General features: G+C 37.1%; 11 protein-coding genes across 15 annotated transcripts; 6 read left to right on the plus strand and 5 right to left on the minus strand.

The window, feature by feature from the left end:
* Window positions 1-3,571: 3,571 nt before the first annotated feature.
* LOC147868454 (S-adenosyl-L-methionine-dependent methyltransferases superfamily protein) lies at window positions 3,572-8,846 on the plus strand. 3 transcript variants are annotated; one of them, XM_087319391.1, is made up of 14 exons: window positions 3,572-3,862; window positions 4,407-4,465; window positions 4,653-4,703; window positions 4,797-4,935; window positions 5,028-5,113; window positions 5,421-5,519; window positions 5,597-5,650; window positions 5,963-6,107; window positions 6,185-6,246; window positions 6,635-6,725; window positions 6,804-6,887; window positions 7,678-7,839; window positions 7,928-8,155; window positions 8,388-8,846. In XM_087319391.1, the coding sequence occupies exons 1-13, from the start codon at window positions 3,658-3,660 to the stop codon at window positions 8,119-8,121; spliced, it is 1,431 nt and encodes a 476-aa protein (XP_087175517.1). In that variant the 5' UTR covers window positions 3,572-3,657; the 3' UTR covers window positions 8,122-8,155; window positions 8,388-8,846. The 3 variants fall into 3 exon arrangements, with proteins under 3 accessions (XP_087175517.1, XP_087175526.1, XP_087175535.1); XM_087319400.1 differs by having other exon boundaries at window positions 8,652-8,846; XM_087319409.1 differs by having other exon boundaries at window positions 7,928-8,134; window positions 8,366-8,846.
* A 4,328-nt stretch (window positions 8,847-13,174) lies between these two features.
* Window positions 13,175-17,924, plus strand: LOC147868455 (cyclin-dependent kinase F-4-like). Of its 2 annotated transcripts, none has more exons than XM_087319429.1 (14): window positions 13,175-13,606; window positions 13,706-13,784; window positions 13,905-13,973; window positions 14,043-14,087; window positions 14,229-14,367; window positions 14,442-14,544; window positions 14,636-14,688; window positions 14,768-14,834; window positions 14,917-15,025; window positions 15,109-15,174; window positions 15,242-15,310; window positions 17,121-17,205; window positions 17,286-17,358; window positions 17,630-17,924. In XM_087319429.1, exons 1-14 carry the CDS (start codon window positions 13,536-13,538, stop codon window positions 17,700-17,702), a joined length of 1,101 nt encoding a protein of 366 aa, XP_087175555.1. In that variant the 5' UTR covers window positions 13,175-13,535; the 3' UTR covers window positions 17,703-17,924. The 2 variants fall into 2 exon arrangements, with proteins under 2 accessions (XP_087175555.1, XP_087175547.1); XM_087319421.1 differs by having other exon boundaries at window positions 13,176-13,606; window positions 14,043-14,132.
* A 2,894-nt stretch (window positions 17,925-20,818) lies between these two features.
* Window positions 20,819-24,257, plus strand: LOC147868456 (uncharacterized). 2 transcript variants are annotated; one of them, XR_015529784.1, is made up of 9 exons: window positions 20,819-21,195; window positions 21,552-21,854; window positions 22,029-22,151; window positions 22,232-22,284; window positions 22,543-22,684; window positions 22,946-23,041; window positions 23,119-23,162; window positions 23,336-23,407; window positions 23,512-23,598. XR_015529784.1 is itself a non-coding variant. In XM_087319440.1 (9 exons), exons 1-9 carry the CDS (start codon window positions 20,884-20,886, stop codon window positions 24,018-24,020), a joined length of 1,320 nt encoding a protein of 439 aa, XP_087175566.1. In that variant the 5' UTR covers window positions 20,819-20,883; the 3' UTR covers window positions 24,021-24,257. The 2 variants fall into 2 exon arrangements, 1 of the variants encoding a protein (XP_087175566.1); XM_087319440.1 differs by lacking the exon at window positions 23,119-23,162 and adding an exon at window positions 23,889-24,257.
* A 1,402-nt stretch (window positions 24,258-25,659) lies between these two features.
* Window positions 25,660-26,650, minus strand: LOC147868457 (uncharacterized). The gene is made up of 2 exons (XM_087319456.1): window positions 26,103-26,650; window positions 25,660-25,843 (listed from the first exon to the last, which is right to left on the minus strand). Exons 1-2 carry the CDS (start codon window positions 26,470-26,472, stop codon window positions 25,827-25,829), a joined length of 387 nt encoding a protein of 128 aa, XP_087175582.1. The 5' UTR covers window positions 26,473-26,650; the 3' UTR covers window positions 25,660-25,826.
* A 1,107-nt stretch (window positions 26,651-27,757) lies between these two features.
* Window positions 27,758-36,261, minus strand: LOC147868458 (uncharacterized). The gene is made up of 9 exons (XM_087319467.1): window positions 33,749-36,261; window positions 33,409-33,660; window positions 32,455-32,691; window positions 32,225-32,367; window positions 29,890-30,175; window positions 29,718-29,810; window positions 29,238-29,630; window positions 29,059-29,151; window positions 27,758-28,950 (listed from the first exon to the last, which is right to left on the minus strand). Exons 1-9 carry the CDS (start codon window positions 36,023-36,025, stop codon window positions 28,342-28,344), a joined length of 4,383 nt encoding a protein of 1,460 aa, XP_087175593.1. The 5' UTR covers window positions 36,026-36,261; the 3' UTR covers window positions 27,758-28,341.
* A 2,780-nt stretch (window positions 36,262-39,041) lies between these two features.
* On the minus strand, window positions 39,042-46,607 carry CYP97B3 (cytochrome P450, family 97, subfamily B, polypeptide 3). The gene is made up of 14 exons (XM_087319479.1): window positions 46,447-46,607; window positions 45,187-45,376; window positions 44,993-45,100; window positions 44,416-44,500; window positions 43,995-44,233; window positions 42,649-42,822; window positions 42,511-42,558; window positions 42,364-42,423; window positions 42,138-42,224; window positions 40,535-40,623; window positions 40,365-40,456; window positions 40,003-40,064; window positions 39,665-39,814; window positions 39,042-39,396 (listed from the first exon to the last, which is right to left on the minus strand). The coding sequence occupies exons 1-14, from the start codon at window positions 46,578-46,580 to the stop codon at window positions 39,127-39,129; spliced, it is 1,788 nt and encodes a 595-aa protein (XP_087175605.1). The 5' UTR covers window positions 46,581-46,607; the 3' UTR covers window positions 39,042-39,126.
* Window positions 46,608-50,299: 3,692 nt separating this feature from the next.
* Window positions 50,300-59,952, plus strand: LOC147868460 (putative catabolite repression protein creC). The gene is made up of 12 exons (XM_087319492.1): window positions 50,300-50,874; window positions 53,322-53,639; window positions 53,781-53,889; window positions 53,988-54,081; window positions 54,266-54,353; window positions 54,438-54,521; window positions 55,372-55,468; window positions 55,544-55,631; window positions 56,077-56,182; window positions 58,291-58,383; window positions 58,826-59,272; window positions 59,525-59,952. The coding sequence occupies exons 1-11, from the start codon at window positions 50,722-50,724 to the stop codon at window positions 59,246-59,248; spliced, it is 1,653 nt and encodes a 550-aa protein (XP_087175618.1). The 5' UTR covers window positions 50,300-50,721; the 3' UTR covers window positions 59,249-59,272; window positions 59,525-59,952.
* A 5,681-nt stretch (window positions 59,953-65,633) lies between these two features.
* LOC147868461 (GDSL esterase/lipase At5g03610-like) lies at window positions 65,634-67,426 on the plus strand. The gene is made up of 4 exons (XM_087339547.1): window positions 65,634-65,865; window positions 66,620-66,753; window positions 66,982-67,267; window positions 67,401-67,426. The coding sequence occupies exons 1-4, from the start codon at window positions 65,634-65,636 to the stop codon at window positions 67,424-67,426; spliced, it is 678 nt and encodes a 225-aa protein (XP_087195673.1).
* A 3,693-nt stretch (window positions 67,427-71,119) lies between these two features.
* LOC147868462 (Ppx-GppA phosphatase) lies at window positions 71,120-75,298 on the plus strand. The gene is made up of 8 exons (XM_087339548.1): window positions 71,120-71,552; window positions 72,186-73,273; window positions 73,398-73,577; window positions 73,691-73,732; window positions 73,979-74,059; window positions 74,151-74,270; window positions 74,380-74,484; window positions 74,978-75,298. Exons 1-8 carry the CDS (start codon window positions 71,120-71,122, stop codon window positions 75,059-75,061), a joined length of 2,133 nt encoding a protein of 710 aa, XP_087195674.1. The 3' UTR covers window positions 75,062-75,298.
* Window positions 75,299-89,339: 14,041 nt separating this feature from the next.
* Window positions 89,340-92,496, minus strand: LOC147868463 (GDSL esterase/lipase At5g03610-like). The gene is made up of 5 exons (XM_087319504.1): window positions 92,329-92,496; window positions 91,991-92,197; window positions 90,762-91,036; window positions 89,784-90,069; window positions 89,340-89,660 (listed from the first exon to the last, which is right to left on the minus strand). The coding sequence occupies exons 1-5, from the start codon at window positions 92,387-92,389 to the stop codon at window positions 89,482-89,484; spliced, it is 1,008 nt and encodes a 335-aa protein (XP_087175630.1). The 5' UTR covers window positions 92,390-92,496; the 3' UTR covers window positions 89,340-89,481.
* Window positions 92,497-107,789: 15,293 nt separating this feature from the next.
* Window positions 107,790-110,257, minus strand: LOC147868464 (GDSL esterase/lipase At5g03610-like). The gene is made up of 5 exons (XM_087333119.1): window positions 110,130-110,257; window positions 109,808-110,014; window positions 108,903-109,180; window positions 108,321-108,606; window positions 107,790-108,122 (listed from the first exon to the last, which is right to left on the minus strand). The coding sequence occupies exons 1-5, from the start codon at window positions 110,188-110,190 to the stop codon at window positions 107,944-107,946; spliced, it is 1,011 nt and encodes a 336-aa protein (XP_087189245.1). The 5' UTR covers window positions 110,191-110,257; the 3' UTR covers window positions 107,790-107,943.
* Window positions 110,258-113,719: the final 3,462 nt, after the last annotated feature.

A 113,719-nucleotide genomic window follows, 5' to 3' on the forward strand; every position in this document is an offset into this window, starting at 1 on the left:
ATATTTGGAAGGCTCGATGTTTGAAGGTATTTCAAAATGTGACAGAAAGACCTGCCCAAATAATTTCGGGAATTTGGATAGAGATTGTGCATAATCTCAGAGGGATTTTGGATAGTGTAAAAGGTAATACGTGTCAAGCGGAGCTTAGGCGTGTGGAGTTTCATGCCATTTGGGACATAGGTATATTTTATAGATGGCGTTTTGATAAGGTGGAGTGGTTCTACTCAACACCAAAGTGTTTATTTAAGCCGATGGTTAGAATTTAGGAAAACATAGGGGATCGGTGGTATATCTTGTATGTTTAGCCTTATGGAGTTTTCTAATACTAATGCAATATCTTTTTTTGGAATAAAAAAAAAGTTTTAACGAGGCTCTTAGTCGAATGTTTACTTGCAATGGTTGGGTGATGGAATGCGTGTGACTTGTGACATTTAAAACACACTCTTTCTCTACATCTCAATCAAATTAAGTGATAATGTATATTGCTATCAGAAACAACAATTTAAGGTTAAAAACACAATAGCTTATATATATGATACCCATTGTTTAAATAGTTAAGAAAGCAATGAAGAGTTTTCCCCAATCAATTTGTTAATGAAAACATCATGGTTGTTGGAAATCAAAGTTGAAGAATACAAATAAATCTCGATTATTGTCTTCACCATATTGAATGTATAGTTATCCTTGTCAAAATTGTCCTAGGAATTGAAGGATGACTCTACTTGTTGAAAGGGACTAATGGATTTTGTCAATGTGTTGCCATGCAAATTATCCATTGTGAATTCCCACAATAACTACAAACGAGGTTAGTTTCAATTTTATGATGCCTAAACATTGCCATCATAAAAAGTTAATTATCCGTTAAGTTAGACAATCCATAGTTTGGCGCAAGAAATGCTAAATTGATATAAAGCAAATGGAGGATTAATTGTACTTACATGGAAGTAGAAAATATCAATGTTTGAAAGGACATAATTTCATCATCTATTGCACATATTTTATGATAATTTTAGTTGGATTGATATTCATAATATGTGCGACACATAATGATTTGTGTGCCATTGAATTACAAATTTCTATTGTATTATGTTCGATTTTGTTAGATGTTTGGATACTAATTGTTATAGCCAAGTGGACATATGATAGTGTCTTGACTTTGTGTTTGAGAAGCATGCGCTCGTGATTGTATTTCTAGTACAATTTACTATTCTAATAGTACCTTTTTATGTAAATTGCCGACTTTCCATTGCATTGCAAATATTTCAACGACAATACTCATTATAATGATTGCCCCTTTATTCCATCAAGTCACTCCATTAGAGATCATGACCACTTGAAATACTTCAGTGTCCCCCTTTTCACTGTTTTCTTTCATAGTCATTAATTGATTCATCCCCAAGTTCAACAATACAACCAAAATGTTGACTCTCTTTTCAATTGGCAATCAAGTTTTCATCCATACATGCGAAATCATCAATGCACAATGAAGTATATTTATATTGGTGTATCATATCACTAGGGGATTAATTGCTTGAGACGTCACCTATCAGAGGATGGTTTTCATACTCATGTATGTAAAACAAGGTTCCCCAAATTGGTCTAACTATCCACATCTCAAAACATGGAGGTTAGGGATCTCAAGTCTAGCCAACTTCAACCAAATTCACAATATGGTACCACCTTTCGTGTCATCATATATTGCATAGAGGCACACTTGTAATGCATAGATGATGCATGTTCTAGTCACAAACATACATGTGAGTGACTTTCAAAATGGGGAGATATAAGAGAAGCAGAATCATATTTCAAGAATTTATGTCCCCAATCATAGGCATGATATCCTCTATCCCATTAAAGGCTTTTGAGACATGCATTTGTATTGTCATCGTCATTGTCCATTCATAGTTTTGCTTTTAATTGATTATTTGTTGTTTTCGTATTGAAGGAAGAAACACAAACTATCTTCGCTTGGTTTCTCATGATGCAAACTACATCCTCCTTTTTCCAACGGTCTCCATTTGATGTAAATGCAATCTAAACTCTGACACAATATTAGATTGGATGTGAATAGATTATGAGAAGTACGATCTAATGATGAAAACAACTTGAGGAACCTTTTAGATGGTAGTAAAACCCCCATGAAGCTTACTGTCACCACTTGGGAAATTCTATAAAAGTGACGAAAAATCTATTGCAGATTTTGAACTTGCTATGATTTGGTTTAACATATAGGAATCTAGATCCACTCTTGAACAAATAATTAACACCTTGCACCCCAAAAACCGGTGTCCCTTTTGGTATTCCTTTATTGATGTTAATTGAAAGTAATAAATAATATAGGGTTCTCATCCTAGAAACGTCATTACACCACTAGCAATTTCAAGCCTACTTCAACACTAAAACCCAATAAGCTTCCAAAGTCTTATTCATCTGACATACTAGTAAAGCTAATAAAGCCAATATGATTCCTATTGGTTTCTCCATATCATGAAATTGAATTTCAAGTTCTCCACAAAAAAATATAATTATTTGAGTAAGGCAAGTCACCAAATATATGTTTTCTTTTCTTCATTAGAGCAAAATTAGATGAAATGCAAGACATATATTGTTCTATATGCCATCTAATAATAAGACACACATGAGGAGTTAGCAATAATTTACACAACCAAGATGTAAAGAGTCCTCAAATATTTGAATGAGTGAGGATTGTGTAAGAAAAGTTGATCTCTTTATCTACCAACTTATCGTATCGGTTCATTTCGTTTTTTTGGTCTTGGATCAACAATAGGAAGTGATGATTGACACCATTATAAATAAGTGGGCTTAAAGAGAAGCATATTATTTAATCATTGCATTGAGGAATTAAAGAGTATAAGAGTTTATACAACTATTTGCAAAGTATGAACCAGAATCTAAATTGTCGAGGATATACAAACCTTGTGCATATGCATAATCTCTTTCACTACCTTCACTTGAACATTTATCGGGTAACTCGTCCCTAGGACTCCTTGAAGGCATGTGATTCAACATACTTTTGAAACTTGCACACATATATGAACCTTTCCTTTCCAATGTGTTTTTCAAAACATCAACAATGTCCTTTTAACTATGTTTAAAAGCTCAAGCATCAAGTTACAATACATTTCTTTGTTGAGCTCCATGCCTACAGAACTTGGGTTGAAATGCCTCCCTTTCACTCAATCATTTATTAGGAGCTTCTGCGAAGTAAAACATAACAATGTCAATAGATCTAGGGACGTCCTTGGTGACCCAATTGAGATATGCCTCCCTTTCACTCAATCATTTATTAGGAGCTTCTGCGAAGTAAAACATAACAATGTCAATAGATCTAGGGACGTCCTTGGTGACCCAATTGAGATCAACAAGGACAATGCTTGTGAATGGAATTTAAGCGGAACAAAACTCAGGGGTATCCGAGAGGTTTTATTCATTGAAACCGAGTTTGTTGTAGATGTCCATGTAGTTTGGATGATCTCTCTCTCTATATATAAAACCATAGGGGCATTTCGGGAAATAAGAGAAAACACAGGGGTATTGGAGAGGTTTTATTCTTCGAAATAGAGTTCTGTAGCGATCGATGTCTAGAGACAGACAGAAGCATACACAAACGCACAGGACGAGGACGAGGATTAATTAATGGCAGAACGTGGAAGAATTAGGGCTTCAGGTACAGGTAGTAAAGCTCTGCAGATAGCGAGGAGCCAGGCTGCTCGCCTTCTGCACAGAATTCTCCAAGAGGATCGCACTCGACATGCCTCGGCCACCATCAAATCATTGGTCTACCAGCCTTCAATCCAGAATAAGAAAGCTACAATGGCCCTTCTTTGCCAAACCCTAAAGTGTGAGTCTTCTTCTTCGTCTTAAAAAAAACATCATTTCGCTCTCTTTTTTGCTTGTTTATTTATGTGCATGTGTTATGTTTTACTTTTTTTGATTATTTGTTTTTTTTATCGTTCATTTTGTAAGTTACTCTTTAGAAGGTAAATATTAGTGGGTTTTGAGCAATTATTTTATTTTAATTTTTAACATTCCAACATTTTAGAATCAATTTTGTAAACTGTTGTTGAGAGTGCAAGCAATATTTGCTCTTTTAATTTTGACCATTTTTACTTATAATTATATTTTTGTTACTCTTTAAAACTTATAATTTCTAAAATAGTTTATCTTCCATTTTTGGATGCTCCTTTTCTTCAGAAGGGTCAGTAATGTTAAGCCAATTCTGTTTTATCTATTTATTCTGATCTTTCATTTTGCAAGTTCTTGTTTAGAAGATAAATATTGGGTAATATTTGTATTTTTCTGTCTGTCTCTGTCTCTGTCTCCCTTTCCCTCGATATATTTACTATCGAGTTTTACTGGAAACAATAATGGCCCTGTTTGTGTAGATCTTCCAATCATTAAGGAGGTCTTGGAGGCTAGTGATCTTCTCAAGAATAAAGGAAAGGTAGGATTTACTTGTTATTTCAGTGTTCATTGACTTCAATTTATTAAACATATGAAATAAGGTTGATTTAATGGGGTTTGATACTTTATATTCTTAAGAATTCAAAACAATCACCATCTATAGAAGATCAAAATGTATGGACTTATCCATACTATGTCTTATGTAATGATGATTTTTACTTCACCAGGTACATGATGAGCTTATATATGTGATGACATTCGAGTTGCTGTTTGGCAAGGTTTGCAATATCTTTTTGAATCCCTCAATCTATTTTGCAATGGGGACTGAAGGATCTAATGTGGTGGTTCACTCATATAACTATGCTTACTAGGAACAATTGACTTCTGGAGGAATGGAAGATCTTGTACTTTCACGGAAGACGTCATTACGAGCTGCTTTAGCTAGAATCCTCATGAAAAAAAATGTACAACGTGTAGAGGATTTACTTCCTGCTATGGGAATTGACGGTGGTATGTTTTCAGGCTGTATATCTTAATTTGAGTGAGTATTGTTCATTAGCTTTCACGGTTTCTGGCAATTCTAGTCCACCTTTTGTATACAGGTCTTGCGAAATTCAAGTATGTTCGTGTGAACACTCTTAAAATTGAGGTAGAAGAGGCTTTGGAAGTTTTGGGAAGGTCATTCAAAGTGAGATCTCCCTCATTCTCTCTCAATGTTTGTGTGTGTGTGTGTTTGATAATTTTTAAAGAAATAATATTGATGAATGATATTGTGACTTATAGTTTCCTCATGCCAACTGTTATTGGAAAAATATCACGTTTGTTTATGTTGTTTTGGTCTTCTTAGACAATGTATGCTCAGGTTGAAGTGTGGAAATGGAAATGTAGGGTATGTTTCATGTAGGAGCTTAGATGTTATGTCTATGAATTCTTTTGATTATCTTGTGCTTCAATATTCTTCTCATCTGCTTTATTCTGTTTCTGTCACTGACTAGGTAGAACAAGATGATATTGTACCTGGATTGCTTACTCTACCTGGAGGAGCAGATTTGCATAGTCATCCTCTTGTTTTAAATGGATCTCTCATACTACAGGTTTACAATCTAAAGTTTCTTTTTGTCAATAGTCATCTAGTAAAGTTGCTGAATATGTGATTGAATATATATTGCAGGGAAAAGCAAGCTGCATACCTGCTTTAGCTCTTGCACCTGAAGAAGATTGGGTGGTAATTGATCATGACTAACCCTTCTTTCATGAAGAATATGTATAAATTCAGATATAATATACTCATGGAAACTCAGCAAGTAGTCCTTTTAGAGGATGGATTAAGTGAATTCAGCATTGCTGCTATCTTGTTATGATAGTCCGATTACATGCTCTAATGTACATCAAAGAGATTTTCAGAAATGTCAAAATATGGGTGATGGTTGTAGCAAGGATGAGAATCACAAATGACTGAATGAAGAAGCTTTTAAGGTTTTGAGTGCAGCTCCTTTCTTACGTATGATTGTTATCTGAATTCCCTATTATATTTCAGGTGTTGGATGCATGTTCGGCTCCTGGGAATAAGACTGTCCAATTGGCTGCATTAATGAATGGAAAAGGAACTGTTCTTGCCTGTGAAATTAATGAAAAAAGGATAAAGAGACTTCGTGAGACTGTCAAGATTTCTGGTGCTTCTAGTATCCATGGAAATGAAAATTGCCAGTAATTTTTCTGAATCATTTATCATGCAAGTATCCTTAAAAATTCTGTAAAGACGTTGAAGTTTGGCACCAAGACTTTTTGAAGCTTGACCTTAGCAACTCACCTGTATCCCAGGTAAGCTCTCAAATTCTTTAATGTCAGTAGGACGTGTTATTTTTGTTCTTTTATGACATTATTTCAAAATTATTTTAGTTCTATTCATTTTTTATTTTTATTATCTTATTTGCTGCCTGGGAACACACATGGGATCCAACAGTAACTGGACCGGTCACATTCTAATCATAGGGCCGACTGGCATTCACGCCCTCAGATGTTTCACATTGGCTAGCAATGTTGTCTTGGCCGATTTCAAGAGTTACAGAGGAGCAAGTAAAAAGAAACAATTAAAAAACGTTATTAAATAATGTCATGAATGAAGAAAAATAACACCTCTTGGTGACGATGCCCAACAAAAAACCATTGCACATCTTCCTTATTTCTTCACACTTTCTTATATGGATAGGTGAAGGCTATTCTTTTGGATCCCTCTTGCTCAGGCTCAGGAACTACTCACCGGCGCATGGATCATCTACTTCCATCCTTCACAGATGAAAGTAGATATTAATTGTACCTTTTTCCTCCCCTTTCTCTTGAGAAAATTCTTTGGTTTAATATGGGAACCTTTTTTGTAGAAAAAGACACGGAGTCTCTAGATTCACATAGGCTGGAGAAATTGGCACACTTCCAAGAGAAAGCCTTGCGGTTTGCTTTATCATGTACTGTTTTATATGCTGTACTAACATAAGTTGCATTTATTTCTTCACATTTGCTTTTGTAAAACCAAATCAATGAAAGATATTCTTTTTGCTTTCTATATTTGAGTTTCTTCAAAATATTGAGAAGGCTTATTGACCATGGTATTGAAAGATCCAATGATATCTATGACTTGTGGCTAAATGTAATGTCTGTTCAGAGTATGAAATGCCAAAGGTCTGAAAACGTAATAGTAGGACTACCTCAAGGCTAGCATGTCAGTTTAAAGCTAAGGTTGATGTCCTTAAATTGGTGATCATGACCAGGGACATATGATGTCCTTAAATTGGTAACAATGACCAGGGAGATATGATTTGTATAATCAAGCTGGTAAAATATATTTGGTTGAAACAAATTGTCAGACTCAGTTTGTCTATGAATCCTCGTTCTATATATTTACCTAATGTTTCCTACAGAGGCTCATCAGTTGCAAATGCATAAATTACCTACATAAAGCATTGAAAACCATTGTCAAAGTGTTTTATGTGGAGCTACTAAAAAAGAATCTGTAATCACGTACACGTTGCTGTCTTAGTAAATTGTCACCCTGTGGTAAGCTTCATTAGAAATCAATGTAGGTAAGTTTCACTATGGCACATGTATGTTTTGGAAATTTTGTGGCAAAATTTACTTAGGATATTTTCACCAATTTTATTTGTTATAAAATTTGCTCCAAGAAGCTAGTGGAAGCTCATTCCTCAAGCATGCCTGATATAAATGGGGTTCTCACTGTATATGTATAATGGCCTACAGTTACTTCTGTTGATCGTATTGTCTATAGTACTTGCTCAGTCCATCAACGAGAGAATGAAGATGTTGTAAAGGCTGTTCTTGAACTAGCAGCAGAGAATGGCTTTCAATTAGGTTGCCCTATTCCAAAGTGGCCTTATAGGGGCTTTCCAGTTTTTGAAGGAGGTACATGTACAATCGTTTTTAGTGTTTTTCTCTTGTTTTTGTTACACAGCTATTTATTGCTTATTTGAAGTAAATATTCTATGCACAGCTGAAAACTTGATACGTGTCAAGCCCTCCGAGGATATGGATGGGTTTTTTGTAGCCCTATTTGAACGAAGAGAGAATATCCTTGCGACAGACATGTTGCTAGCTGTACCTAACAAGAGTGATCTTGATACTTCTACCAGAAAAAGTACCAAAAAGCGCAGGCGGAAGCATAAGGACAAAAAGATATCCGTCTAGGCAGATTTTGCAACTGGTGGTTTTTATATGACTGGTGAGATTTAGCAAGATCACAAGTCAGCAAATTCTTTGGTTGCTGAATATACATTAGTCTGCCAGACTTATCTCATGTCATTTTGGCTATCATGTTGTTTTTATGGTCTTTTGTCTATTATATTTCTCTTGAGCATGTTTTTTTTTTATCATTGATAGATCTCTCTCCATGCAATTTCAAACCTTGTCTGAAGATATTGACATAAATTACTAGTTTTCTATCTGTTTTCCAGTCTTTGCACGAAAGGCCTAAAAAGGGAGCAAAATGGCGTATTTGGAAAAAAATATCTGCAGTGGAAGCTATTTGATCAACGATCTGAGGAGATATTGGTGTTTCATTTGTATATCCGATAAATCTTCGCATACTTGTGGGAAGAATCCAATTCTTTTTATTTTCTTATGTCACCTTGGCATTTCTTTAGTGTCAAGTATATTTGTACAAGAGTGAAGATGGAAGACTATAAGAACATTGATATGGTTTCTATTTTTCCCTTAAGAAGAGACACTTGCCATACACAGCATCTGAGGTGTGGGAGTTAAACCCCCATGTATTCAAAGCTGTTTTTTCATCGGAATTAAACATTGAAACTACACATGTTCAAAGATCTTGATTTTATATGGCATGCTCTGTTAGGGTATGCTTGCCCATGAGTATATGCATTTCAAATTGAGATGTGGATTTTTGTTTATTACCATTATTGCAACTTCTATATACTCATTGAACAAATTGATTTGTATTCATTAATTCATCAATGTTGTACTTGGACATTAGATTTTTGGTCTCTTCTAGTTATTATTGTAGCCTTAGTGTGCTTTTTATGCTGATAATTTTATGTAAGATTTCTATATCACGATGAAGGACATGGTGATCGAGGGCAAAGACGTAGGCGGGATGTGGGCCACACGGGTATGTGTGTATTGTCGTGCAATGCATTTCTAGCAGCATTTTTTAGGATGGATATCAATACCATCATATGCAATGTGTACAAAATTGGTATATTCAGTGTGTCTGTGCCAATAACTGTGGGCTGTGACATCTCCTTATCATAGTAGTATTGTGGGTAATTAAGGATATGATCTATGTTCCATTTCTTTTACTCCTTATAATGTGGGGTGTAGATTCTTGATATTTAAAACCAAGGGAAGCAAGATCTTTCATTATTTTGTCTCCCCCAAAGTCATTGACATTCATGATTTATTTGGTTGTACGGATTTATGAACATAATGCTTGATGCAAATTTATCTTATGCCAAACATAATTAGAATCTTGTAATATCTCAATAACTTACATATTTTTGCTCCAACTTTAAGTTATTGAGATATTTTTCTAGTTGGATTCATTGTTCAACAATTTGTGATGGTCCAATATTATTTTCTTTTCTATTATGCTTTTAACACAAATTTGCACTTTTCTTCTTGATCAAAGAATGGTAAAGGGATTTGCTAGAATGTCTCGCATTTGACTTCCTTGTATATTGCTAGTTATACCACTTTATGTGCACATGCTTTCCATGCTTGTAATACAATATATGTTCATATTGTTTAGTCCAATGAAGGTGTTGACTTTCATAATGGATTGGATACTGGATCAACATTCATTTGACCTTATCTTTTAAGATTTTATCTCTTTGGCTAATTTATTTTGGAAAGAGAAAAGAGCTTCAATGACCTCTATTCTGATTTGTTTCTATTGCTTTCAATAAAACTTGGTATACAAAGTGGTATCTCATAATTTTGAAAAGGGTATTTGGTAAATATATAAGATATTAGGGGCATTTTAGTGTATTTGTATCTAGACATATACCATTACAATGATGCTAGCAAGAAGCCTCGTTACATATAAAAATTTATAGTATATTGAAAATGCCACTAAAAAATGTTCTCTACAAACTATGCACCTTGCATCATGTCCATCATCATTGAATTTGAATTATGCAAGTACCCTTTTTGGTTGACAATATGATACCATAGCATAATCATGAGTATAATTTGGTCATATATTGGCCCCACTCATTGCTCTTGTTAAGGGGAGAACAAGCTAATATGTGGTATATGATACCACGATTCTTTATGATAATTCAAAGCATCCCATTAGAGATAATGTATTATTGCTGTCATTTGATTGTCAAAGATTGTGTATACCTAAAAGAAGATTCACATAGTGTATTATTGGTTGCATAATATATGAGCCAATGACATGATTAATGAGCCTTAAGAAAGTGGATTGTTAATTATAATTGGGAATTCCTCAAGTTGAATAATCCACAATTGGAAATGTCGATAGGGCTTGGATGCTAAATATGAAAATGACTAATCCATGATTGTATGGTGGAATGTCATCACAGAAAGGGAGAAGGTCGTAAAGGTGGCCTCCTTCTATAATAGATAAGAAGAGGTAATGAACATTTCATTGGAAAATATCGAATGACTCAACTCTGGGTCCTAATGAAATTATATAGAGTCCAGAATTAGTTGAGTTCTCACAAAAAATATTGTTTCACGTTGGGGAAATGTTTTGTTTTACTAACCCATGCTTGTAAAGTATCAGGTTATAGTATTATATGAAGTAGCAAGCTTATGTCCATTCTCTTTTGTCCTTTGATAGGTTACGAGTAAGACAACAAAGCTTGCCAGCATCCCCATTCCCATTTTGCATATAGAAATAAATGAGAAGGTCCAATCACATAGACACAATGGTATCGAGCACCAACCGCTCCAATGTGGAGCATAAACGCCAACACACTCAAACCAAGTACCAAATCTAACAACATGGCTACACATGTTTGAGTGTCTTGATTAGCTTTTGGGGCTTAACTTTATCTTGTTGCTTTTTTTTGGACATTTGACATAGAGTATATTACAAGTTGGAATTAACCATACACATAATTGCATGCTCTAATACGCTATATGCCATGGGGCACATGACACACCTAATACCTATTACTAGTAATCGATAATTATATACATGTTATGCTAAAGTACATTAAATGTAAAGAATCAAATATAGTGATGTGTGTGTTATGCCACGACACGAATCAGATGGCCACTAATGATCGGAAACAGATTCATTTCAATGGAAGGTTATCAATATCATTTCTATAGGTCCATCTATCCAATTATTGATTTTGAGGGGGGAAGGGAGGGTATTCTATTGATTACAATCCAAATCTCTCAAATATAACCGAAATTGTAAAAGAAAAGACTAAAAATATGTCTGAGTAAAAAACGAAAAGAAGAGAAAAAAGTTTAAACATAATTAAAAAGAAGAAGAATATGAAGTATATAAATAAAATAAATAATTAAACAATAAATAAATATGTCGTCCCTCGAGTTTCTCTGAAGGTTAGATTCTCTTTCGGTCCTCTATAATTTCCTTCAATCTTTATTTTTTATGCTAATTGAGGAATTTTATCCGGGTACCTGCTTCATCAAATGTGGCCTTTTATTATTAACTTGTCTTGTTTTTGTTTCCCGTGGTCAATCATTCTCTGGCTGAACAATGCATAGTATCTGAATGTTTGTTTGATCTTCTCAAAATTGTCTCATTTTCGTTTTGCTGCTGATTCATTTTGATGGTGAGTGATACATTGAAATTCGATGTGATCTTCTATAATTTCCCTCCCTTTTTCTGTTTCTCAAATTTTCTCATTCCTTTTTGGCAGCTCATTCATTTTAATGGTGAGGAAACATTGTAATTCGATGTGATCCTCTATAATTTCCCTCCCTTTTTCTGGCGGTCGATTTAGTTTGATATTAGATGATAAAACCTTACCTGAGTATTTGTCTGATCTTCTTTTACTCTATACACAAAATTTTCTTTTTTTGATGCCAAATGATTTGTCGTAGATAAATATTTATCTAGTTGATGCAGTCTCCTATCATTTCCTTCCTTCTTTGTCCGACGATAATTCATTTGAAACATTCTGATCTAATGCGTTCGTCAATTATTTCCTTAACTCCTTTTTGAACTTTCAATTAATTTTGATGCAAAAGCATAGATTTGGGTGAGTATTTATCTCATCCGATGCGATCTTCCATGGTTCCCTTCAAAACGTTTTTCTTTTTGATGCGAAATGATGCATTGCCTCTGAACTTCTATCTGTGGTGATGTTCGATTCTACCATTTCCATCCCTGTTTTTTGCTGTTCACCCACTTTACGCATTCTGATCCAATGTGATCTTCCATCATTTCCATTCTTTTTTTTCTTTACCTTTATTTTGGTAAATGATGAATTTAGCTGAATGTCAGAGGCTTCTGTTTGTAATTAGTAGCTAATTATCCTTGTAGTCCTTTGGTGACGAATATCACACCAACCCAAAGTCTTCTTATGGGTATGGTAACCGGTTCGCACATCTGAAAGTCGTTCCCAAGAATGAGGAAAAGTTCCTTGAAAATCTTCTTGAAAAAGTTACCTTTTCACAGTCATGGTTTATACATCTTAAATTCAATCTTGATGCTGAGAAATAATGGAAATAATCTGTAAACTGGGATTCGATGCAACCCCATATTTCTTTAGAGATGAAAAGCCGAACAATATGTACTATTTGCTTGTACATAATGGAATGCAGTCAAATGAAACCATGTGAATATGTAGGTATATGAAATCTTTTTAAATACTTAATTAATATCTTTTTGTAATTGGGCCTGATTTGGGGCCAAATACACTCTCTTCTACATATATATTCTCAGACATGCTCTTTTTAACGATGAAGCAAATTTGGGCTTTACATTCATTTCATGCTTGGGCTTATGTTTTTTTGTCTGACAAGTTAGGCTCTTAAATCTCTCTGTTCTATGGGAGATTTATACTGACAATGGAACCATCGATATAATAAATTAGAGGAAACCATTTCAATTTATGTTTCTATATCAGGTGTAGCATGTTTTCCTTGGGTCTTGGGGTGCCATATGATCGATTTGTGTAATTTTAGGGTTACTTTTTTCGCCCTTGTATAGCTGTACTTTTCTCACCCTTACGTTGTTTCCCCATAGCAACAAATGACGAGTCTCGTGTAGTAGTTACTCATCACTTATTCATTTTCTGTGCAGTACCAAACATAAGGAAGATGCTGAGCTTCTGCGAACAAATAAAAGCATCACATTCCGCTGGCTTGGCACTGCAAGCCCTTGTGTTGATGTTGCTGTTTCATGGAAAGCCTGAATTGGAAGCGGTTACTGGATGAAGCTATGTTTTGGCAGCGTTTGGCTGCGGGATGATAATAATGATTTCCCTTATAGATTCCAATGTTCGTTTGGATCAACATTATGGAAATGTCTTTTGTTTTAGTCTCTTTATTAGGATGAAGATCCTTGTGTGTGGCCACATGTCAGAATCAAATTTCAAAAACACTAACATCACATACAGATTTCAGAAAAGCTGATGTTTTTTGAAGGATATGCATTTCACTTATATTTGATAATTGGTTTCAGTTTTACAATCATTATGCAGCGGTAAGGTTTCTGAAGCCCATGCTTTTTCTTGTAAATCGCTTAAAGGAGATGTATTTATGGATTAGTTTTGAAAAAAGATGCCTTTGCGTTGAAAATCAGTTACAGAGTTATCAAGGAGCTCGGAGATGGTACTTATGGAATTGTATGGAAAGCGCTCAACATACAAAGTAATGAAATTGTGAGTGCTCCTATGATCTATCAAATATACCTCATTGCATACTGTGAGTTATTACAATAACAACTGCTATGATCTATTACATATGTCTCATTGCCTTTCTTCTCAATTCTTTGCTGGCAGGTGGCTATCAAAAAAATGAAAAGGAAATATTATTCATGGGATGAGTGTATGAATCTTCGGGAGGTAAAGGTATGGATAAAGAAAATATGAGTCATTCATTGTTGAAGTCTCTTTCTGACATTTTATTATACCCTGCAGTCTTTGCAGAAATTGAACCATCCACATGTTATGAAGCTCAAGGAGGTTGTAAGAGAAAACAATGAGCTTTTTTTAATTTTTGAATACATGGTGTGTTTTCTTTCTTTACATATTGATATTGTTTCAGGCTATAATATCTCATCATAAATACATGAACTATAGCTTTTTCCCTATGATTGAAACTAGGAGGTCAACTTATATCAAGCCATGACAGAACAAGGCAAACCATTGCCAGAATCAACAATAAAGAGTTGGTGTTTTCAGATATTTCAAGCATTAGACTATATACATAAGAATGGTTATTTTCACCGGGATTTGAAGCCAGGTGATTATCAGGAAATAATTGTTTGTATCTGTTTTTATGTTGCCAAATCCGAGACAATTGTGCTGGTTTTCTAGAGAATATGCTTGTAACTGGGGATCTTGTGAAAGTTGCGGATTTTGGACTTCCAAGAGAAGTTGACTCTGAACCACCATACACTGACTATGTTTCTACGAGATGGTAATAATCAGATTTTGTTGCAACTCTGAGCTCTTTATGTTATAATGCCTTATCAACTGATTATGTTTACCAATTATGTTATTTTTTAAAGGTATCGAGCACCTGAGGTTTTACTTCAGTCACGGTCCTATGGACCAGCAATTGGTACATTTTTTTCTTCATGCCTCATATGTGGAGTTAAAAATGTGGTTTGAAAATGTGGGTTATTCTTATGTCTCTTCAGATTTGTGGGCAATGGGGGCAATAATTGCTGAGCTCTTTACGTTGCGGCCTCTCTTTCCTGGGAGAAGGTTCTTTTTAGTTCTGTGTTTCGTAGTTTTGGTTGCATCCAGCTTTTTAGAGTATGTTCTTACATAGTGCTTTGTATTTCAGCGAAATAGATGAAATTTTCACAATTTGTAGTGTTATTGGTACACCAAATCACCTGTCATGGCCTCAAGGCATGGAACTTGCTGCTTCCTTGAAGTTTCAATTTCCCAAGGTGAGATCTCGCTACACATTATTTTGAATAGATTAGATTGTAGTGTTCGATTTGCTAATATCTGCAGGGTGTGTTAAATCCAGTTTGCAGCAAGTAATATGGCTACCTTATTGCCAACAGCTAGTCCAGAGGCAGTTGACCTTATATTGGTATGTGTGTGCTAATCTTAAAGTTCAATGTGGTGCCAGGATCTGTTACTTACAGGTACATTTTTAGGCTTTGTGTGCATGGGATCCGGATAAACGTCCTGCTCCAGCTAAGGTTCTTCAACACCCTTTTTTCAAGGTGACTCTTAAATCTTTTCTGGAATGGGTTGATTTCAAGTTAGGGTACATAAGCCAAAGCATAGAGGGATAAGAGTATGTCCATCTGACATGTGATTCCTCAATTCTCAACAGTCACAGTTATTGTTTGTCTCAAAGTAATAAGTAGTCACAGTCATTGTTTGTGTCTCATAGTAATAAGTAGTCAGTCATTTTTTGTGTCTCATAATGATAATTAATCTTAGTTCAGGTGGAAATCTAGCTATTACTCTTTTAACCAAGAACAGCAGTCACAGCTTGAAGATTTGAATTGTATGTAATCAACCATAATAAGTGGTCTATAAACATCTGCAAGTGAATATAGATGTCAAAAACTGAAAATATTTTTTACCCTTTAAGAGTCTTTAAAACTAGTTGTGATGGTGATTGTACTGTTTTGAAGACGTGATTAGGGCTCCCTGGAGAAGTTCAATTTCTTTGCCCTCTATTACTTTTGAGAGGCTCATGTGAAGTTTTTTTAGATTGAGATGAGAGAAAAGGTCAAACCGGTTTTGTAGGAGTTAAATGATCCACTTTGTTTGCAGTATTCTCAAGGTTGGGGTCTGCTCTGGGTATCATACATCCAGTGAAGGACTTATTAATTATAATTATATACGATTAACTTACACTTTATTCAAGCTTGATGGATGTTTGTGTTAACAATTTATAAAGTTTGAACAAGGTGAAAGTGTTTTGTACGTCTATAAACTATGAACTACTTTCACTTTAGACATCTTATAGGACTCAGAACATATAGTGTTGAATTAGAAGAATGTTGTGTTAGTCAGCTAACTAATGATGTTATGCATTACAAATATTTTCTCTATAGTTTTATTTCCCACGTTTAAGAAAGTGTTTGAATGCCATGGGTTGTGTCTTATAAGATACATTCCAAGGTTTTCCTGCTTTTAGAAAATCTTGCTTTCCTTATTTGAATGGCCGGTTTTGTAGGAGTTAAATGGTCCACTTTGTTTGCGGTAATGGGTCTTTACATGGTTGATGGTAAACATTTTTCTGTCTTGGTGACAACATGTGAAACAAATGAACAAATGGCACAGCTCCAAGGTTTTTTTGCTCTAGAAAGTCTTGATTTTCTTATTTTGAATGGCTGATTTCATAGAAGTCAAAAGGTTCACTTTGTTTGCAGTAATGGGTCTTTCCTTTCTATCCTGTGTAAAACTAATGAACTAATGGCAATGCTCCAAGGCTTCCCTGCTCTAGAAAATCTTTCTTTTCTTATTTCGAATGATTGGTTTCATAGGGGTTGTAAGGTCCACTTTGTGTGAGGTAATGGGTCTTTCCACGATCAATGATCAATAATTTTGTGTCTTGCTGACAACATGTGAAACAAATGAACGTGTGGCATGACCTGAAATAGAAACTTGCTGCAAGTGTAAAGTTAGCAAGCACAAGCCATGAATGTGATGACAACCCTGGACATCATTAAGCGACTTTTGGTTAGCTGCCTATTGTTTCTAGCCTTGTATTGTAATACTGGAAAAGTCAAACAACCTAACTATACGCAAGGATGTATTTTGCCACTCAGAACTGTGAGTTCTCATAAGCATATATTCCCACAAGAGAGTATTACTAGATCTTTTGAAGTCTGGATTCACTATAATTCATAGTCAAGATAGGTGATAAATAAATTGATGATAGATACACAACATGTATTTCCACAAGAGGATGTTGCTACAGCTGTGAAGGGTACAGACCAAGAGTTGAATATAGATTTGCCTATTGGTATATAACTTATTATTCAAATGGGTTTCATATATTATTTTGTTAAATAGGGAAGAATGGATCCATCATATCCAGATAATGCTTTATCTTTTAGTTCTGAAGTACTACCAAAGGGTCGATTGCTGAACCAACAAGGTTAGTTGCCACGATGAAATCCCCTGGATTTTTTAGTCAATTTGCTGTTTGTGTTGTCTCTAAATACATAATGCTCTCAGTTTCTGATCCCACAGAATATCCAGCTGCTTTTCCAGCGAAAACCTCTCTGCCAGCTGTGTATTCTGCTTGTAGGTAAGTGGTATAAAGTCATTGTTTTCTGTTAGTGTGCATTTAAAAGTAAAACAAATGAAATTTAGGCAAACTTTGTTTTTCAAGAAAACCTTTATGTACCACTAATATTTCCCCCGTTTTTGAAATTTGCGAAATATCCCTTTCAATGATTTCTGTCTAGAGGAAAATGAATGGGTTTTCGGAAAATTTGAGAATACCTGGGGTGTTTTTAGATTGCTTGAAAAGTGAGTAATTTCTTGAAGAGATATGCCATGCTTTTTTGCACAAACAGACAACAGATGCAACCAGCAATTGCAGATACTCATATAACTGTTACATTATCTACTTTGCAACCAAGTATCTAAAGCTTACTTGGTCCTCCAGCCTTTCATCAGAGGATTGTTTGTGCCTTCAAAGTAGTCATTGACATGAAGACTGTATTAGGTTAGCATCTGCAAGTGAACTATTACTGTTTTTTACCCGAGTAGATTGGTCAAATAATGAAAATGTTGGATATATGTGTAGTTCTCTCTAGACAGTCCAACTTTCAACTCTTTGGTTGATAATCTTAAGTTTTTGCTCTTTTTTTAGCAAACTCTGCTTTGTGTTCCCCCCATGTAATTCAATATGTTTGGCTTGTTGATGGAACAAAAAGTAAGCATTATTTATACAGGTTTCTTATAGTATTAAATATGTTGAAATTTCATCATTAGACTTTAATCTGATTTATTGAAAAGGCTTCATGTTTGTTCAATTGATGCTTCCAACTGAACAGACATTGAGTCATTTGTTTGATATATGAAATATAGGCCTTGTTGCAGTAATCGAAATCTCCATCTTACAATGATGCTCTGCTCGTGCCAGTATTGTCCCGAATCAAGAATAAAAATAGTATTACATTGATTACACCTATCATGTCTGAAGAGGTCAGGAATATGGTATGTCAAAGGTAATAATCCACTTTGAAAGCGAGGCAAGGTGAATGGATGGTGCACCAAACATATGGGCAATCATTGGAGGTGATTGTGAAGAGAATCGCAATTTTAAATGAAATGCTGAAGCGATAAACATTCCATTTCTCTAGTCTCATCTTCATTTGAATTCTGAAGTCGTAGTACGAATTATTTCTGCATGCAAACAATGCAAATTATGCCACCCAACAACTTATTTTGTTATTTTCATTCTGTCAACAGAAGGGGTCCTCATTAGAAAAGTTTGTGTTCACTCCCATCAGTGTAGCTACGGCGCGACATTCTGTTTTGCTTAATGCTTGGATGATTTCTCCATGTATACTCCCACCATCTTTGTTAGAAGGCACGGCAAGCATGTAGAGGAGTTCGTATTGAAGTTATGAGTGAAAATCCACGTGTAGGAAAAAACCATCATTTTCTGTAGTGCTCTATAAACCCAGGCATAAGAAGCGTATGCTATCTTCCTTTGGATGAAAGGGCCCAATATTTTCACATATCCTTTTTAGATCCATTATTTATTGTGAAAAGGTTAATTAAAGTTTGGGTCTGGAACTATTGTAGTAGTGATTTTGTAAGCAAGTTTTTATTATAGTGCATTTCAATCAATTATAATTTATAATGTTAAGACTAATACAGCATAAACAAAAGAGTAATCCATTCAAGAACTAGAATCAAAACCATTGTACTACATCAATTGTGAACACTTAAAGATGAAGGAATGTAGGAATTAACAATTGGCAACAGTTCGGTTTAACGGCTTAATGGTTCGGTTCAGGTTTAGGTTTTTTTAAATGGTTCAGTTCGGTTTCAACAGTCAAAAACCGCGGTTGAAACGGTTTAATGGTTTTTATTTTATTTTTTTAAAATTCTAGAAAATTTTAAAAATGGATTTTAAACAATCTTTTCATTTTTACACCTTATTCTCACATTTTAGGAACATCTTAAAAATTCTAAATAATGAAATATTATAAATTTAAAAAAATTATAAATTTGACCTATGTTGAAAACCAAACCACAGAACTACGGTTTTTATGGTTTAATGGTTTAACGGTTCGGTTCAGGTTTCAAAAATTTTAAACGGTTCGGTTTGGACCCTCTCAAACCGAACCCAACCGTTGCTGATTGTTAGTAGAAATTTAGGAGATTGGTGGGAGAGATACATGACATAAGAAGGGAAAAATGAACTACTGATCATAAGGAGGACAAAGGAGGAAGATCAGTAAGGGAAAGGTGATCATCAATAAGTTAAAAATAACGATCGGAAGCATGACAAAATTGTTTTATTTTGTCAAATTTGATAACTTTCTTTGGTCAATCTTTGGATTATGAAGTTCATGACATACCTATAGAACGATTGGATGCTCTAGATTGTTAAATTTTATTTATATTGAATTAAATTTTACATACAAAATTCCCAGGAACTACAAGGCACACTTAGTTTCTTCTAGTGTGTCCTTTGATGCAATAGGACACTCGTTGGTGATTGCCACAAATGTTGGATGATGAAGTTTATTCAAGTAAATACGCTGAGCCAAGGTAAACTCATTATCCATTAAACATGCAATGGCTCCCAAATCTAAAGAGTGGAGAGCTTGACTTATGCCAAAAAAACTCTATTGACTTGATTTGATAGAATGGAGTTGGTAACTTCAACCAAAATCAAAGCCATTCGGTTGGACAATCCACATTATGTGAAACTTGTCCCAAATTGTATAAACACTAATTTACAGGGCAATGCCAAAAAAATCCTTCATTAGGAAATATTGAAATAACAAATACAACCAATAAACTTTACCATACTATGTATATCACAATTTTGAAGAAAATTAAAACATAATTGCAATTATTTCATATATGTGGAGATTTACATATATAACTAGGTTTTCAAACATAGTGTGTTAGGACATCGTTAGTAAAACGAGAAAGGATCCAAAGGAAATTTGATAAACAAAGATTTACATGAGGTAGAATGAATGTCAAGAAGGCAAGAGTGAAGAACACGTATGACATGCTTATGGCTTTATAAGGTTGTGATGGTAATAGCTTTTTGAGAAAGAAAAGTATTTAGGGAAACACGAAGCAGATGGCACCAAGCACCACGGGGGTTGAGAGACCCAGGTACAAGGTTGTGCCCATGGCGAGGGTGGACCTTCGGTTCTTTCAATCTTTTATGAGTTTGATGCTATCAGGGCAAAGTGCAACAGGTAAGGAGATTAACATGAGAGCGTACAAGATGTTTGGAGATTGTGAATATGTTGGTGTCGATATCCCCCCCCCCCCCCCCCCACATGGTGGTGTAGGGCTAGGAGAAGTGACAATACAATGTAAGATAGAAAGGTATGTGGGGGTGAAGGCAATGGGATTCGATCCCAAGACCCTTTTTAAGTCTTCAAATACAATTATACATAGCAAAGCGAGTAAAAGAAGTCTAGTTTTATAATATTTCCTAAAATAGGAAATATGACCCACAAAACAGTCTGTCTGTACATATCATATATGTATATTGGATAAGAGGGGGATTGTGATCGAGAGAGAAACAGAGAGGCGGAACAGAGCCGAGCCGAGCAGAGCAGCCATGGAGATGAGCCTCAAGTCACACATCATCACTCGTTCCGTGCTTGTTTATTTCCATGGAAAGGAAAAGTTCTTATTCCCTGCACCTCCATCTCATAACATATCCCCTGGTCGTCTCAAATTACATCGCCTTTCATCATCGTCAGCCGGAAGAGATTCGAATTCAAATTCGGCTTCTAGACATGGCTTCTGGAGAAGGTTTATTGTAGATTTTCTCTCAACATCAAAAGAAGAAGAAGATGATGATGATTATGAAGAAGAAGACGGAACTGCCTCCCCTTTTCTAGACATGGCTACCTCAGAAATCCTTCATGTGAGTAAAACATTTAAAGTTGATATTTTGAACTCAAAATGTAGTACATATTCCTGATTTCTTTGGTTTATACGTGCACGTGTACATGCCTGCATATGTAAGTAACATACATAAATACACAACAATGTATATGTGATGTATTTTTATATATTGAGTACATAATTGATGGTGCATCTATCATTCTGGGGTTGATATAATCAGTAACATAATTTAGAGGGGTACATGTTCTTGCTTCCCAATACTTTGAAACCGATACTTCAAGAATCAACACTTAAACTTGTCTTGCTTTATGAGAATCTTAACATAGAAGAGTACATGCCTCTTTCTTTATGGGAACTAATCTATGTGATTATCAGGTGTCAGATCCAGTTCTGTCAGACTTCCGAAAAGAGTTTATAGGTAGAGTTGATCATAGGAAGGATCCATGGAATGAGGAATCAGAGCAGCAAGGAGAAATGACTAGAAGACGTATATTAGGGACACCCATGTTTATGTCATTAGCTTGCATGGTTGGAAATATTGGAATTGAGGAAAACGTCTATGCTCTCACGCCTGCAATTATTGATGCTTCCAAAGCTCCAAGTAAACCCTTTGATGCAACGGATGAACGTTTACGAGATGCCGCAAGCATCTTTGAAAGAGCATTGAATGCTCCTACGGTACTTGTAATTCAAACATTTGCATTGATCCTTTTACTTATGTACGATGAATGTATCATGTCCATATATACCTATATGGAGATATAGGAAATATGGACGTGTATGACTGTAAAAGTTTGTCTAAACCACAAGGTTTTAAGTATATTTGTTTTTCAAATCTGCGTGTATGTAAAGGTGGTTGAAGAAGAAGAGCTATGGACTGAGGTCATTGAAAGATATGAATCGGTAAAAGCAGAATGGGTTGCAGATATTGTTTCGAGGGCATATGGGAATCGAGGGAATGCGCGGAGTCGACAGGTGCACCTTCTGCTCAGATTGTATATGGCAACTTTATTGAATTTCAATAGCAATAACAATAACGCTGGCATGTTATGCAGGGAAGGCTTGATCAGGCATTAGAAGATTACGAGAAATCAATTATTCTTGCTCCGTGTGTATCAGAACCTCTTAGCTGAAATTTACATTTATTCACTGCATGTTGACTCTCGTATTTAAAGGCTATAATGAGCTATCACAAAGAGAATTAGAGAAAGCAATCAGACCTCCTGACCTAGTGTTAAGTTACTTGCTATGCAAATTAACTAGGAAACTCAACCTTCCCAATATATATTTCTCAGAAAAAATCCGTTTTAGTGCCCTTCACTTCTGCGATTTGTTTTTTAATTGCTTTTCATGACAGTTAATTCAGGTATGCTGTCGATCCTGTTTTGAATCGTGGTGTGGTGCTGGAAAGTTTGGGACGATATGATGAAGCCTCCGCTGACTATGTAGCAGTTCTTCGGGCACAACCTGATGATCCTGCGGCATGGAATAACCTTGGGAATGTGAAGGTAGTAAATATGTAGTTTGTTCGTTAAAGTTTGAATATTATTCCTATAAATTAATCTACGTGGCAAGCTTGCTAAAATATCCTTTACAATATAGATATTCTTAAAATATCTTTTACCTGTATAGATCATTCACTAAAAATTCCTTCTATGTAGTTTATTTGTTAATACTTCTTTCACAATGCAGATTGCTTGTTAAAATATCATCCAAGATTGTTTTAATTGTTGCTTGGTTTGATTCGTCTATATTAAATCCCTCTTCAGGCAGCTCAAAATAGGTGGGATGATGCATTGAAAGGATATGCCAAAGCTGTTGAGCTGGCACCAGCGTTCTCATTTGCTGCGGCAAACTATGCATTGGTCGGCTTTCATTTCAATCATTCTTTTGTTTTTTTATACATGGGTTTATGATGTATATTAATATGTTTTGGTCACAGAAGTTCAATTTTGGGCTTGCAGCCTCCTGTGAATTGTCCCTATTGTAAGGATCAATGCATCTAATCAACTAATGAACTATAATTACCAAAAAATATTATCAAAGCCTTTTCTTGGTAGTTTTGTGTTTCGGACTCCTGCCGTCACCTCAGAAATACTCTTTTTCATAAGTTTCCCTGCAAGTTTTTTAGGTTAAGACGTGTATTTTGTTTGTCTCAGGCTCTCTATCAAGTAGGCAAAGTGAGTGAGGCGGTGAAGCAATTCCGAAACCTTCTTCGAAAGTATCCTGAGGTATATTCTTTGGCGCAATATTTCATCTATAAAAACTTACACATATTTGGAAATTCTTTTACTTCTGGAGTTCACTGAACACTTACACGCCTACATCTGTCCAGTTTCCAGATGTAAGGGCAGCTCTGGCAGTTTCCCTGTATGCACAAGATGAAACAGCAGAAGCCGAGAACAATTGGCAATATGTCAAGGTATTATACAATGATTATGATTCTAAGCACATTCATTAGGACATCATTATTTTGTAATATGACAATAATGAGAACATTATTATTCTCACTAGAATAAGGACATGCATAACTCTAGACATTGATTAATCTAGCAAAAACAACAAGAATAAGTTTTGTCTAACCAGGCATTGACAACATGATCTTTGTGGTCAAGAACATTAAGATCATTTATCATTGAAACGAACATTAAGATTATTTATCATATGGAAAACATAATTGAGAACAAGTAAGTATTGTGTGTGCATCTGTAGGATGGTAGGTACAAAGACCGTGCTTGGGTTAAAAACACTCGGAGGTGGCCCCCACGCCTTGTTGATGATTTGGAACGATTCTTGGATGTGAGACCTTCAAGAAATTCTGCAGCATCAGACCCGGCCTCTTAACAAAAAGCAACATTTTTGTATTTCCTTGTTCTAGTTCCTTATCATTTATATTTTTTTGTTCTTTTTCTTCTTCATTGTATCCTTACTGTAACTCGATGACAAGCACCCTCACTCAAAATATGTTTATATTTTCTTATGCATAAGGGTGTTGTAAAAGATATATCGTGTTTCTATAATTAATTTTACATGGGACCAACTGAACATTTGATTGATAATGTGGCAAATTGATTTTGTTGAGAGTGGCTGCTCATCTTAAAGAATGCCACCATTGACAGATAATAATGACTTGAAAAGGGCTCCTTACATTGGTCAACATTGGTCAACATAATGATTTTTTTTGGAACCAATTTAGTATTAGCTGCAGTGGGGCTTGGTGCTCTAGGTTTAGTGATTTATGGTTTCTTCTTGGCTAAGAAATGGGGGATCTGAATAGCTAATTGTAATTAATCCTTAATGAAGGCCTATTTATGTACTAAGTTAATGGAAGTGTTTTTTGCGTATCCCAGCTTCTATTTGGATATTCATTATATTTTGCTACTTGTATGTGAGTTCGTGAACTCTTTTACCAACTCTATTGCAAAAACCTGAATTGGTATGGATCTTTTGAATTTTCATGAAACATATGTAAGAAGTGGTAAAACAATGGAGAACTTGTTTGTCACTCGTCACTTCTTGTTAATGAATGATGATTCAACCCCCCCCCCCCCCCCCCCCCCCCCCCTCCCACCTTGGTTAACCTTTTTTAAAGTGTAGCCAAAATCTGTTATGAGTTGGAAGTGTGGTTCATTTGTAAAGATATCTTATCAATCCCACTAGTTGAGCTGCGCTTTGCATGTGAAGGGATATGTTTATATTAATTGACGATAGTTGATAAGACAATTGAGTGCCTTAAATTGCTTCATATTGTCAGTGATGCCCACCCTAGATTTTACCGAAAATGTCACTTCATATTCCTTGGAGTCTAATTCACTCTATCTTAGACTAATCATCTTTGAAATGATGGATTGATGACCATATCCCCACTGACTACAGTATTTATCATAAAAGTTTTCATGTAAACGTTAAAACCAAATTAGTGCATGAAGATGGATATACACACATGCCTCAGAAAATTAGTAGTGATGTGCTTTGAAGTATTCACTGAAAATTAAAGAGATAATTTTAACAAAATGAAATCCAATAGGACCCCAATGCCCATGGGCCATCGTCGTGAGATCCGATATATATCAAAATTTCAAACTTTTAGCCCTTACGTTAAGTCTTAATAATTTAATCACCATTGCCAAAAAATTGTTCAACCACCGAACTCAGCTTTGATAATTCCATTCTACATAAAATAATTGAAATTTTCAATCTCAATTTTAGCATGGGGGAAACAAGGGTTTTCCTTGTGTATAAGACTATAATGTCCATAATCAACTTCCTATAATCCATATGGGAATCAACTGTACGTCATCCCCTATCTCTCTTATTAAGAGATGCACTCAAAAGATCATTTTGGGCAAGGTTATACTAATTGTCACATGAATAAATTTGAAAAGAAAATGTTTCTATATTTTCTCATCTTTTCAAATTAATCTATCACTTGAAATGATTTAATTTTTCACCATTGTTATCATAATGCTTGAGTTCATATGACTTGATAAAAAATTGTTTTGCACTGTCATATAGCTGTCTTTGCATTGAGAACAAATGTAATACACAATTTGAAATAATTAAATCAAGTAGGATATGTAAAGTTCTTAATCATCTGGTACAAAAGCATGAAAGATCAAATCCTTGAACACGACTATGAAGCCTCCCGAATCAGTTCCAAGTGATACCTGTTCAGAAGTTCAAACAATAACAATGTGAGGAACAAAAGACTCCAAAATGTTCATCACTCTGTGCAGTTAGACCCATTCATGGCTAATAATTTATGGCAACTTTCCTTTGAAATATATGGAAATGTCTGAAGTCCAAATATAGGATGCAACCTAGTCTTAATTTTCATTAAACCTCTCTCTCTCTCTCTCTCTCTCTCTCTCTCTCTCTCTCTCTCTCTACTGGACTCATTGTTCTAGATATGGAAGTTGTGTGTACCTCCACAAGTTGTGCCTGAGGGTACCACAACATCGCAAGCTTGGAGGACATTCTTGACAGCTTGCTTATCGACAAATGACATAACAGGACCGGTGGCACGAGAACAGATGCAGGGGAAGTGGGCCGCCTGCACCGCGCTGCAACATGGGCTCGGGTTCGAAGGGAGTGGCAGTGAACCCAACAAACCTGGTACAACATAGGCCTTGCAGTTGGTCATAAGGTCGTCGACACTAGTGTCGCATGCCGTGTCATCATCGGCGGTGGCGGGGCTACTCCCAATTGGGCTACTGCCAGTGTTTGTGTGGTGTGTGGCATCGACAATTACGACGACAAGCGTGGCGAGAACAACCAACATACAAGTATAGGCCATCACTACCAACTCGGAGAAATTTAAGTGTATGTGGTCACTTCTAGTCTAAGGTGATAGATAGATACTATAGCACATGATGTGCTGGGGGTAGCAATCTAAGCTTCAAATTTATACACTGTAAGCATTGGATGTACACCATGGAGCAATATTAAAAAAGGGCTTTCTATCTCTAGGGTTTCTCTCTCACACACCACTCCCCACCCCAATAATTCTGGAATCTCTCTGGTGTGACTTTCGATGCTCTCTGTCTCTGTCTATTCACGGGTGGTTATTGAGAAAGACAAAGCTACTCGTGAGTTTTTCTTCTGACATACCCCCTTGTCTTTACCTTCTTTTCCTTTTATTTTATTTGTCTTGTCATGCAGTAACCCAAATTCCCAATTGTGTTTTATTTTATTAACCATTGATAGTACCTGGTAGCTAGCATCTACGTATATTTTGGTATATGAGGAAATAAACCCTAACCTCAAACTCAATCAAAAATCAATTGCTATACTTCGTAACATCCCTTGCTGCAAACTCAAATCCCTATAACACTGACGCATTCTTGAATTATTAGAACAGATGAAATCAGCTCCAAAATATTAAAGTGATATGCTTCCAAACACTCAATATTTCTATATATCCTCTAATTTATTTTTTCATACATAACCATTTGTTTTTTGCTGTTTCTTTGCATTGAAGAATAATTAGTTGGCGAATACTACTTGAAATTTGATTTATAAACTTACTGCCTTATTACATTGTAATTTCATGATCAGTTCTTCAGCCCTCACCCTGGTACTCCGGTCAATAATCGTTGAACCTTCAAACTACAGTATCAATAAAATAATTGAGGGCAGTTACCACCTACAACTTGTCCCATCAACCACACTTTTCACCATTAAGAATTTCTGGAAACAAAATGCTATGTAAGGCATAGTAAAAATAGTGTCCCACAATAATAAATCATTATCTAGAAACATTAATATATTTACTTAGAAATTACTCTGACCTTAATGAACCCACTTTCATCAAAATTTCATCATATATTTATTAGGTTATCGAAACACAAAACAACACATGAGAATAGGTATCCACATGAACATTAAAGTTGTTAAAGAGTAATTGGGATTTAATTGAACTGAGATTTAAGACCCTCAAGAATAGTCTGTTTTAAGCAGAACTCTATAAAAATAGACTTCCACACCATGAAGAAATGGCCAAAACTGCAGTTATACACTGGCTACCTCAAAGACCTATTTGAGTATGTACAAAATGGTCTGTAGAGTACAGAGCCAGCCTGAAAAACAAATAAATACCAAATTCTGTTTACCATTCACAAACATCTTACATCAATGTATTTAAGGATTGGTTAGATATGGATAAGAAACCGGTTAATGAACGAGATCTTTGATCGTCATAGGTGTAACCTACTTGTTAAAAGAATCACAATTCCCTTCATGGGTGGGAAATAGTGAATCATGACTTTGTACGAGTTTTTCTGTGGGATTGTAGATCAAGGTGAACCTTAATAACGTGGATGAAGGCTACAAAAAAATATTATGATTAGCAGGATCAAATTGATCACTGGGGAAACTGAATGGACTTGAATTTTAAGGTTGATAAATAGCATCTCCTTATACATCTCCAAGGATACTGCTTTCTTGAACATGCATCAAGAATGTCCTTGAACCAAGTGGTTGATTCTGCTGTTAGCAGGGTTTGGTACACTGGAAGAGAATGATGTAAATTGTTCCATAGGAAAACAATAACATATACTTCAGCCCTTGAAGAACGTAGTTCCATATGGTACATGGCAATGAGTAGCCAGAGAAACTTGAGATTTATAGCGGCCAGGTCTCTGAAAAGACCTCGCTTCCTTGAAAGCTAAGGAACATCTATGAAACATGATTTAGGCATGGTGAGCAAGTTTGCAATCGAGATTGTCCTCTTCGGTGGACTTCGCTTCCATGGAACGTCAGCAGTTAACCTATGCTGATGCATAAAATCCAGCCATGGTAAAACCATGTAAGGCTTTCCCAATGATGACGGTAGAGAATTTGCACCAAACATCTGATTATCGACTGTTCTCACCATTTCTGAACTCATACTAGAACCAGGCCTATCCTTATCCTTATCTAAGAGTAAGGGCCTTTTGCAACTTAAAGGCTGTTGTGTTTGATGCTGTTTTAAACAGTTGAAACATTCAAACTTCTTCAATGAAGCAAGCCAATTACTATCACATTTGGAGCCACTCTTCAACATAGAGCAATAAAAGCAAGCATTCTGGTCGCAGACGGTACATATCACTGAAAGCCCTGTTTCATTGCAATGGGCACAAGTTCCACTGCTACCCCTCGCTTTCAGATATTCAATGGTGACTTTGAGAATATTTTGACTGAGTGACTGAATGTTGAGTTTCAGTTTTTCTCGTTCTGCAACCAAATGTGTTATTTCCTGAAATATTTCTGGTTCACTCCTTATGCCTACAGCTGTCTGGACATGTCAAAAAAGACATCCAAAGAAAAGCAAAAAGAGAGCTATTAATTATGTCAAATAATTTTGAAGAGTTTTTTTCTTGCTTCATTAAGAAAAACCACTAACCTTTTCTACATCACTGTTTCTTGGAGAGTTAATTGATGCAATATGTTCTACATCATCTGAATTAAAAATCCCAAATTTCTTGGCTGCATGTTCCTGCATAGAAAATAAATTAGATATCAAATACCGGTATCTTCTAATCTTAACACAAGAAAGAAAACCATAAGCCTCTAATAACAAACCTGTTGTATATGGTGGAGAAGTGGCCCTCCATATTTCTCTCTTTTGGAGATCCAATATGAGTAGATACGATCCATAAGCTCTGGAACTGTACGAGCATTATCATGCACTTCATGGATTATATTTACTTCTCTGATGAAATCATCTTCCATGACATTCTCCATGTGTCCAACCTGATGTGGCAATTCATCTGGGTTTGAATCCATACAATGCTCTTTTACTCCATTGATGGTTTTATCAAGGTTCACTGTGCTAGCTTCTCCTTTCCCTGGTCCAGATGCATTTTTCCTATGAATTCGGCTCTTCCTTTTCCGACCTCGTCGTCTAGGTATATTATTACTGTGGTTCTCATTTGTATGTAGACTGTTCTCCTCAAAAGATGCAAACTCGTCATTCTGTTTACAGATCTCTCCGCAGACTATGTCAGAAGTTGTGAATTAGCACAAAGGAAAGGGGTAAAAGTCAAGGGATATTAGTCATACCTCCTCGTCTCTTGCTCCTGAGTTCGATGCAATAAATGCATGAGTAGGACAATACACTCGCACCGAAATGACTTGATCATTAGAATGTTGTAACTGCCAGTCAATAATATAAATCTTGTTATCAGAAAGATTCAAATCCTCAACACCTACTGATTATCTACCAAAAATATACCTCAAACGATGCCCCTTCGGTGACACCACATGAGACATGAAAATGAGCTTTGCATGATGGCACCGAACACTTTTCGACAGAGCCCTCCTTTATCCCACAAAGCCAGCATTGGCGACGTTGTCGTTTAACACGTACATTTGCAGCATTTAGCCCATCAATTGGTTCCATAGCATCTGGGTTGACAAAATATGTTTCATTGGTATATAATGCACACACTACATGAGCCCATTTATGAGGTTCTGTGGATGGCTTAAGGGCGCCTCCTTGTTTGTGGCACAATGCACAACTGCAAACCACAATGCACAAGTTAGTTTCAAAAAATACCACTAGCCACAGGTTAATCCAAAATAGAACTAAAACCACCTCCAACTTTAAGAAAAGAAGCATCAACAGAAATGCCTTTATTGACACTGAGTCTATAAACAGTACCAAGTACTTCTGCAACTATTCCACTATTGTCTCTCCAATCTCGAGTTCCTCTACCCATCCGCCTACTTTGGGATGGACTTCATAATGATTAAGTTCAATGATGTCTTACACTAAGATGACCACATTAAAAGCACTATTAAAATGAATTGCCATGACTTTTCAAGTACATCTTATAATACACAATCCATCAGTGAAGTGTTTGGAAATGCCAAGCTTCTTACTGTTTTAATTTTTAAATTGAGATTATATAGTGCTTACATAATAAGAAGCAAATGCTGATTATGTATACATGCATATACATACAGACATACATGCATTCATAAAATGTGTTCACACACACACACACACACACACACACACACACGTAGATGCACATACACATATAAGCTACACACTCTTTTGCAGAGGATAGTAGACTCTCAGTGAACCTTGGAAAACCCAAGGTTGTAGACGAGGAAGTCATCACCTGGTATCATGTATGGACATCTCTTCTCCATGAGGACTCATTTACAGACCTTGGACCTATCTGTACAGTAGACAATGTGCTTACAAAATCAGTTCCAAGAGCATGTGGTCCTCTTGTTACCCTTACGTGTCTGGATGGAGATGGAAGACCACTTGTATTGACGATATACGATTGATCGGCATACTGCACAAGATTATCAGGGTTGAGTCAGATGCACAACCAGTTGTTGTAAAGGCTCTAACGATGTACCTTTCCCTATGCTAAAGTAGTATTTTGGGTCCATTCTCTAGATAGTTGGTGAGCATGGGGCAAATGCCTTCATGTTAGTATGCCAAGATCCCATCACGTTTGGAGCATAGACAGGCTACATCCCTTCTAGTACTCTTCAGATACGTCATCTCTAAAACTACGGACTCAAACATCAATAAATTCATACAGCAAAGTCTCATAAATCTCCAGGTTACAAAGGACATGGCATGCGCATCCACAGGAGTGAGGAACAAAGATGTCATTCTATTAAGGCAATCAACACCACATCTTTGAGGATGTTCATGTCTCATAAATGAGATGCACCAATGGACACATTTGTACCTTATCACATCAACAAGAGATCGAGATAGGTAAGTACATGGGTGTACCTTCTAAGGAGAGGATAGGCCACATGTCCCAGACAGGGACAGTGTGAGGAGCTCCAGATCTGTTATTGGACAGTTTTCTATGAAATTCAAGGACGCTTCCATCTCTTTGGAGAGAGACTTGGTCCTTTTCCCCAGGAGATGGATTTCTATGATCAGAGATGCTTGGGGATATATTACTAGAGATCCACAGATTACAGTTCCTTAGAGGTGTAGAGGGTGAACACCCGCCGGACATGCATAAAACCAAAGTTCTGACTTTTGTAGAGGGGAAGAGACATAAGAGGAAGCACAACCACCAGGACCTCAGACAAATTCAGCCAGTCCTCTCTAGACACAGGACCATATAAGGATCATCACATAGAAAATGTTGCTTATATAGGAGGATACAGAGTATCATTGCCTGAGAACCAGCATGATTTCTGAGGCAATTCACTATAGAGGACATTGATCTCATAAGGCATCATCCTACAAGTGCTCACAGGTTAATCCACTGACAATCTACCTCTCCAAATGAAGTTCCTAATGTAGTTACCCAATTTAATAAATGTAGTTTCCCAATGGAATACAACTCATTTGATCACTGGCTGTTTGCAAATGGGCATTACTCACAGTGTGTACCCATGGTTCCTATATCATTGTAATTTGATCAAAGCATTGCAAAGGACTGGCTACGTATGTTAGGCAATGTGTACTTTTCGTTATTTTACCAAACATTCTACAAGTTTCACATGTAGCTGTTGGCCTCATTGGTCACTTTCCCAAAATAATACATAATTAAATTTCTCCTTCTGTGTGGCAATACCTTATGTCAGCATTTTCTCTGCCCTCAAAGACAGCCTGACATTTTCTACAGTGCCAACTTCCCCTCTTTTGATCAATAATAGATTCTTGTATGCCATAGCAAGACTGGTGCACAAGAATATGGCAAGCAGCACATCGAAAAACCTGTAGTGCATAACTTCAGACTATCAGAAATTATGATTCAAAAACATCAAGCCTAAAATAATGTTCAATTCTAAAATAATGTCTAACCGGATTGTCTTCTGCATTTTCACCCCCATTACAAATACAACATTCCTCCGAGTTTGGATTCTGCTCTTCTTCAAAGGAACCGAATATGGAATTGTAATCATTGGAATTGACTGCTTTGTTCTCCAAAAGATCTATCATTCTTTCAAATTGATCTGTCGATATTGCCGACGAAGTAGACAAAGTTTCATTGCATTTCTTTAACCATTCCTCATCCTCTTCATCCATATCATATTCAGCCTGGTTTTGAAATTAGATGCACACTTAAGAACTAATCTGAAGATCAACAAATTTCTGATAAGACAGTTGATACACAGGTTGTTTATATAAATCAGAAAATGGTTCATGAGATGTATACTCTCTGCACACTTTTTTCCTTACTTTTACCTATATATGCCTACATAGTTTTTTAATGTTAAATGTTTATTGTAGACAGTGGTGTAATGCAAATCTGTCAACAAGGCCATTTCAGCCTCTTAAAAGACATTTGTATATCTTTCTTTCTTTCTTCTTTGAACATATCCTTCACAGGTGCAAACACAGTATTACTTTTTATCAAACAAGCACTCACTTCTATCACACTTGCCATTTCCTTTGGAAATCCAGGTCTGATACAAATATCATTGCATGAAATGAGGAGGCAAATGAACTCCATCCCTATAGATTTGATTTTATCTAGCTATTTTCCAACATTAAGTTGTCATTACGATTTCCTTCAGACAGAATGACATCGTGTTTGGCAAGGCCAACAACAGCCTGCCACCATGACATTTACATAAGAACATTGCTCCAGCTCAGCTAGATGCTGAAAGGCATTCTTAGAGGCTCATCCAACTAAAGTAATTCCTTAGAACAGATTATACAATGGAAAAGAAGGCAAATAATATTATGGGAAAACTTGTTGAAAATCCATTAATGTACTTTAGTTTTATTATAATGAGTATCCCTTCTACTCACCTGACTACCCTTATTTTGAGGCTTTGCTTTAATGTATGTCTCTGGTATAGCATATGATATTTGTAGATTTTCTTCAGGTTCTCCTCGGGATCTAAATGCAGGGAGAAAAATTGGCTTGTCCTTTACACCTGTGCCACTCACAGCTTCTGAACTGCTTTCTCGACACTTCAATTTTTCAGTACAACAGTTTACTGGTTCATTTTGTTGTTGTAAGATTCGGTAGAATGATCCTCCATCAAACTCATAATATTCCTACAATAATTTAACATGAACCCCATGAGCACATGACTATTTGACAACAGAAAGCTCAAAAAAGTGGCCTAAACAGAGAATTGAATACCTGGTCTTGTCCTTCAACAAGAGTGAGAAGTGGCTGCATTAGGTCAAGAGGACGGGGCCGCATTTGTCTTCCACCTGTGTCCATAGGGCTTGGTGCAACTAGGCAGTATTTGCTTCCAAAATCAGCATTCACATTTCCTTTCTGCATTTCCATCGTGCCTTCGATTACTTTCGATGCTACTGTCATGTGCACTGACTCAACATCATTTTCCTCTGATCTTAGTACATCATCACTAGCTCTATGCCCAAGCGTAATCTTGCTCTTACCCAATTTCAGCTCCACACCGTTTGCAAATATACATTCTGGACTGCAAATGCTTTTACTAAATTTGTTTTCATACCCATCATTTTGCTTATTCTTGTTCATTTTATTTTTTATATTTCGAGCCATGAAAATAGTTTCCTTCATTTTCTTCTGCCTCGTTGCTCCATCATTATCTTCTTTATCTAGCATTTCCCTTGGCTCCTCCAATTCGTTCATCATTCTCATCCTTTTCCTTCTTTTGAGTGATAAGGATGATGTCAATGAACCTTTCCATTTCCCTCCACCAGGAGGCCTACCTCTCTTTCTTGGAATACTAGTTTGCATTAGCCTTGCCTTTCTGACACCAATTGCAGCATCATGTGATTCGACACTCTCCCCCATCATTAAGGAACTTTTCCGTCTCCCTCTACCTCCCCCAGGAGGCCTACCTACCGTTCTTCTAACCGTCATTGCCTCCTCCAACGATTCAGTTTCAACTGATTCATTGATACTATTTTTTCTCACATGTTTACTAAGTTTTCCTCCCATCACAAATTTCTTCAATTTCCCTCCAACTCTTGATATTCCTCCTCCACGAGGCCTACCTACCTTTCTTAGAATTCCCATGCTCTTTGCCATATCAACCGCATTACCATGTCTCTTTGATGCTTTCAAAACATGAGGTGATCCTGCCTCAGGATCTCCATCATCTGTTTTCAGTCTACCTCTCACTTTCCCTATAACTCTTGATAACCCTCCACGATGCCGACCTCTCTTTGATATGCTGTTTCTCACAGTAGAGATATCATTCTGATGTTGATCTGCATGTCCTATTCTATAACTAGGTCCTGCACCACGAGGTCTGCCTCTCTTTCGTACTATATTCACATCATTTTCTTTGAGCCGTATTTTGTTCTTTGCTCCTGGAGGTCTACCCCTCTTCCTACTAGCAGAAGGCAGGATATCCTCAGCATAATGCGGGCATTCCTCTCCTATATCACTCTGTTTCCCTTCAACGACATTCATTTCTCCATTCACCAGTCCATTCATTCCCCGAGGAAATTCAAGGCTGTCTTTCTTTTGTGAAACCTCAGAAAGTTCATGATGTTGGCCAGATTCTAATCCAGTATTTTCAGTGGATTTCATAATTGCATTATCTTTTGCTTCAATCAAAGATGCCCTTTCCTCATCAACTGCACATTCCTTTGCACTTGCTTTGCCCCTAGTTAGCACTCCAACTGGTCGAGGAAATATCTTTTCTTGCATGTGTTTAACAGTTAAATCTTGGCTCATATTCTCGTGTTTTGATTCTGAATGCTCTCTTTGCACCAAATCAGGTGCATTGTTTTTGGTTTCTTGCAAGAGCCTGATCTTGACTAAATTAAGCCTGGTTAATCTGTGGTTTGATACTCCATTCTTAGGTGAAATGGAATGAGTTTCACTCTTTAAAGCAGAATTCTCTGTCATTAAAAACGACTTCTCACTAAGCCTAGGTTTTTTTGCAGATTTCTCATTGTTTTCTTCCTCTCTACTGCTGATTTCTCCTGCATTGATCGGTTCATACTTCTCACTTTTCGCGTTTAAATTCACGTTCTTGTTCTTGTTCAAAATCCTACTTTTTTCCTTTTTGAGGGGCTTCAAGTTTAAGCTTTTAGGAGTCAAACAAGTTTCCAACCCATACATAGCCCTTGTAATTCTTCTCCCAACAGAATATATCTCTTCTTTCGATCCCTTGGGAGTGGAGATACTACTAACAGCTGACCCATCTAGATTACTGCCTTTACTTATTAGGGTTTCTCTGCTACTACTTAGGGCTTCTTTGCTTTTACTGGTTATGGTTTCATTGCTTTTATCTATTGGAGTTTCTGTATTTTTACCAATGTTTTCTCTTCTTTTACTTGTTAGGGTTTCTTCACTTGCAAGGGTTTCAGTGCTTTCACTTAGGGTTTCCGGAACAGAAATAGATACCTGAGAGCGAAGAACGACACGATGGATCTTCGGAGCCTCTGAGGGGAGCTCCCGACGAGGGCCCATTTACTTTCAAGTTGCTTATTAAAAAGCAAGCTTTGCGGGAGCTTTTTGCGTTTGCGATGTAATCTCTGGGTCCTCCATAGCCAAACTGAAGAAACAGAGCCCTCGTTCTTGCCCGATAAAGCAGAGAAGGCCCAAATCTATGGTGCCTACGGTAGCAGAATCAGAGACAAGGCGGATGTTGTGTTGAGTATGTGTGCATAAATTTGAACTGGTCGTTTCTCTCTCTCTCTCTCTCTCTCTCTGTGTAGGACTGATCTGGTTTCTGTCTCTGCCCCTGCCTACATCCAACAGATGTTCCAAGTTCACATTCAGAGATATATACATATACTGTATACATATACATCTAATAGGTACGTATACATATGTATGTATGTATGTATTGTACGTACCTAAATAGGTACGTACGTTTGTATGTATTGTACGTACCTAAATAGGTACGTATGTATGTATGTACACGTACGTATGTATGTATGTATTGTACGTACCTAAATAGGTACGTATGTATGTATGTATGTCGTTACTACCTTGACATTTGGCCTTCGTCCCCTCCCTCCCTACCCACACATTTTGAACCCATTTTGTGAGACGAGGATCCACCAATTGGACATTGATCCCTGTCTCAACGTCGCTACCTTTAATGTAAGTACATGCATGCAAGCTTTTACCGGTGCTCTTTCCTTGATTGTTGTTATTTAGACTACGGGTGTCTAAAGGTTGACTGCTCATTGTTTGCCCCTTCTTATGCACACTTTTCATGTGTGATGCTAACTAACCATAATGCTCTCCAAATCATATTCACGTGGATCATTGATGAATATTCACAATTACACCGTAGATCTTGTTTCATGTGAAGTCAAGGGAAGGGGACTACAATTGTGGCATAACATTGTTGTCCGTGAAGGTTGTCATTCTCTAAGCATTTCATCAATATAGTTGAAAGTAAACATGCCCTCACTTTTGCAAAGTATTTTGTTCATCATATGTGATTTACGATGTTCCCATGCGCATTCTTAAAAGGTTGTATAGTCTTGACATTCGAAGAGTAGTTGTGGGTTTGGCATATGTTTGACATTAGGTGTGAGGGATGTACTTGTGTAAGCAACTACTATATCCTTCACATAACAAACTTCTTCTTTGGTCTAAATGTAACTATCGATTATTGCTTCTTAGAGGAAACATTGGAGCTACATCATGGGAATGATTTCATTACACCGTTGTTTCATTCTAGTTTGGATGATAAATTGAGTAACATTATCTCATTAAGGTCAGTGACAATAAGGCCTTTTGTGATGTTATGTGCATATGAAAGGTTGTTCGCTTGGGTACTGAAGACTCTCCCTTGTATATTATATTGCCAATATTTTGCTTCAATGACTGAACTCATGATAATTAACAATCAGCAACAATTCGGTTTGAATCAAACCGAAGCACAAAACTGTGGTGTAACAGTTAAAACAGTTCGGTTTCAATAGTAAAAAAATGCAATTGAACAGTTTTCTTTAATTAAAAAAAAATGTTTTTAAACAATCTTTTTATTTTTAGACCTTATTCTCAATTTTAGGAACATCTTTAAAATTTTAATAATTTAAAATAATGAAACATTTTAAATTTTAACCTAAGTTGAAAGCTGAAATTGAACCATGAAACCACAGTTTTAATGATTTGAAAAAAAAAAATTTAATTTAAAAAAATTGTTTTTAAACAATCTTTTCATTTTTAGACCTTATTCTCAATTTTAGGAACATCTTTAAAATTTTAAAATTTTAAAATAATAAAAAAAAAAATTACAATTTTTTAAATTTAACCTAAGTTGAAAACCGAAATTGAACCACGAAACCGCGGTTTTAACGATTTGAAATTTTTTTAACAGTTCAGTTTAACGGTTTCATGGTTCGGTTTTGACCCTCTCAAACCAAACAGAACCGTTGCCGATTGTTAATGATAATATCTTGCTATGCATAACAATTTGTGCAAAAGATATTGGATTTTATTTATTTCTGCTTTAAAATAATAAAAATAGCATGCATAGTTTTCCTTACGTAGCATTGAAATATGAGCAAGTCAACAAAACTTTCCAAATGGAGAACTATCTTTAAGAGTACTTCTGTCATTGAAGCAAACAAGAAAAGCAGACGACCATTTAAGTTGAAAATAAAATTTCACATCACAAACATTATTTATATTAAAGCTCTCTGAAGTAACATTCATGTCACAAAGGTTATTTTAGCGCTAAATTGTTTGATGCTCTTGCAAATGACGATGCCAAAAGGATATCTCTTTACACAAATGTCACCCAAATGGAAAACATCCTCACTATAAAATGCAATCATGTACTACTATTATTCTGAAAGAATAATCAATGTAGACTGATCAGAAAACTGTAATATCCGGCCAATGATATATTTTTCATTACCATTAGATGCAAGTAGTCTTAGCAATACTTATTGTCAACTTCATTTGCCATGAGTTCCGATGAATGAGGCATCATGGGCCTTCATACGATCAAGGTTTGAAACATTATTGGGATCTGAAAACAGGTTAACTTTGAAGCACATGGTGACAAAAACTATAATAATGTCCGTTTCTCCTGTCCAATCCAGAGGCAACGAGGGCTCTTGTCATCACACCTACATCCACTAGAATATGATGTTCTAGATTTAAAGCTTCCATGCCACTGTCTGAATGATGTATCATGCCTTTTCTTGTCCTGGGTACCCAGAGGATATAAACACTTTATTGATTTGTCCAAGATACCTCCCCTTGTCTCTATAACTCTGATTTACTCTGATGTATCATTTACTTCTGTTCCAGATATGCATGTTTGTAGTTTATTTGTCTCATATACAAACAAACTTTGGGTGCATACGAAGGGATCATTAACTCTACACGTTTACAATTCCTACAGTTTAGCTTTTGCCTTATGTTCTAACCAAGCACACTTGTACATGATTTATCTCATAAGCTAGTTTACCTCATAACTGATCATGTATATATTAAAATGGAGAGTCATCCAACATGTAGAATAAAAAAATCACTATTTCACAAAAATGGAATGAGTTAAGATTGCACAGATTTGAAGCTGGCTAGATACAATGTGTTGCTCAGTTTATGACCAACCTTTGAGCTTCAGGAGTATTATTGGTGGTTATAGGTGCTGATTGCCTTGCTTTGACTTTGCACCACAATCCAGCCTTTGTGTGAAGAGTGGCTCCAGTAACAAGCTCTACTTCTTCTGGTGTCCCACGAAGCTCAAAGTTGAACTTTTGCAAAATCATTGCCAATGCCACTGTAGACTCCATCAAAGCAAACTGATCTCCCACACATTTCCGAGGACCCCCGCCAAAGGGTAAAAAGGCAAAATCTGCCATCACCTATGAAAATCGAAATACCAAAACCAAGAGTTTGAACTCAGTTACCAATATTTTTACAGCATCTTTCTCTCTCACACACATTGCCATTTGAAGAGGCTTCATGACTTATAAAATGGTATTTAATGATGTTATGAAGAAATTATCCACATTGTTATTGAGATATAGTAATGCTTAAATATTTACTGATGTCAAGATGGAGAAAATATTATCAAACAGTACTAGTGGCATAATTTAACCTTTATAGGAAACCCATTAACATATCACATACCTCATTTGGATACAGGCTGCCTTGACCTCTGCTTGGATCGAACCCCGCCCAGCCATTGATGTCTTTTCTTATATTTGCATTAAGAAACCTTTCTGGTTCAAACTTTTCTGGACTATCCCAGAAGTAAGGGGATCGATGCAGATTATAAACCTGGAGAATAGAGAACAAGTTGTATAGTGAAACACTGAAGACTTTATTCAGCAATAAACGGTTGCCTTATTAACAATATATTTCTTCTCTTTAGAGCTAGAGGAAAAGGTAAGAATTGCACTTCTTATGTGTGAAATATTCAAGATGAACATTTTCAAAAAGTTTTTATAGTTGAAACTAGACCTTACCGATATAAATATGTCCACACCTTGCGGTATATCATAACCATTCACATCACCATTAAATCCACCTGCAATCAATAAGGTTATGAGTTAAAGAGTAGTGATGCTGAAAATGTAACTACCCTACAATCTATTTGAAGAATACATAAGGCCTACTACTATTTGAGGCCTGAGCTTACCTAACTCAACCATGTAAGAGCAAGCAAAAACCAAGGTATTTCTACTTCGATTGAACATATATAATGACTGCACCAAGATTTAATAAATGAAATTCTACCAGTTTCACGACTTTAAAGTTTCATAACTCTCTAGAAATGAACAATGGCATGTATTCAATCACCAAATTGAAAGGAAAACTATTATATTACCTGGTAGACTATCAGGTTGTAAAGATCTCCTAATAAGCAATGGTGGTTGTGGATAAAGACGTAGGGACTCAGCAACAATAAGGCGTATATATCTGTTTACCAAATCGTGATGATGAATGAAAAATTATGAAAACTTTGAACCTCTTAAGAATCACAGATATTTTTATTACTGCAAGTTCTTGATATCAGCCAATACAGGTGTCCTTCCTTGTAGAACACGATCAATCTCTTCTTGAGCCTTCGCAATTTTTTCTGGGTTCTACTCATGAAACAAAAATAATGACAAAAAGTAGACAAAATTAATTTACAGCATGGAGCAGACAGATAAATCTTTTGTACAATAACATATGACTATGACTCTGTACAATTTATGACAGTCAAGGGAATGTGGATCTTCCCACCAGAAAGATATATTAACGTCTTGATTGTTCGTTGTTTATGAGCTTGTGTGGTTGGATTGTTATCCTTAGGCAACTTCTCCATATGCCTTTTGAGTTCTTGCAAAGCCTTGGTTAAAGAGGCAATGGTATTTCATTGGTCCTATGTTCCAACACCTTTCATAGAAGCCTTGGTTAAAGAGGAAATAATATCCCCTTGGTCCTCATATTTCATTACCTTGTGTAGTGGGCAAAAGCCTTGATTAAAGAGGCAATGGTATCTCCCTCTTATCTCATAGAAATTATTCCAATGGCAAATATGGTGTTCCTCAATTTTCACTCCTTGATCACACAATTGGGAAATTCTTTCTTCCAAAGATGTACATGCATATTTGCCTACCTCAATCTCTAAATGACGTGGAGAGATCAACAAATTTCTTTAACTTGTGTTCCTAACTAAGTGAATAACATGCCTAATTTATGCACGCTATAGGTAGCCATTATGGGGCATAATTGGTTCTTTAAATAGCACCAAGAGCTGCATATCCACGAGAAAGTCGAGCATGGGCAGGCTACTGAAAGGAGAACCGAGGCCTCCTAGGTATGTGTAGGATAGTGTCTATCCCACCTTTTCATCTCAAGAAGAATTTTAATTTTGATCTTGTTACCCACACTCCAGTGGTAATAAACACCATTACTATAGTTTATCTAGGTTTAAGGACAAACCTTTGTTTGTACAAAATTATTTCGAGGCATTTAGAGGAATAGGAGAACAGCGTGATATCATAAGGAAATAACAATATCCCAAAGCACGAAATCTCTATGTAATCTGATACCTCATCAATATAGAGACCGTAGAGAGTGGGTGATAATGGGGATCCTTGTTTTACTCCAATTGTGCTAGCCCCCAATGGGCGATCACACTTTTCCTGACACGGATTCATACAGTGCAGAGATTTACATATCTACAGGGATGTCAAGGGTTTCTAGCCCCTGCATGAGCCAAGCATGAGGTACAATGTCGAAGGCTTTTCATAAATCCACAAAGCAGCAATAAATCTTCTTTTTATGGGTTCTGCCCTCCTCGATAAACACTGGAAGGGTCAATACTTGATCGAAAGTTATGAAACACTTTCGATAGCATACCTATTCAGATAAGCAGCTGCCATTCCTCTCTGCCCACTCAATTGTCACTCTAAGATTGAGCCATATAGTTTATTTAGCCAAGTATTAGCCAATCAAGATTGTCCTATAATTTCTCTGCATGATGGAGTTGCCACTCTTGAAGATTGGCACAATGGCATGCTGTGTTCAGTTAGTAGGGAATGTCCCCCTCAAAAAAAGAATGCAGCCAACATTAAATCCCTTGATATCATAACTTTGGTAAGACGTTGACCTGTGCAAGCATAAAGGTAGACCATGTGAGCACTGCAGCTGTTGTTTCATGTCCAGCAATCAACATGGTCATCAAATCATCTCGTAACTGAAAAACAAGAACAGATTTCTTTACTTTTCTTTTCTGGAACAGATCACAGCTACCAGACACTTTGATTTAGTTTTTCCAGGAATTTATTTCTTACTTGGAGATGTTTTTCCATGAAAAGAGGATGCAAGAACAATACCTGTCTATCATCTGCATCTTCTCCTCTCATGTCAACCATAAATCGTAATAAGCTCGCATCCTGCAGTAGAAAACGTAAGAGAGATGGTTATTTGACAATCTTTAATATATAAATGGACAAAGATAGACAGAGAAAATACACACACACCTTAACTTTTGAATAGTCTCTTTGCTGCAATGCTTCAATATCTTCTTCCTGCATTGCAGCATTTTGGAGACTGTTGAATATAATTCTCGTTCAGAGGGATTCTAGTAAAGGATCCATCAACAATGATGAAATTAGTACCTGTCGTGTCTCTCGTGCCCTTCTGATTAGTCCATCGAGACAGTCATTTATGATTTGTAAATCCTGCTGAAATTTCCTTTGACGTGGAACTATCCAGTTTGCAAATGGAATTTTCCAATATGGAATATAAAATGTTGATCTATGCTCAGCCTCATAAAGCGTACCATAAACTGCCTACATTGCAAAAGCAAGTCAGACAAATTTGTACCTTGGCTTTTCTGTCACTTGGACAAGAAACTAAACCCCAGTTCAGAATGCAGATATTGAAACCAACAATAATACTATTAAAATGGACTTTATTACTAAATGATTAGTTGAGTCAATTTTTCGTAGAAAAGATGCATCAAGGAGTTCACCTTGTACATCAAGGAGCTTGGATATTTTAAGTCCCAGAATCTTATATATTCAAAAAAGAATAACACGCATCCTGTGTCCAGCTTTGGAACACAGTGCCCTACTTTAATATATTTGTTAGGATGAATCACCGAGGCAATAATGATTAGTTTTGAGACATTTTTCCATAGAAAAGATGTATCACAGAGTTCACCCTAGGAATCACTCTTACGTTTTCACATTTCTAAGGGACAACGCATACCAAACATAGCTACAGTGAGCAAGGTTTCACCAGTGGAACCTATGTAATCCATAGGATTTCCTCAAGGATCATTTGAGGCTCAGAATCCCAAATAGTATAAACAAGAATACACCATGTGATGTCCAACCTTCAGTTTGAAATATTTACGCCCTAATTTAATATGTTTGTTTGGATGAATCATCAAGGCCAGGTCACAATGCTTTGTGTACAGGTACATCAAGATAAGCCCAATTATATTTTGCTTTATCATATAGGGGCTGTAACCTAGTTATAAGACATGTTTTTACAAACCCCGTATCGGGCTCAAATCTCAATATGAATTACTCAACTATATGACATTGAGAAATTCAGGAGTTGAATGGATGAATTCTTGGTCTCTGTAAATAACTCGACCAACTGAGCTCCATCTATCATGTTACTATAATTCCAGGAGGACAGGAAAATCTTTTGGCTCCATTATTTGAAGGTCACAAGAATAAAATGGTGATCACTATGTTTCTCAAGTTACATGATCTGTAATATGCTTTCAATCAAGGCAATGCCTAACATGAACTTTTGGCCTTTGTAGACAACCTGACCAACAGAGCTTCATCTGTCTCTTTACTATATTATACTTCTAGGACTATAAAAAATTATTTTGGCTCCAATGATTTGAAGGTTACAAGAATAAAATGGTGATCAATATGTTGCTCATGTTAAATGATCTGCAATATACTTTACATCAAGGCAATGCCTAACATGAAAGACTGACCTGAATAACAGGAGACATTTTGTTTACGCATTCAAAATCATAGTTGAACACGCTTAATCCAATAACATCTAGAGCCAAACTGGAATATTCTTGCTCCATATCTGCCTCCACATAATCAGACTGCCTTTTTCCAGCCTCGACCAGTGTAGCCTCAAACTTGTTCACAGCTCTCATCGTGCATTCACTAAAAACTTTCACCATTGCCTCCAAGTATGCAGCATGAAATGCAGGAACAATAGCTACCTCAAATTGTAGACACTTGTTTAGTTAGACAACCAGCAAATATAGTTGTTGCAAAGAGGATGCTACTAAATTTAAGTGCATGGTTCAAAAAATACAATATTAACCCAAAATGCACTAAATATCACTTGCCCTGCCCCATGCACACTTTGAAGGACACTATCCAGTAAAACATATTTACCTCTTCTTCTCTGCTTCCAGGTATCTAAATCTGCAGGAATTAATCCTTTTCCCATTATTGGCTCCAAGATGTCTGCAAGTACCCCCTGAATGGAAATAGATGCTAGCAACAAACTCTATGAGATCACCCAAATTTCAAACCTTACAAAAAGAAAAACTAGAATTTCAACAAAACAACAAGGAGACTAGTAGTGTTTCAAAAGTTGAGCACAGAGAGTTAAATCAGAAACATGATACAACCACCTCAACTTCATCATCGTCACCAGAGTATTTATAAGAAACGGGAAGTGAAAGCTTACACCCTACTGTGAATATGTTCCTGCTCATACATGATTTCCACACGTTCTATGTTCACACCAGAATAAGATTCTTAAACGTGGCTGAGTGTTTTGAACAAATGGCACGTGCACAACTACATTCCTAGGGATTTCCTCGAGTTAGGGAATGTCTATTAGCTTAAGCAAGAAGCACTTGATCCCAACAATCTGGATGGACCTACTCTACCCTTAGTTGACACCTAGTAATATAGTTATATGTATGATCATAACACTGATGCGAGTGTGTGTATTGGAAAGTACCTTATCATATCCAAAAGCATTTTCACGGAGAATATGCCGAGCAACAATGGGGTCAGATACAACAACAAATGCCTTTGGGCCAAATGCAAGCTTGTAAACTGGGCCATGCTGAAAACAATCATTTTACATTCAAAATAAAAAGGATAACATAATAATCTGAATCAATTAGATGCAGGATTGGTGATGATAGTAACCTCCAGAAACCAATCATACAGTGCAAAGAACAGGGGACGTGCAAATAGATCAGACACAGCACCCTCAGCCACTGGCATATTGGACAGGCCTCCTGCATTGAGAAGACTCGTCAAAAGGTTGCTGGCATTGTCCAAAACGGTACGCTGAACATTCTTCGTCTTCTTATCGCTCTCCTGCCCTGTTTGAGACCTGCAAACGGCAGAATAAACCTCACTTCAACCAGAGTATAATAGGCAATGTCATGGAACACATTTGTGAGAACGCACACACCAGATGTTACATCACTATAAGTTACAGTAGATGAAGAGAACACGTTTATCAGCCTACAGTTCAGGGGTGAGGTGTGAACTTTGTAGAGAGAATAGCACCATAGAAAAGGGCCTAAATATAGACAACCTCGCTGACGGGTTTAAGGTTTCACATTTTCTAGTGTGGCAAAAGGGGGCCAATTTTCATCAAGCTTCCCTAATTTGTTTACCATTAGAGCTTTTGTTGGCGAGATTTCACATACCTAGCTAGGTGCTATGGGGGAGGCTTTGAATTCCTAGTTGGGTTAGCCAGGGGCTTGTCTACCTTTCAGTGATCTAACACAATAAGCTGAGGAAATTCTTCTATGTAGAAAAGAACCTCCCCTCCAGGGCTAGCAACCCCATGATCCTGATACATCTAGCTAGTTATAGTCAGCCTCGGTCTACAAAGGCTCGTAATGTTAGGTCCAGCAACAATTGTGCAAGTGAAAATGTCTAAACATGCATATATAGTATTGAAAATAAAACATCTTTCGAAATGGCAAATTATCATCACAGGCACTTTTTTCATATTCAGGCAACCCTAATCCATGGTATTGTTGGAATCAAGGAGTGATGATGTATAGAACTACTCGAGAATAAGCATTCGTATGTGGAAAAAACCCATGCAGGGAAATGACAAATGAACATATCATATATAGCAACTTTCTAATGGCTATAGGGAATCCTAAATCCATAATATGGTTAGAATTGTAGAGAGAAAATCCACAGAACTTTTGTAAATGTACGAATGTGGAAAGAACCCAAGCGTGCCAATGGCAAATGAGCGTCACATAATAGCAATTCCCTTACACACCTATAGCAACTCCCATTGCAAAAACTCGCTTTTGAATTTGAGGTACCCATGTGCGGAATAGAAAACAAACATCAATAGAAAGGTTCTGTAGCAGATCCTAGAACACGGTGAACAAAAACAAGTGTAATCTGTCACAACGATTAGAGTTTTTTTACCTGATGGGCGATGGGCCCACTCTGCGGCTATGGTTAATGAGGCTCTTCGGAACTCTGAGGAACTCTCTCTTCTGAGGAGCATCCCTGAGGCAGGGGCAGCACACAGAGGCTGAGCTAGAAATTAAGCAAGGCATAGCTCGGGATTCAGGACAACCTTAATGTGTTTAGGATGCGTTTTGGGATTTAAGGAAATCAAGGGGCAGAGGGGGGGGGGGGGGGGGGGGGGAAATGTCTGATTTTTTGGGGGTGCTTTTTTGTTTCTTGTTTGTGTTTTTTTTGCATTTGCATTTGCATGGACTCCTATTTCTGGCTGAAGATAAGGCCATTAATAAGTTAGCTCTGTTTTTTTTATCTTCCATTCATGGCTCGCCTCCTCTTCTTCTTTTCGGTGGCATCTTCTCTTCTCAGGGAGGCGCATATCAAGTTCCGGGATCAAACCCAACAATTTTGTGACCGTCGCCCCGTTATCGGAATGTGAATTCGACACAATTTATGACCGGATCGCAACCTCCATTTTCACGTTGTTTCTACACTGGACGATCTGACCGTTCATCTCTATGCCTCGTATTCACGCGTTGCTTGGGTTAGCTACCACCTCGAGTTTCAAAACATTTTCAATCGATTTAAACTGCACACGGAATTCATACGGCTAAATTTTTAGGGATTTTTTAGTCTTTCTTAGCCGGAATGTAAGACGATAATGGAATTTTAAATGTTTACTTATACTTTGAAGCCTAAAATTTGTATAGCTATAATTATCCCTTATAAAGTTTACCATCGATTTTAGTGAATAAATGCGCATACGAGAACCTATATTCATTGGCTTACTTTTGTATTATACAGATTATTTATAGATTTCGTGGATAATATGCGTTATTGATTCTTTCCACTTCTAATCATAATGCACAACCTTGTTCCTTAAAGTCATGGAATAGACATTTTCCCATTAACTTAGCAGTGAGCACATGGAAAATGTGTATTGCGTGTGCTTACAAGAAACCTCCCCCCCTCCCACTATGAAACATCATTGGATCGTTTTCAATGTTTGAACACCACGTAACAATACAATTGATTGTAGATGTATGGTTCACAAGCATCATATATATTTTAGTCAACCGCAAATTGTATGTATAGTTGGAGGCTAGAGCAACTGGTGGGTTATCATAGTTATGTTACCCGGATAACTTTGTTATAAAATAGTACGTTGGGATAACTAGAGACAGGGTAGATTGGGGTTTATTTCAGTTTTGTTGGAGGTAAGGGCCGTGTGAGTTTTGCTGGGTTTTTTGTTGGTTTTGGAGTTGTTCCTTCGTGTTGTATATATTGATCCCACGGTGGATTTAGGTTGAACTTTGTTGTATTTTGTTTGCTAACTAATGTGAACTAGTGTTTTTTTTGGTAAAAAAAACATTCATTCAGTAAACATGTGTAAATGAAAGGATAGTTTTATGTTTTATTGCAAACATGTGCACTTAGAAACAACTTTAAATAAATATATGATATATGAAGGATTGTTTTGTTCAAAGTAGTGATAAGAATAAAATTCCATATGGCAAGCCATAAATGAAGCTTGCTTTGATGTTAAAAATGTAAAAGTTCACTCTATAAGAAAAAGTTATTAGTTTATCAAATGTAATGCCAAAACATTGGATGGTATTGGCTACAACACTTTGAACAACGTTCGAGTGTCAAAATCCTAAGTCAATATAACATATACACGAAGCAATGATATATAATCACAGAGAAACCAAATAAATACAAGGAATAATAAAATGTAATCATGATGAGTGTTATGTTCCATAGGTTTTTCATGTTGGTGGTAATCAAGGGTATGCTTATGATTGGGAGTTTTACCAAATTTGGTCACTTTTCTTGTTGTGTGATTACTCTTAAGTCGTGGAAATGTTGTTAGAATAGATTCAATAGCTTCGATAATCCCAATATATTGTGAAGCATAATGGAAATGTTGGAAATGCTTGTAGTCATACAACCATGGTAGCTAAAGGTCAAATATATTGTGAAGCCATGGTGATGAACATTTATTACATATGTTGATGAGCACGTAGGAACGGAAGAATAATGATGTAGTAGTTATCCACGTATGGACAACTACATGGATGAATAATGAGAAACTAAAGTTGAGTGTTTAAGCCAATGATCGCATGAGATGGAAAGAAGATTCTTGTATGTGTTCACCGTTCTTTGTAGTTTTCTACTCTCAGTTTTTCAGATTTATTATTGGCCTATCATGGCTACAACTTTTATAATGTTGTTAGACTAATCATTTTGTCATGTATGTAAAATTTCTACTAATGAAGATTATTTTATTGGGTAAAAAAAAAAGGGTATGCTTATGATTGGGTAGCAATTTTGTTTAGGCCATTAGTGTTGGTTAATTATCATGCTCTAAAGTTGCTTTATATGGACTTTTAAATGTTCATAGTATCGATGCTTGATCATAGTGGAAGTGGCCCGTGGGCCATAACATATTATTTTATGGACATATATATTATCATGCCTAAATGGAGTTCACGAGAGCATGATACATACCATGTTCATTACAATGACATTTGATAAATACGACAACAATATCTCTCCTCTCTATGCATCTCTTGCGTGTCATGGTTGACTCTACAATATATTGGCCACCATAATGCATGCAACAATGTGTTCCCAAGGCCATAAGTATCTATGAGTATTGTACGCTATTGATGAAAAAACACATACGTATCCATGCATACAAGTAACTATGGAATGTATCAAGAATTCTAGGATGGAGGATTAGACCTACAAAGCCATATGTCATAAGTTAAGATCATTCAAGTTGATACAATATGGAGAGATGGTAGTGATGCATGGACTACCAAAAGTACAAGGCTAACGTGAAAATTGTTTAACCAATTATTGTTATTGAGCTCTATGAGTCATCGTCCTTCGAGGAGTTGCCTTTATGTTAGTTTGTCATACATACCTAAGAACAAATGGGTTTCTATATTGTCATCGACATTTCTATTATATGACAAAGAAGAAGAAGAAGAAGAAGAAGAAGAAGAAGAGAGAGGTGATGTATTGTCATGACTCATGAACGACATATAGGCTCACATTTCACATATTATATTAAATGTATTACACCAAACTCGGCACCACTATTATGCTAGAGCTCATATAAGTTTTCTTCATTTGATTCCATATGATTTAGCTAAGACAGTGATCTATGAGAGTTGAGGACATTAGCTCATAAACGAGATCAAATGTGCATACGTTGCCTTGAAGTAGCCCCAAAATTAGAGTATCACACATTGCTACAATGTGTTGCATTCACACTCAACTTTGTTTTGCACACGCATTGTCAAATTGGTCCACATGTTTTCACATTCCTCTCACAATCACAACCCTCATTAATAAACTTCTTAAACATCACGTATAACGTGTAAAAATGTCTCTCTTTTCTCCATAGGTTATATTTGACCTTTCAGAATGATAATAAGACCCCCCCCCCCCCCCCCCCCTCTCCATATATGGAGATATGGTTAGAAGAAGCCTATTTTTCCTCCGTAAAACTAAAGCCTCTCCCATCAATTCCAATTGCAATGCTCATTTGTAAAATTCTCGAACATCTAGAGCTACCACTTCAATCCCACACATATAATACCTGAAAATGTTAGACATTTGGTACCATAGGTTATATTCAACTTCCGAGTACAATAATAAAGCTATATGTATTTAGGAAAGAGCCTTCTCCTTCTCTATCTCTCTCTATAGATGACCTGGGCCTCTAAACTAGGAAGGGTTTCTTCTCTCCATAGATGGGATGGATATGGCTAAAAGAAAGTTGATTCTCTCTCTCTCTCTCTCTAAAGTCCCTCTGGTTGGGTTTCAAGGGTTTGGGAGGAGGAGGAGAAGACTCCATAGCTCGAAATGCGTCATCCCTACTATTATATTTAAAGCCTTTGTGTTTCCTTTTTTCAACGATTTTTCTTTTCGCAATTGAGTGAAAGGATTGATACGGCCGATCCGATCAAATCGCCCACTACCAAAAAACACTCCCTCCACTGAAGATCGCCATAGCCCACATCATCAAAACAGCAGAAAAACACAGAGGACCTTTACTTTCCCGAGTTTCAGACACGTTTTTTTTTTTTTTTTTCCTTTTTGACCTAATTTCTCTCTCTGTATATCCACCTATCTATGCTAAGCTTCCTCCCCATCGTTGGAAAATATTTATTGGTATTATTTTTCTGTCAATGTTATGTCCGCCCTTTTGATCGCTAAGGCATGGCCTCTTCACAGAACAATCAACAACAGCAGCAGCAACAGTCATCAGGTGTGAAACCGAATTTCAAGACCCCTGAAGGTCGATATAACCTCTCTCATGAGAAGACCCATTTCCCTGGACTTCACTATGGACATGCCAAATCAGTCACTCAGGTTGGGCTCACAGATCCATTTTTTTTTCTTTCTCATAGTTAAAAACCTGTTAAGAAAATTTATATGCGCTTTTGCTACCTTTCTGAAAGCCCCAAAAATTAGAGTTTTTCTGCGAAATCTAGTTCATTTTTTATGTTTATATATGGAATTCTGGTCCTATTTTAAACACCATGAGGGATTCAGTACGAAATCAATCAAATTTTCATGTTAAATGTTAAGAAGCTATATGGGCATCACCACTTTTGGAACCCCAAAAAGGAAGACTTAGAAGGAATCATATTCATTTTTTCATGTTGACATCAGAATATATATGGGCTGTGGTTTGGTTTTAAACACCAAAACGTGTTTTGATTTAGATCCATTTTTTCATGGATGGTATATGCGCATCTGTTCCCCTGTTTCAACTCAAAACCAAGAGTTCTAGTAGGAAATTTAATTTAGTTTTTCATGTAAAAATGCCAATAAAGTATTATGTGCCTTTCATCCTTTTTGAGCCCCAAAAAAGATTTCGGGCAGGACACTCAATCCATTTGCTCATCTTAAAATGGTAACATTTGAAACCCAAAAAGAGACTTTTTCAGGAATCGAATGACTGAGTTGATTTGATAGTTTTGTTTGCTTATATTGAAATCAATGGTGATTTATGGATCTTGAGACAATACCAAATTAGTAACCAACATGAAACTTCTTTTTCTGTGTTTAAATGTAATGAAACTATTTGGGTTTTGTTCCTATCTGTACCCGAAAAGGAGAATTGCTTTTGGCCTACACTAAAACCAATTCAATCCATAAAGATAGTTTCAGCAGGTTACCTTATTCTTTCATATCAGTACACATAGATTCACATGCCTTTTTCTCTTAATGGGGGATTGAAGGCTTATCTCTTAACGTAGGGCCTACAGGCAAGGGCCTGACCCCTGCTGAACATCCATTTGTAACCATAAAAACTGCTTGCAGCTAATGGCTACTAATTGATGTGGTCTAGATTTCTGCAAATATTTGAATGAAAAAAGCTGATGTAGCAATGCGTTTGGCTATCAATTAATGTGGCCTCATTACCATATCATCCATATGTCACTGTTGGTTTTAGTATATCCAGTAGAAAAACGTTACAAATTTTAGGTTTGTTAGTTCTATTTACCGAAACCAATGGTTAGATATGAGTGCTTAATAGGAAGGTGGGTCCAGAGTTGATTTCCTGACTTCTGGATTATGGGGAAGTCCTGACAAACTTGGTCAACCCCTCTGCCCCCACCCATGAACTCTGATTGCCATTATGGCAAGAGAAGGTGGGAATTGAGTTGAAGTCCTGATTTGTGGGTTCGGGAGGAAAGTTCTGAATCACTTGGTCAACCCCTGCGTCCCACCCTTGGTTCCGTCAAATGGAAATCAGTCATTATTAATGCTATTCCTGGATTGTTTGCAGGAATTCCTTATTTGATTTTGGCAAGACTTTGTAAGAAATATGCTACTTAATGTTAGGGCAGATTCCTGATATTTGTTTACTGAAGAAAATAATGTGGAATGTGGCTTAAAACAATAGCATAGTGGCAGGTTTTAGGAGCAACTAATGAAGTGAGGTACTAAGGGCTGAGCCTTTACACATATCTCAACTCTTTCCTTCTGATTATCTGGTGGATGTTCTTTCCTAGCCACAAGTTGAATGGCTATGGTTCGGATATAGAACTTAGGGGTTTGTACAATGCAGATATATAAAAGACGAGCTCGTAGCTACATGTACGTATAATTCTTTGGGTATCAGTCATCAATCATGGATGTTCTCCATGGTGATGGTAGCTTTCATCCATGTTGTACACACTGGAAGCCAAGTTATGTGACAGATGCCCCTGGATGTTGTACTGTTATCAAATATGTTCATGCCTGTAGGCAGCTTTCTCTAAGATTTGGATGTAGACCTTAGGGGTTTGCACAGTACATATTTATAAAGGACTAGTTAGTAGCTACACTTATTCAATCTGTCCTGACTCTCTCTAATAATGGATCTCCTTTATGCTAATGATAATTTTGATCCGTGTTATCAGCTCTGAAACCTAAGTTACGTGATAGAGGCCATTGATGTGGTACTAACATGTTATAGGTTCATTCCTCTAGCCAGATGATGGGGCTCAGTTTTGGGGATTATGTTGAGCCTTCATTGAACTCTAACCTTCTCCATGGATTTGTATTAATTAATCATATTTGTTTGGTTAATTAATTGATTAAGAGAGTTTGGTTCTAAGAGTAGATCATAATGTGAATTTTCATGGCCAATGAGCCTATTAATCATATTTGTTTGGTTAATTAATTGATTAAGAGAGTTTGGTTCTAACAGTAGATCATAATGTGAATTTTCATGACCAATGAATGAAGTAAGATTGAGCTTGTATATGTATATATTTATTTAGTCAGTTCATCTTATTCAGTAGTGTTTCGTTTTCCTTCAACAGGCTACCATGGCTCACCTAAAAGACAAGCCTATTGTAACATCCTCAGTGAGCAGTAACTCCATTGCTAGTAGTAGTGTGAAGACAGTGACATCTAGATTTCTTTTGAATTCTGTAAGTGCACCGAGAGCTTTAGGTTTTGGTGGAGGCAATGGTACTAGCAAAGTGACTGGAGGGGCTACAAAGTCTGCAGCAACATCCAATATTGGCACAGGCGCCATTAATGGTCCAGCTGTGCCAAGTTATGATGGAGAGGGCACATATATAATATTTAATATTGCTGATACCATTTGTGTTAGTGACCACAATTCACATGATAAAGTAAGTATATGGTCGTTTATCTATTGAAAATTGTACCTTTCTTGGTTTGTATTTTATTGTTTGCCTGAAATGATTGTGCTGGAAATTTACATTAAATAGGAAACATTGATTATATTTTTGATGCCCAGTTCAATATTTCAGGATCCAATCAAGGCTATTGTTTTCAATAGTGGCATTCCAGTTTGCCATGCTTTTGATCCAGAAGCCAAAGATGGACATGATCTTTTAATTGGCATGAACATTGGAGATGGTGTGTACAATTACCTTGGCCATATATTAAAATATTATTAGCGATGAATTTATGGTTCAGCTCAACAGTAAGCAACCAAAATGCTCTTTTTTCTTCAGTATATTCTGTGTCATTGAGGCAGCAGCTGCAAGACCCTGGAAAGAAGCTTTTTGGGCCAACACATTACAATAAAGATGGATCCATAAATAATAGGTAATTTTAGAAGTGAAAATAAATAGAAAAGAAGTCTTATGGAGAGCTGAATGAAAGAAATTTATAAAATTTCATAATTTGATCTATTTTAATATTCCCCTTCTTTTTCCTTTAACATTTGTACAGTTCTTTGTATCCTGTCTTTCTTATATGGTTCTTGATATTTTGTTCTGGTTTGATGCAGCCGGTGCACCGCTATAGCATGGGTTCCGCAGGGTGATGGTCTTTTTGTTGTTGCGCATGCTGATGGAAACATTTATGTTTATGATAAAGTAATTCTTCGTTCATGTTATGATTGATAATCTTGCCAATTCCTCTCATTTTTTGCTTTATTGAGTCCACCTATACTATGGCAGAATAAAGAGGGAAGTGGTGATGCCTCGTTTGCCCCAGTCAAAGAGGTCACACAGTTCCTTGTAGTGCATGCGAGGTCCAGCAAGGTATTCTTTCCTATTTCTTCTAGTTTAGGTATTCTTTCCTATTTATTTTCCAATTGGATGCTATGCTACATGCACAATGTGTGCATATATTGTTTCTCATATAGATGTAAAATCCTTCCTCAATTGCTATGTGATTACCCATATATTCATGGGTGACAAAACTGAATGCACGGATTTATTTTCACTTGCTTTTGAGCATCAGTGCTATTAGTCAGGATGCCATTTCTTTTTATCCTTGCTTGTTAGTTTCATGTTTAACTTGATATTGAAAATGAACATACTGAATGTGTATGCAGCAGCATTATTGCTTACCTCTTTTCCTCTTTTCATAAGCTTTACTGATCTTAGAAATCATTGAATTAAAAAATTGCCTTTTTATAGAACCATTCATTATTCCCCTGTTTCCTACAGTCTGGTAAATTTGTCATAATTGTTGGTAAAAGGGAAGGGTTTTAATAGTTTTATAATAGTAGATATGAAGATAGAGAATTATTGACCAACTAGAAAGTGAAGAAAATAATTATGCTCCCCACTTGACTGTACCATATCCTCATCATTATAATGGACGCTGAAGAAGAGGTTGGGTTTGACTCAAGGACAACTCTAACACTAGATGTGTAATCAAGGATTGGACTGCATCGCTCCTCTACAAACTTCATAGATATAAAAAGTTGCCCTAAACGTAGCAGCCCTTGGACTGATAATGTAATAACTGTAATGTTGGCTTTGTATTCTTCTAGATGTTTAATAAAAAGAAAAACTTGAATAGTCCAAATTTCTAGCAATAATGTAAGATTATTTGAAATTCTTGTGGATACTTTAATGGTTCCAAGTTAACTGTGGTATGCAGAGCAATCCACTGGCTAGATGGCACATCTGCCAAGGCTCGATTAATGGGATTGCATTTTCAGCTGATGGAGTTTTCTTGGCTACTGTTGGAAGAGATGGTATAAAATACTGAATTAATACTTTATCTTCTTTGAGAGGAATCTGAAAAATATATAATGTGGTACTGCTGGCAGGATACCTTAGAATCTTTGATTTCAAGACAGAACAACTTATATCAGGTGGAAAAAGCTATTTTGGTGCTCTTTTGTGCTGCTCATGGAGGTAAAATTGGAAGTCCTTGAGGTCTTGTTGAGAGAGCTTCTTATTTGTGGTTGTAAGTTGGAAAATGCATAAAAATGTCTCGAACTGGTTTTCCTAATCTGCTGTATTCAGCGTCTGCTCTGCTGGGTCATTTGAACTACTACCTGCAATTTATAGCTTGTCTTTTGCCTGTGTGTTTGTTTTCAATTTTTGGTTGCTGAAGAGTCAATGTGACTCATGATATTTAAGGCTTGACCATATTGAAGATTAGTTGATGACACCCAATGAACTTTGTGATGTTTATGCTTTTTCATTAGAGGTCATAGATAAAGCAGCTCGTTGTTCTGCTGCTTTTGTTCTGATATATATTCAATTGGCCAAGCACAATTTTTTTTTTCTAGATTCCACAGGTTGTCTCATTCTTTTCCAGCGTGTCATTAACTATACTGTGTTTTGTGTTATTTAGCATGGACAGCAAGTATGTGCTGACAGGAGGTGAGGATGACCTCGTCCAGGTTTGGAGTATGGAGGATCGTGCTGTTGTTGCTTGGGGGGAAGGACATAATTCTTGGGTAATTGCCACTTCTTGATCATGTCTAATGTCTAAAAGCATTTCTTTGTTCCTTTTTGTAAGAGCTCTGGAAGTTCACATTTAACACTACGAAAGTATTATGTGAAAACAGAGGTATAGAATACTTAGCATACAATATGCGTACATATGTATGCTATGTATTTTAAGAGTATTCTACTTTTTTTTTTAACTACTTAGAATACATATTCTAAACATACAATAATACCTTAAATACAATATGCTATATTTGTATTGCATCTAACAATAGTTTTTTGTTAAAATTTTGAAATTTAATCAGTTAATTATTTTGTTTTTGGGAAATTAACGATACTTGTTAAACATGTAGAATACTTAGAATACGTGAAATACATGAAACATTTTGAGATGGCAGTTCTAAAACATAGAATACATGTTAAATACTTGAGTTTCCTAAAACATTTTCTATACATAAAATATGCATTTTTTAACAACTATGTGTGCAATTAATAAACCAGTATTTTCCTATTCTTATCAATAATCACTTGCATCACATTTAACAATCGGCAACGGTTTGGTTTGGTTCGAGAGTGTCAAAACTGAACTGTTTAAAAAGTTTGAAACTTGAACTGAACCGAACCACGAAACCATTTAAACCAAAACCATTAAAATTGAACCGGTAGAAAAAATGCAAACCGTTAAACCGTTAAAACCGAACCGGTAGAAAAAATGCGGTTTCGTGGTTCGGTTTTGGTTTTCTACTTAGGTCAAAATTCAAAATTTTAAAATTTTAAAATTTTTCATTATTTCAAATTGTAAAGATTTTCCCCAAAATGTGAGAATTAGGCTTAAAAATGAAAAGTTTGTTAAAAAAAAAATTCCATTTAAATGGTATTAAACCGCTAGAATCGAACCGAACTGTTCACCCCCCAAACCAAATCAAACTGTTAAAAAAACTTGAACTTGAACCGAACCAAACCGTTTTGAGCCATTTAAACCATTAAGCTGCAGTTTGGCAATTCGGTTCAGTTCGGTTCAAACCAAACTATCACATTTTGGACCAAATTATGTGTTCCAGCACCTTCTATTTCTTGCCATAATGTGTGATGAGGTCCATTCTCATGTTAATGACCTGATGTAAGATGGTGTTGGGACATCATGGTACCAATATACTAATCACATGGCATCTTCTGTAGGAGAAAATATAACAGTACAAATGATTAAAGAAGATAGGGAATAAATTGTATAGTGCCAATAAACGAGGTATCATAAAATCTATGACATGTTAGGCATGAGTTATATTGTCAAAGTAAAACTTTGTTTGGACTTTTCGGATGTTGATCTGTGTAGGCACATGGAAAAGAGACAAATTTGGCTCATAAACTAAAGATAAAATTGTGATGAGGTGGAGCACAGAGAGGGAGGTCTAATTGGAGGGAAGAGATTGCAGTGATTGTGGTGGCGGGTTAAAGGAAAACCAAAATTATTGCACACCAGAAGAGAGAACATGTTGTGTTTAAGTAGATTTAATTTTATCTCTATGCTGGATCCAGACATGAGCTATCTTGTAAAAGTACTTTGTTTGGAAATTTAGCATGTTGATCTGTGTAAGCACGCAGACAAGAGGTAAATTTGGCTCATAAACTACAGATAAGGTGGAATGAGGGCAAAGTTATTGCAAACCAGAAGAGAGAAAACTTTGTGTTTAACTAGATTTAATAGTATCTCTATGCTGGATCTAGGCATGGCTATCTTGTAAAAGTTAAACTTTGTTTGGAAATTTGGGATATTGATCTGTGTAAGCACGTGGACAAGAGGCAAATCTGACACATAAACTAGAGATAAGATGGAGTGAGAGGTGAAGCACAGAGTGGGAGGTTTCATTACGGAAAGAGATTGCATTGATTGTGGTGCTGAGGGAAAAGAAAGGTTAAGAAAATGATCTCATGTTGTGTTTCACTAGATTTAATTTTATATCTATGCTGGATCACATATTTGAATTTGGATCAGCATGTTAAACTACATGTATTTGGCTTACGTGCTATTTGATTAATATCTCTCACCATGCACTTCGATCTTTGGTTTTATAGGAGGCTATGTTTGATGAATCTGATTCTATGCTTTGTATGGCAGGTTAGTGGGGTTGCATTTGATCCTTTCTGGAAGCCTCCTGCTTCAGATGATACTGCTGATGCTGTAATGTATCGGTTTGGATCTGTTGGACAGGTACTTCTACATAAAATTTATTGGTTTGGATTCTCTACTTCAGAAGGAAGAAAATTGATCTCTTTGTGGTACCTAACTTAATATTTATGCATGAAATAATAGGGTCATGATAAAATGCCACAACATTTTAAGAATGTAGTGGAGGACACTTTCTACTAATAATTTGCACAAATTATTCATGCTTTAACTTTAACAACTTTAAATGGTAACCTGTTGCATGCTTAACACAATCACAGTAACCCAATGAAATGACAAAGGTCGCAAAAACTTTACATAAACATATTTATAGATAAATTAGAGTCAAATTTGGAATGTTACCTGTGGTTGAAATAGTTTATGTATAAAATTTGGAACTTCACATTTGAATGTTACATTTTATATATTAGACTGATGCGCTTTCTACAGTATGGATGTTATTCATTCACATCTTTCGAATATGCAGGATACACAACTTCTACTTTGGGATCTCTCCATGGATGAAGTGGTGATGCCACTTCGACGATTAGCCCCATCGGGAGGTTCTCCCACATTTGGTAGTGGAAAAAGTGGGCAGTCAGTGCATTGGGAGAATGCCCAACATCTGGATGGTGGTGTTTTACAACCCCCACCTGTAAGAAGAGAGGTTCCTAAGCTTGCACCTGTGGTATCTCATCGTGTCCATGCCGAGCCATTATCGGGAATTGTCTTTACCAAAAGTTCTATCCTAACAGTTTGTCATGAAGGACTAATAAAAGTGTGGACAAGGCCCCACAACGTGGTTGAAAGTCTTGATAATGCAACTGATAATTCAAAGGATAGCAACTGCACCTCGACAATGACAACTACTAGCAACAGCAATTTGGGTAGTGCAAATAGTAAACATTGATGTGTTTGCTATGCTTAACACAAGGTAAGCTTAGAAGGATATTAGACTGTTTTGCTTTGTCTGGAGTTCTGCTTTTATCCCCCCCTTCTCTGTCTCTCAATAAGTCCAGCAAATAAGAGTTATGATTAGGTGAGGGCGAGTGTTAGGTGTTCAAGTTTTAAGGGTTGGGGTTTAGTTGAGGGCGAGGGCTAGCATCAGGGTTAGGGTTTACCTTTTCCCGGGGTTGGATTTAGGGTTCAAGATTAGAACTGACCTTTGTGTTTCTTGGTAACTCAGGCATAGGCTGCTGCGTCCATGTGTGGACACGGAAATAGTTGCTCTTCACAAGACATGATGCAATATCACACAACTTGGCTTTGCAGTCATATGTCACATTGATAGGGGATTATTGAGATTAATTTTCTGGCTTTGTATACAGTGTGCCATCGTGATATATATAAGAAAAAAGGCGATTATGGCCCTCTTTGGGGGTGATCATTGCTGCTATATTTTTTGTTCTCTGTATTGGGAGGGATCTTCTTGAATGGTTTTATTATTATTATTCACTTCGTATGAGGCAACAAAAATGGTCACAAATAAATCTGAACAGCTTCACACAAGAAGCCCTTGTGGTGAGGTTTGTTATGTAAACAAACACTAAGCTCATGACTACAGCTGTGGTTAATCATGTTCTTCAAAATCTTGAGGAGGTCCATTTTCCGTAAGTAACATGCTCCTTTTATGTTGTCTTAATTTATGGTGGCAATAAATAGAAATCATGAACATTCTCGAGTATTGAATACACGATAAATGAATCTATAAATGTGGCATAAAAACCTTGTAGCATGTGTGCTTATGTGTGTCTTACTGCATATGGATAATGGTTGATTTATGAATAGATGAAATATTCTGAATGGAAACTTTCATTGTTTTGCAAAACTTGAGATCGTTCGTATCAGGTTTGTAAATTGATTTCTTTAAAAAATATATGAATGTGGTCTTACTATGACATGATAAGGACCTTACGACATTTGGTCGACAATTTTGTATGTAATGAATATGGATAGGAATCCAATTTGGATAATGCAATGTTGGATATGTAAGGATCCACTTGATCACAATGCTAGAAGTGAATAGATGAACTAAAACTTATATTGCAAAGAAAAGGTGATTAGAATTACATATTTGACTTGATAAGACTGTTCTATTTGTTATTAAGTAGTTAGTACAAATGTTTGAGTTGATATATGCCATTTTTATTTGTTCACCATTGTTTGAGGACCACTTGTATAATTGTTGTGATTGTATCACTAAATATTATTTTGCTGTTTCCTCTGTGGTTATATTAATCTTTGCAGCATGTATACAGCTGTAGAATAGTATGCTATGCCATCAATCAATATTGTAGTTTGTTGACATTTTATAACTACTCTCTACACTTCCTAGGAGTAGCGTGTCTACTAGTTTTAGCATAGTGGTGTATGCTTCACTTGGATTGATAATATCATAGTCTTGTATAAGAGGTCAACATTGCATTTCTATAAGAGGTCATGTGATTACCATTCTTCCACTGTTTTCTCTTTGATTTCTTATGGTGACCTTCACCTGGGCAATTTGACTACCTTGCAATGCAAGTGCTCAAACAATAAGTGTTTTCCATCACCCCAATGATGTTAATATTCCATAGTTTGTAATGAATTGTCACCATCTTTCTTTTGTCTCGCCTCTCAGTCAAGTGAACCTTTGTAATTATCCTTGAGACTCCCATGCATTGTTACAATCATGCTTGTAATAGGGTGGCTTAACCATTAAGTCTCAACTTTGAGTAGTTGCCCTTCTTGTACCACCCTTCCCAATTGAATGTTTAGAGATATTGGTTGGATAATAGTAATTATGTATTGTGGATTATCAATGTTGTTAATTGCAACCTTGTTATGCTTTCCATGTAAGCTTCGCAATAAGAGGATGAAGTCAATCTCAAATAACAATCAAGCTTCATAGTCATCGATTACATATAATGTAGGTTTACATGTCACAACAATGGTAGGTTTAGAAGGTTGTTAGGTCTCCTTCGACATGTGAAGTCACTTTCCAAATTTGATACATTGGTTAGAGTCTTGCCCATCACAATTTGTAGAATTAGCCGTTGGATAACCAATCATGTACTTCCTTGTCCAAAAAGTGATCAAATTCTATTTCTATAACAAACAAGCACTCTATTTGTCACTTGTTTTGTAATGCCCAAAAGACTCATGTCGGATGGAAATCAATATTCATGCTCTAAGGACAAAGGGAGCTTGATTGCAAGACCCAGGAATCGACCACAAATTAAAGTTGGCCTTACTAGTCCAAGGTGCGGAGTTGAAGGGCCATCACTTAACAAATACAAAATTTGAAAGATAACCAAGAAGTGAAAAAGAAATAGGAAGGTGCGGAGTTGAAGGGCCATCACTTAACAAATACAAAATTTGAAAGATAACCAATCATGTACTTCCTTGTCCAAAAAGTGATCAAATTCTATTTCTATAACAAACAAGCACTCTATTTGTCACTTGTTTTGTAATGCCCAAAAGACTCATGTCGGATGGAAATCAATATTCGTGCTCTAAGGACAAAGGGAGCTTGATTGCAAGACCCAGGAATCGACCACAAATTAAAGTTGGCCTTACTGGTCCAAGGTGCGGAGTTGAAGGGCCATCACTTAACAAATACAAAATTTGAAAGATAACCAAGAAGTGAAAAAGAAATAGGCAAATTTTGAGGTGATTTATTTTTGCTAATCGCACCTCACACAGTGTATCGAATGTTTCACATATAACTTAAATTAAGGGCTTAACTCATAATTAAATATGTAGAAAAAGCAATTCGTTTAATTCTAAGTTACACTCAAGTATTAAAACGCAACCTTTTGAGCTATTTTAAGATCTTTTTTTTCCACAAAAAAAAACACTACTTCGCATTAGTTAGCAAACAAATTACATCGAAGATCACCAAAAATTCCTCTCATCCAACCCTCACTCTGGCCTTCCCACCAAAGTGGACATAGTCCCCACCTCATTTTCAACAAAAGTATCCAAATAACACCTATAACCTAGTAATTTGTACCATATCTATATGTACATATTTACAACACCTAGTCATTGATGGAAACCATTGGGGGAAACAACCACCGGGGGGCTTGGTAGTTCCATTGAGGCCCTGATGATGATCTGCCCACCATAGGAGAACTACCCCATTTTAGCAAGAACTTTGATCGAGTTCTTTCAGTTGCATCAGATTCCCCCTTAATCGAGTCGCATCGTCCCCGTAGCCAAGATACCAACTCAAACTAGATATTTAATAACCCCTCACCGCTAGGGATCTTTTGTTGTTGAAAAACAAACTTACAACGCCTGGTCCAAATGTGCCAGACCAATAAACAAGCCACCATTATCCATATCTCTTCAAAAAATTCTGAGTTAGTGCCAGGTCGAACTCCAACCCATTGAAACACCTTGCCACCTTGCACTATAAATCCATGACCGTGGGGGTTTAACTGTTCAACCTAGCCTTCCTCTGTTAACTTCAGCCCCTGTACGGATCCCCATACAACTCTCCGATTCACGCCACATGCTGCCACTATCCTGAGACTTCTATCCCAAATGTTAATAGCCTCTCTGCAATTCCAAAAACAATGAGGAATTGATTCCAAAGGGTGTCCACAAATCTTGCAACCAACCTCACCACCACGACACCTAAGCCACTCCCCCACCGGTATTGCTTTGTGACCAAGAAGCCACAACCAAAGCTTTATTTTTTCCGGCATATCGAAGGCCCATAGCCTCCTCCAAAACGACTTCAACAAGTCATAAAAAATGCCTTTATCCTTCCAACTATTGCGAGTTAGAGCAGCACCCATTGATTTGGAGCCAATGATTTGCCTTCCTAGCTTAGTAGTGTACTCGAAAAACCGTTCCAGTTTGTCCGTTCCCGGTTTTTGCCACCACACCTCTAGTGGATCCCAATCCAAATCACATTAGGACTTGTTGTCAACTATCCAAAGCTTACAATCAGATTCTAGCTTCCATGGGTCCGGGTTTACTTGTCAATTCTTACCTTCCAACACTACCACTCGCACTACCAACCACTGGCCATTGTCTGCCACAACACTTAGGTTGCCCCACAAACGATACTCATTAGATGGGCACCTGCCTCGGATAATTTGTGCATCGCCCTCACCTACAAACCACCCAAACCAGACCCCCTCTTCTTCATTTAGCTTAGCTAGACCATCAACAACCTTATCTATCAAATGGGTCACCTTTTCCAGCCTGCCAGTAAACCTAGGACTACCAACCAGACCCTCCCTTCTTTTCCTTTAGAAATCCTCCTAGTCTCTTACTGAACTAACATTGTACCCTACCATTTGCCCCCATGGCAAGCATTTTTTCTGGCCAAGCATCATACCGTCATCATTTCTAATCCTGGGGTTCCAAAACAGTGGTTGACGGAGTTGTTCCTCCATCGTTTTTGGCTGCATTAAGACCAACCCCTCTCTTAAACTTGACCAGGTCCTCATTATGGTGCGGGCCACCCTATCCTCCATGCTAGTAGGTTCTTTTAACTTTAGGCCTGGACTGAACAACCACCACTTCTTTGCCTTCCAAGGGCCGCCATTCCTCAGACACCAGAGTTTAGTTCTGTCTCTAAGAAGCAATTTCCACAATTCTGGTCCAGGTTGGAGACTTCGCACCAGGAGCTATTTTAAGATCTTACGTAATAATACCTATAAATTATCCTCAATAAGGTTTAATGTCCTAGTTTTACCTATTAATGACACACAATGTTGGTCGATGTGTTAGCTTCTTCATACTTGATGAGTAAGTTTAGTTCTTTAACATCTAGTGAATGTTTGCAGTTTTTCTCACAATCATCTTTATTATTTCATGAAATGTGAAGGTTTAAACATTTAAATAGGATGCATACTATTATCTCAATTTTCAAGAGTTGGGGGGTGGGCGTTGTTCAAACCTTACAAGTGCACCCAAGCGTTTGAGAGATGTTTTTAGATGTATCAGATGAGATGTCTAAATATCCCTTTACACGCAATGTGTTTTTGCTATTTCGTTTTAAATAAGAGCATTCAAGTCTATCTATACATGCCAATGGGGGCAAGTGGCATTGCCATCGATGATAACTTGCACATCTTCAAACCATATTCTCCAGGATTAAAATATTTCAAAGTTAACCAATTATTCAAAGAGTGTAGACAAAGGTTCCATTTTGGGTTATTGACTTTGGAACACATCTCCATTCAAGGGAGAAACTAAAACTAAAGGTTTGTCATATTGTGAGATAACTTCTTGTGCAATTAACATGCAACAATATTATGGAAATCAAACCCATAATAAGTGGATATAAGCAATTCAAGTGCTATAGCAAAAATAACTAGACATATAGTTTCGATGCACGAAAACCAAGAAGGATACTCTTCTCCCCCATATTTGGGTTTTGCTAAAGAATGACGCTCAGTGAAGTTTTGGCCACTAGTTAGTTTGGTTTTCAGATTGTAGATAGCCACATTGGTAAAGCCAATAGAATGGCCATTACTACTCATGGTGTTAGAAAACTTCTTTATGGTGCACTATGTAGCATATATTTAACCAACCGAGCTCGATAGTTTCTTTTTTGCTAGTGGGAATGTTAATCCTATGGCTACGCTTAATATTCAATATATGTAGATAAATCATTTCATCAATTTTCAAGTTACACATGTACATATTAGGCATGCCCTTCATTTTGAAAATAAACATAATTCGCTTGGATGGTAAAATCTATGTAAATTACTAAGCTTTGCAATATAAAATAACTTATGTATAGTTTCTCTAATGGAGTTATGCAATATTCCATATAGATAGTTTTGAGTGAATGAATGCTAGCAATATGTATATATTGGCTTCATGTAGGTCTTTTAGGAGTTTCAAATGCCTTTCATCAGGGGTCAAGGCTTAAAACTAGCCAATCCCATGAAGAGATGAAGAATGGAATTTTTTGTAACGCCCTAGGAGGGAATTACAAAAAAATATGAAAATTGTCTTTGAAACATTCATTCTTGAATCATGACTATGCAAAATGTAGGCCAACTATGTGGCAAAAGAGGAGAAAACACTATCCTACAAACATTGTTGGAATTATTTTATGTTATATTGCTGTATAAAAGGCCATATACTAAAAAATGTTTTCAGAGCAATGATCTTTTGTTCGAGATAACATTAGAAGATAAAAAAACTATGAAGATATATAGGATGATGTCTTGCTTTGTGACGTCTTTCATCTTAACATTTTCTATAGTGGGTAAGTATTTCTTATGTTGTCGTGTTTGTGTTTGGAGTTGGATAGAGTGAGTGGCCATGCTTGATCTCATAGTATGTATCATTATGTTGCAGAGGGAATACTTACTAATGGTGAGAAACCATATGAAGCATTATTTGTATTTGGAGACTCTTATGCAGATACAGGAAATACCGATAAATTCGATTTCACAGTTAACTTTATAGGCGTGAAAAACAATGTAGCTTGGCGCAAACCTTATGGCAAAACTTGGCCAGGCACCCCCACTGGGAGATTCTCAGATGGAATGATCTTCATTGATTTTCTTGGTAACCACATTAGTTTATTTTTTCTTGCATAAGCATTCATGATGTAGGTTGCCAATCACTACACTTTTTGAAATACTTTCCAAAATTTATAAAGATTAATGCTTGTTAATTGCATCATATTGTAGAGTTTACAATTGAATACCTAAAGCTTTACGACTTTATCGTAAGCTTTTGTTCATGAAATTATACAAATTATAGTGACAAAAAAAGAATCTTTTGAAGGATGTCCATTTAATAAATTGTTTAAAAGACTAATCCAAATACTATGACTAAACCAACTTCATGTTTACATTGTTTTGGATGTTTGCCACCAAGATCCTTCAAGTCATCCTTTGTCTCCAAACTTCCAACTATGAGGAATCAACATGTTCTCTAATGCATTGAATACTATTGATTACTATCAAAATCTTAAGATCAAAGAATACTTCATGGCATATATACTTGCCAAGAAACCATTCACACTTTTCCCCATTACATCTCCATGCCAATATTATTTGATTACAACCAAAATCTTAAGCCTCAACTTGACTTCTAGATCGCCAATTTGGTAGATATGACAATTTATAAAACATGTCTAGGACGTGGAATAGTGTAATTGTAAACATGAACAAAATGTTGACTATCATTTACATTTGGTGTTCGCTTCAATGTCTAGAACTAATCTATTTTGATGGGAAACAACATTATTCAGGCAAACATTATTGAACAAACTCATTGTCATAAATTCTGTGCACAATTATTGAATATGATGCAGCTTCCCATCTCAATGTATCATCTCCAATTCCTTATAGAAAAATAAGGTCTTGTGTTCGTAATGTGAATTTTGGGATCAATTTTGCATATGGAGGAACTGGTGTACTTTCTCCAATGAGTCCCAATTTCCTTAAGGTTAGTGCCCAAGTTCAACAACTGCAAGATCTTGTCAATAAGGGAGTCGTATCATCAAATCTCTTAAAATCATCCATAGCCACCCTTGTGGTCGGTACCGAGTATTTGGTGTTTCTCGCCACAAATCCTAATTCTTCAGTAAGAATGTTACTTTTATTTGTGAAATATGGGAATATACTTAACAAAATATCATGACAATCTATGTTTATGCTAATATATTCTTGACAGGTGAGTACATTCATTCCAAATGTGATAAATCAAATTGGCATTGATTTAGAAGCACTATATCAATTCGGATTTGCTGCAATAGCAATGACAAATCTAGAACCAATTGGTTGCTTACCATTCTTCACATTTTCCAATGATTACACTTATTGCATTGAGACGTTGAATTCGGAAATAAGCATTCCTCACAACATACAACTCACAAACAAAGTAGCATCTCTACAATTCAGTCACATTAACACCAAGTTCATCCTCATAGACTTATACAATGCATTTATTGTCAGCAAAGGTAATAAATATAATCTAGAATTGAAAACCTTGATTTTGATCATTGGAAGAGAGAGACTGTAGTGTGCCTTGTTACCATCGTCATATCATGAATTTCAAATGAATTTGTTCTTTTATCATACTTATCCATATAGGTTCTCTATTGAGGCATGCATTTTAATATGGAGTAAGTGATGTGTTAAAGACCTTTGGCTCTTAGAAGAATGGACAACTATATATATAATTGTGTTTAATAAATATGCACACCACTTGTCCGGTGCACATGATAATGTTTTCTCGCTTTATTTCACAAAAGGGGTATAGGGGTCTCCATACATCTAGTTTCTCATAGAGGTGTTGTGAGATGTTGCTAAAGACGACACTTTCATGATAATGTAGAACTTCCAGTTTGTTCATAATTAATTCTTGAACAATTGTTTAAAATTCTCTCGCGCAAACATTGGGTTTGAGATTTACATTAGGTTACTTGTTTAAATACAATGGCATGGAATTTTGAAAGTGAAGTAGCTTAGAAGCTTTTCATATGTTGTTTCTCTATGCAGGTATTACAAACCTACAACTAGAACCATGTTGTCAAGGAATTAATGGCACCAGTTGTGGAGACGTTAATAGTTATGGGGAACCTCTATACACATTGTGTCCTTCACCGAAACGATTATTTTATTGGGATAATTTTCATCCTTCAAATGTTGGATGGGTAGGAATCTCGAATGTGGCACTAAATTTAACATGGTTTTAAAACCTCCCATAGGGTTATAAGTGCTTGAGATGTGCATGATTGCAATAATTCTCCAGGGACACATGTAAAGCTACTCCAAAATAACTCTTCAAGATAAGCCATATCTGCATGTAACTATGTGGTTCACCATATTTGTGTTTGTTTATTTTCTATGAAAGTATACATAGATTGACTTCCATTACCTAGTTTCATGGAGCATTACATGAAACATTTAGATAAATGAGGGACACTAAGCAAGGTATGTGGTAAGATCTTCAAATGAACCTTGCTAGTATTGGTTAGAAATGTGACTTTTCTTAGCAAAATTATTATTACAAATGTAAAATCCTTACAAAAAATGTGCAGCTTACAACTAGATGATTATAAAGATCATTTGGCTAACAAAAGTATATAGACAAGAAGTTGAGGACTTTGTGATAAATGATGCATGATCACCATTTTGTTTGATTGACCTTTCAAATGGGTGAATTGTATTTAGGAGGAAACGAGTTGTTTTGCAAATTCTATCCGTGGAGACTTGAATATGAAGCTTTCCACATAACAATGCATAAGCTTTAGCAATATGTTTATATGGGAGGGACTCAGGGAGATTTAGAAAAATACCCCTTGTATATTAAGTGAAATATCAATTCGACCTTTTCTTTTTCCTCTAAAGAGATACGCCTTGGTATTATAAAACCATTAGAAATAGAAAAGTTTTGTTGGATAAAGGAGTATCAACAGACTCCATTGTGCTCACATCATAGCCGATTTGATTTATGTACACCATATCTCCCTGATTTTTATGGTCTACTGCTCCCAAACTGTAACTAAGCATGTAATGTAACCTATACCACCAACATTTGTATCAACTGAGTCCATAAACAAAGTTAGTAGACATTGTTTCCCAAAATGACAAGAACAATATACATCCATATTATGTGATCTCCATCTTCCCTAAAAATGAGCATTGAATCCCATAACCTTTTAAAATGCATTTGCTTCCTGAAAGTGGCATTAGCATTGCCTGTTAAACTTTTGCACCTCGTAGAAATATTGCTCATATAAACTTCATCCGTGCGAAAAAACAAAGTGTAGAGAAGTTAATGCAATTTAGTGAAAATACGGTTGCAACCAACCACAATTTCATTCTCTCTCTCTCTCTCTCTCTAAATAGTAATGTGTTAATTAGGTAAGTCAAATTACAATAAGATGACTATGATATCCTATAGGGTCACCAAAAAATCAATCCATGAGTGTTCTCATGACATCCCTCATCTCTATCTAGATGCATCCATCGTTATTGGGCTATACAGTCCCAAGTGCTAAATGTCAATGCAAATGACGCACATATGATGCCCCACCATCTTATAGATCTATATTTCCTCCTCAAACAACTCCCGGAAGTTTGCAATAAGGAAAATTGCCATAGCAATATGTCTTTTAACTGTTGAGCCTATCTTTCAACCCCATATTGAGCGTAAAAAGCAAAGGTATTCGTATCTGCCACTTATGCCATAGTCCCCAATCCGTAGATACTCAAATGCTATCTCAAAATGTGGAGATGGCATTTCTCGATTGTACACAACCAAACACCCATTGAAACAGATCTTTCAACACTCTGCTTATAGAAGCCCACACTATGCATATAAAATTCCAGATAACCCTTGCCACTAGACAATTGATAATTCGATGCCGTAAATGTTCTTATGGAATTGTGCAAAAACAAACACATTCAAGAAGCAATACTTCGCCTTTCCAAACTATAACCCACCCACAATGACCTTACAAATAAGTACCTACATGGTTTTCAAAGGAAGTCTGAAGATGAGATTGCCACACACTATTTGTACCACACTTTGCCACCACGCCCAGGTATACTTATCAATTAGCGAAAAGTAAATAAATAAATAAAAATCAAAGAGTAAATAAATCATAAATATTGTGGTGTCCCTTTCATTTTTATGTGCATTTCACAATATCAATACGTTAATAAATAAACAAACAAAAGAAACAAATTAAAATCAAGGAGTAAATAAATAAACAAAAATCAAAGAGGAAATATGTAAATATATAAATAAAAATCCACGAGTAAATAAAATAAAATAAATAAAATAAATAAATAAAATAAAATAAATAAATAAAATAAATAAATAAAATAAATAAATAAAATAAATAAATAAAATAAATAAATAAATAAATAAATAAAAGAAGGAGATATGAATGAATGAATGAATAAAAAAAGAGAATAAAAGACGGAGATATCAATGAAGGAAGGAATGAATGAATAAATAAAAGGGAAAAGTACCAGGATACCCTTGGATGTTCGTCTATTTACCAGAATGCCCCTGGAAGTTTCAAATTTATCAAACTATTCCTATGTCCAAAAAATTAAACTTTATAAAGTAATTATACACTCAAATATTTGGTAAATAGGGCTAGTTCGAGTTGTATAATTATTTTATAAAGTATAATTTTTTGGACATAGGGGTAATTTGGTAAATTTGGAACTTTCAGGGGTATTCTGGTAAATAGACGAACTTCCAAAGGGGTATCCCGGTACTTTTCCCTAAATAAAAATCAAAAGAGGAAATATGTAAATATATAATTTTATAGAAATAAATAAAGAGAATAAAAGACGGAGATATGAACGAAGGAATGGATGAATAGATAAATAAATATAAATGAAATAAATAAATATAAATGAAATAAATAAATATAAATGAAATAAATAAATATAAATGAAATAAATAAATAAAAATGAAATAAATAGAATTAAGAGAAGAATAGGTTCTGAGTGGGATTTGATGATGATGGGAGGGAGGGAGGAGAGGGAGGGCGTGTGAATCTCTCACATGACGCTTGGCAGCTCCATCGCCCATCGCCATCACCTGACTCTTACCTCACTCAGGGAGAGGGAGGGCGTGTGAATCTCTCACATGACGCTTGGCAGCTCCATCGCCCATCGCCATCACCTGACTCTTACCTCACTCAGTCTCTCTCGCCCATCGCCCATCGCCCATCGCCATCGCCCATCGCCATCGCTCATATCCCATCGCCCATATCCCATCGCCCATATCCCATCGCCCATCGCCCATCGCCATCGCCATCGCCCTTCTGTTTCTATCTCCAACAATGCCATCTCTTAACTCTCCTCCTCCTCCTCCTCCTCCTCCCCACGATCATCATCAACACAGCAGGTTCCTTAATCCGCTCAGAGATCCATCCATGCAACGCCACATGGAGCGGATCTGTACCCACCACCACCACCACCACCACCCTACCTCTTCCTCCTCCTCTGCGTCTCTCCATGGATTCCTTCTCCCTTCTTACACTGCAGCTCTTGCCTCACTTGCTGAAGCCCAGGGCTCTGCACCTCCCAGGATCCCTCATTTTAGTGTTGCTAACCCTCCCGCTCATCCGCCTAATTCTTACAAGTATGACTTTGCGCATATCACACATTTTCCATCTTCTTCTTCTTCTTCCTTAATCAAATCTGTCAAAAGGAATTCTTATAACTCACGGCGGATCAAGACTCTGCATTCTCGACATGCCAGTCATACTTCAGGTAAGAAGACCAAGCTTAACCAAAAAATAAAAAAAGAAAGCCGAGTTTTTTTTTTGGTTAGAAATCAAACAGCATAAATTTTACTATTTTTGGAAAATAAAAAGGGTTTATTTCGTGAACACCAAGAAAAACACAAACACAAACATGGGCAGCTTTCCTTGAAGCTGATAAAAATTTGAAACATAGCCCAATTTTTTTATCAGCTTCAAGGAAAGCTGCCCATGTTTGTGTTTGAAAAAGCTAAAAGGTTGTCCAGAAGGAGAAATGAAATCTTTGTCAAAAACTAAAAGAAAAAAATGGGTTGTAACTTGTGACCTGATTCCATCTGTCTGTGAAGTAAATTAACCATTGAAATCTTCTCTCTCTTTGTGAATTAAAAAAAACCTTACTGTCTTGGAATTTCCATCTGTAAGTAAAACCTAATGCACTGGAATATTCCATCTGTCTGTGAAGTAAAACTCCAATGTGTTATTGTTGGAACAACCTCTATAAAGTATGTGACGTAAATATTAAAACTCAAATATATTGCAATCTCAATGAAAGATATAAGAACCCTAATATATATTGCAAGTTGCAACATTCTATGTCAATGAAGGAAAAGTAAACCCTAACAAACACACACATATATGTCAGGTCCTAATTCATCGGAGCCCATAGTGGTGGCAGTGGTGGATATTGGCACCAGCACATTTCACATCACTGTGGCCAAAGCAGAGGCCAATGGTGACTTCCACATCATGGATTCCGAAAAGGAGAATGTCCACCTTGGGGGCCTCATCACAGCAGATGCTGAGGCAAGAGCATTTGAAACAATGGAAAGATTCATTGCATTAGCATCTGCGTATGGTGCTTCTCTTCGGGTCGTCGCCACATCAGCGATCAGAGATGCGGGGAACAGGGGGGCATTTCTCAGCAACATGCTTCACAAGATAGGTATAGAAGTTGAGGTTCTTACCGATGAAGAAGAAGCATGCTTGATCTATCGCGGTGTCTTGAGAGCATTGCCTGTATATCACAAGATCGTGCTTGTTATCGACATTCGAGGAGGATCTACAGAGTTTGTGATTGGTAAAGAAGGGAGGCTCATATATGCTGCATCGATTAAGCTAGGGCATGCACGAATCGATGATCTATTTCATGCAAGTGTTGGTAGTAGTGATGTAGTTGGAAAATCCCAGCTTGAACAAATCAGAGAGTATGTCTGTGATGTGTTGAAGGAATCCGGAATCGTGGATCATGTGAGAACTGCTGGATGTGAGGTTGTTGTGGGTAGCTCTAGCACGATCGGAAGCCTTGAGCAAATAATCAATCATGCACATTCAGGTAGTTATGCTACTTTATTAATAGCTGAACAAGCACATCTCGGTGTATCGGTGTATCGGGAAAGGGAATTTACTAAGGATGAACTAGCAGGGATTGTTCAACAACTTTGCAAGGCAAAGAATAATGAGCATAGGGCTAAAGCATTTGGGAAAAGAGCAGAGACCTTGGTTGGAGGTGCTTTACTGCTAGAAGAGATATTTAAAGCTCTGAGTATTCATAAAATGAAGGTTCTGCCTTCTGCTCTAAGGGAAGGGGTTATTGTAGATACATTAGTGAAGATTTTCCCGAGATATGAGGTTTCGCCAATCATTAGATGGAACTCTGTAATCCGATTGGCGAAAAAATTCTACAGCGAAGAGACTTTTTTTGCTGCCAGACATTCTGCACAACTAGCTGCGGTAAGGCTGAACAAAATAAAGATTTTTTTTTAAAACCATTCCAAATGTCCATTTATATATGCTAGAATCTTTGGAAGTAAATGGAGGAGAATTTTAAAATAATGGATACTATGCATATATGCAGGATATCCTAGCTGGTTTAAAGGCAAGCTCTTCTACAGCAGATCCTAGTTATGTCTCGGAGGTTGTCTGTCTTTTGGAAGATTCTGATGCAGAAATGTTGAAAGCTTCAGCCACACTGCATGCGATTGGCATGGCCATTGGTTTTAGGGACTATAATCATCATTCTAATTATTTGATCAAGGTTGCTTTTCATCCCATAATTTCTCAGTGTGAAAATAATCTATTTTGGAAAAAAATAAACGGTGACATTGTTTCTTTTTTTCTGGTGTTATTTCTATGTGAAGTGAAGTGCAGAACAATGACATTCTTGTTGGCTACAGCCCTATGGAAGTGGAGGTGAGACACAGTAAAATACGCATGTAATACAAATACAACACATGCATTTATCTTTTTTCATTGTTCTTCTTTCTTAAAGCCCTTTTTCAGATCTCCTGCCCTGAAGAAACTTGTATCAAACTTTTGTCGGTCACATTTGTTAATATGTATGCTTAACGCAATTTGCTTGGTGGGAATAAGTTGCAAAATATAGCAAAAAGGTCTAGCAATTATGCGCTAACAAATTTGTTTGTTCTTTATTTCCAGATAATGGCATTGCTTGTGAAGTACCATAGGAAGAAGGTTCTCAGTAAGAAGGATGAAGAATTTGCTCAGCTTCCTCCAGAGGTATAAGGGTTAAACCAACATTCCCAATCCACTGCTATATAACCTCAAAATATGCATGATTTGATCTGATTCATTCTACTTCCAATACCAGGTACAAACGAGAACTCAGGCATTGTGCGCGATCATTCGTGTTGCCGTTGCTCTAAATAGATGTCATAATAATGCTGTTAAAGCCGTGCATCTGATCCAAGATGGTGAAAAATGTGTTCTGGTAAGAGATATTATTCTATCAGTCTCTCGATCATGTATTCGCAGTAATTTTTTGACGTAGAGAAACTAAACATAGTGAGTGACGATTAAAAAACTAAATGCACATTCAGGTGGCCATACCATCCTTGGATTCATTGGATTCGTCGACCCAAGAGCTTCGTGACATTTCTCTTGAGCTGTGGGCTGCACAAGATAAGCTTGATCTTTTCCAAAAGGTACTCTATATAAAAAATAAATATGGATGCTCAAACTAATGGAACAGTGAGTTAATATTAACAAAAGGGGGTAGATTTGTATTATGTTTGTTTTAAGCTTGAATTAGGGTTAGGCAAGATGAAGGACACACACACACACACACACACAAGTATTGGGACTCTTGAGATGAAGGTATGTCTGTGCTTTTCAGGTTTTTTCTTCAAAAATGCAATGCCATTAGTTAGTGTTAGCTATGACTTCTTATCGGTTATTGATTTCTCTAGTCTCGTGCACATGAAATCCTTTAAAGTTCCACCTGTTTTCTTTGTTGTTGTCATGATTTAGAGGTTGAAACGACGGCGCTCGCCCTATATTAAAAGGGTTTTTTGAGATGGTCCTTGAGAGAATTTTTGGATTAAGCCCTTTTTGAGTTTTGAGAACTAGGCCTAGATATGGAACAAAGAAAATATGGTTGTGTTAGAGAGCACTATTAAGCAAGGTTCTTTTTTTCAGGTTTTTAAATGTAGCTCATCGATTGCCGCAGCTGATCATGATGATGAAACTTCGTTCAACATTGATCGAGCATCTTTGAGATAAACATTTCAGCGGATGTTAGAGAAGGCACACATATGCATATTGCGTGAGTGTACATATACATACATTTACCAGCTCTTATTCTTGATCTTTGAGGTCTAGCACAAAACAGTTGGAAGGCATGCATTGGAAACTGCAAAAGAGATTGGTAATGACTTGTTATGTGCTTCGTTTCAAATGCAACTATTTGTACATATAGATGATTTTGTATGGTTTAGAAAGTTCTGTGAACCAAATTGGCCGAGCTGTGCAATCTTCTCGCGAACATTTTTGAACCATTGTAACAGGCCAATCACTTGAGTGATTTTAGTGCCTAGCTTGAAATTGTGAAAATTCTTTCAACTTGAATTGTTCCATAATGACATGATCCGAGTCAAAAAGTGATAACGTGATCTCCCATGAATAAACATGGCAGTTGCAAGCATAACTACATATCATTGGCTAAAATGTCATGAAGAATATCATTATAATTTATCATGTTACGAACGTGCTAAAAAGGATTGACATGTGTTTAGGCGCATACATTTGTTGTATTTTACAAGATATCGTTATTGAATTTTAAATTGTGCCTCCTTAGTTTGTAATCCATGGTATCCACATGCAAGTTACCTCCTTCGTTAACCTGAGGTTGTGGCTTTATCATAATCTCCATGAATCCAACTATACTCGTATATATTTTCAACTAGTGTCAAAAAGTAGATCATAGTATGTGCCACGAAGAAACTAAATGAAGTGAATCTTGCTACAATGCACACATTGATCATTTCACAATACCCAACAATGTCACATCAAATGTAGTATATCAATTTCTAAATTGAATTGCCAACTCACAATAATGAGCTCATTAATCCAATGTGGATGGATTTCCCAAATACATTGTATGCAAAATGAGTGTTTAATATATGGGACGAAGAAGTAAATGTTACCCATCTATGTAAAGTGTACCAATCAACCCATTTATCATTGAATTTAGAGTAAACAATGACTTTGTTTCTTTCGAAGTCACTCATACGACGAGGGTGTTGTACACCATACAACCCTAATCAAGAGGAGAAGTTGGTAGCTTCTATGAGTTGTAAGAGATCAATTAATAGTTTGAACAAGATAAACGGATGGATGCAAGTGCACAAAAATATCTAGAGACATGGAGTTGTTTTTCTTTTTCCAAAACAAAATATCCTTCCATTAGTTTTAAAAAACCTATCAAGTACAAACTACAAAAGAGATGAAAAAGAAGAGGAAAAAGGACTATCCCAATGACTAGCCATGGATCCTGCCGCCTACTTTCATCATACCAGAAAATGACATCATAATAATTAGACACCTTATAGAGGCCTTCAAGGATAGAGTTGTATAGCATTTTCATTCTTATCCTACTCAATATATCCCAATAACATGGCAAGCCGTTGTATCATATCTCCTCGAATCATATGTGATAAATGGCGACCTTCAACTTGCCTTCATTACATAAGACTTTGCAAGTATAATTATTCGTGATCGCTCCAACATGTATGCTATCACCTTAAAACCGTAGGTCCAATTGAAGCTTCAACCATTGCTTCACAACGTATTGTATATCCTAAGCAAACAAGCTTCCAACCTGGTTCTATATTCCCTCCATTATCTTGAAACTACCTCGTATACATGAAGACAATGAACCACTTGTATGCTCACACAACTTAGGAGAACCATAGCATGCAGAACATTCTTTAAATTACATCGTTTTGCCACATCCAGTCCTTGTTGGAAATGAAAACCTTGATCCTTCCTATTAACATTACTTTCGTGACCATCCTAAGGATCACCCATTTCTTTCCACCAGCAATAAATTCTCAAACTGTGCTCATGCTTCAATTGTTGCTCCACCTTTACAGTACCAATCTTCGCTGATCCATGCTCAACATATCTTGTAATAGATGCATTTCACAAGAGAACATGTTTTTTTGCAAGAATATCATTTACATCTCGAACTGAAATATCATCGACTGTTTTTTGTGTTTTTTTCCAGATTGGCACATATAGCATACGTATCCAACAAAGCATTGCCAAGCTCAATACTGTCTTTTAACAGCCTCTTACCGATAATTTCAATGTGATTTTCTATGCATGTCAATCACTCTTTCACTGCCACCTTGGCAAACTTCTCAAGGCCAAAATCAGTGCATCCCACACATCCTTGTATCTCGAAATCAAAGTTGAAAATATTTCTTATACCTCACCAAGTAAACCACAAAAAAAATCTCTGTTGAGCCATGATCCACCTATCCACCTATAGCATATATCCAACAAAGCCTTTCCAAGCTCAATATTGTCTTCTAGCAGCCTGTTATTGATGATTCCATTGCGAGTTTCTGTGCCTATTAACATTCCTACAGTGCCACCTGTTGGTAATATCCTGAAATTAGTGCATTTTTAGAAACCATAACCTGAACCGGAAGTCCCGCTTTCCTCATAGGTAAAGCACACAAGATGAGGGTCATAAGGCGGCCTTCTAGCGTCTTCCATTACTTTGTCTCCACAGAAAGAAGTTGCATCGTGAAACACCATCCTTCTTCAACCTGCTCATAGTTAGCTATACGTACAACGTGCTACAATTGTCTCCACTCATCCTCCCCAGAAAAGAAAAAAAGAAAACCACTCCCCAAATTTGAAAAGTAAATGAAACATAATCTATCCTCCTTGTCACTCCCTAGAACTGCTTCAACATCCTTTAACATCATCCATCTCTGCCCCATAGTAAAAAGATTTACTCATAAGGATGGCTTCCCCAAGCAAAGCCAAACCACTCTTGTAATTTCCACTTTCAATGTACACAAAGTAGCTACATCTTGAGACAATCTTCTATTTTTCACATTTAACCTACTCATAAATGGCAAAACATAAGGCATGGTACCAAATGTATACATCCTAGTACAATACCTTTTGACAATTTGTCTCCACTCATCCTCCCTAGAAAAATGAGAAAACCAGTCCCCAACTTTGAAAAGTCATTGAAACATAATCTAGCCTCCTGTCACTCCCTAGAACTACTTCAACATCCTTTGACATCATCCATCTTTGTCAAAAACACGAAGCAAAAAGATTTTCCCCCATAAGGATGGCTTCCCCAAGCAAAGCCAAACCACTCTTCTAATTCCACTTTCAACGTACACAAAGTAGCTGCATCTTAATGCAGTCTTCTATTTTCCACATTCGACTTGCTCATAGTCAGCAATACATAAAACCTACTATAAATGTATACATCTTAGTACAATACCTTTTGACAGTTTGTCTCCACTCATCCTCCCCAGAAAAATGAGAAAACCACTCCCCAAATTTGAAAAGTAATTGACATAATCTAGCCTCTCTGTCACTCCCTAGGATTGCTTCAACATCCTTTTACATCATCCATCTTTGTCACAAGCAGAAAGCAAAAAGATTTTCCCATGAGGATGGCTTCCCCAAGCAAAGCCAAACCAGTCTTCTATTTTCCATTTTCAACATACACAAAATAGCTGCATCTTACAATAGTCTTCTATTTTCCCCATTCATACATAAGACCTACAACCAAATGTATACATCCTAGTACAATACCTTTTGACAATTTGACTCCAATCATCCTTCCTAGAAAAATGAGAAAACCACTCCCCAAATTTGAAAAGTAATTGAAACATAATCTAGCCTCCCTGTCACTCCCTAGAACTGCTTCAACATCCTTTAACATCATCCATCTTTGTCACAAGCACAAAGCAAAAAAAAAAAAAAAACCCCATAAGGATGATTTCCCCGAGCAAAACCAAACCACTCTTCTATTCTCCACCTTCAACCTACTCACATTCAAACCTAATGCCAAATGTATACCTCCTAGTACAACACCTTTTAAGAATTTGTCTCCACTCATCCTCAGAAAAATGAGAAAATCACTCCCCAAATTTGAAAAATAAATGAACCCCACCATTGAATAGTTATAGTAAATGCTTCATCCAACACCCTCCATCAACTATAGAAGAAAATGTATCAACTAATACGAAATAAGTTATAATAAAGAATATTTAACATAAACCTCCATGTCACTCCATAGAAATGCTTCATTACATCCACTCACTATCCATTCTAATAGTACTAATAAATACTTCATCCACGCTCACCATTTGTCCATGGTACCTGTCCAATGACACTGCTTCATAGTCCATCGAGGAAACAACCATCGTGGTGGCACATAATTCCAATAGTTTTCATATGTCACATCCATCCATAGAGGTATTGGCCACCATGTCTGATGAATTTTTCTTCTTTTCTTATGCACCTTTTCTGCTGGTCCTTTAATATTATCGTACTCTCCCTTAACTGTGTGTACCAAGTTGTCCCAGAACATCTTTATCATATCCACCACATTATACTCGATACCTTCATATTTCTTGCTGCATCGACACTTCCACCACACCCATAAAGCATTAATCGAGACAATATTCCAAACAAAAGACTTTTTAAAATATTTACCACCCGAACTATTTGGGAGAACTGCTTCAATTCTATTCTCCAACACACGCAATGCTTCCACACATTACTCCCCCTCGTACATGGATACTTGGACATCCAAAGACCCCCAAAGACCCCAAAGAACAGCTCCCCATGTAAAAATTGCTCCTCTATATTTACAAGAAAACATCCTTAGTATTCTTCCCCAATATTTTTGAGCTGCAATACAAGTCCAAAACAAATGTTTCAAAGTCTCCTCATGTAATTGGCAACACACACAATAACAATCCTGAACCTGTCCTTTTAGATGACAACCTATAGGTAAAGCATAATGAAGTAATAACCACTTAAAAGAAATGGCTGTCCGCAGACATGGTAAATTCCATAAACTCTTCAAGTAAGCTGCAAAATATTGAGGCGATATTGCACCTGACTCCCAATACTTTTGTGCAGCAGGACTTATGGAATGGCGTTGCAACAAGGAGCGTCTCCCATAGGCCACAAAATACTGAAAAAAAGGAGAGTCCTACTTTCTTGTTCATTTGTCGAGGCCCTTCCAACCAACCGCCATGCGTAATTAACCGGGTCCCAATTAAGGTGTTCCACCGACTTACTTTGAAATGACCACAGTTGTCATGCGTGGTCTGCCAAAAAAGGGTTAGGATCTAGGAAAATCTTCTTCTCTAACCTAGCAATGACCCTAACGGGTTTTTGGGAGGCTAGTTGCATAACTTCAGCTTCAGAGACATGGAGTTGTTATAGTTGTATCCATCATGTTCGAGTCTATTTCTCATATGCTATAGAAAAGGTAATTGGTATCGTGAATCTTCCGGTCAATAACATCGTTACTTTGAAGATCAATGAAATTAATATTGTTGGAAATAGAAAGAGAGTTAAGATGAGAGAATTGTTTTAAGTCATCAAGGATGTAATTTCATGTTCCAAATTGGGAGTTTGTTCAATGATGGATTTGTTAGGTGTACTGTTTGAGCAAGTGCCAACTACCCTCACATTTGTGGACAATGTAAACATTGGATATGATTGATGGGTTAAAAACATTGGTCTTAACAACCTATTGCGCACAAACCAACCTTACAAAATGTTTTAGAGATAGTTGCAAACACATTCTTTGCTAGACATTTCTTTGGAGCTATGCGGTGCACAAGATAAGCTCGATCTTTTTCAAATGGTATTCTATATAAAAAAACAAGGAAACATGGATTTTCTTATCATAGAAAGGAGTGTTTCTATTAGCATTTGCATGTTTTGAAGGAACAATGTTTGTTTTAAGCTCAATATATAGAATAAGGGTTAGTCAACAGAAAGAAGGCTATATATATTCTTAAGTACTAGGACTCTCAAGATGAAGGTCTGTGGGTATGCTTTTTTAGGGCTTTCTTAGAAATGCAATGCAGATTTCTTCTCTCACTATGCTAGAGATTGTGTGGAGATAGAAATTTCAATCTATCCGACTTGAGAATTTTACATGTATTGAATCTTGATAATGAGGTTTTAATGTTGTGTTTTATTTTATTTACTTTTTTATTTAGTTACATTTATTTAGGTTTATTCTCAATGACGAGACAACATTTTAAGGTGTAATATCTAGTTTGGTCTTTTTTTTTTCCATAAAGATTTCCTTCATTAGTATTAAGAAAAAATGCTGTAAGGCTACAAACTGTACAATTAGAGAGTGTTATATACAAAAAGGATAATTAGGGGAAGGGCCAGGGATGATGATATTTCTAGATAGGACTATGAATAGAGGCAACTTTCTCCATAACTGCAGTAATTTTTTCCTTTTCTTAAGAACAACCTCTAAAGGGCCCGACATATTGTCATATTGCCCACGCACTACCGCCAATAAGTTGTCCATAATTCTAGCAATATATCTGAGAGAAGGGGAATTATAGAATCATATCGTCTTTTACATCGACACTTCCATAAGGTCCATAATGTAACCATGGATAATGTTTTCCATACATGGGCTGCATGCATTTGCTTTCGAGGTTGCTGAAAAGGGGAGACAGATATTAGATGCCTGTTGACGACTGTCTTAGCCTCTAGAGCATCATCTGCCTCATACAATAAGAGATTGGAATGGAGAACCCCCCATACCGTTGATCCCCAGGAGAATAGGCAACCTACATTAATTGTTAGGAATAAAGAAAGAACTTTATTCTATACCTGTTGGGCTATTGAATAAGACAAGAGAGCATGCTTGGTAGTTTCTTGCAAGTCACCACAATAACTACATTGTCTAAGAATGGGTGCCACGTTTCCTTTCAAAGACTAACCTACTGGTAGTGTTGCATGTAGTAAAAGCCATCTAAAGAGAGTGTATTTTGTTGGTCCCCTAAAAGACCAAATCCATTTCCAATAAGCCTTCAAGTGATTGCTTGATACATCCCACTTATTCCAGTGCTTTTGAGCCGTAGGAGTTGGAATATTCTTAGACATGAGTAAGGTTCTTCCAAATTTCACAGTATATTGAAAGAACAAATTTTTTTGCATTGGATCCATCATGGGACTAGTCCAAGACCATCCCCCTGGGTCCACATTAGCCTATTAATTAGCTGTCGTGCATGCATATCCGACAAATGGGCTATTGACGGTTGTGGATCCAAGAGCCATTTCTTACCAGTTTTGGCAATCACCCTAACTGGAACAACAAGTAGGTTTTGCAGCAAATTATCAGAGGGTGTATAAGGTTGCAATTTATCTTGTTGAATATGGAAATAAAAAATACACTCATATGTAGAAATTCCTTTAACAAAGAGCATCATGCCATTCGTCAGGCAACCAAACCACATATGCTCTTGCATTAGCTGAAGTCATGATGAGGCCTGAGAGAAGGCTGCTGAAATATCCATTGTCATTGTCTTCGCCCTGTCATGACGACATACATTTTGGTCTTACAAGGATTGGAGCCCAAGACGTCTTGGGCTATATGTTAGACCTTAACCATTATACTAACATATATGATGTATAGTTATAATAAATGTATTATTAGTTATTACAAGATATCTAGAGTATTCCAGAACATTCTAGGATATTCCATGATTATATTAAATATCATAAATATCTAAAATATTCTAGAACATTCTAGAATACTCCATAAGGACCTATAAATAGGTGTCTATTCATTCATCACAACTCATTCGGTTCAACACCAGTTTGTAGCCCCTTAGCCTACTCTTTGTAATCCTTGCTCTCTTATAATATGAACTCTCTTTCCATTTCTAGTGTTCTTTCTCTCTCTCTCTCCCTCTACCTTCTATTGATATCTTATTTTTCTCTTTCCTATTCTCAAGTCACGACAGTTCGAACCAAATCTATCTCTTTTCTTCTTCTCCAACTTCTTCTTCTTATCTTAAGCTTATTCAAGCAAATCTAGCAATTTTCTATCGCAACTATGGAGTCCGTCAGCAAGCAAGAATATATGCGTGTTCTCTCTGAGCTCGAAATGCTAACAACCAAATTCGTGGCACTAGAGCATGAAAATCAAAGATTGTTGGGAGACCTACAACAAGTAAGTGTTGAGAAAGTACAACAATATGAAGAATTATCTCAACGGGTGCATCAATGGGAGACTACTCTATTGCAATGACAAGCGGCGGAAGTTCAAACCTCGCCGAAGGAACCCAAGATTAGTCTGCCGGCCAAGTTTGATGGTACAAGGTCTCAATTTTGTGGATTTTTAAATCAGGTACGACTTTTGATTAAATTGCATCCTAGCCGTTACCCAACTGATGTTGCTCGTGTGGATCTAGTTGGTACCTTGTTAACGGGTACCGCATTAGCGTGGTTTGCACCACTCCTAGAGAAGCACTCACCATTATTAGAAGATTTTGAAGGGTTTATTAATGAGTTCCAAGCCAACTTTGGAGACACTTATAGTATGAGGACTGCAATAAACAAAATTCGGCGATTACGACAAGGAGATCGTCAAGCTTCCGCTTATGTTGTAGATTTTTGCCTTCTAGCATGTGATATTCCATGGGACGAGGTGGCCGTAATGGACCAATTTCGTCAAGGTCTGCGCAATGATGTGAAGGATTTACTTCTTACCTTCCATGATGATCCAAAATCTCTTACTGAAGCAATAAGCCGGGCCGTGCGATGTGACAATCGCTTATTTGAGCAGTGTTTTGAGCGCCAAGAAATGTTACGCTTCCGACAAACAGAAACATATGGAGACACTTATAGTATGAGGACTGCAATAAACAAAATTCGGCGATTACGACAAGGAGATCGTCAAGCTTCCGCTTATGCTGTAGATTTTTGCCTTCTAGCATGTGATATTCCATGGGACGAGGTGGCCTTAATGGACCAATTTCGTCAAGGTCTGCGCAATGATGTGAAGGATTTACTTCTTACCTTCCATGATGATCCAAAATCTCTTACTGAAGCAATAAGCTGGGCCGTGCGATGTGACAATCGCTTATTTGAGCAGTGTTTTGAGCGCCAAGAAATGTTACGCTTCCGACAAACAGAAACATATGCTTCGGTGGTTGCAACGCCACCCCAAGTATCAAAGTCAAGTGTGGTGGAAGGCCCTACTCCAATGGAAATCGAGACAACACGACATCGAGGACCATTATCGGATGCTGAAAAGCAACGATAGCGAGCGAATCGTCTATGCCTCTATTATGGTGGTCCAGGGCATATTACTGTGAATTGTCCACATAAACCACGACGACAAGTTAACCAAGTAAGTGCTCATGACAATCCCATCTCAATTTCTGCCCCGCCTTCTCGTAACCCAAGTAGGCCTAGTAGTCCCTGTCTTAAAAATACATTTGATGTCTTGAGCCAATTAGATGATGTGTTAAACGAGTAAGTCCGGCCAAAATCGGAGCCATTTGGTTGGACAGCCCTAGGCATGTAACGCCTGTCCCTAGTTGTGGTTCCATTTCATCCGGTCACGTTAGTCGAGTTTTCTCTGCACAAGTTGAGCTTAACACATCTAGGTGCCATCGAGTCCCAGCTTCTGCCCTCTTAGACTCTGGAGCCAACTCTTGTTTCATGGATCGTGAGTTTGCTGTAATGCATAATATTCAGTTGCATAAGCTCCCAAGCCCAATGTCAGTCGGAGTCATTGATGGACGCCCCATAGCATCAAGTGATATAGTTGAAGAGTCTGAACCAATTCATGTAGTCCTAGGCAATTTGGCTAGTGTCATCTCATTCAACATCATTTGTAGTTCAGAGCAAGTCTCCCTAGTTCTTGGTCTTCCATGGTTTGAGCTACATAACCCAACTATCGATTGGAGAAAAAGAACCATTGAAGAGGTCACAATACAGTCTGAGCCCTTAAAACTCCAACAAAGGATATGGCATTCCAAAAAATTTCGACAATCTCTATACATCAATTACGTGAGGAAGGACGGAAGGAAGACATGTTGGTGTTTGCAGTTTTAGCAACTCCCACATCGAGCTCACAAGAATCGGCGGTCCAACTACCGAAGAAATATATAGAATTCTCCAATGTTTTTGATAAGGTGAAGGCCAATAGATTACCAGAGCATCGACCATATGATTGCCCGATTGATTTGTAGCCCGGAAAAGAGCCTCCATAGGGGCCAATTTATAACCTTTCAACCACGGAGTTAGAGGTTCTTCGAGAATATATCGATGAGAACTTGGCGAATGGGTTTATCCAGCATTCAAGATCTCCTGCTGACGCACCCATATTTTTCGTTAAGAAGAAAGATGGTTCGCTTCGTCTGGTCGTGGATTATCGAGGATTGAATAAAGTAACTATTCGAAACCGATATGCTCTACCATTGATTTCGAGCCTTTTGGAACGCCTCAATGGAGCTAAGTATTTCACAAAGTTAGATCTTCGAGGTGCTTACAATCTTGTTCGAATTCGTCCTGAGGATGGATGGAAGACTACTTTTCGTACTCATTATGGCCATTTTGAGTATACAATGATGCCATTTGGTCTCACGAATGCACCAACAGTTTTCCAACATATGGCGAATGACATTTTTCGAGATTTCCTCGATATTTTCATCATAATTTACCTAGATGATATCTTGATCTACTCAAAAACTCAAGAGGATCATGATATACACATTCGACAAGCTTTGCAACGGTTGCGTGAATATGGTCTCTATGCAAAATTGGAGAAGTGCAGTTTTGACCAACGTCAAGTGGAATTTTTGGGGTACATAGTCTCTTCACATGGCATCTCTATGGATCCAGCAAAGGTTCAAACAATTTTGGATTGGCAAACACCATAGTCTGTGCGAGATGTACAATGTTTTTTAGGGTTCGCAAACTTTTATTGCAAGTTCATCAAAGATTATTCAAAGATCGTATTGCCCCTCACTCAACTGACATAGAAGAATCAACCATTTATGTGGAGTATAAATGCAAACTCTTCATTTGAAGGATTAAAGCAAGCATTTACATCCGCACCAATTTTGATGCATGTTGATCCATTGAAGCGCTTTATACTAGAAACTGATGCATTCGACTTTGCACTAGGAAGCGTATTATCCCAGATTAGCAATGATGGCCAACTGCACCCTGTGGCTTTTCATTCACGGAAATTCGAAGCTGTAGAAATCAACTATAAGATTCATGACAAAGAGCTTCTTGCCATTGTGGATTCTTTTCAACAATGGTGTCATTTTTTGGAGGGTTCGTCTCAACAAATCATTGTCTATAATGATCACAAAAATCTAACGTACTTCCAAAGTGCTCGAGTCTTGAGTCATTGACAAGCTCGTTGAGCGCAGTTTTTAACTCGTTTTGATTTCGTAATTCTATATCATCCTGGGACGCAACAAGGCAAAGCAGATGCTTTATCTCGGCGTTCATATATGGAACTTTAACCAGGAGAGGCCGCATTTGAAAGTTAGAAGCAAATCCTCTTGGGTCCTGACTGTCTACGACTAATGGCTTTTCATGCTATAGACACACCCGAGGATTCAAGTATTCTAGACTCCATTCGGGAGCATATTGAGACTGATGAATTTGCCCAAGATATTCGCCCAAGATATTCTGAATTCGCCCAAGACTTCGCCATTTTGTTATACGATCCAAAAAACCTCGACATCATCCATATGGCTTATTACAACCAATGCCTATTCCTGAGAGTCCATGGAAATCTATTTCATTGGACTTCATTACGGATCTACCACCTTCCAAGGGTTTTGATTCTATTCTCACGATAGTAGATCGTTTTACCAAGATGGCACATTTTCTTCCCTGCACAAAGGCCATTACGAGCCAAGAGACAATTGAGTTACTCATGCGAGATGTGTTTCGGCATCATGGTCTTCTTGATGATATTATTAGTGATCGGGGTCCCCAGTTCATCTCAAAATTTTGGCGGCACATGTTCAAACTCTTACATACTTCTTGCAAACTCTCTTCTAGCTACCATCCAGAAACTAACGGACAGAGTGAGCGCACCAACCAAACAGTAGAACAATATCTTCGTTTTTTTGTCAACTATCAACAAGATGATTGGGTTGATCTATTACATTTGGCGGAATTTGCTTACAACAACTCAGAACATTCTTCTACTGGATATTCCCCATTTTTTGCAAACATTGGGTACCATCCTTGTTGGACTATGCTTGAATATCCTGAACTCCCGACAAACCCGACTGCTGAAGATCGGCTCACCTGACTCCAAGAAGTTCAAGATATCCTTTTGCACCATTTATGTGATGCTCAAAACACTCAAAAGAAGGTTGCCGACCGTCATCGACGTGATTCATCGACTACGTTTCAAGTGGGAGATCAAGTATGGCTTTTACAAGGTCGCATTAAAACAACCCGACCTTGTTGCAAATTGGATTATCAACGTTTTTGCCCATATGTGATATCTGGTAAGATCAATGATGTGGCATTTCGCCTTGATCTTCCCCCTCATATGCATCTTCACCCGGTCTTCCATGTTTCACTTTTGGAGTCGTACACAACCAACTCTATTCCAGGCCGTCTTACATCTCCCCCACCTCTAATCGAAGTTTCGGATGGCTCTGAATATGAAGTTGCTACCATTCTCGACTCCAAGATCGTTCGCAACAAACTGTATTATTTGGTTGACTGGTTAGGTTATACACCTAATGATTGAACATGGGAACCTCTTGAGAATCTTGCTAATGCCTCCGAACTGATTGCTACGTTTCACAACAAATATCCTCATAAACCAAGTCCGAAATCTTGCCTTCCGACTCGTATTTCTTGGTCTATATGTTAGACCTTTAACCATTATACTAACATATATGATGTATAGTTATAATAAATGTATTATTAGTTATTACAAGATATTTAGAGTATTCTAGAACATTCTAGGATATTCCATGATTATATTAAATATCATAAATATCTAAAATATTCTAGAACATTCTAGAATACTCCATGAGGACCTATAAATAGGTGTCTATTCATTCATCACAACTCATTCGGTTCAACACCAGTTTGTAGCCCCTTAGCCTACTCTTTGTAATCCTTGCTCTCTTATAATATAAACTCTCTTTCCATTTCTAGTGTTCTCTCTCTCTCTCTCTCTCTCTCTCTCTCTCTCCCTCTACCTTCTATTGTCATCTTAGTTTTCTCTCTCCTATTCTCAAGTCACGACACGCCCCATATATCGAGTGTAACTGCTTAAGGCGATCCACTTCTGGCATCTGCTGAAAATGAATCCAGGATCCTATTGATGCTACTAGCCCATTGTCTAATTTTCCCCATGCAAGACGAGGTCTAAGGCCCAATACATTTCCAGTAGAATCCTGAGCAAGAGAATTAGCCAAAAGCGGTTGATTCATCCAACCATCCCATGTGTTAGGCATGTCCTTGTGTAAAAAAATCTTGATTGCATCCCATGCTCTGACGATCCCTAGTAGAAATCTATTGGATGTTAGATTCCGTCTCGGTGTCTGAATATCTGTCAAGAACATCCATTTCAAAGACGACAACCAGTTTCCTCCCGTCTTGGGAGATAATTGCATTAGCTAATTAAGCAACATACCCTTCCATGCCTTTGTCCCTGGCAACAATCCTCTGACTACAAACTTTGTCAAGAGAGCTTGAGATTGTATCAAGGGATCTATTAGAGCCAACCCTCCCTGACTTTTTGGCCTAATCAAAACATCCCATGCCACCTTGGCCACTACACGAGTTAAATATCTAGTTTGGTCTTCTAGGCCTAGATATCAAAAAAGTTAAATACAAGTTAGAGAGCACAATTAAGCTTGTTAATATATAATATTTTGAATGGTTCAAGAAAGTTTTAAACTTTTTTAAGACTTGTGAATGAACCAATCACCTGATCGGTGAGATTTAGTCGCAAACCTTTTCGCCATAGTTAACAAACCAATAACTTGAATGTCATGATTTTCGTGAAGGATTTTGAAATATACAAATAAGTCTAGTGAGTCATAGTACATACCATGGCTCTCTTCATATCTAACATGAATATGGACTAAACTAAGTACTTCACCTAAAATGATCAAAGCAAATTATGGTGTGATTATATTCATGCATTAACTAAGATGGCTAACTTAGAAATAATTGAAAGATGACTTTGATATGCAACTTTTGTTTCAATTTAATGATATTGAAACTTGCGTTAAAATGAGTATTCACTCAAGGATCCGACATTTGCGTTAACCCTTTTGAAAAGTTGCTTCATTATTTTCAGACACATACTTGACTTTCAAACACGAGAAGAAAGTTCAATATAAGAAATATCCCATTTAAAACAATGAACTTTTAGTGGCATCAAAATTGTTTTGTGTGTATGCATGCCCGCTTACAGAAACGTGCATACACACACAATACTATGTGCTTTACGTTACGAGAAAAGGTTCATTTTAATAGAAAAATTCTCGTGCATTATTGAGTGAATTGGTATTATGGTATATACAACGCACGTCTTCGTGAGAACTTTAATAATACAAACAACTCCTTCACACCTTTTCCCCTCCACTTCAACTTCAATTGAATAATATACGAGATATTGTTTTCCACCCACTATCAGTAGGATGCGAACCGTCCCAAAACAAGGCCCTTTGAGGCAAGGGACACACGGTGTACAGAGGTGCCCCGTTGCTATTGACACTTCCACATAAGCCCCCATTAATACCTTGGCAACATGGTCTAAGTGGATATGTATCTATCACACACACACACAATTAGTACATAAATAAATCCATAAGTAAACAAATCGAGGAACTTGTGGTACCCTTTCATACCTCTCACAAAATTAAATTGAATTAAATTGAGGGACTTAGGTTACCTTTGGCAACATTAAATGCTGAATAGAAATCTATTGCTTTGAACTTGGCAAGAGTATATTTCTCTCGTAGAGTTGTTAACTTGGCATCAAGTTGTTGATTGTGGGGAACACTGATCGCATTGTTTAATGTGTCATTGCACTCCGTATAATTATTTGACGATGTAACAGATGGAAGACAGCCTGTTGGTTCTAGATTTGACACAACTATGGATCTGAATCCCAATTCATACAATGCCTCTAGATTTGCACCAATTCCATTGATTAACTTTGGAATAAATGTGCTTACCTGTGAAAATGTTAAGAATAAACCAATATAAAGTTGTGTAATATAAACTCTCTTTGTTACATTTATTATTATTATCTCTCTAAGGTTTTGGGAGGATCTTTAAGCAACACATATAAGCAAGTAAATTGAACGAAACAATCAATAATGATTTTTGGTATTATGAAGAAGTAAATCGATGTTGCAAGGTTTCTTTTGGAAGATAGGCGTGGAATCCGAAATGATGGATAACATGAGCCTTGTTTATAACAATTGTGGCCAAATTGTACACTTGTCGTGTTATATGTGTTGTTCCTCCATATTTTCTAAGAAGAGTTTTATTAGATATAATGGATTTTTGTTGGAGTCCCACACATGCATTAGCCTTGGCAAAGGCACATCCACAAAGGCAATTTCACAAACACACACGAGGTCTCAAAAAAGAAGGAAGCGTAAAGAAAAATGGCTTAAAAGGATAGCTAGATACATCCATGGGAAGCCGAAACAATCTATATAATGGGGCAATATGGTGAGATGTAGTCTTGATGCAAGACATAAATGAGTAATTTTATTTTCTTTCAAGTCAACCATACCACAATAATTTGAAAGCACATTGTTAAGTGTAATATCTCCTTCTCTATAATACCCATTCAATCCAACATCTTCTATCAATAAAGATTTAAAAATAATTGTATAATATGAACACATCTACTCACTTGATTGGTTGGATTTGTAGCGAGAAATATTGTATAGTCATTGCCAGCAATCACAAGGACACATATGGATGATGCTATGAGCTTCTTTGACACCACTCCATTGTTAACTAGATAGCGTAGCTCTTGGATTTGTGCGGTAACATTAGGATATGTGGGATATAATGAGGACAAAACCCCACTTCCTCCATACGCAAAATTGATGCCCATTGTATTGTTGTTTTTCGATGAGTTTAGAAGGCTATATGGAACAGGGGGTTTCACTTTAAGATGGGAAGCTGCATTACACCAATAGACAATTAAAAAATATAGTTAAATTGTTATTTTCCCTTAATTATAAAATGACTTATTTATTACCTTTGAAGACATATTTTTTCCATCTCTTTTCAATTTCTAACCTTTACATATATGTCCATATTTCTCTTGATCTTTTTCTGAAATTTGAGCATGTCTTGAATTCATTGTTGCACCTCAATATTGAAATGTCTCAAGTCTTTTCAAAGATATCTAGCAATTGAAACCTACACTATTTATTTGTCCTAGCATACGATATCGATCTCTACTACTAAAACCATTTGATACCTTTGTTCTCTGGTAACTCTATACAAGATGTGTAATCTTCACACTTGAAATTGTTAAGACTCTTTTTGTTTATTGACTTGGGGCAAAACTCAATGAGGAGAATATTTTAACCTCTGAACATTAGACCTTCGAAGCTCTAACTACAACCTAGAGCAAAACCCTTGACAGGGGAATGCATGATCTCTCCCAAAATTGGTTGTGCCCACGTCTAATATTTCACAATCTAATAAGGATGATTCCCACATCAATCATCATGAGAAGATTTTTACAATTCATGCTTTATAAGCTCTATGGCAGCACACCATAAATTTTAGGCATTAGATATACATATAAAGTTTGAGGTTGTGATAATAAGATTTAGGCATTTGGATATGATGACCATCCATTTTTTAATCCCACATATGTTTTCTACGAAGTTTATATATGTTGTTGATGGTTTAATAGTTTCGGTTTCTTGTCTTCACCAACCAAAGACAAGAAACTTAAAGAAAAACTCATGTAGACAAGTGTTGCTTACTAATGATTGCAAATGAGAATCGCTAAGGCAATTCGACATTATAACACCTTTTCATGCATGCATATGGAAAGATTCAATAAGTAAATACAAAGTCTAAAAACGATCAATTTGAAGAGATTTTTGAAGGTACTACCATAAAAATCCGTGAAAACCCTTCCATTAGAGAATCTCCCAAACGGAATGCCTGGCCAAGTTTGACCATAAGGTATTCGCCAAGGTGCATTATTTGCCTCCCCTACAAGGTTAAGTGTCGAATCAAACTTATCGCGATTTCCTGTGTCTGCATATGAGTCCCCGAATGCAAACAACGCGTTGTATGTATTGGCATCAGTTTGACCCTCTGTATATAGACAAGGTTAAGTATTAGTCGAACATCCATGCCTCACATATATCCACCAAAGAAGTTGTGTGTGCACGTATGTGCAAACCACATACACGACATGCACACACAAAGAATACCAAGGAGCTTACCTAGTAGTGAAACTATTAGAATGAAAGAACCAAGAAAACACATTATTGCGTCCATGTTCATGGAGTCTTCCTTTCAAGCTTGAGATTTGAGAACCAATAATGTTATCTTGTAGTATGATTCCAAGTGCATCATATATAAGAAAACGAGCCCCTCATGTCAAAGACATATCTTTGATTTTTTGAATATGTGGCTAGCATTAAGTTGTCCATGAATGTGCATGTTTAAACATTTCAATTAATTTAGGTTGGTTAGATTATATTATATTGGTAGGTGACTCATTACTCATCCAATCAAATTGATTAAGAAAGACAATATATACTATGATTGAAAACCCACTCATTGTGTTGAATAACATTAACAATATAATTATTATATTTAGTGCTCAAAACCATTTGTCTTGTGTTTTTATTGTATTGACATTTGTTTATAGATACCCAAATGGATATACCTCATCTCACCTCCTTATAAATCAATATTGGGCTCTCTGTGTCTTTATTGTATAGAAATTTGTTTAGAGATCCCCCAATGGATATACCCCATCTCACTTCCCTATAAGTCAATATTAGATATGCTTTTTAAAACTAATGGAAGGATATCTTGTTTGGAAAAAAATAAAATAAAAAATATTAGCCTCTTTATGGATGCTACATGTCTATCTAATCTAATCTAATATCTTTCTCACACAAGTAATTAATTTAATTGTATGTAAGAACCATCATTATAGTATCGTTGCCCTCCCTACACAAGGAGAGGGACATTCCCTAGTACCATAAAAAATGTTTAGTACGCACAAGATGAAAAAGTCTTTACACGTTTTATGCATCCATAGTTGCCACATAAGTATACCTTTCAACTTTGCAATGTACACTTTTATTTCATGTCTACATCAAATGTGAAAGAATTGCGCATATTCCAATTCTATTGCAACCAAATACCTTAATGATTAGACCATGTGATTTCTATCTCACCCTTTTGTCCATTTTGCACATATTGGCTAAAGAGCCATAAGCAACATTAGATAAGAAGACAAAACTTGAGGTATTTTTTTATAAATATTTCCAAATAGCTTGTGGAATAAGGTGTTGAATGAACAAATTGTTTATCGTCTTCCAATTGAACAATACAAAAGAAACATTTTCCTTATTTCAACCCTCTCCCCTTGAGGATTGACCTAAAGGAAGGTTTCAATTATCACACTCCAACCTTAGAAATTGGAATACATGATTTCCATCTCATCCTTCTGTCCATTTTGTACATATTGGCTTTAAAAGATCAATAGGCAATATTAGGTAAGAAGACAATAATTGAGATATTTTCTATAAATATTTCCAAATAGCTTGTGGAACACGGCGTTGAACGAATCAATTGTATATTGTCTTCCAATTGAACAATACAAAAGAAACATGTGCCTAACTTCATCCCTCTCCTCTTGAGGGTTGAACCTAACGGAAGGTTCCAATTATCACACTCCAAATGAACATGTTGGATCCAAATAGCAATTGAGAATGCAAACTATGTTGCAAAATTTTCAAATATAGCCTTGCATCAAACTTGTTCACGTTTTGGTTTTTTTGTGCTTTGGATGAGAGCCATGAAAGTGACACTATGTAGTGAAACCATAATTTGGTGGAATCAAACTTGAACAATGTTTGAGATTGTGTATCGCCTACTTCCGCCCACTTTAACAAACCCTAACAAAAAACAAATGATTGAACTAAGGTCTCAAATTTTTTTTCTTTCTTTGTTAAATGTAACAATGGAGAAGAAACAAGCAATTCCTTTAATAATGATTTACTTTCCTCTCAATTATGTGATCAAACCCATTCAAGACACGACACAACTTCTTGTTAGTTTTTTTCCATGCACCAATTCTTCTTTCTCAATCAAATATTGTGTACTATATATATCCAATGATGGTTCAGGCCTTGTCGCATATATCTTGAAGTAATGGAAAACAACGAGCCATCAAATGCATATCCAAATTCAGTGTTGGCATGAAATCCTATGAAATCCATGTGATTCCCATTTTTTATGACAACATAAATTGAGGACATCACTACATCTCTTGTGAGCCCTTGTCATTCTATCCAAGGTAGCAATGGTAAGATGTATACAAAAGATGTAACCTCACAATATCATCACCAAGTGCTAAGATTTGAAACATAACCTAAAAGGATCTATATCACAGATCAAAGAGCGGAATTTGTGGCATGAACCCCCCATTAAAAGCATTAAATGTGATACTATATTTTGCCCTAGGTAGAAATATAATCACTACCTGGACCTTTGTATGTAGACATAATCCGTTGCTAAAAGCAACCCTTGTGAAAAAACAACCAAAATTTGCTCCATATACATATATGGCATCAAAATAGAGATTTGTTCCATATATATATATATATATATATATATTGTGAAATGCTCAAGATGTGAAATGCTCCCAAGAATAGCCTCCATTCCATTATGTTCTAAGTTACATTTTATAGACTACTCTTAGCATGGAGGGTGTTCTCCCGCTCTAATTAGCTCTTCTAATTATGGGGCTTGGTAGGGGCCTAATTTGGGTGTGGTCCATGTGGCGGTAGGGGCCTAATTTAGGTGGCCTAATTTGGGTGTGGTCCATGTGTCCGCCACAGTTCCCCCTTGTAAAAAAAAGTTATTGTGCGGTCAGATCGTGACAGGGCATGGACGGCGGTTCTAGGTGGGGGGATGACATGGGCGTGGGCGTGGGTGTGGGCGTGGGCATGCACGTGGGCGGGGGCAATGGTAGTTGATGGAAGGGCTTCATGCGAGACTGGTGGGCAAAGGTAGAGCGGTTGTTGGAGGCGTGACAGAGTAGATATGTAGTGTTGCGTATTTGCTTTTGAACTTCGAAGGGACCGATCCATCGGTGCATGAGCGACTCGCTGAGGCCACGATGACGGATGGGGAAATAGATGAGGACTTTGTTGCCGACGTGGTATTGATGGTCGGCGCGGCCTACATCGTGTTGTCGTTTTTGGCGTAGCTGTGCTTGGTGCAGGTTGCTCGTGATGGCTTTGCGGAGGGGCTGGAGTTCTTGCAGGTGGGACCACCAGGACACTGCATTAGAGTGGAGTCGTGTGATTGGTTGCGAGACTGCCACTTCTGGGGGTAAGCGCGGGTCCCTTCCGTAAAGGGCCCAAAATGGGCTAATGCGAGTGGAGGCTTGCACAGTTGTGTTGTAGGCATGTGTAACGAAGGGCAAGATCTGGTCCCAGGTCGAGTGCAACGGATTGATGTAGGCCGAGATTTGTTTTTTTAAGGTTCGATTGAGGCGCTCCGTCAATCCATTCGTCTGCGGATGGTAGGGTGACGTGCATAATTGTTGGATTCCTAATTGTGTAGAAACTAGGCGTAGGAGCTCACTGTTGAACTGGGGTCCTTGATCGAACAAGATTTGGAGTGGGCAACCATGGGGGAAGATGATTTTCTCCAATAGTTTGAAGGCGATGGTCATAGCCTTGGCATCTGGGATAGCGGTTGTCTCAGCCCAACGCGTCAAGTACTCGGTTATGACGAGGATGAATTTGTTCCCTTCTTGTGACTCGGGAAAGGGGCCCATAATGTCCCATCTGACAATTTCAAATGGAGCTTGAACTTGTATCAGATGTAAGAGGCCTTGAGCCACTTGAGGTGATTTGATGGCCTGACATAAGTTGCATGCTTTGATGTAGGAGGCGATCTCGTGGCGTAGCCCCGACCAATAGAATTTGCAACGGATTTTGTCTAGCACCTTATGAAAACCCAAGTGGTTGGACAACGGGTGATCGTGGAAGAAACGAAGGTAAGACAGGTGCAGTTGCTCAGGCATGTAGACCCGGGGTTCCTTGGCTACTTGGCAAAAAAGGAGGACATTATCTTGGATCATGAATTGCTTGGTGAGGGATGATGTGGGCTCGGCTCGTAGGCGGTGGCAGATGTCTTGGATTTTTTTGTCGTGTTGTTGCATGTTGGCTATTTGGGATGAGGATATGGGGAAATCGATTGTGTCAGAGGCGATCTGGGTTGCCTGAAAGGATATGCGGGATAATCCATCAACGACAATGTTCTGGGGACCACGGCGATAGCGCAACGTGAATGTGTAATCCTGTAGCGCCAAAGCCCAACAAAGTAAGCGCTTGGGTGGATGAGCCTTCTTTATGAGGGAGAGCAATGGCTGATGGTCGGTTTCGACTGATGTATTTGACCCGTGTAGGTATGGGTGGAAACGATGGAATGCCCAGACGATGGCGAGCAACTCTTTTTCGGTTTTTGAGTAATTTTGTTCGGCTTTGGTAAGTGACTGACTTATGTAGGCAATTGGGCGTAGTTGGTCGTTGTCGTCGGATTGGAGCAGGACCGCACCTAGGCCAACATTGGAGGCATCCGTTTGTAGATGGAAAGGCTTCGTGAAATCAGGGTGGGCGAGGAGGTCAGAGGCTTGGAGTGTTCACTTGAGCTGCAGGAAGCTGGATTCGCAGGCTTCGGTCCATATGAAGGGTGTGTCTTTTTGCAGGAGCGCGCGTAGTGGGGTTGACAGGTTGGCTAGACGTGGGATGAAGCGGAGAGAGAACGTGAGGAGGCCGAGGAAGCGTTGAAGCTGCTTGACGGTGGTGGGGCGGGGGAATTTTTGGACTGCTTCCGTCTTCTCTGGGTCCATTTGTACTCCGTCAGAGGAGATGACGTACTCAAGGTAGCGGAGGCGTGTACTACCCCATCGACACTTCTTCCATTGCAACTGCAATCGATAGTGTTGAACAAAGTGAGGACCTCCCAAAGGACTTGAAGGTGTTCCACCCAAGTGCTTGTATGTATCAGAATATCGTCTAGATAGACAATGACGACGCGGCGGGTGATGAGATCATCGAAGATGGCGTTAGCCATTCGCTGGAATGTGCTCCCAACATCGGATAGGCCAAAGGGCATCCGTGTGAACTGAAAAATGCCTTTCCTAGTGCAGAATGCAGTTTTGTGGGAATCTTTAGGATTCATAGGGATCTGCCAATATCCCGAGGCCAGATCGAGGGAGGTGAAGTACTTTGATTTGTCGAGCTGGTCAAGGAAGTCGTCGATACGAGGGAGAGGATATCGATCATGGGTGGTGACATGGTTTAGTTGTCGGAAGTCGACACAAAAACGGTAAGAGTCATCCCCTTTCTTTACCATGTGTGGCTCCGAGATCCACTCGCTCTTGGAAAGTGTGATAATCCCTTGTTGTAGCATAGTTTTGACGGTGTTGTCGATGCACTCGTGGTCGAGAGGCGAGCAACGTCGAGGAGCTGGGTGGATGGGGCGGGCGTTGCTTGTAGGAATCGTGTGGTGGATCGGAAAATGGACCGAGGGAGGTTTTGCAGGTGGTGTAGACAAGGAGGGAAAGGTGGCTAGGAGCCGTCAGATGTTGTGGATGCGCTCTGTCGGTGATACTAGGTACTGTGTGTTGCTGATGTGGGTGGTATCTCGTGGAGTAGTGAAGAGCGCGATCGAAAGGTGATTGGGGAGGATGAGATGTTGTGAGGAGAAATCAAGACAGAATCGACTATGGAGGAACCAATCATAGCCGAGGGTGATTGAGAATAATTGGTGCGGGAGGACGTAGAAACGATGTTGGATCTAGGCGGAACTGATGGTGAGCATGCACATGACTTGCGTATGTGAGTGGTACACCCGTTGTTGGTCGCCAAAGAGGATTTTAATGGGCGGTGCGTGGCTCGTGGGAAGTTGTAATTGGGTGACTAAATCTGCGCTGATGGAAGAGATGCTGCTGTCGGAGTCGAGGAGAACTTCTTGGGTCGTGTGTTGAAGGAATTCTGGATTGATTGAGTTTGCGTTGCCGCCGTTGTTGTCGTGTTGCATCGTGGCGTGTATTGTTGGGGTCGTGAGTTGGGGTTGCTTTGCCCGTCTTCTCCACCAAGATGTGAAATGCTCCCAAGAATAGCCTCCATTCCATGATGTTCTAAGTTACATTTTATAGACTACTCTTAGCGTGGAGGGTGTTCTCCCGCTCCAATTAGCTCTTCTAATTATGGGGCTTGGTAGGGGCCTAATTTGGGTGTGGTCCATGTGACCGCCACAATACTTATGTATGTATAGGCATACATATACATACATATAATCATTGGTCCCATTGGGAAGGAATGTGCTGATCTGTGGCCCAAAAAACTAACTTCTGCTAATGCAATTCTGTAGTTAGACTCTGGAATGTAGACATAGGTGCACCACTACTAGTTCTTTATGGCTTGTTTAATTAGAACTATCTTGAATTTAATCTTATCTTTGCATTTCAAAGTCGCCGCTTATCTAATGATCAATTTAGAGTTTTATCAGTACAATGAGTCTTTACTTATTTAATAAATTTACGTATTCAATTGTAAGAATGATTTCATTGCATTATTTTCTCTTTAAAGACTTTCAAGTATGGACTTGTTTTGTTTCATTGATCGTGCTTTGAGAAAAAAAAAAGCAAGACATTGAGGGATTAGAGAATGAGGGAATGGGGGGAAAATTACTTGGATCGGATTTACCTAGAGTGAAAATTTACTTTAGTGCAATAATGCGGATTCAAGTTGCTATGCGTTGTGGGAGGGAGGTTTTCTTTGGTATTCATCATTGTGTTTGCTGATGATCTACGTATATCCAGTGTATATTTTTGTATCTTGGAAAGTATATATACTCTGCAACTAAATCTATTTATCTATCTTTTTTAATTGTATGAGCCCTTGCAATGCCTATGACCGTGAATTAGAAAGTTGGAAAGGAGTGTAAGAAATCAAGCAATAACACAAGAGATAGGAAGAAGATACCAGGGAGAGAGAGAGAGATCAAGAAGTTAATAATTGTATTTCTCACACCACATGAATAGTGGTTACAATGTGTATATAAGAGAGAGAGGGTAGTTACAAAACGTTTATATAAAAGAGGGGTATTTTAAGAATTATTATTTTTTACTTTATTTATCATAATATGTTTTATTTGTACTCCTAATATTATACTTTATTTTATAATCTAACACCCCCCATAAAATAAAGAGTTTATTTTTCTTTATTGATCTTACTAATGCTAAGACCAAATTTATTACAACAATTCCAATGTTTTTGTTGTGGTATTGGCTTCGTAAAAAAATCCGCCCACATTGTTGTAGTAGATGTGTAATGTAAAGAAATTTCTTTTGCTTCTACCAATTCTCGAATAAAATGATGTGCTCTTATATGTTTGTTTTGATCCGTGATCTTTGGATTAATAGCTAGCTTAATGCATGATTGATTGTCGCAAAAAACTTTGACTTCATTAAGGTTTATGATGTCGAGCTCTTCAATGATCGTCTTTATCCACAATCCTTCTTTCACTGTTAATGCCACTGCAACATATTCCGCTTCAGTGCTAGAAAGAGCCACATATACTAAGTTGACGTTTGGTTCTCCATGCAATTGCTCCATTAGGGAATGTGAAAACCATACCGGATGTTGAGCGGGAGGTATCAAGATCTCCCCTCCAATCAGAATCAGTCCAACCAACTAATGGTGTTTGGAGCCAACCACTAAGTTGGGACGAATTCCTAGATTGGAAAGACTTATATGTTAGACCTATGTCTTTAGCGTATTGTAGATAATGAAGAACTCACTTTAAAGCATTCCAATGAGCTACTCCAGGATTTTGCATAAATCTAGAAAGAAAACCAGCTCAATAAGACAAATCCGGACGTGTATAACTCATAAGGTACCTTATACTTCCAAGGATTTGTCGATAAGTGTTGAGAATCAAGCTCAACTTCGTCTAGTGTGTGAACTCACCTTGAGAGTGAATAGACACCCCAATGGTCAAGAGTCACCACTTTGTATTCTAGCATTTAGTATGAGTCATAGAATCATATTCTATGACACATAACTTATGAGCTTTCACATTCCCCATGCTCTATGAGTCTTGTAGTTAATGAAGAGAGAGGGTAACTGTATAAAGCACCCTCCTCCCACCTTGTATAATGTTGAGTCTTTCTCCTTTGTTAATATAATCTACCTTTTGTATACTTTGTGTCTTACTCTTTGTCTCTCTCACTCTCTCTCTCTCTCCCTCATACACACACATACTTCACACCTATTCCACTACACAAGAATCATACCTGATTCTTTACAATAAGGAAGTGATTTCATGAGTTTCTCTTCTTCCACGGTCTTTGGACTATCATTGGGTGATAGTTTGCACGTTACGGTCATTGGTGTTGCAATATGTTTGCTATCAGACATCTCGAACTTGTGAATAATTTCTTCGACCAACTTCCATTGCCACATGGTAAGCGTGTCTTTTGTCCTATTCCTTGTTACCTTGATACCAAGGCAATACGCTACTGGTCCAAGGTCTTTGACGGGAAACTTCTCCTTGAATTGATTTACAACCTTTCGCATTGAAGTAGTAGAGTTACAGGCTATTGGCAAATCATCAACATACACACCAATGATTACATAGTCACTTCCTTCCTTACAAACGTAAAGATTTTGCTCGGCTTGAAGACGCCGAAAATTAATAGTCATAAGAAATGTATGGAGCTTGTGGTGCCACATTCGCGGAGATTGTTTCAAACCATACAACGACTTATGAAGCTTACAAACATACTTTTGGGAATTTTGAATCTTCAAAAAACGGCAGTTGTTGCATGATTATATTTCTTCATTTAAGTCACCATGTAAAAATGCGGTTTGGATATCCAAGTGGTGAAGTTCGAGATTAAAACTGGTCGAAAAAGCAAACATATACATATTGATAGTAGTTAGGTACTTTTGGTGTGAAAGCCATATGTGGGTGAGTTAAAGTTAGTAGAGAACTATTAGGTATGAATTGAATAGGTGTGAAGGAGTTAAAAAGAATGTCGTTGACGCTTAACTGAATTGGAGAAGCGGGAAGAGTTGGCGCGCTCCAAAACCGTGTGTGTTGAGCTGAGCTATAAAAGGACTACTTGCTCCACCTCTCCACTCTCTGCTCCGTCTCTCTGCGATGGCGTTTCCTTCTGCCCCCAGGGCTATGTCGCCACTGCCATTCTTGCTGCAAATCGAGCTTTTTCGGCCGTGTTGATGGTGGCCGTGTTGCAAGTCGTTGTGGTCATGGCCGAGCCTATTTTGGTGGTGGTGTTGGTCATGGCCGAGCTGATTTTCATGATCGAGAGGATGTTGATCATGTGGAGGATCATTCTGATTTTTTGGAGAATGATCACGCTAAATTTGTGGAGGATGATCATGCCGATCCTGTGGGGTTTCTGGGAATGGTGACGCTGCGGCTGCTCTTGATCATCTTCATGCGGCTTCATTATAGATGGTGATGCGGGGGAGCAATGAATGAATTCGACTTCTTCATTCTCTTAGGTACCTTTTCTAAATCTTTCACCGATATATCTTTATAACTTTTGCGATTTTGATGATCTTTCCTTTCATGATCTTCGGTTTGCACGTTGTGTATGTCTTCATTTCCTATTTGGTTGTGTAAATAATCCTTGCACTGTCATCTCAATCCTTTCTCATTAGGGTAGGTCGGATTATTGTATAAGTAATGAGTTACTCGTACATCCTCATCTTCTGTTAGAACATCAGCATGTTTTCGATTTTGAAACTGCTTCAAAAAACTCCTTGTGACCAGACCACCGTATTTTTCTATTTGGGAAACATTTGGAGTAATTAGATCATTTATCTTTAAATTTTGTTTAACGTCACGTACCTCATGTTGTTTTTGTTGCCCAAATACACTAATCTCATCAAATATGACTGATTGGCTAATGAAAAAACCTGCATGTATGTGGATAAAATACTTTGTATACTTTAACTCTAGAAGATTCACCATATCCAGTAAAAATACATTTTCTTGTGTGAGGATTTAATTCCTTCCTTTTGTCTATAGGTACATGAGTGTAAGCGATCGAACCAAACACTCGTATATGACCAAGGTTAGCTTTATGCTTAAACCAAAGTGAATATGGTGTTTCAAGACCGAGTATCTTATGTGGTGATCGGTTTTGCAGGTAACATGCAATGGCAACATCTTGTCAGAATCGAAGAGACAATCCGACATCTAGGAGGGTTCGATTCTTGCACTCAGCTATACCATTATGATGTGGGTTATATGGTACAGTATGCTAATGACTTATTCCGTTTTATTCACAAAAGCTCTTCTATTCATCACTAAAATACTCCCCTCCATTGTTAGTACAGACAGTTAAGATCTTACGTTAACATTTATCTTCTACATATGCTTTGTAATTTGACAAATGTAGTGTATGCTCGTGATTTCTTCTTAAGAAAGTATAATATAGCGAATCTTATGAAAATTATCTATAAACGAAATAAAATACTTGTAACCATTTATTGATAAATATTGCATCGGTCCACATTGCTTGTTGTAGATGCATCCCTCGCATAATGATAATGCATTTACAAGTTATGTGGATTGATGCAATCTCTATCAATAGATGGTAACAAGTATTTTATTTCATTTATAGATGACTTCACAAGATTCACTATATTATACTTTCTCGAGAAGAAATTAGGGGCATAAAATTCATTTACAAGTTACAAAGCATATGTAGAAAATCATTCTCACCTTAAGATCTTAACTATTCGTACCGACAATGGGGGGGAGTTTTTCAGCGATAAATGGAAAAAGGTTTTGTGAAGAAAAAATGGAATAAGGCATTAGTATACTGTACCATACAACCCACAACATAATGGTATAGCTGAACGCAAGAATCGAACCCTCGTAGATACATGTCGAAGTATGATTCAAGTTGCTGGATTGCCTCTTCGATTCTCGCAAGAAGCAGTTGTCACTGCATGTTACCTGTAAAACCGATCACCACATAAGATACTTGGTGTACAACAAACTATTCGCTTTGGTTTAGGCATAAACCTTAGTCATCTTCGAGGGTTTGGTTCAATTGCTTACTTTTACATGCCTACAAAGAAAAGGAAGAAATTAGATCCTCATATTAGAAAATGTATTTTTACCGGATATGGTGAATCTTTTGGAGTTAAAACATACAAACTATTTGATCTACATACACACAGGTTTTTCTTTAGTCGATCAGTCATATTTGATGAAATTAGTGTACTTGAGCAACAAAAACAACATGAGGCCTAGAGAGAGCATTCAAGAATTATATCATCAAGAACAGGAAAATATAAAAGGATGATTGGAAGCCCAATCATTGCGTTAAATGTCAGAAACCCGAGGAGAATTATCATGTAATTCAGAGCATTCAAAAACAAATCGTATTGACGAAGAAGCATGGAAAGTTTTTTCGTGGATGACATCTGATGACTAAGAAGCAGAAGAATTTAATGCAAGCAGTAGAAATGTGGTTCCCCATGGGCAAGGTAATTAGAGGGATGATAAGATCTACTCTTTACACACTCATGATAATGATCTAAAAGAGAGATGAAAATGGAAAGCTAATTGATTAGAGGTCTTTCAGGTAATTAAGAGAGAAGAATGAGGCAAAGTTAATGGGTTTCTAGTGCTAATTTCCAATTAAAATAGAAGGATGGATTTTCTAAAGTTGTTAATGTTCGTAAATTCTAAGAGGTGAGTTAATAATATCCCAAGAGAAGAAGATTAAAAAACTCTTGGATATATTTAACATCCATGTATTGGCTTGGGTTGTGGATTGACACAATTTGAATGGATTTTCTGTTGTTTTATGTTGGACATTAATGTGGTGGGGTCTCGTATCTATGCATCATATCGTTAACGATTCATTCATCTTCAAAGTCGTGCTCATGTTGGTTTTCGGTGGACTCATTTCATTGATGATTTTGATTTACATTTAGATCACCAATTTATCAGGTTTCATTGAGTCGTGGAGGGAATTATATGTGACATACATATTCAAGTATTGAGTATTGCCCCCCTCGCGTTGTCCTACCACCTTTTGTATAGTGGTTTATGAACTTGAGGTTGATACCATCAAGGTTTGGTTCGTAAATTGGTCAAGATTAGTAATAGTTTGCAAATTGTAAGAGAGTTGAGGTCAAGAAATATTGTTGTCACAAGGGACAACGGTTGCTTTGCAATTAGAGTTGGTGTAGACTCATGTCCCAAATTGAAAGTGTGCTCTATGATGAATTTGTTAGTTATGAACGTGCACCAACATGTGTGGACAACATAAAGGGGGGTGGAGGGGTGCATTGAATATGGGAGATAGGTAAACAATTTGTCTTAAGAGACTGCACTTTCTCGACCAACCGTAGAAAATGTTCTATGATTAGATGCACACGTGGTCTTTGCTAGAACATGAATGGCGGAGTGTGGGGACACATACATGGGTGTGCATGGTGAAATGAACACTTGCTCTTAGTTAGAGTTCCTAAGTGAGCAGTGAGTAAATGTTTGAGCATATAGATGATGTGTTGTGAATGCATGTCTTGGGGGATCAAGGCTAATTAGTCTGTATCTGGCTATCCAACTATAGATTCGTTGATGTTTGTGATGCAATTAGGAGGTTTTAGAGATGGATGATGAGTTTAGACAAGTTGTGAAAATAGAAAGGATTAGTTTAGTTAAGCTCTTTATCGTTTATGAGGAGACCAATTTGACCCACAAATGATCATGTATGTGAGTCTTTCCTTATAAAAAGTGGGTTACTACTATATAGTGAAAACATTTTACTTGAAAATAATGCAGACACATATGCATATGGGTTTTAACTTATCATGTTAGTCTAACTAGTCATCGTACTTAATGCAAATTACATTATATGTTGAGCAATGAGCACGTGAGACCTAAGTGATATTCATCCTCTACTAGGATTTTGTTGCGTATCTTCATGCTTTGGTTTGGCAATGTTGATGGTGTGGGTGAGGTGGGGGTGTAAACATTTCTTCCACTATTAGGGAAGGCACAAATATTATGCGTATTGTGTGTCTATGCATATACATATGTTTACCGACTCTTATTCTCAATATTTGAAGTCTAACAAAACAATACAAAGTAATGAAATCGAAATTGCCCATGAATCCATTCAATTGAATGTCGTGATTTTAGTTTGAGCTTTTAGGATTGCGGAATTTTTTTGAAATTTCTTTCTTCTACTTTAATTGTTTCAAGATGCTAGCACAATGGAGAAACCTATTCATATTTAATTATGTTGAAATCTTCTTAAAATGAGCATGCATTGCAAGATCAGATATCACTATTAATCTTTTTCAATAACTGCTTATGCTTTTAGAAAACAAAGCACTCTATCAAAAACCACAAAACTTGATAGAAGATATAACTTTCTTGAAATAATGAACTTTTAATGACATTAAGATTATTCCACGAACTCAATCGAACCGAATTGCAAAACCATAGCTTAACGGCTTTTCGGTTCGGTTTGAACCTTTATTGGTTTAATGGTTTTTGGTTTAAAGAGTTTGAAACGGTGGTTCAAACGGTTTAAAAAATCAAAATTTGAAATAATGTAAAATTAAAAAAATTAAAATGTCAAATTTTATATTTTCACCTATCTTGAAAACCAAAACCTAACTATGAGGCTTAATGTCACTAAAACTGTTTGGTTTTAAGCTTGATTTTTTGCAAGTGTTCAGTTTAAACTGTTTTAGTTTAAACGATTCCATGGTTCGGTTTATGTTTCTATTATTTTAAATAGTTTGAGTTTGATAGTTTCAAATTGAACTGAACCGTTGCCCATTGTTAATTAAGATTGTTGTGTATGCATGGGTGCACATACACACATGCTTAACATTATCACGAGAGAAACCCCATTTTATTTGAAAGTGTCTCATTCATTATTGAGTTAATTCACATTTTGTAAATATAAGTGAACTCATGAGAAAACATTATTAGCACGAGCTTCTCCGTTGTGCATGTATATGCATATGTATATGAATGAAATACACATAAAGAGATCGAAACTGGCCTACTTAGCTTCTTACTTGTTGCTCAATTTATAGTCGATACAAAGGTACCCATTTGGGTTGGCTTAGCTACGTGCGTGCTAAAAAGGGTGTGCTAAAAGGGTGGGTTCGCTTAGCTACATGCATGCTAAATAGGGTGGCACATGAACAAGACACTACTAATTATTGCCCTTCCTACACAAGGAGAGCCACATTGGCTAGTACCATAGTAAACAGTTTTACAGGCCTCAAAAGATGTAACCCCATAATATCACCACCAAGTGTGTAAGATCTCCATATACCCTAACAGGATCTGTATCAGAGATCAGAGACCGGAATTTTATGAGTAAACCCACCATTCCAAGCATTAAATGAGATGTTAAATTTTTCCCTAAGTAGAAATATAATCACTTCCTCATTTGTAGTAGTATATAGACATAATCCGTTGTCAAAAGGGACCCGTGGGAAGGAATGTGCTGATCTATGGCTCAGAATACTAAGTTCTGCTATTCCAATTCTGTTTTGGCTTGTTTAATTAGAACTAGCTTGAATTTTATCTTTATCTTTGCAATTCAAAGTCGTCTGTTATCTATCAATTTAGAGTTTTATCCTTGCAATGAGTCTTTATTTATTTAATTAATTATTCAATTGTAAGAATGGTTTCATTCCATTATTTTGTCTAAAAATTTCAAGTATGGACTCATGAGAAAACAAGAAAGCAAGAAATTGATGTGTGAGGTGAGGAGGGAGGGAAGTTTGCTTTGGTATTCATCCATGTGTTTGCTGATGATCTACGTATATGCAGTGTATATTTCGGTCTCTTGGAAAGCATATATACACGCATGATCTACGTACGCCCAGGCTCGTCTCTGCAATTGAATCTATCTATCTATCTGTCTTTTTTAATTGAATCAGTCCTTGCAATCGTTATGACTCTAAATGAGAGAAAGTTGGTAATTACGCTAACCTAATTGGTCCAAAAGAACTGAGCGAGCGATATAGCAATTGAAATTGAAACAGTCAGTCATCTTTGAATTGCTATTATATCAGAATTGGTTAAGATTCACTCGTTAGAGGTATTTTCTGTATCATTGTGAATGATGTTTTTGCACTTTGCGGTTTACATTTAAAGGCTTGATGTGATCTTAGGTGATTCCTTAACAAAATGCATGTTTTCTACATGTGTAAAAACAGTTCATCTACTCAGATTTGGTTCTATTTTCTGTTTGCTTCATGTAGATTCTGGATGTATGGAGGTAAGTGAAGATTGTTTAATGAATTGCATCTGTAAAATGGTGCAAAATCTGCGTCTCAAACGCTTGCTTATAAGGAGGGGGAATGCAAGGTAGAAGATCACCAGTAATTAACTTAATGCAGGTAGCCATGGATTAATGGCAATCCATTGCTCATGCGCAATCAGCGTACCGTAAACCTCAATACTGTAGGTTTTCTGTATCCTTCCACATGCAGCGGACATCATGCAGATTTCCAAGAATCCACATCACCAATAGACTTTAAAAACTTTTAGAAAAGATTTACCCTAATAAACATTCATAACCGGAGACGTTGCTGGATTTTACTAGAAAAAGCTCCATTTTATTAGACAGTGGTTTGATTCATTCATTTATTGAGTGAATTGGTGTATGCAATTCATGTTTTTGCAGATACAAGCAAATTCATGAGAGAGAACCATTATTGAGCAGGAGCATCTCATCTTCTCACTTCCTGATCTTCTCAATGTAAAAGTTAATTGAATAGCATACGAGAAATCGTTTCCCACCCACTATCAGAAGGACGAGATCGGTCCCAGAACAAGGCAGTTTCTGGCGAGGGACACACAGTGTAGAGGGGTGCGCCATTACTATCCACACTTCCACATAAGCTTCCATTAATACCTTGGCAACATGGCCTTAGCGAGAGCATATCTATCATTTTTTAACACACATACACACATTTAGTACCTAATAACAGTATTAAGGATTTGAGGAACTTGTGGTAACCCTAGGTTTTTTGCAACTAGCAGGAAAGGAAACAGAATGATTTGAATGAGCTTATGTCTCACCCCCTTATCACAAAACATTAACGAAATGGAAACAATCAGAGGGCACTTGTGTTGTTGTTACCTTTCGTGGCGTTAATCGCTGAATCCAGATCTAACGCGATGAACTCGGCGAGATTATATTTGTCTCGTAGAGCTGTTAACTTGGCTGCAAGTTGTTGATTGTGGGGAACACTGATCGAATTGCTGATCGAGTCATTGCATGCCGTATAATTATTCAGAGATGCGAAGAATGGAAGGCAACCAATCGGTTGTAGATTCGTCACAGCTATGGATCGGAATCCCAATCCATACAGTGCCTCTAGATTTGCACCGATTCCATCAATCAGCTTTGGAATAAATGCACCTAACTGCAGAAAAATGGGTTCAGATTCAATCAAAATATATATAAACCTCTTATGCAAATTTGCATAAGGTGTTTAAATCTAAAGTCTGTCTTTTATAATTTTTATGTGTCAGGTGTTTAAATCGAAACCTGTCTTTTATTTATGTGTATACTCTTTAAATCTAAAGTCTGTCTTTCATAATAAAAAATGAATTTGCTCCATTGAGCAAGATTGTAGAAGAAGACAGTAGATTTGTATCAGGAAAAAAGAATGAAAAGGTTTGCATCAAAAAAAGAATTAAAACACAGCGTTTTGCTCACCTCATCGGCTCGATTTTCAGAGACGTAGGGGTAGTAGTCATTGCCACCAATGGTGAAGAGACATATGGATGATGCTATGAGGCTCTGGGACACCATTCCTTCATCGATTAGGGAGCTTAGCTGTTGAATCTGTGTGCTAATGTTAGGGTATGTGGAGGACAATGTGAAGAATATCCCACTTCCTCCATATGCAAAGTTAATGCCTGCTGTACTGTTGCTGTTCGAGGAGGAGTTTAGAAGGCTATACGGAACAGGAGGTTCCACTTGAAGATAAGAAGCTGTGCATTACAAACCAACAGAGAAATGAAAACAGCCTAAATGAAGCTGCCATAAAATTTCTGTTCTTTACATTGTTCTTTTGAATGCCTAAATTAAGTTTACATTTAAAGCTGTGCTGCCGGTTCAGAGATTAGACATGACTAATTGTTTGCTTACTGATACTTGCAAATCTTGATTAGAATCGCTAATCAGGCCATTGATCAGACATTGTGGCTCCTTTAAAATTTTGATGCATGTATGCGGAAATTTAGGTTTGATATTATGGAGTTAATAAGGACCCCAAAGAACAAATAAAAATTTCTGTTCTTTACATGCGAAAGGACTTAATATTTCACTAAGTTTGCAGACATTGTTCTTTTGGATGTCTAAATCTTTACATAAAGATGTGGTTCCATGAGAATTCCATGTCCTGCCACTTCAGAGATTACGCATGATTAATTGTTGTTGCTTACTGACACTTGCAAATCATGATCAGATTAATCACTAATCAGGCCATTGAGCAAACATTGTGGCTCTCCTTCAATTTAATAAGCATGCATTTGGAAATTTAGGTTTGGTGTGGAGTTAATAAGGATCCCAAAGAACAGATAAAAAATTTGTGCGATATTTCTAAAGAAGGCATTTACCATAAAAGTCTGTGAGAACCCTTCCATCAGAGAATCTTCCAGAGGGAGTGCCAGGCACAGTTTGACCATAGGGTTTCCTCCAGGGAGCATTATTTTGCTCACCTACAAGGTTGAGTCTGGAATCAGACTTATCAAGATTTCCTGTGTCTGCAAACGCGTCCCCAAATGCAAACAAGGCCGTGTAGGTTTTGGCATTAGCTTGAGCTTCTGCAAAAGGAATAATGGTCAAGGATAATCATGAACCAAGAGTCCATTACTTATATATATCCACCAAAGAAGCTGTGCAGAGAAAGACACAGACACACAATGCCGAGAAGCTTACCAACAACTGAAATTATCATGAGGAAAGAAGCCACAATATAGCTTATTGCCTCCATCTTCATGGACCAGCTGCCTGTCCTTCTTGTCGAGCTTGAGAATACACAGGGGAAATGAGCCACTCAAGTCGAAGAGTTATACATACATATATATATATATATATATAATTAAGACTAAGTTGAGTCCAGACTCCATATCTGTTCATGTTTCTAATTATAGCTTCAATTATTAATCGAAAAATGAGTAAATTTTAAGCAGGTTATATTTATTAATGACTGTGGTGGGGATCCTTGGAATTTTTGGGGAAGATTTCTGGAGTGATTATGGTGTCGTCTTACGTGTATCATTTTGGAGGCGATCACTTTAGAGCAGAAGCGATTTAATGTGTAGATTGCGTATCATCTCTGCCCCATAGAGCATTCAAGAATTATATCATCAAGAACAGGAAAACATAAAAGGATGATTGGAAGCCCAATCATTGCGTTGAATGGCGGAAACATCAGGAGAATTATCCTATAATTCAGAGCATTCAAAAACATTCATAAGGCAGAGGGATCGATCATCAAAACGTATTGAAGAAGAAGCATGGAAAGTTTTTTCGTGGATGATGATGACTAAGAAGCAGAAGAATTTAGTGCAAGCAGTAGAAATGTGGTTCCCCATGGGAAAGGTAATTAGAGGGATGATAAGATCTACTCTTTACACACTAATGATAAAGATCTAAAAGAGGGATGAAAATGGAAAGCTAATTACTTCGAGGAATTTCAAGTAATTACGGTAGAAGAATGAGGCAAACGTAATGGGATTCTGGTGCAGATTTCCTATTTAGATAGAAGGATGGATTTTCTATGGTTGTTAATGTCTGTAAATTCTAAGATGTGAGTTAATAATAATACGAAGTGAAGAAGATTCAAAGACTCTTGGAGACATTTTACCATTCAATGGATTTGTTGTTTGAAATCCTGCAATGTATTGGAGTGGATTGTGGAGTGACACAATTTAAATGGATTTTGTATTTTTTTAAGAACTTGGACATGAATGTGGTGGAGTCTCATATCTATGCATCATATTGTTAACGATTTATTCATCTTCAAAGTTAGAATCATGTTTCTTTCCGGCGTCAATTCGTTTATGATTTTGATTGACGTTTGGATCGCCTTTATTGTGCCTAGGATCACCTCTTGGGTGGTGATAATTAACTCTGGCTTAGGAAACTCCTTGGTTTAACCCCCTTGTGCAAGGTATCTCAATTAGACATACGAGGGGGTTAAACCAAGGAGTTTATGCAACTTCATTTTAAATTGGTTGTTTTGTTTGTTAATTAATTTCTCTTCTCGTAATGAATTTTTATGTATTTATTTTTCATCGTTATCACTTTATTATCTTAATCGAGCATCTATTAACTAATCATTTGATTTTCTAAAACAATTTTCACCTTTTTTATGTTAACAATTTAAGGCTTTAATTATACATCATAGTCCCCTAACAAATTTCTTCAAACCTAAATCATCACAACATTGGATGAATGCCCAATCATTGTTTTGAATGGTGTTAACAATGCATATATTTGTCATATTATGAACTTTTAAGTTTTTTCTATGCATGGTTTGAACCCTTTCGGTTCCGGACAAAGAGATTTTGCTTAAAAGATAGATGCAAAGTAGAAAATTTGAACCATTTGATATTATTTAGATTGAAGCTACATATGCTATTAGGAAGCTTTATTAGCATTCATCCCCCCCTTTATGATGCATTTTTTTTTCCCCCAAAAAAGAAGCTACTTACCCATTACTTCAGAGAGATTACTATAGAAAGACTATAGAAGGTGGCTTATACATAAATCGGCAAATCACCCTCCAACCGAGTTCAAGAATATGAGACTACGTACATATCCTTTCAAACTTACTACTTAATGTATAGCTATAAACTAGTGCCCTTAATCACCGGCTAGTACGAACCGAATCTTGTTGCCTACAACGAATGGAGGGTGGGAGGTGAGTAGGAAATAGCCAGCGTGGGGGTTGGTAGTTCCACCTCAGGCCGTTTCCTCCTTGCGTCACAATCAGTGTGTTGCACCATTTTTGCCAAAAGCGCAAACGGGCAGTGACCACGTCGTTTGAGTGGCCACAAACCTTGTCCAATTGCCCTTGTAGGCAGTTGATTGATAATCGCGAACCATATATCCATGATCAATTCCTCCGAGGGGGGGGGGGGGGGGGGCTACCAGATCTTGGAAAACCTTTAGGCAATATGCTTTCCATACATACCACAGGGTGAATCCTGCGATCAAGATCTAAATCTCTCGATACCAAGGGGATGCGGTCTTCAAGCCTCTCTCAAATCACGTCTTGACAAGCATTCATAGCACCAACTGTCTACATTCAAGGCATCCGTCCAACTATCAACCGAGAGATCGATCCAATGATGCATATTTGTTTATATAGGTTCAACCATGTTGGGATGAATGAGCACATGGTTCCACAATAGCATTAATGTATTTGTTAAGCTTATCAACTAGATTTACTAGATCTACACATAAACTTCCTATCCTAAAGCACAAAATCTTTAGCACTTAAACACTTCTATTTTATCAATAATTAAAATGCTTCATAAAACATAGGTACACAATTTAAATTGTTCCACTATGCAATTTCATGGAATATATTGAATGTCGGATATGTGGAACATGGATATAATGAGGCAACACTCTCCCTCTTTGAGCAAATGCAAAGACTTGTTTCACACTTGTTTGCTGCCTAAAAGCATGTTGCATGTGGTAGCATTAGAGCTACATTAATAGGCAATGAAATTCACAAGGACATTGTACAAAAAGCCGTTGAAAGAGATTATTTCATTGGCAATACATTAGTAGATATGTACGCGAAATCTGGGTCACTTGCTAAGGCACAAGTAGTATTTAACAAGCTTTCAGCCCAAGAACATGTCTCTTTAAATGCACTAATTACAGGACATGCTGAGAATGGGAGATTTGAGAAAGTTCTCAATCAATTTCATCAAACGAAGGATCCATGGCTAGCCATTGTCTTACACAAGGCGGGATCGGGAAGGATCTATTTTGTATTTTGTAGTTGATATGCCTTTTTAAAACTAATGGAAGGATATGTTCTTTAGAAAAAAGAAAATTGTTTCACTATGCATATTTACAAATGTTTCAATGTTTTGGTAGTAATATGACACCAACCTACCTTTGAGGCTGCGTATGGTGTTTTTCTTTCACGTAGCTTTTATGATCAACGTCACTATTTTTGGGAACTAGAGGATGCTTGGTTTAGATGCAATTCCTATTGTATGCTAACAACAATAAGAGGTTGTATTATGTCTCGAAGTGTGTGCAACCTATTTTATTCTCATCGACCATGGATGAGTTCTATAATTAGCTCATGCTAATTTTTGGAGCCAAAACAATGTATTATTATGAGAATGTGTGGGATGTGCCATATGGTGTATTGTCTTTCAATGCCCTTATTGAATGCTTATTTTTTCTCGAGTGTTCTTCTTGAGAAACACCTTGACGTCGTTTTGTGAGGACTTCCTACCATCTACCCTTTTGTGGGCACGGCAGAGAATGAGTGA

The sequence above is a fragment of the Azolla caroliniana genome, unplaced genomic scaffold (assembly GCF_043228905.1).
Source record: "Azolla caroliniana isolate FFs.n. ecotype wild unplaced genomic scaffold, voAzoCaro1.0.p SCAF_1, whole genome shotgun sequence".
Lineage (NCBI taxonomy): Eukaryota > Viridiplantae > Streptophyta > Polypodiopsida > Salviniales > Salviniaceae > Azolla > Azolla caroliniana.

Bases quoted from the DNA above. Each gene is read 5' to 3' on its own strand.
- LOC147868464 (XM_087333119.1), bottom strand. From the start codon at position 110,190: ATGAAGATGGAGGCAATAAGCTATATTGTGGCTTCTTTCCTCATGATA. The intron at 109,181-109,807 runs GTAAATGCCTTC...TGTAATGCACAG, and splicing joins GGTTCTCACAGACTTTTATG to CTTCTTATCTTCAAGTGGAA. The intron at 108,607-108,902 runs GTGAGCAAAACG...ATTTTTCTGCAG, and splicing joins CTGAAAATCGAGCCGATGAG to TTAGGTGCATTTATTCCAAA.
- LOC147868463 (XM_087319504.1), bottom strand. From the start codon at position 92,389: ATGAACATGGACGCAATAATGTGTTTTCTTGGTTCTTTCATTCTAATA. The intron at 92,198-92,328 runs GTAAGCTCCTTG...GTCTATATACAG, and splicing joins TCTAATAGTTTCACTACTAG to AGGGTCAAACTGATGCCAAT. The intron at 90,070-90,761 runs GTGAGTAGATGT...ACATTTTCACAG, and splicing joins CTACAAATCCAACCAATCAA to GTAAGCACATTTATTCCAAA.
- LOC147868460 (XM_087319492.1), top strand. From the start codon at position 50,722: ATGGCCTCTTCACAGAACAATCAACAACAGCAGCAGCAACAGTCATCA. The intron at 53,890-53,987 runs GTGTGTACAATT...TTTTTTCTTCAG, and splicing joins TGGCATGAACATTGGAGATG to TATATTCTGTGTCATTGAGG. The intron at 54,354-54,437 runs GTAATTCTTCGT...ATACTATGGCAG, and splicing joins ACATTTATGTTTATGATAAA to AATAAAGAGGGAAGTGGTGA.
- LOC147868461 (XM_087339547.1), top strand. From the start codon at position 65,634: ATGTATCATTATGTTGCAGAGGGAATACTTACTAATGGTGAGAAACCA. The intron at 65,866-66,619 runs GTAACCACATTA...AATATGATGCAG, and splicing joins GATCTTCATTGATTTTCTTG to CTTCCCATCTCAATGTATCA. The intron at 67,268-67,400 runs GTAATAAATATA...TTATCCATATAG, and splicing joins TGCATTTATTGTCAGCAAAG to GTTCTCTATTGAGGCATGCA.
- LOC147868455 (XM_087319421.1), top strand. From the start codon at position 13,536: ATGTTTTTTGAAGGATATGCATTTCACTTATATTTGATAATTGGTTTC. The intron at 13,607-13,705 runs GTAAGGTTTCTG...GTTGAAAATCAG, and splicing joins TTTACAATCATTATGCAGCG to TTACAGAGTTATCAAGGAGC. The intron at 14,368-14,441 runs GTGATTATCAGG...CTGGTTTTCTAG, and splicing joins TCACCGGGATTTGAAGCCAG to AGAATATGCTTGTAACTGGG.
- LOC147868456 (XM_087319440.1), top strand. From the start codon at position 20,884: ATGGAGATGAGCCTCAAGTCACACATCATCACTCGTTCCGTGCTTGTT. The intron at 22,285-22,542 runs GTGTGTATCAGA...CAGTTAATTCAG, and splicing joins AAATCAATTATTCTTGCTCC to GTATGCTGTCGATCCTGTTT. The intron at 22,685-22,945 runs GTAGTAAATATG...ATCCCTCTTCAG, and splicing joins ATAACCTTGGGAATGTGAAG to GCAGCTCAAAATAGGTGGGA.
- LOC147868454 (XM_087319391.1), top strand. From the start codon at position 3,658: ATGGCAGAACGTGGAAGAATTAGGGCTTCAGGTACAGGTAGTAAAGCT. The intron at 3,863-4,406 runs GTGAGTCTTCTT...CTGTTTGTGTAG, and splicing joins TCTTTGCCAAACCCTAAAGT to ATCTTCCAATCATTAAGGAG. The intron at 5,651-5,962 runs GTAATTGATCAT...ATTATATTTCAG, and splicing joins CACCTGAAGAAGATTGGGTG to GTGTTGGATGCATGTTCGGC.
- LOC147868458 (XM_087319467.1), bottom strand. From the start codon at position 36,025: ATGGGCCCTCGTCGGGAGCTCCCCTCAGAGGCTCCGAAGATCCATCGT. The intron at 29,811-29,889 runs GTATATTTTTGG...ATTGACTGGCAG, and splicing joins CCGAAGGGGCATCGTTTGAG to TTACAACATTCTAATGATCA. The intron at 28,951-29,058 runs GTTAGTGGTTTT...TGACATGTCCAG, and splicing joins GAAACAGTGATGTAGAAAAG to ACAGCTGTAGGCATAAGGAG.
- CYP97B3 (XM_087319479.1), bottom strand. From the start codon at position 46,580: ATGCCTTGCTTAATTTCTAGCTCAGCCTCTGTGTGCTGCCCCTGCCTC. The intron at 42,823-43,994 runs GTCAGTCTTTCA...TTTGCAATGTAG, and splicing joins AAATGTCTCCTGTTATTCAG to GCAGTTTATGGTACGCTTTA. The intron at 39,397-39,664 runs GTATGTGATATG...CGATTTTCATAG, and splicing joins GCAGCCTGTATCCAAATGAG to GTGATGGCAGATTTTGCCTT.
- LOC147868457 (XM_087319456.1), bottom strand. From the start codon at position 26,472: ATGGCCTATACTTGTATGTTGGTTGTTCTCGCCACGCTTGTCGTCGTA.
- LOC147868462 (XM_087339548.1), top strand. From the start codon at position 71,120: ATGCCATCTCTTAACTCTCCTCCTCCTCCTCCTCCTCCTCCCCACGAT. The intron at 73,733-73,978 runs GTGAGACACAGT...CTTTATTTCCAG, and splicing joins ACAGCCCTATGGAAGTGGAG to ATAATGGCATTGCTTGTGAA. The intron at 74,060-74,150 runs GTATAAGGGTTA...TTCCAATACCAG, and splicing joins TTGCTCAGCTTCCTCCAGAG to GTACAAACGAGAACTCAGGC.